The following is a 131,119-nucleotide window of genomic DNA, read 5'->3' as shown; positions in this document are numbered from 1 at the left end:
TCCCAGAAGTGCACTGCATTTTTAATCTCATTTCACATCTTGAACAGAACTGACTCTTCTCTCTTCAATCCAACTTAAATTGGTGTGGACAAAGTATTTTTTCGAGAAAATGACAAGTTTGTTAAATATAACACACACACACACACACACACACACACACACACACACACACACACACACACACATGCAGGCACACACACACGCGCGCACGCATGCACGCACGCACGTGCTCATACATACACAATACATGTATGCACGAATAAACACAGACAGCTAAAACGTTATCACAAAGACCCAGTTTCTTTTATCAGCATGAGCCAATAATTTATTTCAATAAAAATACAATGTATTATGATATGAATGCTGATCACACTCCAAACGGTACTTTGCTCCTTGTTTTGCTGTTTTGTTTTATCATTGTAATAAAATGGTAATCAGACGAATGTATATTAATTTATGTGTGTATGTTTGTGTATGCGTGTGTGTTTCTGCGTGTAAACACGCGCGTGTATGTATTATATATGCATGTATGCATTCGTACGAGCATGAATGTGTGCTTCACTGAAATATGTTTGTAGAAGTGGGAACACCATACTATTACAAGAGATGTGTTTCTGGAAATGGGAACACCACGATATTGCAAGAGATGTGTTTCTGGGAGTGGGAACACCACGATATTGCAAGAGGTGTGTTTCTGGAAGTGGGAACACCACGATATTGCAGAAGGTTTGTTTTGGGGAGTGGGAACTCCACGATATTGCAAGAGGTGTGTTTCTGGGAGTGGGAACAACACGATATTGCAAGAGGTGTGTTTCTGGGAGTGGGAACACCACGATATTGCAAGAGGTGTGTTTCTGGGAGTGGGAACACCACGATATTGCAGAAGGTTTGTTTTGGGGAGTGGGAACTCCACGATATTGCAAAAGGTTTCTTTCTGGAAGTGGGAACACTGCAATATTGCAGGAGGTGTGTTTTAGGGTGTATGCCCAGCGCGATATTGTTGAAGTTGGAACATTGCAGTATTGCAAGAAGTGTGGTTCTGGCTGTGTTGGCAGTGACTCACTGCTGTTTATGAAATGTGAAAATTGTTAAATAAAGGAGATACTACTTCTTCTTCTTATCCTACCCCTCCCACTCCTCTGCTGAACGATACACTGAAATGTATGTACAAATACTCTCACAAATTGTCTTCAGTCACCGATATGTGTGACGGGACATTAAACACAATTCCTCATCCCACTTCTTCTCCTGTGTACGAATTCTGTATGACCCCGCCATTTAGGCAACCATAGTCCGTTTTCGGTCATGTGTAAATTAATTGAAATTCAAATTTTGAGAAAAAAAAGGTTTTCTAAGTATTTGAAACACGATCAAATTACACATCACTATGATCTTTGACGGTTTTCAACCAGTCAGTGTTATCATTGTCTGGTCCTTTTGGTAAATAGACCGATGCACAGTTGACACTGAATGCACTGAGTTGATGCACTGAATCAGAAAACTTGATAGTGGTGGCACAATGATGAAATGTTTTCTACATTTTTTGGGAACGGGCGACTCTTTGATACAATGTTGTAGTCCGATACGAATATAAATAGCATTGTTGATCTTCGCGTCAGGTCGTTCCTGATCAACAACTGGTGGGTAGTAGAACTGCTTCAGCCTATGGAGGTTATTCTTTTTGACATTTAAAGACTGAAGCAGGGGGACACGATACTCATTTGATGGAAGGTATTGTCGTAAATAGTCAATGTTTGTGGACAATGATCTGCAGTTCCATTGCATAATCTTGATATTGTTCTTCAAAAACATTGTCAAAATGATATGAATAAATAGCATTAATAATATGTGAGCAGCTAAACTGACTATAATAACTTGAAGATAAATAGAAAGAAAAGCTGTAGTTTATGATAAAAACTTAATAACCACTGAGAGTGTCACAAGTGATTCTCTCACAAAGTGCTTCAGATGACGGATTCTGGAATACAGTCAGCAGAGTTTATCTGACTTGCTTTCGTTATTGCGAAAATAAACTACTGCGAGTTTAAGACTTTGTTAACTTTTTATTTGTTTAAGTTATGTTTATGATCATGTATTCTGTTGTGAGATTGTGCAGACCTGCTTGTGCCTGAACCCTCTTCGTGAGTATACGCAAGCAGAAGATCAAATAGGCACGTTAAAGATCCTGTAATCCGTGTCAGCGTTTGGTGGGTTATGGAAACAAGAACATACCCATTATGCACACCCACGAAAACGGAGTATGGCTGACTACATGGCGGGTACAAACGGTGTCGCTGTAGTGTAGCGCACACGCTTTCCCTGGGGAGAGCAGACCGAATTTCACACAGATAAATCTGTTGTGATAAAAAGAAATACAAATACAAATACACGTAAAAGCCAATTCGTGTACATACGAGAGAACGTGGGAGTCGCATCCCATGAACGAAGAAGAAGAGCGGAACACTGAAGGAAAAGGGAGGTAATAACTACCGATCCGTGCGGGACCCGAACCCGTGAACACTCGGTTCCTTATCGGGCACGTTACCGGTAGGCCACCGCTCCACCTGTGCTGTTTCCTACACACACACACACACACACACACACACACACACACCTTGTCCAGACTGTAGAGTCCAGCAAAGGTCTGCCGTATCCTGTGCACGGCCGCCGGGTCCTGAATGAAGCGCTCCACGGCTCCTGGCCGGGCCAGCTCCTGCTGCACTTTCTTGGAGCCGCTCAGCTGTGACCGGACTGTCGGACATTTGATGGACCTTGACCGCTCCATCAGAAGCCGGGCTGACCAGTCCTGGAGAGGAGGAGAAGCAGGACAGGTAAGGAAGGTGAGGAGAGAAAGTGAGAGAGGGGGGAAGAGAGAGATGTTTTTATGCTGTTGCTGACCACTCCTGAAAAGGGAGAAAACTATAAAACAAAAAATAAGTAACGTGCCTCAGACATGCAGACAGACCAACTGATAATCAGGCTTTGTATAACTTCAAACATACTCCTAATTCATCTGTCAGTGTAAGTTCTAAACCGTACAGTACTCAGTTCCAGAACTGCAATGAACAGAACTCAGACATCAATAAAAACCAAGTCATTCAACATTTGCTATATATATGAATGGTTTTCCTTTTCTTTTGCAAACTGTATTTCCTTGTTTCCTCTATCAATAGGTTGAATTGCACACGGGGTCTGTTTGAATGTAAAGTCTAAAAGTGTCACTTTTAGCTTTGTCACCCTTTTGATCAGTCGCGTTTGGTTTATCATATTTTGTTCCATTGACGCGATGCGCTGACTTAAGGCCAAAATTATGGAACTTAATATAATAATAATAATAATAATAATAATAATAGTATTTAAATAGCACTGAATCTTGTGCGGAGACAAATCTAAGCGCTTTCGACCAGCCGCCGTGACGAAGTGTTTAGCGTCGCGGGCTGACGGCTGGGAGGACGCGGGTTCGAATCCCAGCGGAGGTGGGTTTTTCGGCTCGTGGCCGGCTTCTACCCAGAGTTGAGTGTGCTGTGGGCTTGAATGGGGAGACTGGGACCACACAGTCGAGTGTCATCCACTTCAAGGATGCGTCTTTGGGTGTGTTGCTCTAATTACCTGACCAACACTTCAAGTGTCTGTATCTCTCGGGCCTGGTTAACGCCGGGATATCATTATGACAGGAAGCGTAGAGTACAGCCTTGTTACGCAGTCCCAAACCAAAATGGACCTCCATAGCAACATTGTCATCGTCATCGTCATCCGCCTCCTCCTTCATCATCATCAATATAAACAAATCAGTCTCAAAGTCTGTGGCCTTTCATGTCCTGCTCTCATGGTGACCTCAGTTTCGATACCCCTCCACTTCTGTGCTTGGGGTGAGTCCTGTCAATGTCTTCAGTGTCGGCAGATTCATAGGGGACTGTTGCTGGAAGGACGTGGTGGCAGTCTCCACTCTGGGGGGACGCTCACTCAGTCTGGCTCCGCGACTAAGCCATTATTGTCGTTAGAAGGTGGTGTCCTAAGTACGTTGAATCAGAACAGGCACCACTGAATACCACCGAAGTGACTCAGCAGCAGTGCTGTGTCTCCTCTGGTGTGTGGCCTCCTGGCGACCTAACATCGATGGTTCCCTGCGGACTGCCGACGCTGGAACTGTGACGGACGTAACCGGGTGTGGCCGAATATGGGGGAATTTAAATGAGCGGCGTGGGAGTAATGCTACTGAAATGGTGCAGATGATGGAGCAGCAAAAAAAAAAAAAAAAAAAAAAAAAAAAAAAAAAAAAAAATATATATATATATATATAAGCGCTTTCACACCAGTCATTTACACGCATGCATAACTCTAAAACTAAAGAAACTGAAGACAAAGAAGAGGCAGGGGAGGGAGGCTATCTTGTGAAGAGGTGGGTTTTAAGGCCAGACTTGAAAGAACTGAGTACTCCGGAGACCTAACGAAGCGAAAGAGGAAGTTCATTCCAAATGCAAAGTCCAGAGACAGAGAAAGAACGGCGTCCAACAGTGGAGTGTTTGAATCTGGGTATGCGTAAACAGAGGGGATCCGAAGCCGATCGTAGAGAGCGAGATGGAGTGTAGAAGTGAAGGCAGCCACAAAGATAGGAAGAGGCAGATATGTGAACACATTTATAACATAGAGTGCTGATCTTATACTTTGTTCTGTGTAAGACAGGGGCCCAATGGAGATGTTGCAAGATAGGAGTGATGTGCTCAGATCTCCTCTATCTGAGGACGAGTCGGGCAGCAGTTGTGTATACGCTGAAGGGACTGAATGGATGAAGCAGGCAAACCAGACAATAGGGGGTTACAGTAGTCAAGGCGAGAGAGAATGAGAGAAACGACAAGTCTGGATGTTGCGTCGGTGGACAGATATTTCCGAACGGAACTGGTGCGTCGCAATTGACAGTAGCAGGATTGACATGTCTGAATGATAAATTTTTGCATGGTCAGTGTGTTGTCAAGGACAACGCCGAGTTTCCTGGCTGAGCTGGAAAGAGGGATGGATGTATTGCCAAGTTTGATTTTGTCAGCTGTGATGGAAGAGAGTTTTTGTTTAGTTCCCATGATCATTGCTTCGGTTTTGTCTGCGTTCAGTTGTAACTTATTCAGAGTCATCCAGTTTTGAATGTCCAAGATGTTTCTTGCAAGAGCGACGACAATAATATTTTTCACGGGTATCACTCTTCTGACCTCATCGTGCAAGCTGGAGATTTCGTCGTGATCATCCTTGATTTCTTCTGGTTGGCTGTCAATAGTGTCATCAGAGGTGGTAACGGAGGGCTTACCGGTGGGACTGGTGGCCTCTTCCGTCGACTCAGTTCATGTGCCTTCTTCTGCTGTCATTTGTGCTGGATAATCTTCAGGAATACCTTCTTCTGCAGTCGCAGAGGTACAGGAACTCTATGAGCTACTCGTGTCATCACAGTAGTTTTTGACAAAGTTTAGCAGATGATTTCTTGTCCGTTGACTGTATCCGGCATCTTGGTGACGTGTCCTCGTGTGTGTGTGTGTGTGGGGGGGGGGAGTGGAGGGGGGTATGTGTGGGGGCGGGGTATGGGGGAGCTGTGTACGCGCGCATGACTGTGTGTGTGTGTGTGTGTGTGTGTGTGTGTGTGCGCGTGCGCGTTCGTGCGCTTACGCGTATGTTTCTCTGTATTAGTGGAATCTATGGCTGTGCAGGTGAAGATGTATATCTTCTAAACGTCTATGTGCAGGGCTGTGAAGGCGATGAAACAGTAAAGATGGCCAGTACTATATATGTATGTATGCATGGTACAAGCATGAGTGTGTACTTCACTGAAATGTTTGTAGAAGTGGTAACACCACACTATTAAAAGAGGTTTGTTTCTGGAAATGGGAACACCATAATATTGCAAGAAGTATGTTTCTGGGAGTGGGAACACCACGATATTGCAAGAAGTATGTTTCTACCTTGCAAGAAGTATGTTTCTGCCTTGCAAGAAGTATGTTTCTGGTGGTGGGAACACCACAATATTGCAAGAAGTATGTTTCTGGGAGTGGGAACACCACGATATTGCAAGAAGTATGTTTCTGCCTTGCAAGAAGTATGTTTCTGGGAGTGGGAACACCACAATATTGCAAGAAGTATGTTTCTGGGAGTGGGAACACCGTGATATCACAAGAGGTGTGTTTCTAAATGTGGGAACAACGCTATATTGCAAGAAGTATGTTTCTGGAAGTGAGAACAGCGCAATATTGCAAGAGGTGTGTTTCTGAAAGTTGGAACAACGCAATATCGCAAGAGGGGTGTTTCTGAAAGTTGGAACAACGCAATATCGCAAGAGGTGTGTTTCTGAAAGTGGAAACAACGCTATATTCCAAGAGGTGTGTTTCTGAAAGTGGGAACAAAGCTATATTGCAAGAACTTGCTGAGAACAGCACTCTGGAACAGTGTGTCCATGGGCGTCAGAGCCTCACCGACAATGGAAGCCGCCCTGACGATGACCTTCCCCAGCCTCTCCATGTCGGCCTCCTTGGTGCTGCTCTGGTAAAACAGCTGGTTGTAGGTCAGTACGCTCAATAATGGCAGTCATGAACATTAATCAAGAAATACTATCACCATAATATACAAGTGGTATAGCCAAAAGTCACAGGAATATTTCAACACGTTCAACACACAACGCAGTAATTTAGATTTTCAAGACGTTTATGATTTGATTGGTTCAGATTGAGAAACAGCATTGGCGAAATTAAATGAAATTATTGGTTTAACAGCAAGCCCCATGCTGAAGACTGTTGTTGTTGGCGGACTCGGTGTGACTCGAATGAATGTCGACACTGAGAAACATCAATCTGTATGACACGCTCCTAAAATATCTAAAAAGACTGAGAAGCATAAAAAGAGTCTGGATGAAGACAACGATATTTTAATAACAATTTATACGAAGCTTAGGGAGATGAATACAAATATTTACTTCAAGAAAAGAAAACTGATCACAGAAAGCAGACGATAAAATATTGGAAGATAACATGAAAAATTCCCAAAAGTTCTGGCCGGGGGTACAATGAAAAACATATAAGCAGGCCTTTAAGTCAGTGCATTATATATTCAGAAGAATGGTTCAACCACTTTGCTAATTCATTTAATCAAGAATGCGAGACGACCCGTTCCGATCAGACATTACCTAACTTCTATGGTGTCAATGGCATTGAAATCGGGGAACATTGTGAAGTACTATAGTGTGCTGTCCCACAACAGGAAGTATTAGACCGCATAAAACACACACACACAAAAAACAAGGCAGGAGGAGTTGGTGGATTTTCAGGAGAGTTTTATATATACGCACCCCCAGAAGTTACACTGTTTTTGACCAGTTACTTCAATAAACTGTTCGAATCGGGTACATTTCCACACTATGCATGGTCAGTAGCCATTATCATATATAGATATACACATACGTATGTATGTATGTATGTATGTATTAAATTTTATGCCCAGCGCTATGCCGGCTTGTATAACTGATTATTTTTGACAAAAGCTTACATCTGGCCGGTTAACAACTAAAGAGAGAGCTGAATGATCAATGTTTTTTTCATTTACAGCTTAGTCTTATATGAAGGACTATGACTCTCAAACTTGGAGGCAAGATCAGTTGCACTTGTTCTTAGTGGTGCAGCCTTGGAGGTTACCCAATGCCGCGGACTGTCCTAAAACCCTCTTGGCCGAGAGAGTGGTAATGAAACTTGGGCAAGACACTATCAATTATGATCAAATTCTCGCCCAGACAGCCGGCCGACAGCATCTGCCGCCTCTGCTTTTCTGATTGTCATAGTCGGACACGACTGACTATGAATCAGATATCCGTTTCATGCCATCATTTGTTCCAGAAACCTACTGACTGGTTAGAAAGCAGTTTATTCTTCCGAATTGTACAAACAGCCATTTAAATTCAGATTAGCACACACACACACACACACACACACACACACACACACACACACACACACACACACACACACACACACATGGGCTCAGTGACTCGATGTACTGTGACACATTAACCTTCGTTGGCTGTCGCTTTTGACTACACACGGAAGCTCATGTGGGTCGTCCACGACCCATACCGCTGTCGCCTTTGGCTACACACGGAAGCTCATGTGAGTCGTGCACGACCCATACTTTGCAAAGAGTCAAAAACCTGTATATTCCTCCAAAACTTATAACAAAATATAGGAAAGGAAAACATATCGTAACAACTGATTACACACATATGCGCTCGCACACGCACACACCATACAGACTCACACAAACACATACACTCAAAAGAAACACATGCTCACGCACTCACACACACACACACACACACACACACACACACACACACACACACACACACAACTGATCACACACACAAACGCATAACACCACATGCACATACATACAAACCCTACTTATGCACACAGAGATAGAGAGAGAGAGAGAGAGAGAGACTGAGACACAGAGAGAGACAGACAGACACAGACAGCGAGACACACACACACACACACACACACATACACACACACAGCCGGAGAGAGAGAGAGAGAGAGAGAGAGAGAGAGAGAGAGAGAGAGAGAGAGAGAGTGATGACTCATAGCATCCTATACACGCACAATCAAAGATATTCAGTCACACAGGTACATGCTGTTAGAGAAAGGAATGGAAGGGGGTTATAGCTGAAGACAGGCGAAAGGGACGGGGCGGGGAGGGGGGGGGAGTGGGATAGTAGTGGGGTAGTGAGGCTATTGAAAGTAAAACTTCTTTATTTTCCTTCACTAATTGCAAATTAAACCTTCTGAAATCACTATTAAAAAGGTACTGGTCGTGCATGACGCACATGAGCTTTCGAGGGGTGACCACGTTTTTTTCCTCTTTAAAAAGCATGGGTCATACACGACCCACACAAGCGTCCGTGTGTAGTTAAAACGCTACCTTTAATTACTCATTAACTAATTAATTTTTTTTTCTTCATTTTTTGGCAAAAGTTGGCCTTTTAGGTGTAGGAAGCATTTCTGAAATTTCGTAGAAAAATATTAAGAATTGGCTGAGATATTTGCGTTTTTGTACCCTTCTGGGTTGTGTACCACCCACGATAGCCAGCAAAGGTTAATGACCCGGCCAGTCATTAGGCCTGTGGCTTTTGTCTCATCAGTTGACCCCACACTGCACCGACGAATATTCTTAGGCTGATCACGTTTCTTTTCTGCTCCTAGTTTGTTTGTTTCTGGGCCTCCCATTTCTGAAGCACCTGGTAAAGAAGGAGAAGAAGAAAACATAGTGATTCACAAAAATATGCCTTTCATGATTAGAAAAAAAAAAAGAAGAAAAAAAAAAAAAAAGTTTCACTTTTCTTTCATTTCATTTTCCTCTCCATATTCCCTCCCTTGCTCTCTTCCATTTGTCATCATCTTCTATCTAAATCCTCTCTCAGTTTTTTCTTCCTTCTCCTATTAATTCATTCTTAGTGACGCTGGGACTGAATGTACATCAGTCTCTAATCTCAACGCAGCCGGCTACCATCCTGAAAGGACTTCTCATTCAGTCTTCCCACCTGGACTTTTCATTCAGTCTTCCGATCAGGGGTCTGACATGCCATGGCGCCGTGACAGGCGATGGACTTCAGATCCAGTGGCCTATTTCCGCATCAGTGATCAGGGTTCCATGTCCCGTTTCGGCATGGTCTTGTATCCTCGAGAAAGACCCTGTCCCCCGATTTTCCTCACTCCACCCAGGTGTGAATCGGTACCTGACTTCGGATGGGGGAAGGCTAAAATGAAGGAAGGAGACGGTTGGGCCCCGCCTCTTTTCGCCGAACCCTCGACACAGTCCTGCCCCGATGGCCGTAAAAGGTTACGTGACCTTTCACCTTTAACCTTTTAAGCCACGTCTCAAAGATGAAAAGAAAAGAGACTAATTTTCATCCTGCTTTCAGGATTCGAGTGCAATTTCTCCATCCCCCTTTTCATTAAACACATAATAAAAACGGATGTTCCGAGTTCATCCTTTAAACGTGTATAAGGTCTTATGAAATTGTTTCAATACGCATATTGGGTTCAGAGGCTAACCGGATGGAGTAGAATGAAAAGGTTGGTTCGGCCTGATTGGGAAATAGACAGTTTGGGAATGCCACTTTCGTTTACGCATCTTCCGTTGAGCCTGTGAAAATGGCGGCATCCTTAGAGGCAATTTTGGCGGGTCTTCTTGTCCCCGATAATAGCGTAATTCAAGAGGTAAATACTTAATACTGACATAGACTGGTATGTTTTATATGTTAGTATCTCAAATATGAAAGAATTTTGCAGGAATTGCTTGGGATCCAGTTTTGTTAGATATGTAATTTATAATATGATTGTGTCCGACACGTGGTGTCTCAGACACTGTCTGCATCCTTGATCTTGTGATCACTCAGCCTATTGTCATTGATCTCGTGTTTAGCGTCAGAAAAATGAACAAGTATTTGGAACCAGTGACCATAAAATCTGATTATAGAACAGAATAGTTTTGATTTTGTGATCTCGCCGTATCAGCTATCACTGATTCGGCAGGCAGTCCAGGTTACACTTTTTCTGTAATATACCGTGTACTTGGCGTACTATGATGAAATAATAAATCAGAACGACAGACTTGGGGCTGTCTTTTATTATTGAGATTTTTCATGACAATGTGGTGAATATCTGTCATTCGTGAGTAAAATTTTTAAAAGTAAAAGAAGTTTTTAAATGCATTGTGGTATGTCAGCACCCAGAGTTAGTAGTACTAGTAAGATGTTGGCCAAGTTTGATAGTAGCTGTAGAGAAGCCCATCCTGTGAGAAAAGTGTTGATCATCTGGCAGTAATTTGAAAGCGATTTGCAATTGTATCGTTTCAGGTTAGCATTAAGTTGATTAACACATGTGCGCACACATGCACACACACACACACACACACACACACACACGTGCACGTGCGTGCACACACAGTGACAAACACAGTCATACTTGAACTTGTTATATGTTTGAGGCCTGGGTAGGCCTGTATCATTCTGAAGGCAAAGAAAATATCACTTTTTGTAGCATGTATGGACTGCCGATTTGTTGCATAATCGATTGTATATGAGGGTAGGGTGGCCCAGTGTGAGTTGAGTCTTTTCTTTAAGGTTAAGACTGTTGGTGCCATTATGACCGTGTCTGGGAAACTATTCTATGAGTTTACAACTCGTTCTGTGAAGAAGGAGCTTTTCACGCTTATTCTACAATGAGATTTGCTCAGCTTAGGACTATTCCCCCTGACATCCCTACTGTAGTACTATTGGAGTGTGCGATCTGTGGTCCATGAGTGTCATAAATATCATGAATAGCGCATTTCTCGAAGCTTAAGGCTGGACAGTTTCAGGATTTCCAGTCTCTCTGAGTATGGCTAGTCCTTCAAGGATGCAATGATTTTTGTTGCTCGACGCTGCACACATACACACGTACCCACAGGCCAACACAACCCAGCAGTAAGCCCCACTCCCACTCCCTCTTGAAGTTTTCTTTTTTATAGTTTTTCTCCACACTAACCTGACATTGTGACTTGGCATTTCCATAGTTGACTGAAATCACACAACTTTTAATTTTCTGCACTGGGTGTCTTGCTTTTGAACCCAGTGCCCCATGGCAGCTTTCTTCCTTCATGAAGTGACTACAATTGTCTGTTGATTATTCTGTGACTAAGGACCTTTATTTCACAGTATCAAAACTAGGCCACTCCAGCCTGTCATTACTGCTACTTTGATTCATGATTCCAACACAAAGATTTGTGTGTGTGTGCTGCCCTGTCATCTGCATCACTTCAGTGGCATTGCTTCCCCCACAAAGCCACACCCAGGTTTGTCCCAGCGCCAGCAATCTACAGGAATCCATGGAGTTTTTAGTCGCCACACACATCAGAGGACTGTGCACTGCTGCGGTGATGTTCAGTTGTGCCTGTTTTAATTAAGACTAAAGACACCACATACCAATCCTCCTACTTAAGGACACCACCGACTAATCCTCATTGACAACAGTAATAACTTAGTCATGGTGGTAGACTGAGTGAGCTTCACCCTCAGACTAGTCAGAGTGAAGACTGCTACTATGTGACGTATGTCCCTCCAACAAGTCTCCCATGAATCTGCCAACACCAGAGACCTTGACAGGATTCTCCCCCTAGCAGGGAAGTGGAGGGGGGTTGGAACTGAGGTCACCATGAGAGCAGGACATTTGAGGCCACAGAACCTGGGACAATTTTTTGATGGTGAAGGGGGGTGACAGTAGTGACAAGGCTGCTGTGGAGGTCCATTTTAGATTTGGGACTATGTGTCAAGGCTCTACGCTTCCTTTTATAATGATATCCCAGCTTAAGCTAAGCCCGAGAGATACAGCCTATTCCATTAGAAGCTCGCGTTCAGCTAAGAGCTCTGGAACGATGTGACTGTCCAGATTTTAGCGCACAACAAAAAGCAATGCACCTCCTTCTCTATTGTCCTTGCAGTAGATAGTTTACAGGTCTGGCAGAATCTCAGAACTGCTGATGTCAGGATTGAGCCATGTTTCTGTGCTGAATGTAATGTCAGTTTGATGCTATCAACCAGGTTAATGATTTCAGCCTTTTTTCCATTCATAGATTCATAGGTTGGAAATTGATTTTTAGCACCCAGAGAGGCCTCTTGGCACTGGTACATCTGTTCTGCTGAGTTGGTCTGATGTTCTCATTGTCATTTGGTACGTTTGGTTTCAGTACGTCGGCAGCTAATGTTTTGTAGAAAAAAGAAAAGAAATATTTAACTAGAACATACCTCGTGAAGTTGTCAGTTGTCGACAAAAAAATCCTAACCAGAAGTAAAGAAACATATCTCACCTGTGAATTCATCTACCACAGAGTGAAATATGCAACATTGCTGAATGAAATATTACAGTTATTTGAGTAAGTTTTAGTTATTTGAATGTCTGCTCTCTTTTGAAGCTATTTTTTGTTAGAAGAACCCTTGTAGCTGAGAGAAAAACACTAGAGTTTGTGTTTTGTTTGCGGACAGAATCGGAAAAATGTCATTTTGATGCATGTGCAGATCACCCTTACTAAACATTATTCCTTTGTACTGGTGCTGCTTGCTCATTCTGCTCTATTTTTTCTTGGGTTGTTCAAAAGGGATGGTCATAGTCCAGAACAGGAAATTTTAAGGGTAGATCTCACTGCAGGCAGTCTAGCTCAGCAGCTGAAATGTGGTGTTCCCAGTTTATCTTTATATTCCCCAGCTTTACAATTAACAATCTAGGGTGCATCAAGTTTGTAATTGTATACTTTCATAAGCAAAAGTGATGTTAGTTTGTCACTGGATGCATTTCTTTGGATAAGGAATCAATGAATCATTCAATGAATTTGTTTATGTTCTCTCTCACTCCACAACCCTCCTGCATATCTTTCTTTTATTACTGTGCTATGTTGATGCAGGCAGCCGTATTATATCTTCATATTATTTTGCTTACTTGCTGACATTTTTCATGCTAATGATAGTGAAGGAAAAGAGATCTTACTTGACCTGGTTATTGTCACTGTTCACTTTGTTTTTGGATTTTACTGCTCAAGTTGGAAGTCAGAAGATCTATAAATGAGTGTAGGACACTAGGAATGTAGACAGTATGTAGACAGCACTGGGAATCATAGGAACTACACAGTCAGAGGGACAGAATTCTGGTAGGACTATTCCGACTACACAGCAAACTTACAAAGTGACAAACATTAATGAGTACTCACTCAGAGTAGTGATTAGGTGTTGCCTAATTTTCAAGGTTTGCTTCACACCCAGTTTTTTTTTGTTTGTTTTTTATGTGGGGTTGGGAAGGGGGATGAGAATGTTGTGAAAAAAATATTTTTGTAGTTTGTCATCTTTGTTGGTTTCTTTGTTTGAGGTTGTTTTTCAAACTCTTGAATTCCCTCTTTTTTCTCTCCATTCTTCCAGAATACAGCAAAATTGCGAGAAGCTTTCAAAGACCCTGGTACTCTGCCAGCACTATGCCACATCCTGGGGACTTCTGAGAATGTTCAGGTAGTTGGGTACATGTGTTGTCTTCTTCACTATTTTAGTTTTTGTTTAGAAATCATTCATGTTAGTTTAACTTTCAGAATTTTTTAAAGAAGAGATGTGTATCTCCACTCAAAATAATTAAATTTGTCATGTTCACAATTATAGTAGTGAACACTGAACTTTTCTCTTTTAAAAACTATTATTGATGTTACCTTGTGATCAGTATTAAATACGCATTTTAATGGCATTCACTGATTCAGTTTTCTTCTTATATATATGTGGGGTTTTTTTTCTTTCTTTTTATTTATTTTATATTTCATGCTGAAAAAATCTTCTGAAGGAAACTGGAGACAGCCTTTCAGCTTCCTGAAACAGTTCTCTAATGACCACATTGCTCCAGTTGTGTTCATTGATTGGTTATGAATGCGTGTTCCATTTAAGCTTTGTTTTCTGACATGTATCTGTCTGTGTGGAGGTAAAGGTCTTTTGTTCATGTCATGATGATGATTAGATGGCCTTTCACTGTTTCAGCACACACACACACACACTCTCTCTCTCTCACACACACACACACACACACACACACACACACACACACACACACACAGGATTTAAAAAAGAAAAAAAAAGATAACAAAGATGGACAGCCGTACCACTTGACCACTTGTAAAGTATTGATCAACATGAAATGCATGTACGACTTCCAGGTGCGACAGCTATCAGCAGTGTTGATTCGTCGTAAAGTGCAGAAAGTAAAGCAGTGGAACGCTTTGGCTCAGGATGTCAGACAGGGGTATGTAAAAGTTAGAAGACATTTTGTTTTGTAAAGTTAGAAGGCATTTATTTAATAACTTCTTTCTGTCTGCTTTTGTTGGCTGCAGTTCCCATGTACACTTGTATACTTGGCTTTTACATATATATGACTTTTTGCCCTGCCCTTACCCCTTACACAACCTCAGCATGTTCCTGTTTCCATAATCCACCGAATGCTGATGATATGGATTAATAAGGGGTCTTAGGTGTTTATATTAGATCTTCTGCATGTGTACTCACATGATGAGGGTTTAGGCACAAGCAGGTCATCATATTTGTTGAACAGGGAGGTTGTCCCAATCTACCAACAGGTAGCGATAATGGGATCAAAGCAGGACCTTGGATTGAGTCCTACACTTCCATTTGACCGTTGTGCCCATCACATTCTGTATGTGTGTGGGCCAGTTCTGTATATGCTTTCATTTTTGACTCACTTGTGTAAACAAAGTGAGTCTGTTATAACCCGGCGTTCGGTTGTCTCTGTGTGTGTGTGTGTCCATGGTAAACTTTAACATTGCCATTTTATCTGGAAATACTTTGTCTGTCAATACCAAATTTGGCTTTAAACATAGTAGGAAAAAAAATTTCAGTCATACCAATAATAGGTTGCACATCTCCCAGATTTAGCCATATTTCCGAATTATTGAAAGTTTATTTAATTGATGTTTGTTCTGGATTCCAAAAACCACTGTTAACCCTTTGCAGCTGCCTGATTGTCTGGTGAGAATACGCCATGACCTTGATTTTCTTGTTCACAATTAAAAGCAAAGAAATACACATTCTGGACAGAACATGTACAGTGACACTAACTACATTTATTGACATGTTTACTCCATATTACTGTTCTAAAGTAGACACTGAATTAACTAGAATGAACAGAAAAGAAAATTTGAATCGACTGTTTCACTGAGTTAAGGTCAGTGTCGTCTACATGGCATTGGTCAGTGCTGCAGATCTTGACAAAACATGTTGCAAAGCCTGACACGATTGCAACGTCTCCTTTATCACTTGAATTAAAAGAATTTCTTAAATAATCATCAACTTGTTTACTGCATATGAATGTTTTAAAGTGGATACTGAATTAACTAAAATGAACAGAAAAAAGAAATTGAATAGACTGTGTAGTTTCTCAGTGAGTGGAAAGTGTCGAACACGGATCTCTGCAGATCTATAAAAACAGACATATAATGATATATTGTAGTGTTTTTGAGGCGATGGGAACATCTCCTTTACCTCGGACTTTAAAGAATTTTTTTTAAATCCCGAGATATACCAAAAAAACATGAGTTAAATGCTGTTATGATTTCGCTGCCGCTGTTGTGTTATTCCGCTAAAAGAACATGCCCAAATGATAATTTTAGAATGTCCGTATCGAATCCGCGTTAGCACAGTGGATAAAACCACTCATTCTCCACCCAGATATGAAACGTCCATGGTTCAAATCTGAATTGAAGACTTTTGTTTCTCTTTTTTTTTTTATCACGAAGCTGTATATAATTATAATAATGAATAGAGAACACATTTCAACAAACCAATCTTTAATTTTTAAAAGTTATTTTTCTTTCTTTTTCTTTTTAAGCGCGTATCACAAGTGAGTCTTGAAGGCCTTGCCTTTCTTGTCATTTCATAGGTCTGTTTTTGCCAGTTTGAACTAATGAACCTGTGACCACCTATCTTTAGCATCTGTAGCAGGTGGCAGAATCCTTATCACACATTTTCTGCGTATGTGGATACATACTTGTTGATTATTCTAAATCTCAGAGCTTTGGATTTCTTTAGATGTTTTCTGCACATACCACTTAACATTTTTCAGGTGTTTATACAGGTCACTTTCATCTTAATGATTAGTACTGAATTGCAATTTTTGTTTGTTTGTTTTTTTAAAGAAGTTTTTTCATATGGTAAGATTAATGTAGAGAATACTGTAAATAGCAGTCTCTTCCTTTCTGCGTGAATTGTTATAGGGATGGAAAGCTTGGTAACTAAATATTTACACTTTTTACAGTAAGTTGACTTCTACTGTTGCACAATCTGTTTTCTGATTTGTGGCTATGTTGATTTTTGCAGCATCCGAGATAACATCCTGCAACTGCTGCTTCGTGAACCAGAGTAAGTTGTGCTTCACAATTTTACTGCATGCAGTTTATATTTAGTTCTTAGCCTGCTATTGTGATTTCTTAGAAGCAGAACATGTTTTGTTTTTTTGTGGATAGTGGATGATTGAAATCTATTTCAACTGATACTGTTTGTTTAGAAGATTGCATTTCACACCCTCCTGATATGGAGATTGTCTGCTTTTCTTGATACTTGTGCTTTCATTCTGTCACTGTTTTTGTTGTTTTTGAAGATGCTTTCAGTTTATATTTCATATTTAACGATTCTCAGTTACTCTCTCAGACACTGTAGGTAGTGAGAGTTTCGTTGACATTGTCAAGTTTGTTCCGCTGGTCAGTTTTGATCTTTATGAAAGCCTGAAGCGATGGTTCAAACTTGGACAGCACAGAACACTGTCAACCCTCAGGCTCCTTGTGTGTGTGTGTGTGTGTGTGAACGGATTTAAAGACAAATTAAAGAGGCATGCTGTGACCACAAAGGTGTCAGCTTGTTTGGCAGTTGATGGTTATGATTTTCTTCTTTTTTTCTTCTTCTTTTTTTAATTTTCAGGATTAAGTTTAAAAGGGTGAATAGTGGTGGATAAGGAGCCATATGAATGTTCAGATACTCAACAAAATTATAATTGAAAAAAAAAAATTAGGTATTTTATCATTTATCCACTTCCATTCCTGCTTTCAGAAAGGTACTTGAAATAACATCTTCATTTTTCTCTTTTTTCTCCATTCTTTTAGCACATTTTGTAAATAGGTGTATTTACATGTTTATGTGAGGAAATGATAGATGGATCTTGTTGCATTCATTACAGACGAAGCGTTCGAACATCCATTGCATCATTGGTTGGTACAGCAGCCAAACATGACTTGCCCAGCAATGCTTGGCCTCAGCTGTTTGAGTTCATTCTTACCTACACCAAGAGTTCAGACCCAGCGCAGTGTGAAGTGAGTTGTTTGCTGTAAATGTATCGTGCATTGGTGTTTGTTTCCATGTTTACCTGTCTCTCTCTCTCTCTCTCTCTCTATATATATATATATCTCTTCCTCTCAGTTCAGCTTTTCCCTCTTTTCTTTCACAGCTTAAGTATTATGTGTTCTCATGCCTGTAAAAACATAATAATGAATGATACTAATAGTATGTTTGTTTTGTGTATTATTGGTATGATTTTCTGAACATTGACAGTGAAACATATTTTCTTTCTTTTTCTTTTTCAGCTTGGGATGTTTGTACTGTATACAGTATCACAGATGGCTACAGAACAGCTGAAACCACACCTTGTGTCAATCCTGCAGTTGCTGGTTGAAAAGTTGAATGACACACAGAACTACATGGTTCCCTATTATGCTATCAGGTAAAACAGCAGTGATTACCCATATTTGTGGAAACATGAGTTACAGTTCTGGAGGCTGATTATGAGATCAGTGTGTCATAATTTCTTTTTAATTTGATTAAGAGTTATAAATGGGAATACACTAATTTGATTGTTTAATTAAAAGTTAAAAGGATAGTAAGTATGTGCCCAGAGTGTGATGTATTTGATTTTCTATTCTTTATTAAGATGTTAGCTAGTGGCTGCCTGTGTAAGGTGAATTCGCTTATTGTGTGGACAGAAGTAATAATGATATATATGTAAATTCAGTATTTGTGAGAACTGTGTAGATGTTTTTGTTTTCAGTCTCAACAGCTTTGTCCCTTTCCTTTTTCATGTACAGGACAACTTCAGAGTTGGTTTTCTTCGTTGGGGATTCTGAAGGGGTGAGTTAAGCTGTAGTTAAATTGGTGAGGGAGAGTGTATTACATTTCATGTTGTCTTGTGTTGCACATTTTGTGATGTTTTCTTTTACATATGTATAAGCAGTGCTCTGATGTGGGTTAAAATGTGCTTGATTTCACAGAAGTATTGAAGAAAGAGAAAAACCAGTTGGAAAAGCTCTTACTGTCGGAAGGAAAGGAGAATTGCTTTTTTTTTTTTTTTTTTTTTTTTTGTCTTCTTGTGTTTGTTTTTGATATAATTAAATTGCTTGTTATTAATGTAAATAAGAAAGGAACAACTTTGGTTTTGTTTTTTGTGGCGGGGGGAGGGGGAGTTAAGGTCAGTGTTGAATTAGTTTACTAGGGGTTAGGGGTTATGACCTTGTATCTGACTTTCGCATCCATACAACATTTGTATTTTGTAACCTTTTGTTTTTCTTTGAGCTTAATAATATATAGGACTGAAAATAGAAAATAATGCATTTGTTATTTTTTTACAACAATGAATAATTATTTTTAGGGAAGATAATGAGACAAACCAGTTATCCAAGTTTTAGTGTCTGAGATTGACCAATTATAACTGTTGTATTAAAGTGACTTGAAAGATGTCCAACTGTCTATAGACAAGCTAGAAAAGTTTCTTGGTTAAAAAAAGAAGAAGACATTTTTAGCATTCTGGATGCTAAAATAATGAGCTGTTTGCTGTATTTCAGTTGTAATTGTATGCAAAAACATACATGGATGAGATAGCCAAGTGGTGAGAGCACTGAACTTGTTATCCTAGAGTCCTGGGTTTGAATCTTTGCTGCATCTAATAAGTTAAGAGTGGAGATTTGTCTGATCTCCAACATAATTATGTGCTGACCTGCTAGTGCCTGAACCCTGATATGCGTACACACATGCAAAACATCAAACATGTGTACACACATGCAAAACATCAAACATGCACATTAAAGGCCAGGTAATGCATGGAAGTGTAAGGTTATGGAAATAAGAACTTACCCAGCATGCACCACCCTCCTTGCCCTACCTCCACCCCCACCCCCACACCCCCTTGCAAAAAAAACAAAAACAAAATAAGAACAGAGTATGGTTGCTTTTAAATGGCAGGGTAAAACAGTCCTATTATATTTGTAAAAGCCTACTGCAGTACTACAAAGCGAACTTGGGAGCTGCAGTGTATGACCAGGAGGTAAAAATGGAAGATTTAGTTTGTTTTTGTTTCAATAATAATGGGTGTGTACACTCTCTTTTCAGAAGCTAATTCAGAACGCTGTGCCTCAAGTGATGGTTGTGATTCAACAGCTGACGGGAGTGGATGAGGTGTGTGTGTTTGTGCATCTGTGTATGTGCTCCTGTTGTGGCATGTCAGTTTGCTTTATCACTATGCCAGTCTGCCTTTGTCTTTTGTTTTTGTTTCTCATCATCTCTGGTAAAACTAAATGAAGAATAAATGCAAAGACATATCTAGATGCTAAGTGGAAGGGACTACTGGACACATGATTAATTTTTATAGGGCAATGAATCTATTTAGTGAAAATATTAAATTTAAATGAGGTTGTAACTTTGAAAGCAGTTGCTACAAAGGTTTGAAAAGACTTTTTGCAGCATTGATACAAGTGTAAGGATTGTTTCTTTTTGTTTTTCTTTTAATTGTATTTGTTTTTGATATAAATCCTTCCCACAACAGATGGCAGATGAAGATACAATAAGAAAATTATTACATTTATTAAAAAAAACCCAAAAAACCCAGCCCTTTCTAAAAAAAAATTTTTTTTACATTCCCAGTGCACATTTATATTGTCTTTGCCTGCTGCTTATGTTTTAGTGTTTATATGTTTAGTTACATCTATGTGGATAAGAGACAAACAAGTGTTTTTCCAACAACAAAAACAGCTTTCTGTTCAGTCAATTGTGTAAGTGATAGGAGTTACATACTCTGAATCCTGTTGTTTTTCCATTTTTGTCTTTGTTTGTTCGTTCCCAGGAAAAGGCTTGCGAGGCACTGGAGTTGTTTGATGAATTGCTGGAGACCGAAGTAGCCATCATCACTCCACACCTGAAACCGTTTGTTCAGTTCTGTCTCCAGGTGAGGTTTAGACTTAGTTATCTCTGTGGTTTGTGCATATTTGAGTTAAGTGGAAAATTTTGATTGATCAGTTTTTATTAACCTTTGCTCCCTCAAGTTTTCAGATGAAAAACAGATTTCATTATACCTGTTATTTGTGCCAGTCATGGTTCCAAAGGTTTTGCTTGGCTTTAAAAGCTGACATTTGTCATTGGAGTGTCACTTGAAAGTTCACTAAATAGTAATGTCCTTTTCCTGTAAATTTTCATTAAATGTAAAGCATTACATTTATTGTTTATGTTTTTAAAGTTAACATCTATGTATTTTGCACCACACCTTTAATATTTAAGAGGAAATGGGTTAGCCATAAGAGGAAATGAGTAAGCCATTAGACATCCCTTGAGTATGAACAATATTTCTGTATAATTAAAACATCCAGGCACTAAGGAACTAGTATAATCACCTTTGTATTATGTAACTTTCTGATACACACAGAGAACAAGATCCATGTGACATGGACAAGAATGTTGTAACATAATTGTCATCGTGTTCAGGTGTCTGCCAAGACCGAGTTCACAGATGAGCTGAGGGTGAAAGCCATGTCGTTCATTGCCTCTCTCACACGCCTGAAGAAAAAGGTGAGCCTGCTAATAACGTCGTCGTCATCTTCACTCTTAACTCTTGTTGTCAGTGGGGCTCATCTCTCAAGAACAGTTCTTCATATTCCTCCAGCTCTCTTGGTTGTGTGGCAAAGTTTGGGTCTCTGCAAATGGTTTCTTTCAACATCTTTGTAGCATGTAATCATCATCTGGATAACCACAATCACTTCAGCTGATCAGCAACACTACTTTTGTTTTCTATCATATAGTCATAGTTCTTGTTGTTACTGTTGTGTGGCAAATCAAACAAAATTCTAGCCACCTCCCCTGTACTGTACATCCTGACAGCCATGTTGACATGCTCCACATCTTAAACTTTTCGAAACACCAAAAACTGCATCAAAATGGAGCTAAAACTTTTGAGATATCTCTTCAAACACGCTTCAGGGCAGTCACCATTTGCATGTTAGTACGTGTACTCGCATGACTGACTGGACTGTTGATAATGCAGTTTCCGTTTGCCACAGATATAATCTGTGGTCGGGAGTGAAAGGTGATAATACTTGCTCAGCAGTATTTTCCCAGATTAAACCCGATGTTTGAAATTATCTGTTCTTTCACTGACATTGGTAATTGTGGAAAAGTTAAGGGGGTAAGATGAGAGGATTGGCCTCCACCTTCCTATGTCCAGACCTTAACACACTGAATGTGAATTCACTGCCACTATGGCCATAAAAGGCATCGGCCTTGAGCATTTTATGATATAAATGTTGGAAGTAGACATACTTAAACAACACAAAAAACAACAAAATGATGATGGTGTGCACTGTGGTCAGGCGGTGATGAAGAACCACCTGGTGGAGCCCATCCTCCAGGTGCTGCTGCCCATCCTGTGTTCAGAGGAGGAGGACGAAGAGGAGGAAGAGCCAGAACCAGATGCCGAGTCCCACACTCCTCCACAGTACGCCCTTCAGGTGGGAAGGGGAACTGGGAAAGGGTGACAGGGGGGCGGGCACGGGGGGTTACACACAGCAACTATTGTGTGTGTGTGTGTGCACAGACACACCGCACACACGCACAGAGGCATGCTCAGACACACTCAGACAGGCATGCACACAGACATGCACACACATATATGTGTGCGTGTATGCACACATGCACACACACACGAAATTTTGTTGCTTGACGTTGGTGATATCCCCTCTGCCCAACTCTCCGGATAGATGTTCGGAATTCTGAATAAGAAATTAGTTGTAAAATGTGTTGTGACCAGCGTCTGTTTATTGAAATATATGCAGTTTGTTAATTTCATTTTTTCGTAATTCTTTCACAGGTTCTCGACACTCTTGCTCTTCATCTTCCTCCAGAGAAGTTCATTCCTAAACTGGTGAGTAGACAGGTTACTCTTCATATGTCTGCACCTCTCCTGTCTCTCTCTGTTGCATCAATTTATATTCCATTCTCACATATACAGAATCACACTCTCTCCTGTTCCTTCCTTTTTTGTATTATCTATCTTTTATTGACCTCACCCACCCCTTCTCCTACACCCATGTCCTGCCATCCCCTGTCTAATGAACAGAGGTTAATGTTTTTCCTATTCTTTCCATGCCTATGATTTTCTGTCTCTGTAATTACCTCCCACTTTCCCTCCTGCCTTACCCCCCAGGCCCCTTGCACATCTCTATACCCCCTCTTTCTCTCACTGGCACAGACAAGTGTTTTCACTATTTCCTTTTCTATGATATAAGATGTCCATGATATTGTCTCTCTATTTTGAATTGCCCCACTGCCCCACTTCTCCTATGCTCCTGGCCCCTCCATCTCTTTCTCTCATAGACACAGTCTTTTCTCCTTTTCCTTCCTTTTCTGTAATATAGATGCCTATGATATACTGCCCATCTTCAGCTGGTTACACCCCTCCTCTCCATCCCAGCCACCCATCTTTTTCTCCTACATACATAGACAATTGTTCATAGGTGGGAGTATATATGGATCTCTGTACTGTTGTTTAGCAATTTTTAAAAAAGCAGGATTTCAGTACTGTTGTTTAGCGATTTAAAAAAGCAAGTAGGGGTCAGGGGGACTTTTTTCTGTTTATTTTACTTTGTTTCAGTATTAAGACATGCACTTTGGTTAAGCATGTCCTGGACACTTTTCAGTGTTGTAAGCAACAGTGACCCCCACCCATGATGAGTGTTTGCTGACTGTGTTCCCTGTCTGTGCCTGCCACAGATGCCCATGGTGGAGAAGTGTCTGAGCAGTGACAAGGCAAAGGAGCGTCGCACAGGTTACCTGGCTATGGCTGTGGTGGTGGAGGGATGTGCTGATTACGTCATGAGCAAGTGAGCTGTCTCCTGCTCTCTTCTTACTGTTGTTGTCAGCTTTCTTGTGATTGTTTGCCTGTGAGGTCTTTCATTGTGTCACCTGCCATGTGTGTGCGTCCATGAGTGTGTAGTATCGACAAGAGTATTGAAAATGGAAATGATTATTGGTAATGATTTCTTGGCTTGCATGCTTGAGAGCTGCTCTATTAAAGAAAGACATGAATACACAGTCTTTTTGTTGTTTTTTTCATCTCATTTCTTATTTCTTCATTTGTTTTTCTCTTCCTTTTTTTCATCATCATAATTTTTTCCCCTTTTTTCCTATCATAGCACAGTATGATAGAGATAAGATATGATACATTAGACTTGGCTAAGAGCGGGCCAGACTAAGAGGGGCGTCTTTTCACTGTTAGCCGCGCGAAATTTGGCCAAACAGAGCAAACCATAGGCCTAGTTTGCATCAGTTTGACATGGTAAGTATATGTAAACACCAAACATGGAGTATAATACAAACTCCTCCTATGTGACACACAGGCTACATGCTGCAGAGAAAGTTTGGGCTTTTTTTTTTTTATCGTGGACACAGTGAATGAAAGCACTATGACCTGTTGTTATTGTTTCAAATGAATTAATATCTATGTGTGTGTGTGTGTGTGCGTGTGTGTGTGTGTGTGCAGACTGATGAAGGTGATGCTGCAGAGTGTGTGTCAGGGACTGAACGATGGAGAGCCCATGGTGCGCAATGCTGCTCTCTTTGCCCTGGGACAGTTCTCTGAACACCTGCAGGTATGGAGTCTTTATACATGTGTGTTTGTGTTCACTGCTGCCATTGTTCTGTCTCTCTTTCCCTTGTTTTCCATGTTTGTATTTACCGGTGTGTATATATATATATATACACTTTTTTTTCTTTTTTTTTAATTGTTGATTTATATGCTTTTACTCTCTTGTTATATGCATGTACAATTGACACCAAGTGACTAAATCTAAATGGAAATTGTTTATTTTCTTTGGGCCACAGCCGGACATCACAAAGTTTGCCTCGGAGTTGCTGCCCCTGCTGTTCCAGTACTTGGGCAAGGCCACACAAGAGGCAGACAAGAACCCCCGCGGTCTGACAAAGAGCTACTACGCTCTGGAGATGTTCATTGAGAATCTGAGTAAGCAGATGTTGTGCTTAGCCTCAAGTTTCATATATATATGTATGTGTGCATGTATGTCTATGTATTGATAAAAGGTTAAACATCCCCAAGTCTTTTACAGCCATGGGGGTAATAATTGAAAGGCTCTGCAGAGTCCAATCCTTTCCTTCTGCTGCTTTGACCTTCCCTGAGCGGAGTCTGGAACCCACTCACACCTTTATGGAGAGAGGGAAATAGGAGTAAAGTGTCTTTCCCATGGACACAACACCATGCTGAAATGGGGCTTTCAGTCATTGTTGCTGCTGGACCTGATGGAGAGATGCATGAGCATAGCAGTGGTTGTATGTCGAGTTGAAGATCAGGCAGAGCCGATCGGCCGGTAAGTGCGCTTTCCATCACCAATGGTTAGGGAAGTCAGTGCTGCATTCGTGTTCAAGTAAGATGCTGGTCTGAACCAACGGACCTAAATGTGGTGGCTGTTGTGTTGGTAAGAGAAGGAATAGATGTGTGCCTTTTGTGGCAAATGATGGGTTTGTTGTGCTTTGTGAGATGCAAACTTGAGGTCTGCTACCGCTACTGCAGGGTTATGGGTGTGGTAAGGAGCATAAATGTCAGGTCAGGTCATTAGATCTGCTACTGGTAACCTGTAATCCAGTACAACCTGTTCAGGGTCGGGTTGCCGACGACTAAACCGGCACTCCCACCACTCCCTTCTGGGACTGGTGAGGCGGGTGGCTAGACACCCTTATGGAGATCCATAAAAGGGCGTCGGCTCAGGAGAGCCACCGACGGCCATCTAGCTCCACCGTGCTGTGTGCATGCCACACGCAGTTGGCCCCCGGGGTGTGTCTACCCATGCATGCGAAGTCTGGATCCGGCAGAATCTGCGGAAGAAACCTATCGGTTCAACGGAGAGGAAGGCGGTTACAGCAACGCACTGTGGAGTGCAGAGAGCAAGATGAGACACCGAAAGGATATCTTGGTCATCCACTGCAAACGTGCTCATCCTCCAGTCGTCTCGACTTAGTCTTGCCACTGGAAATTGGTGGACCCGGACGAGAGAGTGAGGTCGACGTTGCGCAACTCCTCTTCACTTTAAACAAACTCATCGCGCAAGTCATCAGTCATCCAAAATGACCTTTCATCCTTCATCATTTCATCACCCCCAAGTCCTGTGGCGACAGGCGAGCGACGAAACGACAGGTGTGGGTACACTGGCAGTCGCAGCCGCAGACCTGCACGCAGGCGGCTCAGGCCATAGGGTCGTTCTTCGTCGACAGGAGCAGCGATGGAGCTCGGCAGCCGTCTGAGCGTCTGAGCAGCCCTCTTTAGGAATGCACTGCTCACCTCCCTAGCATGAGGAAGGGGCTAGAAAAGGTGCCCTAAAAATTGCCTGCTCCATATCACCCTGGCCAGCATACCGCGGCTGGCGGGGACCCTACATCAGCGGTCGAAACAAAGAGAAAGAAAAGAAAAAAACAAGGATCGTTCCTCTCACCATTGGTGCTTGGAACATAAGGACTCTCCTGGACAGAGATAACGCAGACAGACCCCAAAGGAGAACAGCACTAGTTGCATCCGAACTCGCCAGATACAATATCGACATCGCAGCCTTGAGTGAGACTCGGCTTGCAGGCGAAGGCGAGCTCTGTGAACGGGGATCTGGTTACACCTTCTTCTGGAGTGGACGAGGAAGCGAAGAGCGACGTGAGGCTGGTGTTGGTTTTGCAGTAAAAACAGCACTTGTCAGCAAGCTAGCTGGAATCCCAAAGGGAGTCAACGATAGGCTTATGACCATGAAACTCCCACTGGCATCTGGCCAGAAGCACCTCACCATTGTCAGTGCCTACGCCCCAACCATGACCAACCCGGATGAAGTGAAGGCGAAGTTCTACGAGGACCTTCACTCTGTCATTGCTGCCATCCCTAAAGCAGACAAGCTCATCATTCTTGGGGACTTCAATGCTAGAGTTGGCTCTGACTACATCTCCTGGGATGGAGTGATTGGAAAGCATGGTGTGGGCCACTGCAACCCAAATGGATTGCTTTTGCTTCAGACATGTGCAGAGCACGAACTGCTGATAACCAACACAGTTTTCTGCCTCCCTACCCGTAACAGGACGTCATGGATGCACCCTCGCTCAAAGCATTGGCATCTCATCGATTATGTCATCGTCAGGAAAAGGGATAGGCAAGATGTACGTGTAACAAAGACCATGTGCGGCGCCGAGTGTTGGACAGACCATCGCCTTGTAGTCTCGAAGCTGAATATTCGAATCCAGCCAAAGAGACGCCCCCAAGGCCAGAAGGCTCCAAAACGGCTCAACATCGCTAAGCTGAAAAACATCACCATCAAACAATCCTTTGTGGAGCTGCTGGAAGATCGTCTGGAATCCGCCTCTCTGAACAACCAGAATGTGGAGTCTGACTGGAGGACCCTGCGTGAGCTGATCTATAGTACAGCTTCAGAGACCCTGGGACCCATGATCAGAAAGCACAAAGACTGGTTTGATGAAAACTGTGATGAAATCAAGCAGCTTCTGGATGAGAAACGCCGTCTGCATCAAGCCCACCTGAGCAACCCAAAGTCCACATCAAAAAAGGATGCGTACAATGCCATCCGCAGGACTGTTCAGCAAAAGTTACGCCAGATGCAGGATAAGTGGCTGAGTGACAAAGCTGATGAGATCCAGGGATATGCTGACAGGCACGATATGAAGAGGTTCTATGATGCCTTAAAAGAAGTCTACGGCCCCACATCCTCAGGATCATCCCCCCTCCTCAGTGCAGATGGGGATACCTTGATCACCGAGAAGGAGAACATTCTCGAACGATGGGCTGAGCATTTCAACAGTGTCTTAAATCGCCCTTCCTCCATAAATGATGAAGCCATAGACCGTCTCCCACAAGTCCCCACCAACGAAGCACTGGACGATCCGCCAACACTTCTTGAGACCCAGAAAGCAATCCGTCTGCTATCCAGTGGCAAAGCACCTGGCTCAGACTCCATACCAGCAGAGGTCTACAAGGATGGAGGCACTGTGCTGACTGAGAAGCTTCATCAGCTGTACTCACTCATGTGGAAAGAAGAGACGATCCCCCAGGATTTCAAAGATGCATCTATCATTCACTTGTACAAGCGAAAGGGGAACCGGCAAGCCTGTGATAACCATCGGGGCATTTCCCTGCTCTCCATCGCAGGCAAGATACTTGCCAGGATCCTACTAAACCGCCTCACAGCACACCTTGACCAAGGTCATTTGCCTGAGAGCCAATGTGGATTCCGGAAAGAGCGCGGAACCACCGACATGGTGTTTGCTGCAAGGCAGCTGCAAGAGAAATGTCAGGAGCAAAATGCTGATCTGTTCTCCACCTATGTCGACCTCACTAAGGCCTTTGACACCGTGAGTAGAGAGGGACTGTGGAAGATCATGGCCAAGTACGGATGCCCTCGGAAATTTATTTCCTTGGTCAGCCAATTCCATGAAGGCATGCAGGCTCGAGTCCAGGACAATGGTGAAACATCTGCTCCTTTTCCTGTCACAAATGGTGTCAAGCAAGGCTGCGTCCTGGCTCCAACGCTGTTCAGCCTCATGTTCTCTGCAATGCTTACTGATGCCTTCAGAGATGGCGATGTTGGAATTGGCCTAAAGTACCGAACAGATGGCAAGCTGTTTAACCTCAGAAGGCTTCAAGCAAAAACGAAGGTCATGACAGACATCATCAGAGACTTTTTGTTTGCTGATGACTGTGCCCTCAACGCTGGATCTGAAGCTGACATGCAACTCAGCGTCAACAAGTTTGCCACTGCCAGCAGGAACTTCGGCCTTACCATCAGCACGAGGAAAACTGAAGTTCTCCATCAGCCAGCCCCAGGGAAACCCTACGTTGAGCCCAACATCACAGTCAACGGTCAGAGACTCAGTGCGGTGGAGCGGTTCACATACCTTGGCAGCACACTGTCACGAAATGCGACCATCGACGATGAAGTGAATGTCAGGATTGCAAGAGCAAGTGCAACTTTTGGTAGACTCAATGCAAATGTCTGGAACAGAAGAGGCATTAGTCTTGAGACCAAGCTAAAGGTCTACAGAGCAGTAGTTCTCCCCACACTACTGTACGGCTGCGAAACTTGGACAGTGTACCAACGACATGCCAAGAAGCTGAACCACTTCCACACAACATGCCTCAGGAAGCTACTGAACATCAAGTGGCAAGACAGGACCCCAGACACAGAGGTGCTCGCAAAAGCCACCCTTCCCAGCATCTTCACCATCCTGATGCAGTCCCAGCTTCGCTGGGCTGGACACGTGGCGCGCATGCCAGACCATCGGCTGCCCAAAAGGCTCTTCTATGGCGAGCTGCAACAAGGGAAGAGATCACACGGAGGTCAGAAGAAGCGCTTCAGAGATACTCTGAAGGTCTCTCTGAAAGCGTTTGATATCAACCCTGACTCCTGGGAGGAATCTGCAGTGGACCGTAACAAATGGCGCGCTGCTGTGCACAAAGGCGCCAAGTTGTGCGAGGCCAGTAGGACTGCTGCAGCTGTTCAGAAGAGGCAGGCCAGAAAGTCACGGGCAAACAAGCTCCCTGACAATGATATGCCTGTCTTTGTCTGCCCCAACTGTCAGCGAACATTTCGTGCGCAGATTGGACTATACAGCCATCTGCGCACTCACAGATAGACTCATGAGCATCCTTCCCCCCACCCCACCACCACCCTCCCCCCATCCCCCATCTGGATGACAACGATGGTCATCATCGATCTCGATGGACACACCACCACCAAGGAGCATACGTTCCAGCTTATGCAGGACAGACAGTTCTGTCTGTGTATGACATTCCTTTGAAAGGAATTAAAGAACAGTGTAATGCTTCTATGAATATGGGTACATATATGTGCAAATGGATGTATAAAGTTTTGAAATAAGAGTGATAATGTTTCTGTATCTATGCACATAGATATATATATATTGCTTGCAGGGGAGAGAAGGTGAATGGAACACTTGGGCTTTTTGCCGTGGAACATACTGGTGCAGCTATGACAAATGTTTGTGAAGAATTTCAGAGAACACATTCCAGAGCTGGCCTCTGTCACATTAGTGAGAGTTATGAATGTTGAGGGTTGTGTGCGTTGGAAGAAGGAACTTACAAAAAAAAAACCCAGTCACTGCACAGGAGAGGCAGTTGAGAATTATCTTAAAAAATAGACTGTGGTATTTGCTTCATTACTAACATGACACTGGTATCTCCCCATATGTTTCAGGCCAGGAGATAATGCCTTACCTGCCCGACTTGATGAACCATCTCCTAGCAGTGCTCAAGAATTCCACAGCTGTTCGACCACGGGAGCTGGCCATCAGCGCCATTGGAGCGGCAGGTATAGCATCTGGCATCCCTGTTCTTGCTGTGTAGGAATAATTTTAAGGTTTTGTTTACTCAAGTCAGCTTCATTGAGGTTGTCCTTAAGGACATGTATATTAATACAATGTATATTATTACAGTCTAATATGTAGTGATGATTTGGTGATGGGCTTTGGGTATGTCTTATTTTATTGAACATTGCAGGGACAGAAACATCCTGTTGATTTTCCTACACTCGAAAAACACTAAGGCACGCAAGCAAAGTAAGCACAGTACACACACACTCCACTAAGGCAGCAAAACAAAGTAAGCACAGTACACACACACACACACACACACACACACACACACACTCACCTTTTAGCATACTAAACACACTAAACTCTCACTAAAAACACAACACTGCAATTTTTTGTGCTTGGTTTTCAGCCACAGCAGCCTGTGAGGGCATGAAGCCTTACTTTCAGGAGATCATTGAGCATTTCCGTGGGTACCTAGTCTCAGCCACAGATGAGGACACCAAAAAGCTGCAGGTGATCGCAATAGGTAAGTGGTTTGTGCAAGTGAAGGGTCATTCATATATAATGAATCAGACTCCTCATTTATCAGAACATCGGTTGAAGAACATTGGAAATTCGTTGTTTTAATAGTGAACACTTTCACCTTTCAGCCAGATGCATGAGTATTTGTGTAAGGAAGCGGTACTTGCTATATTTCCCAGACAATCTGGGGGTACTGAATTGATGCAAGACTATCTGTGCTCTATGTAAGAACTCTGTGATAATCAGTGTTCATTCTGTTATTTTGATTAAAGGCAAGAGTATCTGTGCTCTGTGTAGGAATGCTGTGGAAATGAGCATTCATTCTGTTATTTTGATTGAATGCAAGATGCAGGAGTATCTGTGCTGTGTATAGGACTGCTCTGGTTATCAGTGTTCAATCTGTTATTTTCCAGACACGCTGGGAGTACTGGCGCGCAATATAGGCAAAGAAACCTTCATGCCTTTGGCCACAGAATGTGTGCAGTTGGGCTTGGGTCTTCTGGATGGTGCCAATGATCCTGATCTTCGCAGATGTGTGTAAGTGCCAGTTTGGAAATGACTGTCAAAGAAAAAAGCTCTGTGGGAAGAAAAGTTGTTGAAAACATCTGACAGCAGGTTTTGTCTTAATCAGCCATGACTTTGTAACCTTGTGCTTGTTTGGCGGAAAGGTTAGTTTAGATGATACATTGTCCTGTGTTGGTTCATATGTTTTATGTGAAATTGTAATGAAAGCATATGGAGTTTGAAAGTGTATTTGTAATTGCTTTGCTGCTGTCTTCCAAACTTTCACAAAAACTGAATTTTTTAGTTCAGGTCAGTATACTCGCCCCAACCCCTGAACTGTAATTTGTACTTCAGAAGATTATGAATTCATGTTTTGCTCTTTGGTTTTCCTTTCATTTTGTTTTTTTTTCTTTCATTTGGTATTTTCTTTTATTTTCTTTTTGAACTCTGCAGACACAGATAGTGATGTATGGATTACTGATGTAGCAGAGATGCCATAAAGGTTAGTTTGCTGTGTGCAGGTATGGCCTCTTTGCAGCTCTGTCCAGCTTGGTGAAGCAAGATCTGAAGCCTTACATGGAGAAAATCATCCACTACTTGCTGCTTAGTCTCAAGTCCACAGAGGGAGTCACTGTAAGTCACAGAGCTCTGTCTATGAACTGCACTTTCTCTCCTTCCAGTTCCACACACACACAACACAACACAACTGTGCATGTAATGACACCAAATTTAAATAATAAATAGTGTGTTTAATCATATGTTGATGTTTGATTATAGTATGCAGTTTTGTGCCTATCTGAATGTGCTTATTGCATGTTCACAGCTGTGATTATTGCATGTGTGTTTAACATTTTAGTGTTTCATGCATATTGTATGTACATACTGAATGATTGTGATTCTTATGCAGTGTTTATGTGTTTTACACCACAACTGGAGATTATAAAGTATTCTTTATTTCCAGGCTCATTATAAGGAAGAAGCAGAGCCCGTTGCCATCTTCAATGAGGAAGCATTGGAGGATGAGGAAGACATTCAAGATAGCGATGGGGAGGATGATAGTGATGCCATGAAACTGGAAGGGTAAGGATTGATGCCCTGTGGACATGTGGTCAGTCTAAATCTGTATTACAGGCATTTAGATGAGACATGGACTTGATACATTGCAGTGGATATCTGGCTGGTTTTGTTCAATATTCCAAGCATTTAAATGAGAGTTGATATTAATTATGAAAATATTTGGCTAATACTGTTCCATGTTATAAGCATTTGAATCAGACAGTATTGTGGATATATGACCAATTGGTTCAACTTAACAAACGCTTTAACAAATCATACATGGGTGACCCCCCTCCTACACCCCCTTCTGACATAGACATGGACTTGGGCAACCTTTTGCAATATTCTTCTTGCAAGAAAAATTGTGTGTGTGTGTGATTGTATTAAACAAGGTCAAGCATAAACATACTGTGGTTCACCTGGAAACAGTATTAAGTGGTTATGAATGGGAGAAATTGGTATAATTCTGGGACTTCCTGAATGTCCAAGGACCTTGATTTTTGTCTTGGGAGGGGGGGGGGGGGGGGGATTTTAATGTTTTGATACCAGTTTTTCCCCACAGACTGTATAATTATTTATTCATAAGATTTATTTTTTGATAAGTGTTTAGTTCTTGTATATAACTAATTATGCTCTTTTTTTTAATCTTTTTTTCTTTATTTGCATAAATCTTAGTGTTGGACATCAGATAACTTCACTAGAATTTTAAACACTATGCAAAGTGCATGAAAAAGTTGGGGTACATTTTAGGGTATTCTAACAGTGCTTTTTCAGTCGTCGGTCACATTGCAGGATCAGTGTGGAGAACGCCTACCTGGAGGAGAAGGAGGATGCCTGTGTGGCACTGGGAGAACTGGCACAGAACACCAAGTGAGTGGGTCTGATGATGCACTAATGCTTGCGTAAATGCACTTGAAAATGAGCACATGCTCCCCGAATGATGGCACATGCAAATCGCTGGGAGCACAAATGCACCTGCTCAGGCGGATGAGACATAATGTGTTGAGGCATAAAGGGCCTGAGAACACATGCTCAGGTGTGTGTGAATATATTGCTGTTTTAAGGGTCCCTGACTTTTATTCAGGTATGTCTCCACAATCTGTGAGCTGTTCTGATCTCAAAGTTCAAAGGAAAGATTTTAGTTTATGTACAGTTACAAAGTTTTATTGTACACAATCTGTTGTTTGCCTAGCTCTGAACTGAACATCATTTACTGTAAGAGATTGTGTGACTATGAGAGTTTTTATACAAATTGTGTGTCACTAAAGAGTCGGAAGATGGGAGCATGACCATGTTTCAGTGCAAAAATGGTTTCATCTCAAATCATTTGTCTTTTATTTTTTATATGTTGTGTGTATTATCCTTTTATTCTCTTTTTTTTTCTCCCACAACTTCTATAGGATAAATATTATTGACAGTGTTTTCAGCCATGATATGACTGTGGTTGGTTATAAGAAACAATTATAAAGAAATAAATGTATATTCTTCTTTTGAAGAAGGGCAGGGGTTTATAGTCATCTGCAAATTTTCCTTGGTTTGACAAGTTATGTTTTTCCTTGTGACCAGTTTTGCCTTCCTGCCCTACTTGGAGACAATTTATGCTGAGGTGCTGGAGCTGGCTGACTACCCAGCCACAGGCATCAAGAAAGCAGCCATCGCTACCCTGGGTCAGCTCTGCTTCTGCGTCCATGAAACCTGCTCCAACTCACCTGGTGGTGATGCCGAGAATGGTGAGTTGCTGATGTCAGAAAGAAATCTGGTGTGGCAGCCCTCTTGTCTCTTGTCTTTCACCATGATTGTTGGCTGTGTCCTCTTGTCTTTCACTGTGATTGTTGGCTGTGTCCTCTTGTCTTTCACTGTGATTGTTGGCTGTGTCCTCTTGTCTTTCACCATGATTGTTGGCTGTGTCCTCTTGTCTTTCACTGTGATTGTTGGCTGTGTCCTCTTGTCTTTCACCATGATTGTTGGCTGTGTCCTCTTGTCTTTCACTGTGATTGTTGGCTGTGTCCTCTTGTCTTTCACTGTGATTGTTGGCTGTGTCCTCTTGTCTTTCACTGTGATTCTTGGCTGTGTCCTCTTGTCTTTGACCATGATGATTGTTGGCTGTGTCCTCTTGTCTTTCACTGTGATTGTTGGCTGTGTCCTCTTGTCTTTGACCATGATGATTGTTGGCTGTGTCCTCTTGTCTTTCACTGTGATTGTTGGCTGTGTCCTCTTGTCTTTCACTGTGATTGTTGGCTGTGTCCTCTTGTCTTTCACTGTGATTGTTGGCTGTGTCCTCTTGTCTTTCACCATGATGATTGTTGGCTGTGTCCTCTTGTCTTTCACCATGATGATTGTTGGCTGTGTCCTCTTGTCTTTCACCATGATTGTTGGCTGTGTCCTCTTGTCTTTGACCATGATGATTGTTGGCTGTGTCCTCTTGTCTTTCACTGTGATTGTTGGCTGTGTCCTCTTGTCTTTCACTGTGATTGTTGGCTGTGTCCTCTTGTCTTTCACCATGATGATTGTTGGCTGTGTCCTCTTGTCTTTCACTGTGATTGTTGGCTGTGTCCTCTTGTCTTTCACCATGATGATTGTTGGCTGTGTCCTCTTGTCTTTCACCATGATGATTGTTGGCTGTGTCCTCTTGTCTTTCACTGTGATTGTTGGCTGTGTCCTCTTGTCTTTCACTGTGATTGTTGGCTGTGTCCTCTTGTCTTTCACTGTGATTGTTGGCTGTGCCCTCTTGTCTTTCACCATGATGATTGTTGGCTGTGCCCTCTTGTCTTTCACCATGATGATTGTTGGCTGTGTCCTCTTGTCTTTCACTGTGATTGTTGGCTGTGTCCTCTTGTCTTTCACTGTGATTCTTGGCTGTGTCCTCTTGTCTTTCACTGTGATTGTTGGCTGTGTCCTCTTGTCTTTCACCATGATGATTGTTGGCTGTGTCCTCTTGTCTTTCACCATGATGATTGTTGGCTGTGTCCTCTTGTCTTTCACCATGATTGTTGGCTGTGTCCTCTTGTCTTTCACTATGAAAAATCAGTCACTCCCTCACCCATCTTATCAGCAGATGTCTTCTTGGCAGCCCTACAAAATCACCACTTTCCCCTTGCAGCCTTGAAGACAATGCTGTGCACAGTGGTGCCCAAGTTCCTGGAGATCGCCAAACAGGAGCCAGACCGCACGGTGGTGATGTCGGCGGTGGACTCCCTGCAGGAGCTGCTGGAGAAGCTGGGGGTGGCTGTTCTGCAGGTCACCAACACCACAGACCTCATCTTGCAGACCATGAAGGACATCTTTACGCACAAGGTAACATCCCGCTGCAGCTCCATAATCATTTTTATCTTATTTTATTTATTTATTTATTGCTTTTTTAATTGAAAAAAACAACAACATTGTAGGTGATGAATAAGATGGCACAAATTTACTTTTAAAAACAAACTTGAAAAAAAAAAAAAAAAGACTGAGGGAGGGAAAAAAACAACTGATGGAGGGAGATCTTTGAGGTTTTATAACACAACAAAGGATTCTGAAATTCACAGTAGGAAGAAGGGGAAAAGTGAAAGCCATCTTCATTCACAAAGTAAGATCTCTATACCAATGCCTTTTTTTTTTTTTTTTTTTTTTTTTTTTGTCTCTCCTATTTAAATGAGTTGATAGTGATGTGATGTTCATTTGCCATTGGCAACTGATAGAAACCTAGGAGGATTTGTGATGACATGAAATTAACAGGATGCACTGCAGTAGATGAGGAAAATCTTCTCTTTACCTACATTTTTTCATGTTAAAGGTGAAAATCACCAGGAAAGGATGAAAGATAAAGAATCCTGGTTAAGTTTGTTCTAAGGACATAGTGAACATAAAAGAAAACAACAACCCAACTGTTATAAAAAGGTTCAGAAAAAAAAGTTTAGAGATAATGATGAGAATAGCACAGTACGATGGATTTACATGATTATTTAATCCTCTTCTTGGTCTGTGGCATACTGCCCCCAGAGACCTCCACTGCCTTTCGTGCACTGTCTAAGCTAGCTTCTCCCAGGCATAGTCATTGTCCATTTTTGCTGTTTTTCACAATATTCCCTTGGTCTTCCTCACACTCTTTTTCCGTCAGGTAGTCATGAAGTGGATGATGTAATTATTTTCACCCAGTGGTATGACTTGGACTTTTTCCGTATAAATATCCACAGCTTCAGAAAATTCTGTGCTAGAAATTTCCTCTTTTCTGTAGTGTTCTTTGTTTCTGGCCTTCTCTGTATGTTATTACTTCCTTTCTTGTGAACTGTCGGTTTGCATTTTTTGGTTTTTCATGCCTGTTATTAACCCTCTTACCCCCAGGTCGCTCAGCACTAATCACCCCTGAAATCCCATGCCAAGGCGAATAACTCTTGTGATTTTTGATAGTGGGTAATTATAAACATTGATTAAAAATATAATTACCTTCTTTTGTTGCACATGTTTATTTTTCCTGCATTCTACACATAATAAAGTTGCAGAAGAATTTTTTGTTTCCAGGCTCATGTTGCTTTGTATTTACACACAGAAAATAAATGTATCAAATTTGATGGTCAACTTTGAAAACAATTCTTTTCATTAAAATATGATTTTCTTTTAAATAAGTTTATCTGGTCTGCAGTGACTTCTAACACATCTTCTTTTTATTCTTTTTCTTATTCAACTTGAATTCCAACAATGAACATGCTGATTTTTATGTTCTTTTCATTTTGAGGGATGGTGATGTTTTCCTATGATGGTCGGAAGAAAAACAACAGCAAACAAAAACAAACAACAAACCTACCTCACATGCATTTTCTCCACAATGAAAAGAAAAATATAATCCATTTAACTAGCAAAATCTGGAAGATAATGCAGAATGTCAATAAGTATCAGTGCAATCAACGACTGACAGTATTGATTCTGACGGTCTGGCGATCAATTTATGATTCCGGAGGTCTGGCGATTGATTCACAATTTCGGAGGTCCGGCAATCGATTCACGATTTCGGAAGTCCGGTGATCGTTTCACACACAAGTATCAACTACACTCTCAATATCGGTAAAACTCAGTCAGTGGATGTCTAGGTGATTCATTATGATCGACTTTTACAAAATTCTCACGCAGAAATCATCTTCAGAATAGTCGTTCGGATTACGCTGCTACGATCGACAGTCATCAAACTCATCTTGCAAGTTTGAAACTTCAGAACTTTGGCAAAACTTTACCAAATCAGTAGTATATTCCATTGAACTAGCACATTCAGGAAGATCGTGCAGAACGCCAATAAATATAAGTGAAATCAAGACTAACTCACTGACAGTATTGATTTCGGAGGTCTGACGTTTGATTCATGATTTTGATTCAAGTGACCAACTTCACTCTCATTGTCAGCAAAACTCGGGTCAGTCGATGTCTAGGTCACTCAGTTCAATCGATTTTTTACAAGATTATCATGCAAAAATCATTAAAACAGTTCAAAGTCATCTTCAGAATCGGTGTTCAGATTACGCTAAAGCTCTCGGCAATCATCAAACTCGTCTTGCAACTTTAAAAATTCACAACTTTGTCAAAATTCAAGCAAATTGGACTCTGAAAAGTGCAAAATGCATGGCAGGAAGTGCCAAATATGAGGCTGTGAATCTTGCGAGAGTCTCGTTTATGTAAACAACAATGACTGCGTCCATAGTAAGCACGTGTTTAGACGACGGTACCGGGCGGGTGGGGGTGTTACACTGCAAGTCGACATTGGGCGAGTTGGGGGTATAATGGTTAAAGATAGTTTTGTTTATTGTTTATAATGATTTAATGAAGTATTGTTCAACTTCACAGGCTTGGTTTATGGTTTATGTGCTTTGATGTGACAGTACTTCTGCCCATTTTTCTTTTCCAGGTATTTGTTTATTTTCAGGTTCTACAGGGTCGATATTTAAAGTTTTTTTGCTCTGACATGGCTCTGTATGGTAGGTTGGGCTATTAGCAACAAAGATAAGCAACAATGATAAATAGATAAATAACTGTGATTGTCAAGGTGGCCTGTCAAGATGAAGAGGAGGATGAGGATGACCAGCAGGCAGAGTATGACGGGATGCTGATCGAGTCAGCGGGGGACGTGCTGCCTGTCATGGCCAGGCTGATGGGGGGGCCCACCTTCTCCCCTTTCTTCGCTTCCTTCCTCACAGACCTGCTCAAACGATTGGTGGGTCCATGCCTTCAGCTTTGGTTGTGCTTCTCTGTGTTTCATTTCTCCTCTGTCTGTCAGTTTTGTGCGTCTCTGTGTTTCATTTCTCCTCTGTCTGTCAGTTTTGTGCGTCTCTGTGTTTCATTTCTCCTGTCTGTCAGTTTTGTGCTTCTTTGTGTTTCATTTCTCCTCTGTCTGTCAGTTTTGTGCGTCTCTGTGTTTCATTTCTCCTCTGTCTGTCAGTTTTGTGCGTCTCTGTGTTTCATTTCTCCTCTGTCTGTCAGTTTTGTGCGTCTCTGTGTTTCATTTCTCCTGTCTGTCAGTTTTGTGCTTCTTTGTGTTTCATTTCTCCTCTGTCTGTCAGTTTTGTGCTTCTTTGTGTTTCATTTCTCCTCTGTCTGTCAATTTTGTGCTTCTCTGTGTTTCATTTCTCCTGTCTGTCAATTTTGTGCTTCTCTGTGTTTCATTTCTCCTCTGTCTGTCAATTTTGTGCTTCTCTGTGTTTCATTTCTCCTGTCTGTCAATTTTGTGCTTCTCTGTGTTTCATTTCTCCTGTCTGTCAATTTTGTGCTTCTCTGTGTTCCAGATCTTTTTCTGTCACCTGGGTGAAAGCTTTGCTTGTCTTTGTTTCATTCCGCATGTCTCCTGGGTTAAAGTATGGTTGTGCTGCTCAGTGTTTCATTTTTCCTATGTCTCCTAGGTTTTAATTAAAGCTTTCTTGGTGCTTCTCTGTGTTCCAGATCTCCTTTGTCATTTAGTTTAAAGCTGTGCTTGTCTTTTGTTTCATTCATCATGTCTCCTGGGTTAAAGCTTTGGTTGCACTGCTCTGTGTTTCATTTCTCCTCTGTATCTCAGATTCAGTTTCTGTTTGTGCTTTCTCTGTTTCATTTCTCCTCTGCCTCCTGGGTTGAAGCTTTCTAATTCTTTGTGTACCATTTCTCCTATGCTCTGTCTCAATATCTTGGTAATTAGATCATTGCTTCAGGAGCACAGAAGCGGAAAAGAGCAAGCAGGACAGTGTCACATGAGCCAGAGAACTTCGCAGCTTACCACTTATAAACTTCAGACTTCCTGATTCGCTGCCTTTGAGTTTGATCAGATTGTTACTTCTTGTTCTATACTGTTTTGGGTTTTGTTCTGCTTCTTCCTGATATGGCCGTGTGTGGTTGTTTTTTTTGGGGGAAAAGGGAATAATCATAAATAAATGAAAATATGAACAAGTAATTTTTTCCACTGCAGCATCATGATTATGAAATCTCATTAACAGTTTAGAGTTGAAAGTCTGTCATAGGTGATAGCTAGAAACTGAAGCAACACTGCCCCTTGCTACAGCCAGACAGGGCGCATACTAAAAACAACAGTAAAACTCCATAACATTTGTTGTGTGTGCAGAAGCAAACGAGCTCCACATCGGAAAAGTCATTTGCAGTGGGCACACTAGCGGAGGTGATCGAGTCCATCGGGGAAACGACCGTGACCTTCGTGGACACCCTGTACCCCGTGTTCCTGCGCATGGTGAAGGAGGAGGATGATGAGGTTCGCAGCAATGCTGTCTTCGCTCTGGGCATGCTGGCTGCCAATGGGGGAGACGTCATGAGATCGTAAGTGATCGGTGGGGAACTGATCATGATATTATTTGTAAAGAGTGGGGAAGTGATCATGAAATCATTAGTAAATGATGTGAAAGTAATCATGAAGTCATTAGTGAATGATGTGGAAGTGATTATGAAATATCAGTAAATCATGTGGAAGTGATTATGAAGTCATTAGTAAATGATGTTGAAATGATTATGATACCATTAGTAAACAATGTGGAAGTTCATGAAATCATTAGTAAATGATGGGAAATGATCATGAAATCATAAGTGAATGGTGGGGAAGTGATCACTTAAGTAAATGATGAGGGAGACCTCATTTAAAGCAGACTCACTCTATCTTTGTCATGTTGTTAAAGCAATGGTCCTGTTGTAAACCTGTTTTGAAAAGCCTGCTTTTCAGCGGAAAGACATGATTCCTGTTCTTTTGTTGCAGTCGTCATGCGGACATTCTGAAGATGCTGCTGGAGATGATGGCGAAGGAGGAGAATGGGCGTGTGATGGACAACATGTGTGCTGCCATCTGCAGGATGGTGTGGGTGAACGGGGAAAACCTCCCTCTGGAATATGTGAGTCAGTCAGCTGGGAGGAGCAGAGGGTTTCCTCTGTGTGTGTGATCACAGGGCTCGTACACTGTAGGAAGTGGACAATTTTGGAAAAATGAGAGAACTTTTTCTGGGGCTGGAAAAGGCTTGGGAAAATATGTTTTGCCCTTCAAGGACTGGAAAAGTCTGGGAATTTTGATAAAACCTTTAACCATGTCATTCTACACAGAGCTTAACCCCCTCAGTGCTTGTACATTTTGCTATAGCTTATGCTGAGAAAATTCTCAGAAAAACAAGAAAAACACGCCAGTGACCTTAATTTGTTTTTATTTCAAAAAGTACTGAAGATAAGTGCATAAAAGTATATATCAAGTGAAAGGAAAATGAACCAAGGTTTTCTTTTTAACACTCACAGGTTCAAATAATAAGTCAATCTGACAAAAATTCCATAAAATGCCAAAAACAACAAAAAAACCAGGACTGTCATTCCACCATGACGGTGCTACAACATCAGCCAGGTTATGACCCAGTCTTTCTTGTGACTGTTCTGACCAACCTCACACACTGTCCCAGGCTGTGCAACAGTGTCCAGGTCCATAAGACTCCAACACAGTCCACACAAAGAATGAAAAGGGTGTAGTCACCCAGCATCTATTGCCAGTAAAAACGCTTTGTGTGGTACTTGCAGAAACAGTCTTCAAGACACAGTGCTGGTTTGCTGTGGCTGTCTGGGCAGTAGAACCTCACATTCTTTCTTTGCCTTTTCTTCCAGCAGACTCTGCACCTTCTTTGTAGCTGGGCCTTCTCTTGGGTAGGTGGGATGACATCAGTGAATTGTCTTCCACACAAGACTTCTTCTTCTTCTTCTGCGTTCACTCGTATGCACACGAGTGGGCTTTAACGTGTATGACCGTTTTTACCCCGCCATGTAGGCAGCCATATTCCGTTTTCGGGGGTGTGCATGCTGGGTATGTTCTTGTTTCCATAACCCACCGAACGCTGACATGGATTACAGGATCTTTAACGTGCGTATTTGATCTTCTGCTTGCGTATACACACGAAGGGGGTTCAGGCACTAGCAGGTCTGCACATATGTTGACCAGGGAGATCGTAAAAATCTCCACCCTTTACCCACCAGACGCCGTCACCGTGATTCGAACCCGGGACCCTCAGATTGACAGTCCAACGCTTTAACCACTCGGCTATTGCGCCCGTCTCACACAAGACAAACAACGTGGTCATCTTCAGCAGTGTTTGGGTCTTGGTCACCAAAAATCATGGCACTAATTGCATCCTTCTGGAAGTCCAGGAGTGTACTGCTGTTGTCTGCTTTTTTGTAGAGGATGTGTGCATTCCGCATGGCAGTTTGTAGAAAACACACACACAGCTTTTTGTACCACTTAGGGTTAAATTCCTTGTGGCATCATAGGGCTGCAGCTGTTGGTCATGACGGTCCATGGCACACACGTTTTTGTTGTAATCCAGAATTGCTGGAGGCTTGTTTGCTCCCCTTTGGTCTTGCTGCTGCTGGTCTTCAGCTGCAGGTTTGTGGCAAGTTGTCAACTCCAGATGGTCCAGGATGAACAACATGATCATCACCATGCTGCATACCTGAAACACATTGCATGAAAGACTAAGTTTGTTGGGGTTTTTGTTATTTTTACACATATAAAGTTTATGAAATCGTACCATTTTATTTCTGATTGTTTTCAAAAGCTGAAATACATAACACACACCTACCCACTCCCCACACCCCCAACACACACACTGAAAATGGTTCATGGTATGCCACACCCCCTTCATTCTCTCTTTCTCATACAAAACAAAATGACAACACAAACACACACACACACACACACACTTTTGTACAAGTGTTGCATTTACAAAGTAAATTAGGCATACAATTTTGTATGCCATTCTCTGATTTCAGTTTTGTAAACATCATCTCCTCCTCCCCCTCCCCACACCTCACTCACACACACACACACACACACACACACACACACACATACACACACACACCACAACCACAACAACAACAACAACAACAAATCAATACACACTCAGGAACGAATACTATACACAGAAAGGGCAACCAACACACGCTGATGTCAACAATGAGCCAGACAGCGAGCCACGCCTCCTCGCTCAGTGTCAGTCACACACAGTACACAGTGACTGTCTCTCACACACACACACACTGATCAGTGACTGACGAAGCTACTTACAACTTCTGACACATTAAAAACACACACAATGCAGTTATATTCATTGCTACAACACAGAGAAACAAATAATAAACTGACAAACCTCATGAACACCCACCTGCATCTTGAATCAGCTGAGCTTCATCAGTTTTGTCGTGCAACCCCCCCTCCATGTCAAAATCGTGGTCATCGGAATCATCTTCAAGCAGTTCTATCTCATTTGGTCAAAAATCTTCATATCTACTATTTGCATCTTGAAAAACTTCATCCAGTACTTGTTCAAGTGTTGGGGTTTGTCTGTGTGCAGCCATGGCTTTGCAAACATGACTCAAGCTTCGTACAAACTTGCAAAACTTTTGCCATAAATATGATAATCACAACAGATTTCTCTGTGTGAAATTCGGGCTGCTCTCCTCAGGGAGAGCGCGTCGCTACACTACAGCGCCACCCTTTTTTATTTTTGTATTTTTTTCTGCATGCAGTTTTATTTGTTTTTCCTATTGATGTGGATTTTTCTACAGAATTTTGCTAGGAACAACCCTTTTGTTGCCGTGGGTTCTTTTACGTGCGCTAAGTGCATGCTGCACACAGGACCTCGGTTTATCGTCTCATCCGAATGACTAGCGTCCAGACCACCACTCAAGGTCTAGTGGAGGGGGAGAAAATATCGGCGGCTGAACCGTGATTCGAACCAGCGCGCTCAGATTCTGTCGCTTCCTAGGCGGACGCGTTACCTCTAGGCCATCACTCCATCATGACATATGTTGCACGTCAACACAGCATTGGTGAGCGACAATTCATGACATATGCTGTACATCAACAACGCAGTCAAGAGGTTAATTGAAACATTAAAGAAAAAAAAAGGGAAAAAAGTTATGAAAATTAAACATTGATATTAGGATAACATCTGCTCTCTTTCATCAACAGTGCAGAAGACAAATTTTGTATTCAGTTTGGTTTTGTGTTTGCTGTGGAAAAAGTTTGGTCTGGTCTGGATAAGGTCTGGAAAAAGTATGGAATTTTGTTTCATTGCATCTGTCGGAACCCTGACTCTGTGTGTGTGTGTGTGTGTGTAATGAATGATTTTGAATGTTTGTGCCCACTGTCCGTGATTGGTTTATTGTGATGGTGAAAGTGTGATGCCCTTCATCACCTCTCTCTCATCTCCCCTTTCCCCCTTTCACCACCACTGACTTTTCAAGCTATTTTTATTTGACAAGATTTGTATTGAATATTTACATTTATGTGACTTGATTTTTTGATGAAATGGTATGTTAGTTTCGAGCATTTCATAAACTTTGTCTTTACAGTCACACTCTTCTTTTTATAACATTTTTAAGAAATACGATATGCTGATTTTTTTTCACCAGCAAGATTTTTCTCTCATTCCAGTCAGGTAACATTTCACAGCATTTTAATTGGTAGATTAACATTTGTGCAGAAGATGTTAGCTTTTGAGAAATCCAGAAATGCGAACTTTTGATTTTTTAATTTTTATTTGGGGGCATGGATTGTGGATTTGGTCTTTTTTGCCCTAGTTTAACACTGATGGCATGAAGACTGTGTCGGTGCAGATCGTCCCAACTGTGATCCAGTGTCTGCCACTGAAAGAGGACTTTGAGGAGAACACCACTGTCTTCACCTGTCTCCTCAAACTCTATGAAGATGACAATGCTCAGGTATGGAACTGCTGTCCATCTCTGGAACTAATGAAAATAATGTAGTAAACTTAAACCAGTGTCATTTCATTCAGTCATTGATTGGCAGATGTTTGATTTGACTTAAAGTGTGTGTTGATCCTGGTTGGATGAGTGTGAAGACTTTTCTAATCTCCCCTGTCAGCATATGTGCAGACCTGCTGGTGCATTAATTCCCTTCCTGTACACAGACATGCAGAAGATGAAAAATGCTTATTAGAGATTGTGTAATGCAAATCAATGGAAACAGGAACATATCCAGCACGGGTGTGGCCGTGTATGGGGGAATCTAAATGAGCGGCGTGGGAGTAGTGCCACTGAAACGGTGCAGATGATGGGGCAGCAAAAAAAAAAGAAAAAAAAAAAAAGGAACATATCCAGCATACACACATCCCAAAACGGAGCATGGCAGGGAGTAGAAACATACAGGCTAAAAGCTCTCACATAGATATTAGTGAACATAGGAGTTGCAGTAGAAGCATAGATAAGATTTTTCAGTAAATTTACGGATTTTCCATACAAGAGCCCCTTCGGTTGACTCATGAGATTCATGTAAATCTGTTGAGAAAATCAAGGGATAGACACACACACACACACACACACACACACACACACACACACACACACACACATATATATATATGTGTGTGTGTGTGTGTATTTTGTGTGTGTGTGTATGTATGTATGTATGTGTGAGTGAGTGATAGGTTCATTTTCCGCTGATTGGAGTCACACATGCACACACACACACACACACACACACACACACACACACACACACACATGCACTTGCATTGAAAACAATACACACTGTCTCTTTCTGAGTCTCTCTCTTTTAGTTTAGATGAGTTATTTTAGACTATTCCAGATCTTTGATAATTACTAAGTGCATGTTTGTGGGGTTTTTTTTGTAGCTTGTTTGTATTTGTAGATATAACCAATTTAGTAATTCACCATGCGTCTTCCAAATATTTTTATATGGAATTTCTGTTTTTGTTTGTATATGTTTTTGAAACCATATTTTTGATTCAGGTTAAAGGGAGGCATTGCCAGCTGTACCCCCAGTGCTTTGCCCCTGCACTCCACCATTAGGCATAATTTTCAAAAGTATTCTTTAAAAAGGTCTTAAGTTTAAAGGAACTTTGTCATTAATTTTGTTTGATGTAACACTTCCAGGTCATCTGCTAGCTGCTTTTATGAGGTTGAATGATTTTAGTTATTGTCATTAATTTTGTTTGATGTAACGTTTTCAGGTCATCAGCCAGCTGCCTACCATTCTGCAGGTGGCAACATCCATTCTGGGCACCCCTCAAGCTAAACCAGGTAGGACATTTTTTTTCCTTGTAAGTTTGTATGGAGGAGACCTGTATGGTTTTTGTCAACCAAAGTTGTCTGTCATGCTAGAATATCAACCAGTTATTAAATGTTTAACTGCAAAAACGTCAGCCAGTTGTGAACGAGATAGCTGGTTTTGCATAATGTCCTCTAGATAAAATTCTTTTAGAAAATTAGGCATTACCATCAAGTTAAAGCACTGATTACATATTAGATCTGATGGGTTACTCTTAGATTGACACACGCTTGGTTCTTTTTAAGAACACACTTTGGTAACATCAGATTGCTAGCTTTGTGACAAGCAAATTGATATACATGTTTGTTCTCTCTCCTTTGTAGTTTTAAATAGAAAGAAGATATGAATCTGCAAAATTTCTTCATATGGGCTTGTCAGTTTGTTGACATCTTTGTTTCTGCTTGTCAGTCTTTTAGGATCTTTGTTTCAACTTATCAAAATATGATATATTTCAACTTAGAAGATGTACCAGTTCATATTTTCAACTCATCGGAATGTGTTATATCTTTGTTTCAACTCATCAGAAAGTGTTGACATCGTTGTTTCAGCTCATCAGAATGTTTTATCTTTGTTTCAGCTCATCAGAATGTGATATTTTGGTTTCAGCTCATCTGAATCTGTTATTTTGGTTTCAGCCTTTCAGAATATGATACCTTCATTCCAGCTTATTAGTTTGTTGTTGTTGTTGCAGACACGCAGAAGCTGTTGGTGCAGTTTGTGCAGAACGTCAAGGAGAAGTATGCAGACACCTATAACACAGTGAAGGCTTCCATGCCTTCTGACCTGGCCAGCAAGCTGGACCACTGCCTGACCATTGATATTGACAACATTCCCGTCACCAACGGGGACCAGAAGTGATGGCCTTTTCCCTGGTGTTCTGCCAACACTGCATGACAGGCTTCACACACACAAGGAGACATCCCCACTTTTTTTTCATTCTTTCTTTCTGTTTTTTTTTTTTTTTTTTTTTTTTTTTTTTTTTTAGGACACAGGAATTTATTGTGGTGGTCATTTTGGCTTGATTTTTTGTGTTCAGTATAAATTTTGAGTATGATTCTGAACAGGACAGAAAGTTGAAAGTAATTATGTTAGAGAATAAGAGAACACTGGGCATGGTGACAAGGGTACTTGACCTTTTTTGGTGGAAGCGGGAATGTGCATGTCATTGGAGGAGACTGAGAGTTACAGTTTTGGTCAACAGATTTGTATTCAGGGAGGGTGAAGGTTTTTGTTCATTTAGCCACCGTGGCTGGATTGAATGGAAGAGACAGCAGTATTTTTATAAGTGCGATCATGCACTTGATCTGGGATGGGGAGGGGAGATTGTACATACCTTTTACATATTCATCAGTATGTGTCAAGTTGGTTGTCATATGTGACTTCCTTTTCTCTCTCCCACACCCCCAAGCCCCCTCCTCCCCTTTTTTTCTTTTTTTTTTATTATTTCGTTTTTTGATGCCCAGCATTTTCAGATTTTCCCCCTCCCTCACAAGTCAAACCAAGATGATGTACTCAGTGCTGTGCTCTCATTTGTCTGGTAATACAGAAATAGCAAAGCAAACCTGTTCTCTTTGGGCTATGATGGGCCGAAGCCTCTCTGGGCTGCTCAACCAAGGGACAATATTTGATGCCTTGACTGTTTTGGTTTGGTTTTGTTTTTTTCTCAGTGGTGCATTTTGTTTTCATTTGCTATCAGCACAACCTTTTTTTCTTTAGAAACCATGTTCAAAGTTTGTTGTGATCACCACCAGCACAAGTTGAATTCTTAGGATGAGATGCTGGTACTAATACACAATTATGTAATTTATCTGTCTTGGGACAAACATTGCCACAATATTTTTGCCATGCATTACTGATTGACATGATGTTGAAGGAGTACTTAAATTTATAGCCTCCCTATTTTCTTGTCCCTTGTTTTCTGATTTTATTTGTCTAGATGGATAGGATAGTTTGTAGAGATTCATCTTTGTAATGGTTCTAGGTAAAGAAAAAAAAGAAAGTTTAATGAAATGAATGTTTGTTTGAAGGAATGTTCATGACTGAATTGATGCTTGTGAAGTGATGAAACAAGATTGTTGTCAGTATTTGAAGCAATGAAACATGAGTTGTCTATCAGGTTTATTATCTGATTTCATTTGACTGTCATAATTGAAGGGGAACGGTGCAGAAGTGTGGCCATAAACAAACACAAACAGGGTAGAACAAATATTATTAGTCAGGTCCCAAAACATTATTACTTTATATTTTGTGTTCTTCTCTTTTACATTTTTCTTGGAGTGTGTAGAAAGAATGGGTTTTGCATTGAGGTATGGATTTTGAAGATTAAAACAGCACAGGTAGGTGGTAGACTTGCTTCTTTTTATTTTGATTTCTTTTTTTTCTTTTTTTTTCTTTTTGTATTGCATTAGTAACATTATTGTAGACTGTAGTAAGGCCAGTATAAAAGTTGCGATCTGACAGATGGTATCGAATGTGTACTGTTTTTTGTTTCTGTAGGTTTTTTTGTTTCTGAAATCAAGTAAAAAAAAATAAAATAAAAAAAAAAAAAATTTCAGTTCAACTTTGGAGGAGGACTTGGGGGGGGGGGGGGGGGGGTGATTGCAAAATAGGATAAAATGATGATTTCTCTGCAATACTTTAATCGCACAGTGGTGACAGCGTGCTCTTACCTGTTGTTGAGGCCTTTTGGGAGCAAACTGCTATGTGTTAGACATCAGCATTGAGTTTGATTTTTCTTCTTTCCAGTTCAAGTTCTTTGGGCTTTGTCCCTGAGCTCCATTTCCTCCTGGTTCCATGAGCACATTATATAAAAAACAAAAAACAAAGAAGACTTGCTCAAGAATCAAATAACAGTCTGTCTTTGCTCCCTGTATGCTTCGATTGTGCAATGAGGTTACAAGAATATTTGTAGATTGAACATGGACCTTCCCCTGAGTGCTGTGATAATGTGTGTTGTGTATGTGTGCAGTTTGCTCGATTTGGTTTCTGCAGTATTGTTGTGCATGTGTCAGCACTCCCCTTTGTTGCGAAAGCACAGAGATGCATGTTGCACAGTTTATTTTATTTATGTGTAAGATATGAATGGAAGGATTCATGAGTGAAAATGCTGTTTGGGTGTCGGTCATCTTCCTTTTTTTATATATTTATCTGTTTGCATACTCATCATATAATCATTATTTATTTCCTTTTATTTATGGTTGTGAAAACCATTGCTTGTGTACAAATAGAAAGACATCTTGTGTAGGGTATATAACTGACAGACCCAGTGTCCTTAAAATCTCGTACAAAGAAGTCAAGCTGTTCTTTAAAAACTGTTATGCAAGATCACTCCACATGGAAATAAAAAAAACTGTGTCTTACAAACAAAAACTATCTACAGTATTTTTGTGGCCATGTTTGTAAGACCCAGCATACTTATTAAAAATGATCGACTGAAGTAGCTGTAAAAATAAACATTTGTCATTTCTTTTGTGGTGTGTTTGCATGTGTTGTGTATATACGCTACTGAGGGTAATACTAAATCCATGTCGCGCATGAAAGCACCAATATGTGTGCCTGTTTTTACATTAACTTTCAGTTTACTTTTCTGTTTATTTGTTTGTTAGCCTTTCTTGCCTTTGTCCCTAACACAGGCATGTTTTGACATACCAAAGCATTCTCCATTCCCATAGCATTGGTTTGCTTAGCAGAGACTGAAGGTAACACTTACCTTGGTCAGTCCCCTGACAGCAGAGGAAGGTCATCGTGATATGTACAAAAATAAACTGTCGCCGCACACTTCTACACAGCTCGTGACTTTATTATTTATGCTTCACACAACTTAGTCCCTTCCCTCCTCCTCTCTCTTTCCCTACCCCCTCATCCCCTCTCCTTCAGCCCGTCCAGCATAATGTTACTGCTGATTGAAGTAGAAGCCTCTTGAATCATGTTATGATAGAGAACATTGGAAGAGGAATACTTTGCATAGAGAACAGAAATGATTTCATCTTTAATGGCTGCCATGAAGAGGTGAAGATTTTTAAAAGATATATATTTTGCAGTAATAAATGCCATTGTGTATTGATGGCTGTAAATGTGACAACAGACAATCTCAGTGTTAATTTTACAAGAATGTGTTCTGCTCAGATGTGTGTCCATAGTTTTCCAGAAATATCTGCACTTGACAGAACCCTTTGGGTTTTGATTACCCAAATATATCCTGAACAGAGCACTGATTCTGGTCAAAGTGGAATGCAATTGTGGCAATTGTTTATTTTGAATTTGTGCACACATCGCATTTTAGAATAGTTGATGCATCACCTGTATATGTTGCGATCCTAGTCCATATGAATTGTTTTGTTTTTTTAAGTAAGAAGAGAAAGAAATGAAACATCTTCATTTCTTGATATTTTTGTGTTTTGTTGTTTGCTTTTGTTTGGTTGGGTTTTCTTTTGGCTTTTCTTTTTTCTTTTTGTTTATGTAGATAGTTAAAATATTCATATTCATGAAGAGATGAACTGCATAAATGTTTTCGCGAAATTTACGGACAGAATGCACACAGTTGCAAAAGGCATTTAGACTAGTTAGTAATGCACTTATATAAATATATTTAGATTGTCACCACAGCATTCAGATTAGTTAGTAATGCATCTATAAAATTTTTAGATTGTCACCACTTTACAGTCTTGATTTGTTCCTATTTCTATCAACTCCTATCATTGTCATATATTTTATCATGAACCAACTCTGGTACTTTTTTTGTTTTTTTGTTTTTAAGTTGTGTACCATGAACAATTTAACCACACGCCTTATCTGCAAATGTGTATAATTGTATTGACAAGTTCTGTTTATATTGTCCACTTGCAAAAGAAAAAGTTCTGATATACATTCGCGTGTCCTCATTTTTCCTTCCATAAGAAACATCTCCACAAATCTTGGAGAAAATTCCTAATTCGTATTGTGAATGATATAAATTGGTTCTGATATTCAAGTACTTTGATTTGGAATGCATTCTTGCTTAGTAGAATTGCGTTTGACATTGACAGCTTTGCCTATTCTGCACTGCCAGAAAATTGTTCTATGGTGTCTCTTTGCCAGATTTTTTCCTGGCTTATGCTGTTCAGGTTCATAGGTAAAGTGTTGTGTCAGTATGGGTCATTTTTGAATTAACTAATCAGAAAGCTTTGTACAAAAAGCAGACATGTTAGTCTAAATGTTAATGTTGTTAGGCTTCTGGTTTCAGTTTGTGTGAAGCTTTTTTTCTCTTTTTTTTTCTTCTTTTTTTTACTATTAAGCTACATCAAAACAAAAACAAACAGTTTTCTTAGTGTTTGTTGTTTTAATTAATTCAGTAAATTGAAGAGTTGATGGAGCAAAGCTGTTTACCTGTGACAGCAAACAATAAACTTTTAAAGACAGAAACTTATGGTGTGTGGTCCTTTGTTATAGCACAGACAAACACTCACACACACACACACACATATACATCAGGGATCAGGTTCGACATCGGTCATTGACGCATTTAATTTTGAAATGACCTATTGTTTTTCAAGTTGCCAGGTCACATGACTTATTGTTTTTATGACCAGTCGGTCAACCAAAGTAACCATCTCTCTCTCTCTCTCACTCTCTCTCTCTCTCTTTAACGATCACGATCGCTTTGTCGTCTGCTCCTACAGGAAATGACTATAAACTGGTTTATTAAAATACGGATCCGTGACGAAACGAAATCCGAAACGAATCTTTATCGCTGCCTTTCGCAAGCTTCGGCGAGAAGAATTGGCGTTCCCACTTTTGCATTAACCGAGTGCAGTTCCGGGAAAACTGAAAGTAGACTTCTGCTCTCAGTTTACAATCAGACCGGTCGACAACGGAAAAATGCCTCCTAAAAAGGTGCCGCGGATAGAAAAGGGCCAGAAAACGTTGTTTAGTTTCGCAGCTAAAGAAGGCAGCTCATCGGAAAGTACAGATATGGCTGCGACATCGTCGTCGAGCAACTCATCGGAAATTACAGACATGGTGACGGATAAGGAGGCTGCAGCCCGGGACGGGTGATATTTGACCTATTGATTTTCAAAATGACCTATTGATTTTATGTTCTTCCGGTCATATGACCTATTGTCTATTGAACCCAACCTGATCTCTGATACATACACACACGCACATTCCAATATTCCGTAGCTCCCACAGTACTGAAGTGAATACAGACATGCATACACATACACACAAATCGTAGCGTCCACAATGCACACACACCCCCACCCCACACACCCCTGCACTCACAGACATGCACAAGTGCACACATGTGCGCTCGCACTTGCACATAGCTCTCCTGACACATGCGTACACTTACACTTACTTGCCACTGATTGGCCACAATAGGGGTGGGAAAAGATGTCTCATGCCAGGAATGTAGCGTCTAGCATGTTGCTTAGTCTACCGAATTTGTAAAAGCCCATAGAGAATTCCATTCAGAAGAAATTTGTGCAATGTTGGTTTCAAAATGATGCCAATATTCTTTTGATTTGTAAAGGATCATGTGAGGTGATCAATGGTGTGATGGCCTTGTACCCGGATTTTTAGGTGCTCTTACTTTTCTAAAGATTTCCCATTTTCCCAGATGTTGACTGCTCGTTGTTGCATTGCCATTGTTTAATCTACGCAGAGCCTCTCCCCAAAGAATGGACCAAACCACCCTGTAGCAGACACTGTGACAATTTAAGATGAGTCGGAGTATGTTGTGCGTACTCCCAAACTTCAGTGAGCAAGAAAGTCAAAAGAGCATCATGCCTTGCTGAACTGCAATTGACTGCTCCAGAAAACCTTCAAAGCCAGACCAAGAGAAAGGAATCACATCAGTTACTGTATTTGTTTGTTTTCAAAGTGTCACTGTGTAGTGAAAGAAAATGTGTGTTTTCTTTTTCTTTATTTTGTTTTCTTTCTCTTCATTTTCTTCTGATGTTTTCTCTTCTCCTTATCATCATCACCGTCATTGTCATAGTTTCAGTAAATTTCTAATACCGTTGTTCTTAAGTATAATATATAGTTGCTCTTGAGTCAGTTCTCATGTCTGCTCTCTATATTATTTATTTATTATTATTATTATAGTAATATTATTGCTCCTGGGCTTAATTAGTATTCTTCTACACTGCATGCTTCACAAGACTGAAAAAACATAAATGTTTTAAAATAAAAGCATGGGGGAAGGAGGGGGGAAGCTTAAGATAATAATTAGATAACATGAAATCAGAAAGACATTAAAACCATTGAAACTCAGAGCCGCACATATATTATGCATATTTCCAGAAATCAGATAGACATTAAAACCATTGAAACTCAGAGCCACACATATATTATGCATATTTCCAGAAATGGCAACCAATAAATTATAAACTTCATATTTAACGGTTAATCTCTCTCCCCCTCAACCCTCCACAAACTCTCTCACACACACCAACATAAGCCCACACACAAATTTCATTATACACATATATTATTATTCATCATCTCACTTGCACAAACATCCCCAAATTTGAACTGAATGATAGAGAATAAGAGAGGGAGAAAGAGACAGAAAGACGGAGAGACAGGGTGGGGGCAGGAGGCTGGACTGTACATCAGAGTAAAAATACAATACCAAAAAACAAATCAACTTGTGCTCAAGCATAAAAACATGAGATACAGAAAAACAGTTCTTTACATGTCTTCCAACACAGCACACACAAACACACACACACTGACATACGCACACACTCGCCCCTGCAGCGTACATACATAAGAATGTATTGTCAGAGAGCACGGCATAGGAAAACAGACATGGTGGCCGCTTAGCCTCAGCTGCACGGCCATCCGTTTAATCTATTCTATTTATGTCTGTGGCTCAGTACATTCCACACACACACACACACACAAATATATCAAAATGATCTCAGCAAAAGGGTTACATTAGCAACAGAGGTATGACAACTTTCTCCTGATTTGTGATCCAACTTTTTTCATCAGTAAAACATGACAGATGGATATCAACTGTAACCATCTTATGTCGGCAACAAGATGCATTCATGAAATCAAGTGAAATTACTCTTCCAAATTCTAACTCACTCTCTTTGTGTAATTGTGACTGACAAAGTTTCAACAGTCATAAGGTTTCCTTAGTCACTTAATTTTTAACAGCTGTTCAGTAACTGAACCTTTTCAGAATGAGAGTTGCAGCTGATTTGAAATGATAAGAGAAGGCACACTTCAAAAACTGTCCTGAAGATCCAAATAATTATGTGTGTGATGCACTCTCTCAGAGATACAAATTAAATAAGATATGGTAGTATGTATTACAATTTACACAAACCAATGAGGCCAGATGTTTCTTCTTTAAACACAACAGAGTCACCCTTCTGTCTAGAAATGCCAGACACTATGAATACATAGCCACATGCAAAACTTCAATGCACACACACACACACACACACACACACACCACACACACACATTCACAAAACACATGGACACTTGAAACATACATACAATGCCCATGCAGAAAAAACCTATCACTTTGTGCCCCAGGGGATGCTTCATTCTGTTAAAAGACATTTTCAGTCACCAATTCTTGCTGCAGAATGATGTTGAAGTTTGATGAGAGGAGGACAACAGCGAAGCATGTTTGGCTTCCCTGAAGGTCCTCCACAAGGAGGGACAGTGAACCTGCTGTCACAGCAAGAGACAGCCATTCTGTTCTGTGCCTTCCTGTCAAACACAGAAACTGATGACCGGACCAGGTGTCATGGCCATGGATTGAGTGTTGTGGGGCAAAAAGGAAATTTTCTACCTAAAATTACGTTTAAGTAACATACTTACCGTGACCCACTAGTGCAGACTCTGACAGGGGTCTGACATTCCTGTCCTGTGCAAACTACTATCCGCCTATGCGGAGAAAACGAAAGTAGCTACGGCCGATAACCTCCCGGAAGTAGGTAACCTCCCCTTTGCCCCCCTGACTAGCGCCTTCTTTTCATGGCAAATCGCCGCAACCAGTGCAGTGTGAAGGGAGAACAGAAAGCGGGGAGGGTCTTAAATGTGGGTCACGGTAAGTATGTTACTTAAACGTAATTTTAGGAAGAAAATTTCCTGTTAATTGCACATACTTAACCATGACCCACTAGTGCAGAATGGCAGGACAAGGTGGAAGGCTCGTCTGTTCCATCACCAGTGCGCTGCGATGGCCTGTTGTGTGACCACTGCAGAGGCAACGTCTCTTGAGCCATCATCCCTAAAGCAACAGACATCCCTCAAGAAGAATTCGATGAAGGTAGAGTGTACTGTGTCACCTCAGGATATTGGTGCGGGCAAAGAAGACAGAGGTCCGCAGCTGTATTGTGGGAGAGGTCTGTGGACCACAGCTGTGCTGATAAATGTAGCGCAAAGAAAATCGGGTCAGTGTGTAGAATCCACACTTTATTGAGAGCCCTTCGAATCAAAGAAAGGGAAGGAAACACGTACCCTATAGGGTTGTCTCACTTGAGCGCGGTTGAGCGTCAATGCAAGGAGGTGCACATGTGGTTTGATCTGATGATTCCACATCGGGTGTGGGCTGATAGTTGAAGTGATATATGTGTTTGAAGGAAACTGTGACACTTGACAGAGGTAGGCCACCATGTTGGGCTTGCCTTAGGCCAGATCTGTAGAGCTCCTTCATGCCAGCTGACAGGCGATGGGCGCTCCCCCCGCCACTTTTCTGTCGTTGCCAAAAAATGACAGCACTGGTATGTTGCCTATGCACAGAATGGCAGACATTTGGCAACAAAAGACTTGATGTCCCTGGTGTCTCTGGGACAGGGATGTGTGATTGCCCAGGTAGGTACCATCACGAAGGGGCATACGGAAGGCTTGATGGCTTCTCTGAGTGTGGCATGTTGGAGCAACCTGCAGAAAGTTGTCGGCAGTCAATGGCTGGGATGGATCAGGCTGTGGGAGTGCACTTCATGTGCCCGCAGGTCACTTGAGTCTCATTCTGTGGTGGAATTCCTAATGGAAGAGGGTTTCCATGGGGAAAATTTTCGCTGAAGGTTCTTTAGTGAGAAAGGGGACTGGATCCATGACAGGCCTCTGGGTGTGTGTGGTCCGCACTAAGTCTGGGATGGAGGAAAGTGGCTGTAGATGTGTTGTACTGGCCATTTACATCAAATCACTGATCTGACATACGTTTTCAGTATGGTCAACAGCAGAGTGAGAGCTGTATTATCAGTGGTTTCTTAATTGCAAAGGGAAATCGTAGTCTTTCATGAAGGACTATGTCTCTCACACTAGAAGTCAAATTGCACTGAGACTTGGGGACTAACTAGCCTTTGGGATCTGTCCCAATGATGAGTCCAAAGGCCCTCTTGATCGAGGGACTGGGGATGCAACTTGGGCAAAACACTCTCTACTATAAACTGTATAATCAAATTCCAGCCCGAACAGTCGGGACAGCAGTTGCCTCCTCTGCTGTTCTGATGGTCATTGTTGTACACGACAGATTATCATATACTGGTCCTAGGAGGGCACCAATCAGCATGAGTAAATCAGGAAACAGCTGCTGTGTGCTTGAGGGAAGAAGGTGTCCACCATGCAGGTTCTGCTGAAATGTAAGGAAGCCAGAAGGAGTTGACGGGGTCTTGTGGTGCAACCATGTGTCTGAAAGACATGGTGCTTGCTTCCAAAGTGACAACAAAGTCATCCTCTGACAGGCCCTTGACTGTAGGCTGGGGCTCCATGATGGGATAGCCTGTCTAGGCTAGAAACCCCTGTGCTATGTAGGGAATCTCAATGAATAGATGTCAATGAATAGAGATAGAGATATAAGTGTACATGTTAATGCGAAAATCGTATGAACCTATCCCGTAAGCGCACACACATGTGTATACTGAGGTATAAGTATACATCTATAAGCGCAAATAGAATTGTGTATAAATGCAGCATCATATATATATATATATATATATATATATATATATATATATATATATATAGATATATACATACACACACACACACACACACACACACACACACACACACACACACATATATATATATATACATATCTAGATATAGAGTTTTTTTTGTTTTTTTTTTGTTTTTTTTTGGTGGTTGTTGTTGATTTTGATAATAAATCAAAAAGAACAGAATGGGAAATATTGTGATGTATTTCCTGTTATTGTGTATAACAAGAAAAGAATGGTGATAGGACTGATTGCCTGCAGAGGACTGTGTGCAAGTGTGGGGGGATGAAGAACCCCAAAGTTCAGTGGCCAATAGCTTGAGAAACAGCAAGAAAGGTGCAGTTACTGTGCAGAGTTGTGTGAAGTCCATGAATGGGCACCAGGACCCAATGAGAAACCGAAAAAACATCACTGGTGGACAGCACGGGGGGCAGGACTGATGTGCTGTGTAGGCGGAAGGGAACTAACTACAGTGTCAACCGCCTAGGTTACAAATGCGGGGTTGCCTCCCTTGGTACTGATAATCGGCTAAAAGGATGGTGTCTTTAGAGCACATATCCCCTGGTGTGACGTTTCCTCGCTGTGGAGGGAGGAGTGTCATGCTGCGTGAGAGAGTCCGTGGTTTGATGCCACCGTAACCGACACAGGCGAATATGGCCGCAAGGGGAATAAGTATTGTCCCTTAGTGCCCTGGGCGTCCCTACCCAAATCGGTTGCCATCGGACACGAGATGGTCGGGGCATGTGGTATGACAGCGCCGTAATCCAGTGTTATGGGTGTTGTAGACGAGGGGGTGGCAAGTCCATCGGCTTGCCGTGGGATGTGCATCCCCCTGTAGCTGAACGGCGGTCCAACCTCACGAATAGCTCCTGTGAGAGGACCGACGTTCAGTGTTGTGTGTTGACGGATAGACAAGATCGGCCCGATCACTGCCGAGTGGCAGGATCGAGTTATCAAGAGGCACTCCGATGTGAAAGTGCCAATATTAGTCTGGGTAACAGAAGAGTCAGGCGATGGGGCAGAAGAAACAAGCACTGCTGAAGTTCAATGGGCTGTGCACGTACCTGCTCTGTGGGCAAGGGGTGGTGCAGGCGCAAGGTGTGGCACCGGGAAGCAGAGTGGTGCATAATTGCTGCAGCAAGTTAGCAATGAGTTGCTGGCTGTTTGGTTGAGCAGCTTACCGAGATGCCATTAGTGGATGGGAAACAGTAGCAACCGGTGGTGTGGCAGATGGGGTCATCACCGCATAGCTTGGTGGGACCGTGCACACACCCGCACTGTAGGCCAGAAGCAGTGCCGGTGCAAGGGAAATAACTGCGGTGGTCACCGGCAAGGGTGCCGAAGCAGGGTTTGACTCCCTTGGATCAGGCGTTCCAGACAAGGGGTAGGGTGCACTCGTATGGGCGAGCGTGTCCCCTAGTGGTCCACCTTCCTCCCTATGTATGGGGAGGGCATCCCTATATGCCTCGGTCGCCATTGGATCCAAGATGGTCGAAGCATGCCGCGTGGGGAGGTTGTGTGATCCGATTTCACCACATAGGGCCCAGTCTAGCGTGCGGATCCAAAGCAAGCATAATGGGGGTTTTTTCTGTTTTTTTGTTGTTGTTGTTCTTGTTGTTTCCCCAAAGGGATTGTGGCACATTCCATTGGTGCAACTGTGGGTATGAGTAAAGAGATAGAGGAGGTCGACTCGTGCACTGCCGACTGGCAGAGCCGAGAAAACGCAGATCACGTCGAGTGCGTTCGTGGATCAATAAAAATGGCATTAAAGGCAGCACTGACATGAGTATGGGGCAACAAACCTCTAGAAGTCACCAGACGAGGTGTAGGAGGTGGTGGAGGTCTGGAGTCGACCTGAGGAAGAGGAGGAAGTGGAGGAGGCGGTGGGTTGGCGTTGTTGAGAGGGCCAGGAGTAGAGGGCCCAGAGTGTCAGCGAAGCGATTGCGATCGCGCCTTAATTTTAGCATGATTGCCCAATCGAGCTATATAATTATGTGACCTGGTTGGAGATATAATTTGACAAAAAACAGAATGCCAGAGAACTGACAGACAGACAGAAAATACGAAAAAAAAAACTTAGCTGTATGAAGAGCACAGGAACAGGAGTCATGATCATCATGATCATGATGATGGCTGCTGGAAAAAGAGGGCGCTAGTCAGGGGGGCAAAGGGGAGGTTACCTACTTCTGGGAGGTTTTCGGCCGTAGCTACTTTCGTTTTCTCCGCATAGGTGGATAGTAGTTTGCAAAGGACAGGAATGTCAGACCCCTGCCGGAGTCTGCACTTGTGGGTCACGGTTAAGTATGTGTAATTAAAAAAGGGAGCACCTGTAACAAGCCGTTCAGACACATGCAACCACTGAACTGCATGCACGTGCATGCATGTATATGCAAACACACTGTCTTTGCAAGACTGGGAAGGCTGCAGATGGACACATTTTTCATGACTGTCAGTCTTTTCAGATTCCAATAATCAAAAAAATTTTCTTCTTCTTTTCCAATATTAAACTACACCAGTACAAAACTCTCAGAACAACAAAACAATCACATAAACAATCACTTTCCAATCTGACAGCCCAGAATGAGATCACTCCCAAATTATCACAACTCGATGAAACGTCCAGACTGTTCGTATCTCTGGTACCTCAAGGCACACTCATTCATAGTGCTGGCAGTGAAGTCCACCTGGTTGGCAAAAGCAATGGCTTCATCCCTCTTTCGACTGCGGTACCCTCTCAGAACAGCAGTGTGGGGGTTGTCCTTGGCTTCAGGGTTGGCAGTCTTGTATTTGAATTCCCGACGAGTGATGACAGGCAGGAGGCGCCCTGTTGGAAGGGGGACCAGATCGTTTCCCATGGCGTCCACAAAGTGAGGGTTTGCCAGGCGAATGGCCACCACATCCCGGAGTGACTGCTCTCGTGCTTCTTCCAAGTCTGTCAGGATTCTGTGAGGGTAATTCCTGCCTGCAACAGAAGTACAGGCACACAATGATTCTCAAGGCAAATAGAAAGTAAAGTGGAAAAAAAAGAAACCCTTTATTAAGTTTCATTCATTAATCTTTTCCGTGCTCTTTTTCCTTTTTTTTTTCAGACTCATCACCAAATGGTTAAATTTCTCTTGTTTCTTCAACTTCATTTGCTTTGTAATGACAATTTGGATCTTTTGCATTGTGTGTGTGAAAAAAAAAAAGATTTCCTGCACTAACTGGTAAAACTAATAGGCATCCATATACTTTCAGTGAAATGCCTATTAATTGAGCAAGCATAAATGTGTGTGTTTTCATGCCAAGATCTTCTAGACTTGCAAGGACCATCATGCTAAGCACTCTATCAGGAGGAAGGTGATGTGGGAGACAGAAAACAGGTTGAAAGGATAACATCAAAGAATGGAGAGCAGATGCACACTGAGGATGGCTGAGGACCAAACCCGATGGAGGGAACTCAACAGAAAGTCATCTGTGGTGCACCTGCAGCTGACTCCAAGTTATAACGATAAGAAAGTCATCAGTAAATATTCATGGTATTACCGTCTTCACTCCGGGGGACTGCCTACGCAGGGACTATGAAAGATGAACGCGGGTGTGGCTGTGAATGGGGGGATTGAAATAAGCAGCATGGGAGTAATGCCATTGAAATGGTACAGATGACGGGGCAGCAAAAAAAGAAAAAAAAGAAAAAAAAAAAGAAATGTATTCATGCCATTTGTCTGCAACTCACCAAGCTCAATGCCAGCCCTGCGAAGCACCGATGGTGGACACTTCCATGGTTTGTGAATGAAGTCATCAGGCAGTGCAGACAACTCTGGGCACCACTGCCTCACATACTGTCCCTTAGGGTCACAGGTCAAGGCTGCATCAACGGGGTGCATGACAAAGTTCCACTGGTCGAGGCCGCTCATGCCTCCATTCTGCCACATCATGGCATTGATGGCCACATCCGCATCAAGCAGTGTATCCTGTGAGAATAAATGATGCATGTGTCTCACCAGCTTCATTTACTTCAGATTATGATGATTCAAATGAATGATTAGATACATACCTCCCCCCCAGCCCCCACCACTCTCCCACCAGACTTGCTGATAGCAGAACTCAGAACTCAGATGATTTAATGCACTAGGCCATATGCCCATGTCATAGGGATGAGGACAAAAAAACAAAAAAAACAAAAACCCAAAAAGAAAAACAAACAAACAAAACCCAACAACAACAGCAACAACAACAACAAAAATGCAGTAAAAACAAACGCCAAAATCAAGTAAACAACACTGAATACATATCAGTACACATACAAACAACAGTACAGACATACACATACACAGCAGTGTGGTTGATAATTGTTCGGTTAAGGAGGTATTTAAGTTTAAGCACATTTTAACTTTTAATAATTTGATAAGTTAACTGTTATACACTTTCTCTAAATCTGAATGCCTCTTTTTTTAAAGCCTCAAAAATATACCGCACAACAACTTTACAGTGTTTGTCACTGGCCATCAAAAGGATCATGTAAAACGCTGATGGTCGGGAGAAAAATTTGCGGGGTAAATACTTTTCCCTGATGTCACAATAGTTTGAACAGAAAAGTAAAAAGTGAATTTCAGATTCTGGAGCATTTCTACAAAACGGACAAAGCATACTCTCAGGTGATCGGGCAATGAAGCGATATCTATGAGTTTTTAAGGGAGAAACACCTAACCTGAAGCATATTAACTCACTCAGTACGGCCAGTCCTCTCTTCTCCTCTACACAGACCCCTCGGATGTCCAGTGGGTGTCTGAATGACCCAACCTTTAGCTTCCATCGTCAGAATTGTGGTATTCTTTGTCAATATTCACCTCTTCAGTATAAGAGCCTTCCACTTGCAATATTTTGATGATGATAATTGGGGTGAAACGCTGTTAACGTCGTCTCTTTCGCCGTTTGTATGGAGAGAGTTAATGCTTTTCTAACAGCAATGTTACTTATTTTGAATACAGCTTGGGGAATGTCAGGAACTGATTTAAAAGAAGTATAAAAAGAAAACCATTCTCCTGAAACATCACTATTCCAGTCCTGAAGAAAACAATCTTTTAATCTCTAGACTTGCTGATAACAGAGATAATGGGTGAGTACCCTTAACTCACTCCATGCCAAGAGTTTTTGCCCTTGCGAATCCCAGAAAACCTAGGGTTTGTATAGGATGGGGAAAAAATTCTCAAAAAAACAAATAAACATCCAGACAATTGAAAATTAGTATGTGTATTCATTGAATGTTGTTCCATATTTGTGCAAAAAATTAAATTATTTACTCACCATCTTATTGATCGTGGTATCCATTTTCTGTGTATTTTGCAGCATTTTTGCACCCATCAGAAAGGTATAACAATTGTCCTTGAACAGCTTACAAATGTTCTACATCACATCCTAACACTATTGAGGAACTAAAGACCTAGTACATGCAATGAGGTATGAACAGGTGATGGAGAAAGTTGAAATTCACACACACACACACACACAAAAATTGTCTCTACATAAAAAAAGGAGTTCACTGTACACAAAAACCTGATGTATTATCACTGACAATCATCTTGTCTGGAGTGAAAAAGCTCATGGCAGGTGATGTTGAGTCCTGGGCACAGCTTCACACACAGTGGAACTCCACAATTTGGACACATGTTGGCAGTTTGGCGTCTTGGTGTGTTGTGGCACTTGAACAGGTCTTCACAGACCTTGCACCTGCGGTAGCTGGTCACTCATATCCACTCCAGCCATGTTGGTGATGTAGTCTTGTACTGCAGCTGGCTTCGGTCTTTCAGGATGGTGTCGTGTTGTGACATTGACCATGGTAGTTGGCAGCATGACTGTTGTCAGCACGTGAACTGGCTTTTTGTCCTGCCGCTTCAGCACAGCAACATGACCTGCAACCACACACACAGATGATCATGCAGGTCTAATAACTCTTTCTTCTTATTGTTGTTTAAATTATTTGTTTCCTTATTCCCTTGTTTATTCTAAATATTTATGTGAATGGAAGCATAATGTGGTAAGTTTTTTTTACATGTAGTCAAAGACAACCACCTTAGATTTTTTTTTTTTTTTACAATATTACAAACAATAATGACAGTATCATCAGTATTAGTACTATTACTGTCATTTCTATAGCACCTTGTTCTACAAACAAACTCCATGTTATTGTAAAACAGAAAATAAATAAACATATGCATGCAATCACACACACACACACACACACCACACAGTTGTACTCTTGAGCATGTGGCATTGTTTTCTTTCTTACACACACACACACACACACATATTATATATATATATATATATATATATATATATATATATATATATATATACACACTCACCATTTTCAGTACAATCACTGATAAAAACACCAGCAAAGTCTTCCGTTTCCTCAGTGATTTCGTTGTCAGTGTCAGTCAGCTGGCATGTGTTCAGGACTCACTTTCCTCTCCAATGTAAACACCCTCTTCAGCGGCCGAATCTATTTCCAATTCATCGGGATATGGTTCAAAATCACTGTCTGATGAATCAACATTATCTCCTTCAACATCGGAGCCTTCAGCTTGGATCATTTCCAAAGCAGCTTCAACGCCGTGTTGTATTTCACCTCTCCTACCGTGTTGAACACTTCGACGTGACGCCATCTTGTCAAACAACTTGCAGAGCTGACCGAGGGTATGCTTCGTTGTTGACTGCTAATGAGCATGTCACTACACACACGCAGTGTGTGTGAATGAAAAGTTGGCCGGAGATAACTTAAGAATCAGCTCTGCTTTTGAGTTTCGTATCTGACACGTCACTCCATCAGCGCGACTTTTCAAAATCCAAATCCGCATATGCGGACAATGGCAGCGAGTGAGTTAAGAGCTTGTCAATGCTGGAACTTTCAGCCACAACTGGCTTTTGTCCACAGATGAAGATGCTGCATGGTTCTATTGGCTCAAGAGAAAAAAAACTGTTCAATCACAGAGCTGCGTGTTAATCATTTCAATAATGTGTCTTTGAGATCATCTGCTCTCAGATAAACATGGGGAAAAACATAGAGGATTACACACATCTAGCATTTCAGTTCCTTTACGCAAACTAATTAAACCTTTTGAGGTTAAAGTGATGGTGAAAAGATCATGCAGCAGCACTGCACTGAACCTTCCTGATGTGTTTGATCTCAAACTGGCGATAAAATCTTTAAAAAAAAAAAAAAAAAAAAAAAAAAAATTATCAAAATAATTATCACAACAGCTTCTACATATACATATCCAAATGTAATATTCATGGAAATTATTTTTATAGTTCAAAGGAAAGAAAAAGCAACAAAATACCAAACACAAACATAGATAGAGGAAAAAAAAGTAAAAAAAAAAAAAGAGATGAGACAGAAAGAAATTGGTAGAAACATACAGAAGAAGTCAAACCCTTTTTATCTCAAAGCTTTAGACAAGCTGAGAAAATTATTCAAAATATTGAAATAGATGCAAATACATACATTCTATATGCATAGTGACAACCATTTTTATCTATGATTTTGACTATGTCAACAAGATAATTAGAATGGGAAATAACTCTTTAAACCATTGACAAAAAAACAAGAACGCCAGAGAATCGACAGACAGACAGAAAATACGAAAAAACTTAGCCGTATGGAGAGCACAGGAACAGGAGTCATGATGGCTGCTGGAAAAAGAGGGCGCTAACCAGGGGGACAAAGGGAGGTTACCTACTTCCGGGAGGTTATCGGCCGTAGTACTTTTGTTTTCTCTGCATAGGCGGATAGTAGTTTGCACAGGACAGGAATGTCAGACCCCTGCCGGAGTCTGCACTAGTTGGGTCACGGTTAAGTATGTGTAATTAAATAACTCTTTAAACCATACACCAACACCTGTGTGATGTGAATGATATCTCTCCACAAACACCTGTGTGACAAGACCCACCTGGAACCAGTTGTAGCCATGGACCCAGTGCAGGTGGAGGTAGGAGATCAGGAAGGAGGCCACCACATGACGCATGTAGTTGTTCATCCACCCGGTCAGCCACAGCTGCCGCATCGCCGCATCCACCAGGGGGTACCCTGTCTGTCCCTTCTGCCACGCCTTGAGCTGGGCCTTGCTGTCACTCCATCTCTGGTCCTGCCAACACACACCCTCGTCAATGCTGTTCATGGATGGATGATGGCAGCTGTTAAAAACATTTTTTATATAAGAGCAGTCTCATCCTAATTCTCTTCATGCCTTGTGGAATATAAGGCCACCATCAAATATCTCCATGACTGCTTGTCTTCTGCTGTCAAGGCTAGCTTCCTCCAGATACAGCTGTTCTATTCAGTTCTTTTCCAACCATTCCATTCTGTGCTTTGTCTCTGCCCCTCCAGTAATCTTTTTCCATCTGTTGTCCAGCTAAAGGCTCTGGTGGCATGCTAAAGATGATCAGGGTTCCCAGGTGGTGGGCATGAAGCCAAAAAAGGACCTTTAAAGGACTTTATAAGGACCTCAAATCAGTTTAAAAGGACCTTTGCCGACATGACTTTACAGTACACCCCAATCTATCTGACATGCAGAACAGCAGACACTTACCTCTCATAAACGGAAGAACAGCTAATCCCATTTGACTGTCGTATTTAGTCTTTGCAATTCACGTCACTGTAGGCTAGGCCTAAGCAAAGCAGCAGCAGCAGGCATGACTCACAGCCACTGTACCACGCTTCGCGTCTGCCACCGAGCAGAAAGCGCACTACTGTTAGGGCCTAGGCCTATAGGCTGTATCCTCCTACAGTAAGTACTGAGTTTCAGACGATCGCGTCGGCATCTTTCAACGCGCTTTGCAACTTGCAGTTTTGGTGTCGAAGGTGTTTCAGTTTCGTTCTCAAGTCTCTTTCTCTTCATAAAACAGGACTTAACAGTACCTTTCAAAAATTAAAAGGACCTCCTGATGAGTTAAAAGGACCAACTTGCTGAATCAAAGCACTTAAAAGGCCTTTTGACCAAAATCCAATTCCTAAGGACTTAAAAGGACTTGAAAGGACCCTACGAACCTTGATGATACAAAAGCAAGCATGATGATTAAATATTTGGATGATGTGGCTTTTTATGTGCCTGAATGATAAACTTGCTGCAAATTACTTTGTGCAGATATGTTAAGATGTGGGGGTGGGGTTTGGGGTGGGATTGGGGTATCACTTTAGAAGAAACAACAGCCAGAATGTTCCTAACAGTCATGTAAATTTGGAACAGCTAGAATCACCTGACTTTCGAGTCAAACACCTAGGACTGCTTAACAATAAAACCACTCTCCCACATACCTGATAATGAACCCGAATAGGTTTGCTGGGCATGTCAGGAAATTTCGACAGCAGCCAGTAGGAAAGATCCCGCCATGCAAACTTGCGTAGAAACTTGGGTGACTTGAGACCCTGTGCACAGCGAAGGATGGCTCGGGGGCTGACCTGGCCAAAGTGAAGGTAGGGTGACAGGCGACTTGTGTTGGGCATGTCTGCTCTCCCAGACTCCTTCTCGTAGTTCCGAATTCCTGCACAGTTTTGTTGCAACAGCTTGTTTTTGTTTTTTTGTTTTAGAAATCTTATTTCTGTTCCCAGTAAGCTTCACTACATAATTTCATGCGGTTGCTAGATTTTCCATCATGGAAATATATTTTGTTTCCTTTTTTCCAGTCAGCTTTACAGACTTATTGTATGTATTGTGCTGCTATTGTCTCGAGGTAGCTCTGTACCTTCATTTGTATTTTCTTTGTTTTGGGATAGTTTCTTTTTCACTCCTTTCTCTGTTCCTCTTCTTGGTTTTGTCAGCGTATAAATCAGTAGATCAACTGATGACAAACAATGAGTGCAAAGAAAAATTAAATAAATATATATACAGTGTACAGGAACAGTTTGTGAATACTTACCTTCATCAACAAAGAGATCCATAGCATTCCATGCCCCATCTTCTGAGAAGTCCCAGCTTTCACGTATGACTCTTGCCCAGTCAATCTACAATTCAATAACACAAATCAAAACTGAAGAAAGGTAAGACAATTGAAGAGATAGTTTACAGCAAAAGAAAAATCTGCACAATTTATCAAATGACTGTGTAATCATACACATTAATCACTAACAAACAAAAAACAAACCCTCATTATATTTGATTTGTTCTTCCTTGATTATGCCTCTGAATGGGATTTCTCATTATTTGATTATTCTTTCTTGACCTTAAAGCCAGCCACATTCCATGTTTAAGATGGTGCATGCTGGGTGTATTCAGTTTTCCTTTTAACCCACAAAATACTGACACTGAGTGATTATGAATATTAAAATTTTCTGCATGTGTATACCCACTTAGTTATACTATAAGGGACTTAAGACAGAAGTGACTGTAAATATTTCAATCCTTGACCCACCAGCCGCTCTTGAGATTAGAACCCTGGTTATCACTGGTGTGCTATCACACCTGTCCAGACAAGGTTCACACCTGATTATTGTACATGTCTTTAATTCTAATGACAAAGCACTGTCAATCAGCACACACAAATAAACATGGACAGGTGCACAGACACACACACATGTAATCAAAACTGAGCATGCTGTTAACAAAGGTTTTATTTCTATGTTAGTATCAAGGAAACAAACCATCAAAGTTGCACACTCTCCACTTAACATTGCACACACAAAAAAAAGCAACTTTAAAACAAATGGTACCACACTTCTCAAGTCAAACAGCTCTCTCCCGATCACATAAATATACTTCATCACTCACAATAGTGCCATCTTGGCGCCTTGGCAGTCGAGCCAGGCCAAGCTCTTCCAATGGCTGACTGTCCGGCATGGATGCACATGTGGGGAGACAAGCAGGTTTGTCTACCGGGACGCCAATCACTTGTGTGTTAGGGGACAGTTGGCAACACTGCATGAAATGAAGTACTGAGCCAAATCCTCGATAGCCTCTTGACTCGATGTCAACTGAGCTGGGTTCGTAAAGCAGATATGAATCAAAGCGATGGACCTCCAATCCTGAAATATTGAATCAAAATGTTCATGCAGATATAGTGAAACTACTGAAAGAAAGTAAGAAAAGGAAAAATCACTGGTTTATAGCTTATCAAAATGTTAAACGTTTCAACAGCACTTTTAATAAGCTGGAGTAATTATTCAGATTAACTTTCTTAACAGACAAGTCAAAAAATGAAAAATGAACCAGACTGATATGCAACATTAATGTTATAAAGTTTAAACACTTCATCTGTAATTACTTAATATTTTTCTTGGAATGCTCTTTTTTCCCCTCTTTTTTCCCTTTCTCAGTTATTGTCTTTCATGATGGGTTCTAAAATAATTCCACACACATTAACAAAATTATACTGATGTAGAGCAGTGACAATCCTCTCTCTCTCTCTCTTGCACACACACATGGGCACGCACACATGTGCATTCATATATTCGAAAACAAATATGTTCAAGCACACATGCACATACATATGCACACGGACATGTATGTACTGGTACTGCCGTAGGTTCAATCAAATAACACAAAATTTCACCTTGTGATTTTAAAGAGGCGCTGATCTGGTCATCTCTCTGTTTCAGCCATGGCTCGTAGAGATTGTTAAAGACAACAGTCCGTGCTCCTGTCTCTTTCACCAGCAACTTGATTTCCCTGTGACTGTTTTCAACTTTTCGAAACAGTATTCTGTTGCTATATTCTCTCTGTATTGAACTATCCAACTGCTTCAGAGCAAAATGCAGCCAGTATTTTGTGGCCCCTCCTGCTGCAAGTGCTCCCTCTTCTTCCTCATTCCAGAGAAATGCAAGAACAACGGGAGCGTTTTTCTCGAAGGCGGCAACCAGAGCTGGATTGTCATGCAGTCGCAAGTCCCTCCTCAACCAGTAAATAACAGGTTTGTTGTGAATGTGCCGCATCGGCCCTTGCTGTTTCTGGTTCGTTCTCCTTTGTTTCTTCTTATGTTTAGACACTTCACCACCTGAAACGATTTTCGACTCTGTGCCAAAGATATGCTGATCCTTCTGTTTTGCAGGCACATCAGAAACGGGTGATCCTGGTCTTTCAGAAAACTGATTGGATAATTTAAATATCTTTAAATCTTCAGTCGATTTGAGCTTGCTTGCATATGACGGTAAGATTCCACCATCAACTATCTGTGGTTTATTTGAGTCGTGTGAAGTAGTCGAAGCTCCGTGACTAGCAGACGACGTTTTCGTGTCATTGGTTGACAGAGCGAGCGCAAGCTCAAGATCAAGTTGTTCCCCAAAACATTGAGCATGATCAGCAAGTTTCTCCTGCTGTTCGTTTACGACACATAAAGATGCGAAGTAGTTTGTGTATATGTTACTTAATTCCTTAACCAACAAAACATTTTGGCACTGGTCTGAACTTACTGTCCTCAAAATGTTATGAAACTCGTGCTTGGTCTTTTCTTCACCAAGCAATGAAAGAATCATGCAAAAACACTCTTCTGATGATAAAGTTCCTTTCATAAATTGTTGAACAATACGAACCGTATCCCCTGAACCTTTTCTCGACATTTTTGCGCGTTGCAATCTCAAGCGCTCTGATTTTCACTATTTTCTTTACCAAGCTGTTGTTTTGTAACGAGGATGTTTTGTAACATGTGAACTTTCGTGACAAGTCGGAATAAACGCGTTCGTCCAATCGTCTTTAGCCTCATGTTCGGTGCACAATTACGGAAATGAACGATGTACCATTTCTCAATAAAAAGAACATATTTCGGCAAAACATATTTCTTTAAGCGCACCATATTATTTCAAGCAAATTATTTTGTTTAAATTACTTTTTTTTACCTAAAAAGTACAGTAAGTTTCATTTCGGCTCAAATAATGTACATCCAATCATTGTTGGACTAGTCATATGACGTGTGCATATTTATTTTGGTGGCTGCTCGGGTGAGGTTGTCGCCCATCACATTCACTTCATTTCATCAGCTTCAACAACATCGATGGCGTTCTGGAATTAATAATTTAGAAACTAACTTTGGTCACCATAACATGGTAATATCTACCATTTGAGTGTTTGTGATTGACAAGATCGTTGGTTTTTTTTTTTTACGTTTGCGGCTCAACAATTGCTGTTTGAGAGGACTTCCGCTTGAAGCTCCTTCAGTTGTTTGGGAAACTTTACGGATTTTTGTTTCGATCTTTGGTGAACGTGTGCTGTTTTTGATTTCATTATGGATTTGACAGCAGATTTACCAGTGACATTGGTCGTGAAAGCTGCTAATCAGAGAGTTGCAGATCAGACTGTTGAATGTGTTCTGAGTTGGACTATTCGCAAATTAAAACAACACTTGGAATCGGTCTACCCGAGTAAGCCCGTAAGTGTTTTAACTTGACCCCCGTATCTTTTCAGAGGGTGTACATAAGATCTGCATCTATCCATCAAGATTGTTGATTGATAACAGTATGCAATCCTCAGTGTCAGATTGTCAGTGCTCGTGCCTGTCTGTGCTGCTGTTTGTGTCAACTGCTGTAAGCTTACAAATGCAACATTAACAAGAACCATTTATATTGTATACATATACATGGGCTTGAGGTTCTTCAGAGTATAGCCTCAGATCGGACCGGAAAATAATTGGAAAGTAACAGATTCCCTTAATATCCTATTATTTTAGTATCTTAAATTCTGGGACCCGTTTTTACTTTTAAAAGCAATATTTGTGCACAGTTTAAGACTAACTGATATTTTTGCTCATTGTGAAGCATAACTTTTGGTTGGGAGGATGGATTACACACAATACTTCATCTTCAGTATTGACATACACTGTAAACATACTTTTTGATTTCCTGCATGTGTGTAAGAATGCACACAAAGAGGATTTAGGCACTAACAAGTCTGCACACACACACACACACACACACACACATATATATATATATATATGTGTGTGTGTGTGTGTGTGTTGTTTTGGGATATTGCAAACATCTCTGTGCATAGTTTATCAGATATTGCAGAAATGTGATCTTACAGATTTGGCAGTCTATCACTAACCACTCAGCTGTTAACAAAGTGTGTGTGTATCATGTATACGTTTTTATATGTTCCATGCTGATAGTGATTATATCTATAAACCATCAGTGCTTTTATATATATATATATATATATATATATATATATATATATATACCAGAATGTGTGGTCATTGGATATTGAATTTAGTCATCTTTGATTCCCTGACTTGCAGATAGAATATGAAACACTTATTTTCTTCTGATTGCAGAAACATCATCAGCAGAAACTAATTTATTCCGGTCAACTACTGGCAGATCATCTAACATTAAAGGAAGTTCTCAGACAAGTAAGTGTGATTTATGTATTCAGTCTTAAACTCTTAAACGAACTATTTAAGAAACTACAGCTTCACATTTCTGTACATATTTGATGGACCCCCTTGCTCCCAAAACCACTCCTCAATTAATGCTCTCAGAGTCAGTCAGTGCTCTATTGATCTGTTTGTTCTGTTCAAATATTTAAGATATGTTAAAGGATGCTTAGCTTTTATGAGTTCTTCTAGTCTTAAACTTAAAAAGTTGGACAATTTTAGGTCTTTCCTGTTATGATATTGTGTTGTGACTTTGATGTTAGATTTTGAATTTCAGTATTTAGAAATGTTCTCACTATCCTCTGACATGGCCAGCATATATCTTTTTTTACTTCACAAGTTGTGAGTTGGATGCCATGATGGAAACTGAATCAGCTCTGTTGTGTCTGCTAGCTCTTCCTGTTTTTCTAATATCTAAGTGATGACATTGACCGCTGACTTCTCACCCTTATTCACCATGGACACACATGTATACATACAGTGACACACACACACACACACACACACACACACACACACACACACACACTTGATACATCCCTGAACTGAATTCATCTTGTATTGACAATCTTCAGCAGTCCATTGCTAATAAATGACTGTATGTTGTTTGGAATATGGGCTTAGTAAAACATATAGATAGTATTGAAAATGTTCAACGAAGATTTACTAAAAGAATCATTGGCTTTGCTGTTATGGACTATGAAATAGGTTGCAAGCACTTCAGTTACCTAGTTTAGAATATAGAAGACTGTGTGGTGATTTAATAGAGATGTATAAAATGACTCATGGATTATATGACAGCAGAACTATAAACTCTTTGTTTACATTGAATGAGAACAGTGCTACAAGAGGCCATTCCTACAAACTATTAAAAGTTTCAGTAAAAACTTCCAGATTTACACATTTCTTCACTAACAGAGTAACAAATGTTTGGAATAATTTGTCACAAGACGTTTCTGCAGGAACAGTGAATACATTTGAAGATTATCTTGATATTCATTTACAAAATTTTAAATACAAAACTCATTTACATTTTTATTGATTTTTCAAGCATTGCGCACTCAATCTTGAAAAATACACCAGATATATGTGGGGACTCTCTTTTTCTTCCCCACCTGAAGCGGGCAAAAGGCCTTGTCAGGCCTGCATGCCTTGATATTGATATGATATGATGACTTTTTCAAATCCTTGTTGACACTATTCTGCCCAAGCCTTTAACATTGAGTTGCCTGCCCTTGCCCAAGTAATTTTTGCCTGTGTGATGACGCGAGAGGGTATGGTAAAAAAACAACAACAACTAATAAAATTTATAAATATGGTAGATTTTGATCAAATTTGGTATTGTTATTAAAAAAATAACTGTAGTTTAGTATTTAAGCCTTTAAAGGCAGGAAATTTATAATTAGTCATTACAAATTATTGCTAAAAATTAAAAGAAAACAGAAAAAACATGTATAAAACACGATTTTTTGCATAATATATTACAACAGATCTAAAGAAAACATGCAGTCTGAATCATTCGCCACTTTCTCACCTTCCTCAGCACAAGGTTTGATGAAATTATCACTATTTGCCTTCTCTACTTCATTTTCCAATTTGGCATTTTCCTCCTCACTGTAAGAGTCCATCGTGATTTCGTTGACAGCCTCGTCCAGAGTCAATTTTTGTTGAAAACTCATCTTTTTGGGCTCCAAAATCACACACAAGAAACTTGAATTTCCCGGTTTGGTTTGAATAAGAGTTTCTTCCCTTTAATCGCAACCAAAACTGAAATGGACCAGATCTATCTGCACGGACGTAGGTTTGACGTCTGCGGGCAGAAATATGTTAAATAGTCCAGCTGGTTTGCTGTTATAGTTTTGTAGTTGTTAGTTTTTCATTAGAAAGATATTATAACTTATATTATTAATATTATGCTTTCTCTCTCTCTCTCTTAAATCAATCATTTTCTATTTGTCACATACACTCGCACGTGCGCACACACACGCACACATGCATGCTCACACACTTTAGCTTTCTTGCATGCGCACACAGTAATTTCTTTTTCCCCCCTCGATTTTTTTTTTCCAACTCTCGTCTAATATCACTTACAGTGAAAAGATGTTAAACCAAAGAATGAACGAACACATGATACACAGACAACTGATACAGGGTGATAACACAAGCTCAGTCTATCTACATAATTATGTGCATGAGTGTATGCTGTTGATGTTACTTTGACATGGTTCTAGAGATAACTCTGCATATCAGCTGACAAAATTTTCTTGCTTGAAAATGTAGTGTGTATATATATAAATTATGTGTGTGTGTGTGTGTGTGTGTAAACACACACACAAACATCAGATAAAGTCACAAAACAGATAATGGTTGTGAGTTTCAAAGCAGACCCCGAGGACAAAATGAATAATGATGGAAATCAATGCTTCAGGCATCACACATCCTGATTCACATGACAAAGGCTGGGCTCTGTCACACAATACTTTCTCTTCCCTTAGTGTCATCTGCATTTTTTCCTTCCTTTTTTTTCTCTTTCTGTTCAGCCAGTACTTTTTTTTTTTTTTTTTCATGCGTCCCATGATTAAGCTTGGTTATATGATGGGTCAGAAAAAGCGACATGGTTTCAGCTTACACACTTTTTCCCAAGTCTGTCTCTGTTTGCATGCAGACACGTGATGTATACAGTGTGTATATTTGTAAATAATAGTTAGTAATGTAGTGTACATGTTTGTTCAATAGTTGTGAAATAGTAGTGGTATATGTGAATTATAATATAATTTGTTCCTCATTATTGATGTTATCATACTTCAGTTTTCCTCCAGAACAAAGCATTTCCATGAATTTAGTTTTGTGATTCTTACAGTATGTTTTTCCACTTTCACTCCTCTGTTTCACTTCATTGAAAAAAACTGAGATGAAACTTAGTTTATAAATTTATATTAGTGTTTAACCTTTAGATTTACTGGGACAGGCTCTATAGATCAAAATTATAAGTTCAGTTGATAAACATGATGATTAATTTTTGGCCATTACTTATTTACTAGCATTGGTATTGGAGAAAAACTTACCTATTTTAGTATTTATGCTTCCTGTCTGATACATAGTAACATACCAGTTATGCTGAGTAGTAAATAACTGATTTGGAATTGAATACTTGTATTCAGGTATTACATTGTACAAAGAACAAAAAAATATATAATGGACAATAGAAAAATAATGGACATGTGTGTATTATGTGAGAATATCAACTTAGATTGTCATAGACATGTACATTGATTATTGCCTTTGTTTTGATTTTTTTCTATGACCATTTAAGCACACACGTACCCATGCATGCATGCACGCACTCACGCATGCACGCACGCGCGCACACGCACGCACGCTCACACACACACACACAGGACCTAAAAAATTTTTATTAGACATAAATTTCTGTTGGATATCAGTTTATCTTCTCGCTCTCCCAAGTGCTGATCAGTGCTAAGGTTTTATGCAAAAGTCAGGCATCTGCTGCCTTTTTTTCTTTTCTTCTTTTCTTTTTAGCAACAGATGGGCTTTGTGGTATAGCTTTGAGGATCTGTTTTGGAACGTTAGAGAAAAAGATAAGATAATAATTAAGAAGAGTAAGTATATTATACTATATATATAATATATGTTTTCTGTAAAATTTCTGGTATTACAGTACAGATAGTTCCATGGCTTAACTTTAAAATGTTGGGCCTTGTCAAAATCTGAGCCTGTCATTCAATATATAGTATAGCCTTTATAGGTGATCATTGACTACCCTCATTTTGCTTTGGCTGGTTTACAAGTTTACATCCAGCTCTAGTCTGAGCACTGTCTTATTTGCACCTGTTGTGCACACAACTGTTGCCAAAGGCCATGAACTGAAAGTATTGATCACTTGTCAGGAGAAGAGGGAGATGAATGATAGACTTAATAATAATGAAGATATAAGTTATAATCAATAAAGCAATAATGTCACTCAGAGAACTATGCAAAAGCTGTCTTCCAGTCTCACCCCCCTCCCACCCACCCCACCCCCCACATTTTACTTTTTAGGCACTGTACATACATTGTAGTTTGTATTTAAGGCAGTAGACACTGCATATTTTTAGAGAGAATATTTTTATACTGTTAGTGTTATTTTTGGTAGTATTACTATGAATTGTGTTTCTAGCTCTGCTGAACACTTAAGCTCCAGTGTGTGTTGCAGTATGACCAGAATCTGCAGCACACTGTCCACTTGGTCTGCAGTCCCAGTGTGGAGTCCGTTTCCCTGCCTGGCCCCTCACACTCTCACTCCTCCACAGAACAGGTGAGATGATGCTCATGTGGATGATGATCAAGATGAATAAATTTATAAATAAGATTGATTTTATCTCTCTTTGTCTTAGGTTGGTTGGTTGGTTGGTTGGTTGGTTTGTTTTTCAGTTGGCACAGTGGAAGCAAATAGGCTTTTGCCTCCCTGCCCCCCTGTCCTCCCCATGTCACACATGTATACCCCCACTCCCCAGTCTGCCCCTGTATCCCATAATCTTGAATTGGTGAGAAAATGGTTCAAATTTCCTGTTCTTATGTATGTTTTGAAATGGTCTTTGTTTTATCATTTTATCATCTTTCCATATATAAAAAGGGAACAGTAGGGAACTAAGATGAAGTGTGCACACCAGCGTTGTTAAACTTGAACTTAAGGATTATAAATGATGATCCTGTTGTTATGTTGAATACTGGTAAACAGATTTTTCCTTGTAGGTTTTATGAAAGAATAAGAAAATGCTGTTTGAAAAATCCTGATAGGCTTTCCCAAATGAGTTATTAAAGAACAAGAAAATGCAGTTTGAAAAATTAAATTTGACAGATTGGTGGTGGTGTGTCCATCGAGATCGATGATGACCATCGTTGTCATCCAGATGGGGGATGGGGGATGGGGGGAGGGTGGTGGTGGGGTGGGGGGAAGGATGCTCATGAATCTATCTGTGAGTGCGCAGATGGCTGAATAGTCCAATCTGCGCACGAAATGTTCGCTGACAGTTGGGGCAGACAAAGACAGGCATGTCATTGTCAGGGAGCTTGTTTGCCCGTGACTTTCTGGCCTGCCTCTTCTCAACAGCTGCAGCAGTCCTGTTGGCCTCGCACAACCTGGCGCCTTTGTGCACAGCAGCGCGCCATTTGTCACGGTCCACTGCAGATTCCTCCCAGGAGTCAGGGTTGATATCAAACGCTTTCAGAGAGACTTTCAGAGTATCTCTGAAGCGCTTCTTCTGACCTCCATGTGATCTCTTCCCTTGTTGCAGCTCGCCATAGAAGAGCCTTTTGGGCAGCCGATGGTCTGGCATGCGCGCCACGTGTCCAGCCCAGCGAAGCTGGGACTGCATCAGGATGGTGAAGATGCTGGGAAGGGTGGCTTTTGCGAGCACCTCTGTGTCTGGGGTCTTGTCTTGCCACTTGATGTTCAGTAGCTTCCTTAGGCATGTTGTGTGGAAGTGGTTCAGCTTCTTGGCATGTCGTTGGTACACTGTCCAAGTTTCGCAGGCGTACAGTAGTGTGGGGAGAACTACTGCTCTGTAGACCTTTAGCTTGGTCTCAAGACTAATGCCTCTTCTGTTCCAGACATTTGCATTGAGTCTACCAAAAGTTGCGCTTGCTCTTGCAATCCTGACGTTCACTTCATCGTCGATGGTCGCATTTCGTGACAGTGTGCTGCCAAGGTATGTGAACCGCTCCACCGCACTGAGTCTCTGACCGTTGACTGTGATGTTGGGCTCAACGTAGGGTTTCCCTGGGGCTGGCTGATGGAGAACTTCAGTTTTCCTCGTGCTGATGGTAAGGCCGAAGTTCCTGCTGGCAGTGGCAAACTTGTCGACGCTGAGTTGCATGTCAGCTTCAGATCCAGCGTTGAGGGCACAATCATCAGCAAACAAAAAGTCTCTGATGATGTCTGTCATGACCTTCGTTTTTGCTTGAAGCCTTCTGAGGTTAAACAGCTTGCCATCTGTTCGGTACTTTAGGCCGATTCCAACATCGCCATCTCTGAAGGCATCAGTAAGCATTGCAGAGAACATGAGGCTGAACAGCGTTGGAGCCAGGACGCAGCCTTGCTTGACACCATTTGTGACAGCAAAAGGAGCAGATGTTTCACCACTGTCCTGGACTCGAGCCTGCATGCCTTCATGGAATTGGCTGACCAAGGAAATAAATTTCCGAGGGCATCCGTACTTGGCCATGATCTTCCACAGTCCCTCTCTACTCACGGTGTCGAAGGCCTTAGTGAGGTCGACATAGGTGGAGAACAGATGAGCATTTTGCTCCTGACATTTCTCTTGCAGCTGCCTTGCAGCAAACACCATGTCAGTGGTTCCGCGCTCTTTCCGGAATCCACATTGGCTCTCAGGCAAATGACCTTGGTCAAGGTGTGCTGTGAGGCGGTTAAGTAGGATCCTGGCAAGTATCTTGCCTGCGATGGAGAGCAAGGAAATGCCCCGATGGTTATCACAGGCTTGCCGGTTCCCCTTTCGCTTGTACAAGTGAATGATAGATGCATCTTTGAAATCCTGGGGGATCGTCTCTTCTTTCCACATGAGTGAGTACAGCTGATGAAGCTTCTCAGTCAGCACAGTGCCTCCATCCTTGTAGACCTCTGCTGGTATGGAGTCTGAGCCAGGTGCTTTGCCACTGGATAGCAGACGGATTGCTTTCTGGGTCTCAAGAAGTGTTGGCGGATCGTCCAGTGCTTCGTTGGTGGGGACTTGTGGGAGACGGTCTATGGCTTCATCATTTATGGAGGAAGGGCGATTTAAGACACTGTTGAAGTGCTCAGCCCACCGTTCGAGAATGTTCTCCTTCTCGGTGATCAAGGTATTCCCATCTGCACTGAGGAGGGGGGATGATCCTGAGGATGTGGGGCCGTAGACTTCTTTTAAGGCATCATAGAACCTCTTCATATCGTGCCTGTCAGCATATCCCTGGATCTCATCAGCTTTGTCACTCAGCCACTTATCCTGCATCTGGCGTAACTTTTGCTGTACAGTCCTGCGGATGGCATTGTATGCATCCTTTTTTGATGTGGACTTTGGGTTGCTCAGGTGGGCTTGATGCAGACGGCGTTTCTCATCCAGAAGCTGCTTGATTTCATCACAGTTTTCATCAAACCAGTCTTTGTGCTTTCTGGTCATGGGTCCAAGGGTCTCTGAAGCTGTACTATAGATCAGCTCACGCAGGGTCCTCCAGTCAGACTCCATATTCTGGTTGTCCAGAGAGGCGGATTCCAGACGATCTTCCAGCAGCTCCACAAAGGACTGTTTGATGGTGTTGCTTTTCAGCTTAGCGATGTTGAGCCGTTTTGGAGCCTTCTGGCCTTGGGGGCGTCTCTTGGGTTGGATTCGAATATTCAGCTTCGAGACTACAAGGCGATGGTCTGTCCAACACTCGGCGCCGCACATGGTCTTTGTTACACGTACGTCTTGCCTATCCCTTTTCCTGACGATGACATAATCGATGAGATGCCAATGCTTTGAGCGAGGGTGCATCCATGACGTCCTGTTACGGGTAGGGAGGCAGAAAACTGTGTTGGTTATCAGCAGTTCGTGCTCTGCACAGGTCTGAAGCAAAAGCAATCCATTTGGGTTGCAGTGGCCCACACCGTGCTTTCCAATCACTCCATCCCAGGAGATGTAGTCAGAGCCAACTCTAGCATTGAAGTCCCCAAGAATGATGAGCTTGTCTGCTTTAGGGATGGCAGCAATGACAGAGTGAAGGTCCTCGTAGAACTTCGCCTTCACTTCATCCGGGTTGGTCATGGTTGGGGCGTAGGCACTGACAATGGTGAGGTGCTTCTGGCCAGATGCCAGTGGGAGTTTCATGGTCATAAGCCTATCGTTGACTCCCTTTGGGATTCCAGCTAGCTTGCTGACAAGTGCTGTTTTTACTGCAAAACCAACGCCAGCCTCACGTCGCTCTTTGCTTCCTCGTCCACTCCAGAAGAAGGTGTAACCAGATCCCCGTTCACAGAGCTCGCCTTCGCCTGCAAGCCGAGTCTCACTCAAGGCTGCGATGTCGATGTTGTATCTGGCGAGTTCGGATGCAACTAGTGCTGTTCTCCTTTGGGGTCTGTCTGCGTTATCTCTTTCCCAAATGAGTTATTAAAGAACAAGAAAATGCAGTTTGAAAAATTAAATTTGACAGATTGTAAATGTAATAGGGTGCAATATAAGGAGCATGCTGGATATCATCACTGATTCTGTCACCTGTTCTATTTTGTTGAACTAGCAGTAAATTTTAATTGTCCAGATCCTTGTCACCATTATTTTCATTTCTCAAGAATTGAACTTTCTGAAGTTTAATTTTTCCTAAGATAAACACAGTTTTAGTGATAGTGGCATGAAAATTACAGTGAAAGTGAGTACATAAGATATATCACTGGCTTACAACTTAAACAAGCATTTTATAAGAAAAATTGTACTGCATGCATTCATGAATACAATGTTGGTATAAACAGCCACGAGAAAGAACTTTTTGAGTATTATTTATTGGTAAAGGAGATAATGAACTGAACATCGGGTTGCACAAATATTTGTTATTGATATATTTTACATAGCAATAAAGTATATTAGCCATGTAGTTTTAATTTTTCATCTCTGCTTCATAATTGCCCACTCATATGTATATATATTTTTTAATTCAAATCGCTGTTGTTGCAAATACAGGCATTAACATTTAAAGTTGTCATAATCATAAAACCAGTCGACATCTTAACAGAGGTGATAGATGAGAGAGAAATCCTTTCTTACTTTATGTTCAGGAAAGGCGAAACAAAACAAATGGCCCTGGCTACTTTCCCATGGGAAGAACAGGTGTCTGTGTTATCTAAACATGTCACACACATTTCCTATTGTCATTCAACACATGGTAGCACAAAGCGTATGCACTGTGTTTATGTGTCCTCCCCAAGTAAAGCATCTGGTTGGTAGTGTGAAAAGGACCAGTTGGATCCTCACTAATGTGGCTGGCAGTAACCAAGCGTAGTAAAAATCTACATATGATACATTGATACCGGTAAACTGTAAGTAGAGCAATTCTTGCCATTAACCGTAAATTTTTATCACCTTAGTAGAAGTAACCTAGTTTTGGTCGTTTGAGTTGTGCCTGTACGTATCTCTCTTGAATTTAGGTAACCAGTGAGAATCTTTACACACAGTTTGAACTGAAACTCTTTGTGATTCAGTGTAACAAAAATATTGAAACAAATTGCTGGTTTGAGTCTATCCATGACAAAGTTTCAAAAACATAATGAATTATTAATGTTTTTCATTTTTCAGAAATCTGAACCACTTTCAAACGCATCCCAGGCATTGCTATCTTCATCTAGTGAAACTGATGGATTAAGGCATCGTGGGGCACAAGTTCCAAGCCCTTCTTCCTCTCATTCTGATGTAACAAACACTGGGTAAGTTCTCTTGGGGTAACATTGGATAATTTACACCTCTACCTTTGGACTCTATTGGTCTTTTTTGCACAGGTCTGCACATGACTTGCAGAAGATGACTTCCAGTTGGTTTCATTGGAGATGGTTATATTTCATTTACAATGGCTATAAAAGGTTTGTTGAGTATCATGTTGAGAATTAAAGGGAAGACCTGTTCTGCAATGTTACGGTTTTGCATTGTAATGCTACTAACAACAGCAGCAAAGTCAATTAACTTGAATGTTAATGTTGAATCAGGGAAGAATAATTTTACTTTTTGTTTCTGTCAGAGGGTGAGGTGAGCTTATTAGAGTTAACCTTGTGTTACATTATTGACTTATAACCCTTTTTTTTTTCTTTAATTTAAATATTATCAGGTCAGCAGATGATGTGCAGGCATACTAGTGCCAGAATCCCATTTGTTTGTGTACACATGCTGAAGATCAAATGCACACAATTCAAAGACCCCATTATTCTCAGAATTAGAAGTGCAGCCTTGTAAAGTGGATTATATGCTTGTTTGTGAAAAAGAAATGCTGGTAATTGTGTTGTTTATTGACACATCTGAAAATGCTTGTTTACACACTTCTTCTGTGAGGGACCATGGCCTATATTGAATGAAACAGGAAGTCGCATTGTTCATGACAGCCTTTTGTGAGTCATGGAAACGAGAACATACCCAGCATGCACACCCCAGAACATGGAGTATGGCTGCATACCATTACTAGGACACGGCAAGGTAAAAACAGTCACACATTTATGTAAAAGTCCACTTACATATATATCGGAGTGGGAGTCCCGAACATAGAAGGAGAAAGGTGACATAAGGATGGTGCACTTTCAGGGGGAACCAAGCTACTGCAGCCCCAGGGGATGCGGGCATGGAAGGGATGATGGGCATGGCTGGTATGGGCGGCATGCCCATGATGGGGATGGGGGCCCCTGGTATGGGCATGGGCATGCCCGGCTACCCCTACACTCCGGAGCAGATTGCCTGGATGCAGCAGATGTACTCCCACTACATGGCCCAGTATATGCAATAGTAAGTGTGGGGGTGTATGTGTGTATATGTATGTGTACAAATAAGGTGTGTGTTTGTGTCTGGACTTTTTTTTTTTTTTTTTTTTTCAATTTTGATTACACCTATACAATCGATACAAATACATAAAAATAGGAAATGAAAGGATACAGAATAAATGAAACATGAAAAAAGAGGAAAAAAGAAAAGAAAAAAGAGAGGAAAATACATGACATACAAGTATAGTGAGGATAAGTACTTCGATAAGTAAATAGGTCATTCAAGTATATCATCAAATACTGACACTTGAACCCAGCCAGATATGCTGAAAGATGCATTTTATACATATGTGGAAACATGGAAACCATTTTGATTAAGCAAATGTTGACCCCAGAGCAGTTCAGTGAGTGAAGAGATACACACAGTATATGTTGTTAGAATTTTTATTGCGCATCAGTGTGCTTATTTCGTCCATCAGTAATTAGTGCAATACATTTAAGGAATGTAAATTGTGTTTTTATACTATGCATAAGAGTTATATTAATGCAGTCAGTTATTCCACTTTGAAAAACTTTTTTGTTTGTTTACTATGTATTGATAGATTTATATTGATTTATTTATTAACTTCATCAATGTATTTATAAGATATAAATAAATGATTTGATCTTGTTATATATTGAGCCTGAATTTCTAGGGGAACTTGAAGCTACGTTTGTAAGCATGTCGTCCACCATGATTTGTATCAGGTCTTCCAACATAATTTTACTGTTTGCAGCTATGGCTACCAAGTACCGCCACCTCCCCAGCCTGCCAACCCTGTTCAGGCCCCAGCGCCACAGCCTGCCGCTAATCCCGCCCCACCAAACAACAACAATGCTCCGCCCAACCAGAACATGCGCATGAATGCTCAGGGGGGCATGGAGGAGGATGACGAGGAGGAGCAGAGGGACTGGCTGGACTACATCTACGTGTGCTTCCGATTCCTGGTCCTGGTCAGCATCGTCTACTTCTATTCCTCCGCCTCCCGATTCTTTGCCGTCTCCCTGGGATTCTTTGCTGTGTATTTGTAAGTTGGATTTTTATTTTAATTTGCCTACAACAGTACAGTAAAGTGCAGTACAATGTTATGTATTTCAAGAAACGTTGTTTCAGAATAAGAAACACTTAATGAATTACATAATTTTAGCATTATGAATATTTTTATGGGCAGGTTGAATATTTACCATTTTCTATTTGGTTTGGTTTTTTACAAATTACGTCTTTGGCAGGTTGTTGTTTGTTGTTGCTTACATCAGCAGCATTATCAGCATCATCATCTTCATCATAACCTTTATTTATAAGGATGTCATTGTGTTAAACTGTTGTCTTTATTTGCCCCCTCTCTCTCACATTGGTCATGTTTCTTTCCTTTATTCTGTGTGGGTGTTTAATTCACCAACCGTAAGAACCTCTTTAGTTCATGTCTTTCTGCTTTGTATTTAAATGTAAATTGTTCGTATTTGCGGTGCCTTACAAAACATATTATCTTTTATTTTCTTAGTGTTTATGAGTGTATGTTTGTTTGTTGCTTTCATCATTTTTGTTATCACTATAATGCTTATTATTATAGTTATAAGTATTATTATTACTATTGTTGTTTATATTGTTTTTTCAATTATTTTTGTTATTGTTGCTACTGGGAAAGATTGGAAGTTGAGGCAATGCTTGAAATTTTTATCCTTGAATGATAAAGTTTTTGAGTCTTTACTCTTGCTTAGATATACTCAGAATTATTTTGAAGTGTGCATGTAATTTTGTCCATCTTTTTCTTTCTTTCTCCATTTCAGTGGTCATTCAGCAGAATTGTCTGTCTGAGCAAAAGTAAGGTTACTATTTTTTGTAGTATTGATATATATTTGTATTGGATTATGCACATGAACCATAAAGTACCAAATACCAAACATTTACCTTACATTTTGTGTTGTTTTTGCGTTCTTCAATTGGTGGGTTTCAACTGTATTCTCTCTTCTTTTTTTTTCTTTTTTTTCATTTTCATTTGTCTTTCAGGATTCAGAACAGATGGGGGATGTGGAACCAGCAACAACAACAACAACAACAACAAGCAGCCCAGCAGCCACCAGCACCACCCCAGCAACAACAACAAGCAGCCCAGCAGCCACCAGCACCACCCCAGCAACAACAACAACAGCAGCAGCAGCAAGAGCAGCCAGAACAGCAGCCACCACAACAGGCACTGAACCAGTCTGAAGGAGACCCGGCAGAGGGGCAGAACAATGCAGGGGTTGGGGTAAGAAGAACCATTTTATCTGCTGCCTCCCCCCATCAGTTCATACCGCCATTGTTTTGTTCTTGTTGTTGTTGATGTGGTTTGTTTTTTGATGGCTGCAATAGCCAAGTAACTAAAACATTGGATTTTTTAGTCTGAGAGTCCATGGTTCAAATCACAGTTACATCACCTGGTGTGTTAAGGGTAGAGATTGTCCTGATCTTACAGTTCAACAGATTTCCAGATTGCTAGTGCCTGAACCCCCATCCTTTGTGCACACACACATGCAGAAGTTCAAATTTGCATGTCAAAGATCTTGTAATCCATGTCCGCTTTCAGTTCATTATTGAAAGAAAAACAAACCCAGCATGCACAACCCAGAAACCAGGAGTAAGGCTGCCTACATGGCAGGGTAAAAACAGGTTTACACATAAAAGCCCACTTTTAGATACGAGAATGACCCTTCCCTTCTCCCTTCCCACACTCCTACAGGGGGGGGTGTGGGGGGGGGGGGCATGGCAGGGGCTCTTTCACTACAAGTTTCAGTCAAGAATAGTATTCCTACTCTCCAGGAATTCTATGCTGGAAATTTTCTTTCCGTCATTCTCTTTTCCTTGTTTCTGCCTTCAGTACTTTCTGCCTTGGTCCATTTACGGTGGTTGTTTTTTTCTGGAAAGTCTTGAATATGTTTTTTTCTGACATTGATAATTGGGCTTTCTTTCTGTGCTGTTTTAGTTTTTTTTAGTCAGGATGTGTGTATTGCCCTCTGGTGTTTTTTAAAATTTTGTATGCCTCTTGTATATACTGTAATGTTATATGATATGAATAATTATTTTTTGTATTCACAATACATTGTAATTGAATGGTCGGCATCAAAAACACACTAGCTTTATATACATGAATGTGACTGTACTTGTGCTGAATTTTCTTTTCCAAATTTTTTTGAGGGGGTTGTGTGGGGGGAGTTGATTACGACAGTTTCAGAGTTGATTGATATTGACAGTTCCAGTCCTCATATGGCCCTGTGTGTTCAACTGGGCTTTAAGCAACAAATTTTAGAGTTAAGTACTAATGATATAAACAAAAGTAATAATGACTTTTTTTCCTCAAAGAAACAAAAAGAAGAGAACATGATTTATAGATAATGAAAATGATTCCATGTGTTGGTGACAGGAGGGGAGAGAGCAGGAAGCGGAAGGAACAAGGGCGGCAACGTCAGACGACGACAGCAGCAGCCAGTCAGCGGCTGCAGACCCCTCCCCCCAGTCAGAAGTGCCCTCCACGTCCACTGTCCTGGTGCGCATGCTGGTGTCATTCTTCACCTCCCTGGTGCCCGCCCCTCCCCCAGCCGTCAATGGGAACTGAGGGGGTTTGGTTTTGGGCTGTTCTGTACCAGAGGATGTGTGACTCTGCCCCCACCCACGCCCCCCACACACACTGTCAGAATACAGTGCCATGCCGTTCTATTAAGGGGATGTGGACTATGGAATGGATTGAAATTGAAGCTTGAAAAACAAAACAAAAAAAAGTGAGAAGGGGAAGGATTTTGGAATGTTGAGTTTTGAGGATGTCCAGTCCTCAGTGTGCAGAATACGGTTTGCTGCTTACTGTTCCCTTTCACATCAGTTAGCAAAAACTTCGACTTGTTTAATTTTTTAAAAGAATGAATGCAAAACAAACGAAAAAAGTGGTGGGATGGAGGGGATGTTGAGGCTTGACAATGTCCACTCCATAGTGTGCAGAAGATGGTACTCAGTGTATCAATCCTTCCTTGGTGTTCAGTTAACGAAAACCCTTTGACTTTATTAAAGATAACAACAACAGAGTGAATGCATCCATGTACATATGTGTGTGTTTGCGTGTGTGTATGGACAGGTGGATGCGAAACATTTTGAACTGGCAAAATATTGAGCACATCAGGGACTGGTTTCTCTGCAGTGCTTTTTGTTCATTGGAATTCGGAAGAACATTTTGAAGGAAAGGTAAAGGCGACTGTGTTAGGAGAATGTTGTGGAAATATGCATAGTGATAGTAGTGTAGCACCATCAGTTCATACCGCCATTGGGAATAAAATCTTAGAAAAAAGGAAAGAAAAGGAAAACTTTTATAGGTTTTGCTTGAAACAGCAGTGTACTGTTCATGCAAAATGTATTATCTAGTGAATTTTGCCCTTTGACAGTTGTGCCAAGTTTAGTTTGTTTTTCAGGTCTCATGTATTTGTGCTGGGTCAGAATTGGCATGGACCTTTCCCTCTCAGATATACATTTGTGCACTTCATTCTTTTGACAAAATAACATCTAACTTGTTTTTAGGTTAAATAAAGCATACATTTTTTTTTCAAAGTTACATGGTATTTTATTCACCAGTTCATTATTTAAAAAGAAAAACTATAGAACTCATTTGCATGATTGAACATGCTGGTATGTACTTGCGTGCACGCATGAGGTCAGGTGTTTTCACAAAGGAATTTTCTGTTGGTGTGAGCAGGTATACTGACTGAAAGCATGTCATTCTGTTAAAGGTGAGGAATATGTCACAGGAATCTTCTGTCTTTTGTTGCCATGGTGCTTGTGTTTGTTTTACAGTTATATTTATCTTCCCATAAACGGTTTCTTAGAAAGGAAGAGATTTTAAGAAAAGGAAAAAAGCAATATTTCTGTACAGTATTCAACTGTGGTGGAGGGGGGGGGGGGGATTTGTTTTCAGTGACATACATTCATCATGTTTTATTGTGTTTTGTTTTTGTAGCACTCAATTCTTATTGCAAAAAGGAATTTTCTGGGTCTTACAGGGTGTTGATCTAGCAGTTGATAGATCTTTGGGCTTTTTTAACATTTTGTTGGTTCAGATGTTGTGTAAATAAGGATGATAAAATCATGTGTTGTTGTCCCTTCTGGAATTGTTTGATCATGTTCATCATGCCCTTGTCAGTCTGTGATAGAAAGTGCTTCCTACATGGATGACATGCCACCCTGTTAAGAATTTCTGAAGTTTTATCCTTGGTTTGTATGTAATACAGAGTAATCTAAGGGGTGTGGTGCATGCTTGCATGCATCATACATTTAGTCTTGCTTCTTTGGGTATCTTGTTAAAGCTTGTTGATAACTTGCAGGCTGTCAGATTAAGGTCAAGTCCTGATCAATGTATAATGAATTGGACAGTTTATGGCCTGTTGCATTACCTTGTTATGGTGACCTGCTAATTGTCAAACTGGAAATACTCGACTCCTAGCTAGGATGTTTTTGCAACACACATTGGCATTCTATCACTTCTGAAATGAAAACTGTTGGTAGATAATGATTGCTCAAAGACAAAGAGGAAAACATGAATCAAGTACTGTTACTCTTGACAAGACAAAGCACACAGCTTCGAGCTATTGATGCTTTGTGCTTCCTAGTGGCTTATATACTGTTTAGATAAGGGGTGCTTGAAGTTGTGTGTCTTTTTCCTTACTAAGAGTAGCAATACTTTGGTTTAAGATTTATGTGTATGTAGTAACTGATTTCTATGTACACAGGAGAATGTACCTCATGTCTAGTTTTGTTTGATAGGGGCTGTTGACAATCCAGGTGCAGTAATACGGCTAAAATTAGTTGTTGAAGCTCTGTCACAGGCTTCGGCTCAAGTGAAAGTAACATAATGGACTTGTTCTCTTCGAAGGTCAGTGGGCTAAGTTGGTCATTGTTCTATTGCGTGGGAAATTGGCTGCAGCTGTCAGGTTTGGTTAAATGTGAAAAATGGTCCTTGTGACACAACCTTGATGTTGACAAAAGTCACCTATGGCAGTGCACTGCCTAGTTGACGAAAAGTCGCCTATGGTGACAAAGTTAATTTGAATGCCTCCTTTGGAAATAAGCAAGTGAAAGAAAGAGCCTTTTTTCCCTCCCTGTGTAAAGATTACCACGACCATTTCATTTGATTTTCAAGCCTGTAAATCATTTTCTCATTGAGATTAGATGGATCTCTGTGTGCATGTGTGTGAGTAGTGATTATGGCATTGGTTGCTTGGCTTGTGTTATGTTAAAAAAAAAAAAAGTACAATCAAGGATTCAAGTCTCTCCTTACAGTGGTGCAGATTTCGCTCAAATACACATCAACTTGATAAATCTGTTTTGACAATGATCTTTCCCTTTTTATTTTGACAGCATTCTTTTTCTTTGATGTCTGTACAATCTTTGGTTGCATATTGGTTTTGTCTGTATTTGTTGACAGGTCTTAATTGTCAAGTTTTGATAAAGAGTAATTTTCTTCTTGCCATAGAAACTGAGACGCTTCTTGTAGTAAGTTTGACTGCCACATGTTAGTGTATCAGCATTTGTCGTATTTATAGATCATTCATGCAGAGTAAGGATTTTAAACATTCATTATTGCAATGTTCATGACCTGTTTGATAGCAGTTGCTATAAATTCAGAAGAGAGGAGGATGAGGACAGAAAAATCCCACGAGAATAATTGGACAACGAAAGGGATAAATGCATGGAAGTAATGATTCCTGCATTAAAGTAATATGTGGCCAGCACTGTTGGGGAGCATCATCTTGTCTCTTTCAGCTGAAATACATAATTAGATTTTTTTTTTTTTTTTTGGTACTACTACATATGAAGCCTGTATCACCATATCTGTTGTTTTACTGACAGGTCTGTAGTTCCAGTGCTTGTGCTGGTTGAGAGGAATGGGATCGGAACAGTAATGTGGTGATGATAAACACTGAAATATTGTGAAAATATTCCAGTGCTTTGCAACAAACAGGGAACATGCTTGAAGTTCCATTTTTTGTGCTTGGAGTGGCTTGTACTACTATTCAGCTGACATGTGATATGTTCCTCATCCACTGGTATAATACAGACTGAATGGTGATGGTTTTGTCCCCCAAGTTACTACATGTAATTATGTGCACACCCTTTCTTTTTTCATTTGAAATCCAGTTCTCAGTATTGATGTATTTTGTTCTTATGCTGTTTGCCCCTCCCAGTTCTCACTGTGATTTGTGGCTTTTGTGTGTGTGTGTGAGTATGTGTGTGTGTGTTAGATAAACAGGGTTATGCTTTGCAGATCTATAACAGATCCATACTTTACAAAGACCAATAACATTAGTGTGGCCTATTTTAAAGTATCTGCAAGGATTCCTAAAAGTCAATCCAATGTTGCTGTGCCATATGGATTTGATAAAACATCATAGTTTGGACTTTTATCTCTTTGTCAATCTTCTGAATTTTTAGTGTATAACATAATAAGTGTGATGAACCATGCATATTGTTGGCTTCTATCACTTTTCTCACCCTCACCCCACCATCTGAGGCCAGTAATTATTAAATCATATCTGAAATATTAAGACATATTGTTAATACCTGCTTGTTTAAAATTGCTGTTGAGTATCTCCCACTTTATTGTAGAGTTTTCATTTAAACATCTGTATTTATGATGAGCATTTGAAATCAGTTTGATTAATGGGTAAAAATAATGAAAGATATGTACTTGCATGGATAATTTTTAAACGGAACTTTTTCTTCAAATGCTTAAGAGGGAGAATTGAGTTGAAAACGCTGCTGTTTGGTTTGTTTTTTTGTTGTTTTTTTTCATTGGTGGTATGTAGGGAAGGGGTCTACATGTGTGTGAATGATTTTGTGCATGTTTGTGTATGTTTGTGTGTGCATGCGCACATATTAGATATACACATGTATATGCTGGATCGATATATTTTGTTGTGTTTTCAAGTGTTGTGAAGCTAGAGTGGATCTTCAAGAATCGTAAACTCCACAGTATATGGCATTGAAAGTTTTTGCATTGTTTTCTTTACATCATAACACAGTGATAAGAAATAGTCTAAAAGAAGGGACAGAACTTTCTTAAAGACTGAGCGTAAGTGGAAGGAGAGGAAGCAGAGAAAGTGGGATAAACAATAGAAAACAACAGAAATGACAAAACAAACCGGTGGAGAGACCGATAGCATGTGAGGCCTTAAAAACGGGGATAACATTATTATAGAGAGTTGGGATTGAGGAACCTGATCCATTGAACTTGCAGAGAGCCACTTGCCACAGATTCCTATAATGCTCTTGAAGAAGAGGTGCTTGGAATTACGTCGTTAAGTTGGTAAACAGTCCCTCTTGTCTCTCTTTTATGCATTTACTTTTTTTTTTCTTTTTTTTATGGGTTCATTATCTTTTCCCTGCATTGCCAATAAAATTATGAAATATACTGCCTTGTCATGTGGTTTGTGTGCTCCAAAAGAGAGAGGGGAGGAGGGGGGGCAGTGAATATGCACATAAAGTACACACATCAGTCACACATGCTTATATCGTTCAGAATTCTTTCAATCCCATGACTGCACTGTACCGTTCTTCACCAGATTTTATTATTCAAGACTGCCTACCCAACTGGAAGATCTTTGAAGTTGACTCAATAAGTATTTCCTGAAGGTGAAATATGTATGACTGAGTATGACCTAAAGAGAAAAAGATGGAGAGAGTGGTGCACTGATTGAGTGGTTATACTTATATAGGCATGTATAAATGTACCACACAGTCCTTGGGTCCTGAACATGTTTTTTGGCGCTGTCTTTGAAACAAGCTCGTGTGTAGGCTATCACTCAGCAGACACGAACGAACCAGATTCTAACAAACACAAACAAATTTATGAAACTGATCAACAAAAGAACAAGGCAAAATCATTTATTAACGAGAGTAATAGGTAAGCAGGATACATGCTTTTTCACACTTAGCCCTTGACCTTGAGAGGGACTGAAGCATTAATTTTAAAGAAAATGATAGAAAAAGATCAAAACAATGAAAACATATTATCACTGCAATATAACCCGATAACTTCTACAAATGTAGAACATCCATCCATCCATGAACCTAGCAGTTCATCCATCCATTCCATCCATGAACCAAGCAGTTTCATCCATCCATTCAAAATTTCGCCATTCAAATGAACAGGAACAGAACTGAAAAGTAATGAGAACTATCCGCTTTGACGCTGCGACTAAGACTCTACCATTGTGTTTAATGTTGCCGCATTACATTGTTCATTTTGCTTTTAAGCTTTTTTGAACTGGAGCATCACTAAAATCGTGTGAAAACTTTGTGAAACATTTCAACCACTCAACACGGTCTAGGGCCCCACCCTCCAGCACTACACATGATTACACACACACACACAACACACACATATATATATAATATCTATGCACATACAACCTCCCATCCCACATAGTCCCCCATTTGGATGAAAAGAATGATCCAAAATGGATGCAAAATGGAGGACTATGCACGAGGAGTTTCTTTTTTGGATTTTTTTGGGGCAGTAAAAGTTTACCATAATCGCTTTGGAAAAAAGCAAGGGTCGGGCCACCCCGTGGATTCAGTGTTTTCCCTTAAAATTTTTGTTTTTTTGAAAGGGAATCAATCTTGTTTTTTAGTCCCCCTTTCAATTGTCCCCCACCTGCGAAGCAAGAAAAAAGGGAAAAAAAAAATAGTGAACAAAACGATGTACGGGCACGAAAAAACTGAATTGGGGGGAATGGAAACACAAATTTAACCCAAAATTTTCCCTATTTTTCTTTTTCAAACGGAATTTCCCCCAGTTTTGGACCTCTTTTTTTGCAGACCCCCAAAAAGGGCCAAAGGGACAACCAAAAATTTAAAAACCCCAAAACTTCTCCTTGGGTTGCCCAGTGGGGTTTCATTTCATACCTCAATATGTTCTTTTAGATATGATTTAAATTTCAGGGCCATGACCCTTAAAACAACACTCACCCCACCCCCCAAAACGCCAAAATGATTTTTTAAAAAATGTCCCCAGAAAGTTTTTAAAAATCACGGACGTCAAAAAATTTTTCACAGAATTTTTACCCCGTTAAAACCCCTCTCAAAGATGGAGCACCCGGTATTAAAATCCGTTAGCTTTTGGTTTTTCGCCATGGGAAGCTGGGGCGTTTGGTCAATGGAGTTTGGCTGGTTTTTGGGGCGCAAAACCCCGTCAGGGTTTTGGGGGATTTTTAAAGGAAAAGGTTTGAAAAAGGGGTTTAAAGGCCATTTTTTTTTAAAGATGGTGTTTCTTTTTTAGTTTGGGGGAAAGGGGGTGGGGAGGGTTTAAAAAAAATAAACGGCCCGGGGGGGAAGGGGAAAATTTTTGGGGCCCTTTTTCTCTCAGCCCAACGGGGTTTCGAAATTTTGGCCTTTTTTTCTAATGAATTTTCCCTTTTAAGCAATTTGTTGTTTTTGTTTGCCCAAGGACAATATTTTTTTCAAAAAACCAAAACCCCACCCCCCCCCCCCCCCCCCCCCCCGGGAAAATTAATTTGGGAAAGAAAACGAAACGCCTCCCCCCTTTTAAAACAACAACCAAAACAACAAAAACCCAAAAAACCACCCCCTCACCCCTTTTTTAAACAACAACCCAAAAAAAACAACCCAAAAAAAGTTTCAAAATTTGTTGTATTAATTTAAATGAGGGTTTTTTGTGGAGGGTTTTTGGGAAATAATTTTCCTTGGCTTTTTTTTTTTTTAAATGAAATTTTATCAATTATTCATTTTTAAAACAGAACCAAACCTTTATTTCTTTTCACCTTAGTCTTTTTCAAAAGGGGAAATTCTGGGTTTTGCGCAAGCTTTTTTTCCCAAAAGTGCAAAACTGCAAAAGGTTTCGCTTTTTTTTGTCCTTCGTAAAAAAAAACAAAACAGATTTTGACACTCAAAAAGGAAAGAATTTTTTATATATTTTGGGGAAAAAAAAAAAAAAAAAGGTAAAGTAAAATGGCTTTTAAATTCTTGTCCGGGGGTTAGGGGGGGGGTTTAAAAATTTAATCCGGAACCACGGGTTTGTTTTATTTTAAATTTTAAATCTTAAAAAACGGTAAGGAAAAAAAAGGGGGAAAAAAAAAAAAGACTCAAACAAAAATTTATTTCCCCCCTCCTTCCCCTTAACCCTTTTGGGCCTTTTGGTTTCCCCCAGGGCCCCCCCCCCTTTAAAGGGGAAACCCCCCCCCAACCCCCACCCCGACCCCCTCCTCCCCCACCCACCCCCTTCTCTTTTTTAATATTATTTTTCTAACCCACTGGTAGAAGGCAAAGGCTGTGCCGGTTGGGAGTATTCCCATGGATCGTTAAGGTAACTGGATTGGTCTAGCTCGATATGCGAACACACCAGTGGACTGCGCCCCACCTCCCTTCTCAACTAACAGCACATCCCTCAGCATCCCTGTCAAACTGGGCTGCACAAAACGAGTTTCATCAGGATTCTGATGTTGGCCGTCACTTGGAAGAAGAAAACTTACACAGTAGCAGTCAACACGGAACTTGGCAAAACACTGTGTCAAAGTCAATCTCGTGACTTAAAAATATGCTCGTGTTTACGGTCTGAAAGCTGATATAAAAGTAGTGTATTTTGTGAAACTAATAATAATATGCAGGTCAAAATTGAGTACTAAAAAGTGCTGTATGCGGTGAAAAGGACTTATATCTGTTGAGTTACAAAATGGGTATTGCTGCTGCACTAAGGCATTGAACTGTTAGGATTTTCATTTCAATAGAATTTTGCCAGGGACAACCCTTGTGTTGCTGTGGGTTCTTCTTCTTCTTCTTCTGCGTTCGATGTTTTGGCTGCGTCAGACGGTCACCCCCGTCGCCACGATGTAGCCCACGGTCTTCTCCAGGTCGTGGCGGTCTCCCCAAAGCTGCGCCTGTAGCTCCGTGCCCCCTGGCCAGGTTTGACGCCGTAGAGTTTCATGGGTTGGGCAGTGTTGGAGGATGTGTTCAGGGGTCTGGGGTCCAGTGCCACATGGACACTCATCAGTGTGGGCGATCTTCATACGGTGAAGGTGACTCAGTAGTCGGCAGTGGCCGGTTCTCAGTCTGAAGAGGACAGTCTGCTGGTGTCTCTGGAGCTGGTGGATTGGATCGACACCACTGTTTGCACCCAGCCTTCTCTTCCACTGGTTCTGGTAACGGTTGTGGATGATGGTCCTGGCCTCTCTGTAGGTCACGGGGTGGCTGAACTGCTTCATTTTGCTGCCTGCCTTGGAGAGAGCATCGGCCTTTTCGTTCCCCATGACCCCACAGTGAGAAGGAACCCACTGAACAGTGACAGTCGACCGTTTTGAAAGGTCATGAAGGGCTGCTTTGATGTTTGTCAGCTGCTGTTCGTTTCTGGTTGACTGGAGTCCCTGCAGGAGAGATCTGCAGTCAGTGAAGAAGGCTATCTTTGGTGGTGGGTTGACTGACGTCCTGAGGCCTTGTGCAGCATGGAGTAGTGCTGCTGTCTCCGCTCTGTAGTTCGAGGAGATTCTTCCTGTGGGGAAGGCTCCAGGGGTCAGTCTTCCATCTGTGTGCCTGATGAAGATGCCTGCTCCTCCATTCTTCACCGCTCCCTCCGAGGATCCATCTGTGAAGACGTGCGTCCATTCGCTGGGGTTGTACTGAGTCTCAATCATCTCCAATGTCAGAGCTTTCAGCAGGGGGGGGGCTTGGCAGTCCTTTTGGTCGATGCCAGGGACTTTTGTGATGATTGAGACTCCTTCCAGTTGGTCGGCCGGTTCCTCGAAGTCGGGGAGTGTTTCCATCTCGGCAGGGGACGAGGGCAGCAGGTCTTCATGTTGGCGGTGCAGGGTCTTGGAGAGGTGGTTGAAGCTGGTCCGCTTCAGTCTGTTCTTTGTTGGGTACTTCAGTTTTTCGTGCATTGGGTGAGTTGGCATGCGCAGGAGCTTCTCGCTGTGGATGAAGACTTTTTCCTCTCGTCTATCTTTGAGTGGGTGGAGGCCTGTGTGTTTCTCCATCGCCTGAACTGGAGTCGTCTTTATCCCGCCAGTGATCAGCCGTAGCCCTGCGTTCTGAACTTTGCTCAGGCGGCTTGTGTTGGTTGCTGATGCCGTGGCCCAGGCAGTGCTGCCATACTCCAGGGTTGGCCTGACAGTTCCAGTGTACACCCTCTGCAGTATGCTGCTGTTGGCACCCCAAGAGGTCCCAGCGAGTTTTTTTCAGGATGGCCAGTTTTCTGGTTGCTCGTCTCTCGATGTCCTTGAGATGGGGGTTCCATGTCAATCGCTTGTCGAGCTTCACACCCAGGTACATTGGCGTGTCATCCTGTTTCAACTGCATTCCGTTCAGTTTGAGGTGGGAGGTTTCTGACATCGGTGACAGCGAGAAGATTGCTGAGACTGTCTTGGTGGTGTTGATGTCTACTCCCCAGGCAGAGGCCCATGTTCCCACGTGATTGAGTGCTTCCTGCATTCTGTGGCTGGCGGACGTGAGGTATTCTGCAGCACTCCAGGCAGCAAAGTCATCAGCGTGGAGGGCTCTGGAGACATGTGGGTTCTTTTATGTGTGGTACGTACATGCTGCACACGTGACCTTGGTTTATCGTCTCATCCGAATGACAAATATATACACGTAATAGTATTTTTTTGTGGAAATATTTTGGCTTCTTGATTTATTTTTTGTGCCAATCACAGTGATGCAATGTGATTATAAACAAAATTAGTGGAAAGCACTGACTGTTTCCTTTTTATGCCAGATTTGGTGTCAACTGACAAAGTGTTTCCAGAGAAAATGATGGAGTCAAAGTTTACCATGGACTTACAGACAGAGATAGACAAACAGACACGCACACAACATAACACCTGGTTGTTACATGGACTCACTTTGTTTATATAAATGAGTAAGAAAACAAAACAAAACAAAAAACAACAACAAACAAACAAACAAAAACCAACAACAACAAATAACCCAAACAAACAAAGAAGAAGAAGAAAACAAAAACAAAAAACAACAAAAAACACAATCTGAACACTTTGGGGTTGTAGTCAACAGTGGTCAGCGGTGGCCATAGACCTGGAGGAACATATAGACCTGGGGGATCCAAGACCCAGAAAATGCAGATTTGGGGGAACATAGAAATGACACTGAGATTCCTTTTCTCACTGTTTCTGATTTACTGGACTTGTCTAATTATTCACCTATGTATTCATTCCTTCATTAATTGCCCTTCACCATATCATTACTAGAGAGAAGCTTCAAAGTGGGCTGTTACAGTAGGACCAGCCTACCTTTGCATGCATAAATTTGTAGTGGAAGGGAGAGGTGGGGGTGTCAGCAAAGGCTAGCCTAGAACAACCCATTTCCTTTTTCAATGGCTGAGTAAACGCGTAGTAATGAGTAATTTCCAACTGGGATTCGAGGCTACCCAGACTGACCCTTGGGTAAGACTGAGGATTTTACAATGGGATCACACTGAGATTTTGCACCACCCCATGAAATAACTGAGAATGTACCCACCTGAGTGGGGTAATGAAATGAAGCTGAAGACGATCTTCAGTGAGATTAAAAACAAAAATCCAGAGTTTAACCCTAAACCCACAAAATCCAGATCCATTAGTTGCTGCGACATTGGAAACAGGTCAGTGAAGAGACCACCATGTAGGTTCTGCTGTCTGGAAATGTTCATACTCCTTCAGGCTACGTGAGGAACAGAATGATGCACTGGATCAGGAACAAGGTGAAGTTGAACACTGAGGAGACCCGGAAGCAGATGGTGTCCAGATTCTGTGAGAAGACCCGTCTGTCGTCCTCTGTCCACCTTGACCTTCACTTCCACAGCCACCTGGTGGTGGACCACACTGACCTCTTGGAACTGGTATGGATTTCGTTATCACTGGAACTAGTCGGGCTGTGTCTGGCATCACACATGTTCATTCCATTGACGTCTGCTTGTGATCTGGGCACACTGCTACCACTGGAGGAAAACATGATCTCATGGGCAACATTAAGTGACAGCCTGGGAGAGAATAGGTACTGTTTGTGAGTAGTGAAAGCCAACCTCCTTCCATGAAGCACAGATTCAGAATTTTGAAGAATGCATGATGCTCTAGCCAGTCTGTCCCAAAGATGGAGACAATGATGACAGACATGATGGTGCAGAGGACACTCAGAATCATCTGCATTGACAAATACATACTGTAGAAACAGATGCTGTCTGAGCTCTTTGGCAGGTCCTTGCTGATGTTGCTGATGAAGAGAAGGAATGACACCAAGGCAGTGACACTGAGCGTGATCATCTCGCCACAGTCAGGAGGCAGCAAGAACACTAGAGGGATCATCTGTGAAAGCAGCACGACTGGCAGCACACGGCATAGAAGGTAAAACATTCACTTTCCGTTTCATAGTAAATGAAAAAGATAGAATCCACCTACTGTCTGCTGTGATAGTGTAGACGGCCTCTTTATGGACCAGACTCCACTGTGGATTATGAAGCAAACAGCTGATATCAAAAGCAGGATCTTTAAATGAGGCATTTACTTAGTCAAACTCAGCTGTCCTGGAAGCAATTTCAAAGCTGCATGTCTGACTGTCCATGGGAAAATTCAATATATTGATATAGCAGAACGTCTCAAAGATTCCTCCTGGAGTCCAGGATATTACAACCCATTTCCAGTGGTTTTCGACTCTGCTTTGAGGGATATTTTACTTAGATTTGATGCAGATTCCGTTACTAAACTAACGTGCCACCATCTTGCTCTTTCTGTTTTTGCCCCTGTAAACCAAGCAAGGGTAAACAAAAACATGATGGAGTTGAGACGACGATTGTATGGTCGAGTACATGTTATGGGTAATTTTGCGTCGTATTATTCCCAAGTCTTGATTAGAAGGGTCGATTGCATGCAACATGTCATTTCTCACAATTATGCATCCGTTGCAAAACACACGAGAATTTTCGTTTGAGTAGGTCCCGGAAATCAGGACGTTACCATAGGTCATTACAGATATATGAATTTTAAAATTCATAAATGAAAAAGTAGCAAGATCAAAGCTGTTAACTGAACGATGTATCGTGTATTGCACACTTCATCAAGGGTGAAATGTTGTCGTCAATGAAGATGGCTGCAAAAGCAGAGATTAATGATTCATGCACTCACCTCGCTTTGTACTGGTCAATCCAGAAACACAGCAGTGTTCTGTTTGTTGTTGTTGTTGTGTGTGTGTCTGTGCGTGTGCGTGCGGTGTGTGTGTGTGTGTGTGTGTGTGTGTGTGTGAGTCTGCTGAGTCCGTGATACATATGTCCGTGTCACTCCAAATCCCATTTTAGGTTTCAGTTGTTATCTGTGTCGTTGACCCTTTTTCAAGTTGCGGTCGGCTGTCCATGTGGAAACGGCGTTTCACTGCAGCATGAAAGTGGAACTCCAGTGTTCCGCAAAAACCACAAGGCGTGAAATTTGACTGGGTGAACATAGTTGTTGTCAGTAACGTAAAAAAAGGAAGAAAAAAAAAGAAAAGAAAAAAAAGATGTTTGATAACGGACATCCAACATTATATGAAAAATCGCATTTTCGCTGCTCATCTTAATGTGATGTCGTTCAAATGATGTCAGTGTTGTATCAAATGGATCACTTCCGCCTCACCCACTTTACTCGGATCCAAAAAGTTTTGTCCCCTGGTAAAATTCACAATGAGTAATTCACTCTGATAAGTATAATATACACAAACATAATAGGTGTCACGGATGGGTGTTCGAATCTGTGTCGTTCCCTTTTCGTTTTCGCTCGGCAGCCGCTGGGATTATTTTTGAAGGCGGGTGTGTTACAGGTGCACGTGCACGAGGTTTTTATCGAGCATATTTCCCTTGGTGGCTGGTCCAAGGGCAAGAGGCGTTCCTTGCTTTGGTTCTGTCATGCGTCTCTAGTTTTTTGTTGTTGTTTTGTTTATTTTTTTTTTTTTGTCAACGAATGAGTTGACAGCTTAGTCCAACTTCCAACAATGAACTATTCGGTGTTTCGAATTTAAAGTTAGAAATAATGAGTGGAGTGTTGTCACAGCTCACGACATTCTCATTCTGCTGTCGTCCTATTTTCTTAGATATTTGAAGGGGTTTTCCTCATCTGCCATGGTTGTGTAAAAATGTTGGGTGTGACACGAATTATGTGTGACGTTTTTCTTCAGGTTTGGGTGTGTGACGTTTTTGGATAACTGAATGACGAAGGTCTAACTGAACTCCGGGAGAGTCAGTCCTTGGAGAAGGGTGTGACTGGAAAAGGCGTTTGTCTGCTGCTGTAATTTTGGTTCGATCCCCTCTGTAAACGACCGAGTGTCCGCCAGATGGGACGGTCAGTGTGCGGTGTCACAGTTTCCACGTTTTCTACGCAGGCACCTTTAGTTCGTTTACAGAACACGCTGTGTGTGTGCATTTTCTGTCGTTCCAGTCCGTTTTCCTGGACACTGTTCTGACTGGGGTCTCTGTCCTGTGTTCGTCTCCATGGTGTTGAAGATTCCGCCGGTCTCCAGTTTCCGTCACTCTGTACCACCCGCCTCTGGTACCAGCTACCGGTCCACTGTGGTCTTTACTGTCATCAGTTCTGAGAATCTGAACAATCTCCTCCATGAAATGTAGTGCTGACGACAAAGACTATTGCATCGGCACTTTACGCCACTCGGCTGAAGGTTGAGCGGGTTCCGTTATTATTTCTGTCTGCAAGTTAACCTTCACCGTACTTTGTGGGTCTGACAGACCCATTTTTGCCTTAAAAAATGCCTTTAAAATATATTTGGTGTCCGATTAATTTGAAATTTCATGACTTTTGTTGTCACAACATATGCATCATTTTAGTAAATTAATGTACACTTTAACTGATTAGTTAATCAGTTACGTAATTGTGAAAATTTTTACCTGCATTCCTACGTTGTGGGTCTTACAGACCCATACTCCCCAAAGAAGAGAAAACACTAAGTACCCTTATTCGTAATTCGTGGGTCTCTCAGACCCATACTCGCAAAAGAAGGGAACAAACCAATAATCCCTTTGTACTACGTGGAACGAAGTGATTGTGCGTACGTGACTGGTGACACATAGGCTACCTCACTGCTTCTGTAGTTGGCTGGCACATGGCATCCGGCTCTCACGGAGAACACAACAGTACAGCAGGCTACCGGTGTCATTGCCTCAGGCAAGTTATATTTTGATGATTATCAAGTTTATTAATTGCCATCAAGTTAGTTTGCCATCTGTTCGATACTTTAGGTCGATTCCAACATCGCCATCTCTGAAGGCATCAGTAAGCATTGCAGAGAACATGAGGCTGAACAGCGTGGGAGCCAGGACGCAGCCTTGCTTGACACCATTTGTGACAGCAAAAGGAGCAGATGTTTCGCCATTGTCATGGACTCGAGCCTGCATGCCTTCATGGAATTGGCTGACCAAGGAAATAAATTTCCGAGGGCATCCGTACTTTTTTTTTTCTTTTTTTTTTTTTTTTTTTTTTTTTTGCTGCCCCATCATCTGCGCCGTTTCAGTGGCATTACTCCCACGCCGCTCATTTAGATTCCCCCATACACGGCCACACCCGGGTTCGTCCGTCGCAGTCCCAGCGTCGGCAGTCCACAGGGAACCATCGATGTTAGGTCGCCTGGAGGCCACACACCAGAGGAGACCCTGCACTGCTGCTGAGTCACTTCAGTGGTGTTCAGTGGTGCCTGTTCTGTTTTAACATACTTAGGACACCACCTACTAAGCCCCCTACTAACGACAATAATGGCTTAGTCGCGGAGCCAGACTGAGCGAGCGTCTCTCCCAGAGTGGAGACCGCCACCACGTCCCTCAAACAACAGCCCCCCCATGAATCTGCCGACACTGACGACATTGACAGGACTCACCCAAAGCACGGAAGTGGAGGGGTATCGAAACTGAGGTCACCATGAGAGCAGGGCATGAAAGGTCACAGACTTTGAGACTATTTTGTTTATATTGATGACGATGAAGGGGGAGGAGGATGACGATGATGATGACGATGTTGCTATGGAGGTCCATTTTGGTTTGGGACTGCGTGACAAGGCTGTACTCTACGCTTCCTGTCATAATGATATCCCGGCGTTAACCAGGCCCGAGAGATACAGACACTTGCAGTGTTGGTCAGGTAATTAGAGCAACACACCCAAAGACGCATCCTTGAAGTGGATTACACTCGACTGTGTGGTCCCAGTCTCCCCATTTAAGCCCACAGCACACTCAACTCTGGGTAGGAGCCGGCCACGGGCCGAAAAACCCACCTCCGCTGGGATTCGAACCCGCGTCCTCCCAGCCGTCAGTCCGCGACGCTAACCACTTCGCCATGGCGGCTGGTAGGGCATCCGTACTTGGCCATGATCTTCCACAGTCCCTCTCTACTCACGGTGTCGAAGGCCTTGGTGAGGTCGACATAGGTGGAGAACAGAGCAGCATTTTGCTCCTGACATTTCTCTTGCAGCTGCCTTGCAGCAAACACCATGTCGGTGGTTCCGCGCTCTTTCCGGAATCCACATTGGCTCTCAGGCAAATGACCTTGGTCAAGGTGTGCTGTGAGGCGGTTTAGTAGGATCCTGGCAAGTATCTTGCCTGCGATGGAGAGCAAGGAAATGCCCCGATGGTTATCACAGGCTTGCCGGTTCCCCTTTCGCTTGTACAAGTGAATGATAGATGCATCTTTGAAATCCTGGGGGATCATCTCTTCTTTCCACATGAGTGAGTACAGCTGATGGAGCTTCTCAGTCAGCACAGTGCCTCCATCGTTGTAGACCTCTGCTGGTATGGAGTCTGAGCCAGGTGCTTTGCCACTGGATAGCAGATGGATTGCTTTCTGGGTCTCAAGAGGTGTTGGCAGATCGTCCAGTGTTTCGTTGATGGGGACTTGTGGGAGACGGTCTATGGCTTCATCATTTATGAAGGAAGGGCGATTTAAGACACTGTTGAAGTGCTTAGCCCAGCGTTCGATAATTTTCTCCTTCTCGGTGATCAAGGTATTCCCATCTGCACTGAGGAGGGGGGATGATCCTGAGGATGTGGGGCCGTAGACTTCTTTTAAGGCATCATAGAACCTCTTCATATCGTGCCTGTCAGCATATCCCTGGATCTCATCAGCTTTGTCACTCAGCCACTTATCCTGCATCTGGCGTAACTTTTGCTGAACAGTCCTGCGGATGGCATCGTACGCATCCTTTTTTGATGTGGACTTTGGGTTGCTCAGGTAGGCTTGATGCAGACGGCGTTTCTCATCCAGAAGCTGCTTGATTTCATCACAGTTTTCATCAAACCAGTCTTTGTGCTTTCTGGTCATGGGTCCCAGGGTCTCTGAAGCTGTACTATAGATCAGCTCACGCAGGGTCCTCCAGTCAGACTCCACATTCTGGTTGTCCAGAGAGGCGGATTCCAGACGATCTTCCAGCAGCTCCACAAAGGACTGTTTGATGGTGATGTTTTTCAGCTTAGCGATGTTAAGCCGTTTTGGAGCCTTCTGGCCTTGGGGGCGTCTCTTGGGCTGGATTCGAATATTCAGCTTCGAGACTACAAGGCGATGGTCTGTCCAACACTCGGCGCCGCACATGGTCTTTGTTACACGTACATCTTGCCTATCCCTTTTCCTGACGATGACATATATATATATATGTGTGTGTGTGTGTGTGTGTGTGTGTGTGTGTGCGTGTGCGTGCGTGTGCGTGCGTGTGCGTGCGTGTGTGTGTGTGTGTGTGTGTACACCCGCACATTCCAATATTCCGTTGCTCCTACAGTACACATGCAAACACACACATACCTCATCCTCTACACACACACGAACACACACACACACATGCGCGCGCGCACAGAGCTCTCCTGACGTGTATACGTACACGCTCGCGCAAGCACACAAATACACACACACACACACACACACAAATATATATATATATATATATATATATATACAGAGGCTGCCACACATACACACACACACACATACAGAGGCTGCCACACACAGACACAGACACACACATACAGAGGCTGCTATTGATTGGCCGGAAGAGGGGTGGGAAAAGATCTGATGACAGGAACGTGTTGCTCAGTCTATTGAAGTTGGAAAAGCCCACATTAATTTGTATGGGTCTGTCAGACCCACGATGTATGAATAGGGGGTAAGCTCTGGATTCCTTCTTTAGCGAGTGTGGGTCTGTGAGACCCACTAAATATGGATAAGTGGGAAAATAACCAAGTACGGTGAAGGTTAAGATAACAGCAGTTTCCCAGATACCGGCACCACAGCCGCTTTGTCTTCAGTCCGCCAGCCTCAGCAATGGTTACACCTTCATGTGTTTTACGCTCAATTATAAAGAAACAAAAAGAAAGGCAATTTTACGCTTTCAGTTTATTTTATTAATTAATTTATTTTTAAAGACTCCTGGACAAGTTTTGTTCTTGACATTTGTGCTCTAGATATACTTACCTGCGGAGAGAGAGAGAGAGAGAGAGAGAGAGATTGGAAACACGTACATGCTTTGACATTGGTGGGAGAGTGGTTGAAATGGCGCATCTCCGTGTAGACATGATGTATTAGCAACCAATTGTGGCCACACTTATCAGTGTCCTTATTGGTACTTTGTGGGAAGGCTGAGGCGTACTTCTGTTGTTTTGTGGTTGTTGTTTTTTTCATACATACTACATGCACACATAAAATGCACTATCAAAAGTTATTTGAGTGTGGGCTTGTTTGTATTGTGGCGTCTGCAGTGAGGTATTCTGGGAAAGGTGCACGTCCGCTTTAGCACGCGTGACAATAACATGCATGCACTAAGGTCAGACTAACGGACTGGGGTATGCCGATGCCAGGCATCTACCAAGCATATGTGGTGTAGCGAATATGGATTTGTCCGAACGCTGTGACACCTTGAGAAACTGATACTAAAACTTGTTGTGTTTCTTCGAGTAGGAGTATAACTCGACTTGAAATAACAGTCCGATGCCCCTGTACTCGACATGTCCCAAAACGTCAGGGAGCGTGACTGAAACTGAGAGGGTGGGGGTTGTTCTTTTCTCGGGAAATTCAGTTAAAAGGCTACGACTGTTTATGGTTTTTTTTTTTCTGGCTGTCACATTACCCATTTCAGTTTTGGGAGATTACCTCTCGAGCCTTTCATCAGTTCGGATTCCCTCTTACACAGCCACATCCAGGTTCGTTTGCACGCGCGCGCGCGCGCGCACACACACACACACACACACACTCTCTCTCTCTCTGTCTCTCTCTCTCTCACACACACACGCGCGCGCGCGCGCGTGCACATGCTGCCATTTTTTTCCCGAGAAGATTTAATGAACAAGTTTTGAAATACACCACCCATCTAAATACAAGACAAATCGTGTTTCAACAATGAATGGCCACACGGCGACATGATGAGAGAGAGAGAGAGAGATCATGATTAGCATTACTGTTTCAGTGAGGAAAGTTAACAGATATAAACATAAGTTCACATACAAAATGCGACAGAATATGACAGTGCATAACATGTTTCAGCGATTTATATACACAGACACACCAAGACAGACGACTTATTAATGTCATATTCATTTCAAAGAACACATAACAATTTAACAGTGGATGACACGTTTTGAAAGGACGACTGTTCACAGACAATGACGACCGTGTCAGACAGAGTGCATGTAATATGGACAGAATGGTGAACAGGTCAATGTCAAATATGGTCTCGCTGAAAATAGCATGCTAGCACATCAGAGGAAAAAAACAAAACAAAAACGGGCTCATATTTCCAAACTCCACCAAACACACACAAAAAAGAAGCCAACTAATCTCCACTGCCTGTCCCAGGAATCCTTTCCACCTACCAACTACCTGTCATATTCCATGTTTTTGATCTGACTGAACACTGGTGGGACTTTCTATGGAACTGACACTGTGGAGATCAGTTCATTTCTTTTCATGTCAGCGCTTACTCGGTCTCATAAAACAGGAAACCAATCGCAGCTCAAATACGCAATCATTTCTTGGAAGAAATCGTGTCATTTACGAACACACATGACAAAAATCAAGTTCGTCAAGCCCTGTTAGTGTTTTGTTTACACGCTCTTCATCCATGTTTTAGCGACAGTGTGAAATATCACACTAAAATCCGTTTGTTTTCCTGTTGTAGCACGTCTCGAATCACGGTCACTGACCGAAACCTGACCAAACCCTGTACATCTTAAGCATTGAGAATACAGTTAAGGTTGGATGTCTGTACTTTGTATCTAATTGGCTGCTTATACACTTCATTATGAAATTCCTCTCGACTTCTTGACAACAGTAATATTTCAGTTCACGCTCAATAACGACAACTATTTATTAAAACAAACGTATATTGCTGACACAAGGCAGTCGCGTGATGCAAAAGCTAAGCTCAGCGAAGAAGGTTTTGGAATAGTGATGGTATGCATTTTCGTATTTCAGGAAGTCAAGAAATTCCAGAGAAATAGGATGGAGGAAGGTGGGTGTGACGCCTCAGCACAAAACACGACAACAACAGTTACTGCGGTGTCATGGACACAAGACATGCACCAGCTTTCCCCGAAAAACTCAGGAAAACATACACAAATGCACTCGCACTTTTTAACCCTGTCATCCTCACGCCGCTTATCCTGGTTTTCTGAAATAGGTCAGTACACAACATTAATCACAATAGTTGTGGCGCAAAGCGAGAGCCAGCAGGGTCACCAGAGAAGACCTTCAGCTGCTAAGTCACCATCATCAGCGGTGCATGTTCTCATTCCACGTAGGCAGGACACTGAGCACCACTCCAGTGAGTGAGAAAATGAACAGAAACATCCATGGTATTCTGTCTACACTGGTTCTGAATCTGCACACCGAGCAACGCAGCTTCGTTTGCGTGTAATGTCCGGTATCAAAAATGCTAAAGGCCTCATTGCCCTTTCATGGCCATAGGGGCTGTGAAATGACATTCACCGTGTCATGACACAGTGACATAGTCAGGCGGGGCCCAGTCCTCTCCTTCCGCCACTCCAATCTTCCCCGACTGAGGTCAGGTACCAATCAACGCATGGGCTGAAGGAGAAAAAACAGAGTAAAGTGCCTTGCCCAGTGACAAAATTCACACCGAAACGGGGCCTCCCAAGTCTGCTGATCACCAACGCTTAACTGAGTCGGCCACGGCATCTCCGGTTCATAGGCCTATACTGCTTAAACCTCAACCGACCACAAAGGCGATTGGGATTATCAACACAGAACGAAGCGTCCCTGAACTCATCGACATCAACACGCCGACAAATCTAACCGTCTCCGATAACTGGCAACAGCACCATTCACACCATGCAACAGATTCCAAATTGGTAAGAATCTGTACACCATAGTTATGCAGTGTCATTCGTTTCTGGTCACTGATCAGATGTGTCAACAAAAACAATATGAGACACACGACTTTGGAAGAAAACCCCCCCCCCAGAAAGGAGTGTTAATTGATCAGTGGGGATTGATGGTCCTGATGAAAAACGAACCTTAACTGGAAGGAACCAACACACACACACAGAAACAACCCCCACCCCTAACCCCCCAAAAAAACCCAAACAAAACAAAAACAAACAAAACAAACAAAACAAACAACCAACCGATACAGCTAACAACTGTGGAAAATATAAATCTGATATTCAACAACCAATAACAACAACAACAACAACAACAAAAAGGAAATATTAAATCTTTCCAGTGAAACCACCGAGAACGACTGATCAACTATCAGTATCAGTCGCTCAAGGATGCGTCACTGCGTTCGGACAAATCCATATACGCTACACCACATCTGCCAAGCAGATGCCTGACCAGCAGCATAACCCAACGCGCTTAGGCCTTGAGGAAAAAAGCAAAACAAAAAAAAACAAACAAAGAAAACAAACAAACAAACAAAAAAACAACCAAAAACAAAACAACAACAACAACAACAACAAAACAACAACAACAACAACAAAAAAACCACCCAAAACAACAACAACAAAAAACCCACAAAAAAGCTAAACTAAACTAAAATAATAAAATAAAATAACTAAACTAAAGTAAAATAAATAATAAAATAAAATAAAATAACAAAACAAAACAACAAGCGATCAACAAGCGTATGAAAAGTAACGTTGCGATAGAACATGTTTACACACACAAAGGGAGTTCCCAGGCACAACAGCTCATGCCATATATACATATAATTATGACACCGTGATCCCGAATACATCAGTTACAGTTCACGTATTCACCATGATTTTTTTAAAATTCAACAATTCCAGATAAAACATAACAACAACAAGAAACGGCATCTTTCCAGAGCATTAATCTTAAGATGCCTACCTTTCTTCTTAATCTGTCAGATTGAATCAAAATGCATCACACTGTCATGGGAATTTATGCGAGAAGGACGATTCTTCTGTATGTTTGATTTTACCCCCAACAGATCAACACGCAACACAGTCAGATGCTGTTTGTTGTTGTGTTTGTTTTTGGTTAGTTGGCAGATTCTTGTAACTCGGAACAACAGCATGAATTTGTGATCACAGCCAACGCTATCGTCCGTGACCCGCACGGAGTGACCCGCACGGAAATCCCAAACAAATCACAATAATCAGGAACACCTGTTTGCATAGCAAATCATTTCTGGCAAAATAATCCAAATTGACGATTATAATTACACGGTTATCATCTCCTATAGTGACCGAAAATAAAACTATCCCCTGAACAATACCATCGCCCCCCCTCCCCCCAAAAAACAAACAAAAAACCCAAACCAAACAAACAAAAAACAAACAAACAAACAAACAACAACAATAAAACAAATCAACCCCCCCCCCCAACCAAACAACAACAAAAAAACAAACAAAAAACAAAAACAACCGATTACTGACAACTGGCAACATGTAGATCAGCACCACACTGAAGATCCTGACCGAACAAAATAGCTATTCTGCGCTTACCTTTGGACAGCTGCAAAGCACTTCAGAAACTTAAGGCCTTGAAACCAGACTCGGACAGTACCGTCAGATCAACGAAAATTACCAGATACACTGGCCTATTTCTAGCTGTGTTTAGATACGTGTTTTTAAATCAATACAGAATTCCCCATCCCTTCACAGTGAATGAGAAAACTATCAACAACAGCAGCAGCAACAACAACAACAGCAACAAAAAAAAAGAAAAAAAAGAAAAGAAAAAAAACACACTCTAAACTGAAAGGAGAACCAGCCAAGCTTGGCCACTTTGAAAGACGATTACATTCCGCAACTTAAACACAGGATAGCTACTGACATGAATAATTCCAAACTTCTGGCACGATTTGTCCACAGCACTGGAAATGACAAATCGAAGGGAACAGAGATTTAAGAAAACATTAATTAAGACCTGACGCAATTCGTGCGTCAACATTACGGCTTTCGAGTCGCGTATCAAAAGTCGTGGTTTCAGAAATGTGCAGTGAACAAAATCCTTCCCGACATCTGAAAAACGTGATCCATTAATTTTTTTTTTTCATAGTTACCAACACTCGAAAGCAAAGTTTGTGGGTGCGTGAAAAATCACACACACAGACACACACTCTCTCTCTCTCTCTCTCTCTCTCTCCGTGCAAAACTCATCGGTACATAATAATATTGTACTGTCTCTCATTCTCCATCTCTCTTTCTGTATCTCCCTACACTGCCGCCCCTTCTATTCTGTCCCTCTTTCTCACTCACGCCCGCACACACCACCACCATTATGAATGAGACTGACGCGACAAAGCTGCACGCAAGACAAATGAAGGATACTGTGAGCACGTGCATGTGTTTGTGCCAAAGGGCCACACGTGAAGGCTCGAAATACGTAAAAAACAACAACAACAAAACAAAAAACAAACAAAAAAACCAGCAACAACCAAAAGCATCAGTTTTGCAAATTTGAATTACAAGTCAGCTTCTCAATTAACCCGACAAACAAATCCAATGAAATCATTCGCTTCCAATCAAGAGCTGTCCTAGAGGGCACATGAGGGCTGTATTGACAGCGCTATCACCTCATACCAACCATCGAGGTAAAAACAACCCAAAACAACAGCAACAAGCAGAAACAACAACAACTGTACAAAATAAACTCTCATCTTCTAACCTCCGAAAAAGATGCAAACCCAAACAATAAAACAGCAACGTTATAAGAGTACGCCTACAACAGCATAACCAACAGAAAAATGTGTCTAACTGACGTGAAGAACACATAGGGTCTATGACAAAAGAAACCAAGACTCCCGAGAGTATGAAATAAATACGGAAACAACGACAACACGAATATCGGCTACAATAACAACAATGACAACAATAATTACTACAACAATAACAACGTTTCGAATAGCGACAGTGGCAGCAGCAACAACAACCACAACAAGATTAACAACAACAACAACAGCAGCAGCAACAACAACCACAACAAAATTAACAACAGCAGCAGCAGCAGCAGCAGTAGCAACAACAACAACACCAATGATAATCAATTAAAAAAAGTATTTCATATCGCAGTCAAGCCTGCTACAGAAAAATCAACGAAGCAAACGTGGCATATACACACAAAACACAATATCCGGATAAGATAAAATCTAAAACAGACTGGTCTTCTTTGTTCACGGCAGTAATGACGGTAAGTGTCGAAGAGGACCCAAACTTATCCAAATATTAACATCTTACCACGACTTCAAACGGCAGAGATTGAATCCAAAAGGAACACGCCAAAGTCATCATTATCATCGTTATCATTAGGTATTGGAATATTTCAAATCTGAAAAATCGAAAATATCCAAAGCCATTAAAAAAACAACAACAAAAAACACAAACAAACACCCCACCCCCCTTCCAAAAAAAGAAAGAAAAAAAGAAGACAAACAAACAAAAAAACAACAACCCAGAAACAGGAGGCCTGGTAACAAAACGTCTTTGAATATCCAGTCCCGATCCACATTTATACTTCTTTCTTCTAATATATCATTTCATGGGTAACTTTAAATATGACAAATACCCCCCGCCCCCCCAAACACACACACGTGCTTTGCATACAGTATTGCCCCCAAAACATGTAAATAATAATGACAGTGATGACTCTTGATGCTGCGAGTGATTTATTCTGGTGGAAATGAACTCAAGAAATATCCATTCTTTCTTGGTTTCTATTTATTTCTCTTTGCGGTGAACGAGAGAACAAAATCTCTCCCATCCCAGCTCCTTATTCTCACTCGTTGCCGTTCAGCTCACGTCACACACACACACACACACACACACACACACATACACACACACACACACACACACACATACACACACACACACACACACACACACACACATATATATATATATATATATATACACACACACGCGTGAGAACAATAGATGGCCCCTACCGATATCAATTTTGTGGAGGTTTGCCTGTGTCCCACAAAGACCGCCATGAATCAATGTTAAACCATTAACATCATAATATACAAGACAGAGAGAGAGAGGGGGAAGGGGGGGGGGGGGGGGGGGGGTTGGAGAGAGACAGACAGAGAGAGAGAGAGAGAGAGAGACTACTGAAACGTCATAGTTGGTAATGTGTAGTCTCTGACGCGTGGTCCTGTGCTGACCAGCAATCATGAACTCGTTCTGCACAGTGTCTGTTTACGAACGCGAGTAGGGTTGTATATAGGCACGTAGGCACGGAATATAAGACCGCGCGCGCGTGCACACACACACACACACACACACACACCGAGGGAAGAGAGAGAGAGAGACAGAGACGGAGACAGCGAGAGACAGAGACAGAAAGAAAGGGAGACAGAGAGAGAAAATGAGAGAGAAACAGAGAGAGAGAGAGAGAGACAGAGACAAAGACAAAGAGAAAGAGTGAGAGAAAAGAGAGCGAGAGAGAGAGAGACAGACAGACAGACAGACAGAGAGAGAGAGACAGAGAGAGAGAGAGAGAGAGAGAGAGACGGACAGACCGTGACAGTGAGAGAGATGACACGGAAATAGCCGAAAACTGGCAGGAAAAGTCCAACGACTGCCCTGAGATTTTCGAACAGAAGGAAGAAAACCTGACCCTTGCTGGACACCTCTTTTGGACAACAAGCAAGAAGGATGACCCTTTGTGGCCAAATGAGGGTGGATAATGAGGCCACTAGTCCTCTCTCTTCCAACCAGTACATCTTCACCAGCCACATCCTTTGAGATGGACAACATGTGTTTCGGGAGGGGAGGGTCAAACACGAAGACAACCGTCGGCCCATCAACATCCATATATTTACAAATCATTTGCATAGGGTGACAAAAGTACAATACTCGGCCGATTGAAGAATCAGTATCATTGTTGCACTCATGAGTTATAACTGTGGAAACGTGTCATCGTTCAGTTGTGCATAGCGGTGCACACACCACGAGCAACGTTGAACAACATTGTCTGACCAACATGAGAACGTGTTGCTGTAAATCCCAGTGTACACAGAGTACCATGAAAACTTGAGACATACCAGGCAGAATACCGTATGTCGCAGCCACGAATAGTGTAACGATACCTTAAATCGCAGCAAAGAACAATGTAATAATAATATAATGATAGGTGCTGAAATACAACTTCTAAAAAATAACATTGTCTTAAACAAAGTTTTGAATTTAGGAATTTTATTAAAACCTGTTGTGTCAAAATTACAACCATTAATGTTTTGGGTGAATAGGATGTACAGTGAAGGAATAATGACAAACAAAACAAAACAAAACAAACAAACAAACAAATCCCCAAAACAAAACAAAACAAAAAAACAACCAAAAAAAACAACAACCCCCCAAAAACAAACAAACAAACAAACAACAAAAAACTACACACACAGGAAAGCGATGAATCAAATCTTATTTGTCTTTTGTTAATTGAATGGGCAAAATCTGGTGTCAGATAGTTCGACACGTTCATCTCTCAGTGAGATTTCCAAAACATGTGAAACAATATAAAGAAAAAAACAAACAAACAAACACAAAAAAAGCAAAATTAGCTGTGCATGCTGAAGAGAACGGTCTGTGAGTGTGTGTGTGCGAGTAGAAGCATGCAGTTTTTCTTCCTTTCTTTTAAGTTATGGACAGCGGTATATATATTTGTGTGATTATGTTGATTATTTTGCCGGAATTGATTAGTTTTATTTTACTTTATTTATATTTATTTATTTTTAACTTGTTTGATGAATAACGGTGAAATGAACAATCCCTCTCTGAGTTTCACGTAGACAAAATTCAGAAACGAAACATTTGGGTCACTCCTTTAGACCAAATGAGCTTCGTTACGACCAGTTGTGAATGGTGTTCTGTTCACTATGGACAAGGTGTGAATGGTGTTGTGTTCACTGTGGACAGGGCGTTGTGAATGGTGTTCTGTTCCCTGTGGACAGGGCGTTGTGAATGGTGTTCTGTTCCCTGTGGACAAGGTGTGAATGGTGTTGTGTTCACTGTGGACAGGGCGTTGTGAATGGTGTTCTGTTCACCGTGGACAGGGCGTTGTGAATGGTGTTCTATTCACTGTGGACAGGACGTTGTGAGTGGTGTTCTGTTCACTGTGGACAAGGTGTTGTGAGTGGTGTTCTGTTCACCGTGGACAAGGTGTTGTGCATGGTGTTCTGTTCACTCAGGACAGGGGGTTGTGAATGGTATTGTGTTCACTGTGGACAAGGTGTTGTGAGTGGTGTTGTTCACTGTGGACAAGGTGTGAATGGTGTTGTGTTCACTGTGGACAAGGTGTGAATGGTGTTGTGTTCACTGTGGACAAGGTGTTGTGAGTGGTGTTGTTCACTGTGGACAAGGTGTGAATGGTGTTGTGTTCACTGTGGACAAGGTGTGAATGGTGTTGTGTTCACTGTGGACAAGGTGTGAATGGTGTTGTGTTCACTGTGGACAAGGTGTGAATGGTGTTGTGTTCACTGTGGACAAGGTGTGAATGGTGTTGTGTTCACTGTGGACAAGGTGTTGTGAGTGGTGTTGTTCACTGTGGACAAGGTGTGAATGGTGTTCTGTTCACTGTGGACAAGGTGTGAATGGTGTTGTGTTCACTGTGGACAAGGTGTTGTGAGTGGTGTTGTTCACTGTGGACAAGGTGTGAATGGTGTTGTGTTCACTGTGGACAAGGTGTGAATGGTGTTGTGTTCACTGTGGACAAGGTGTGAATGGTGTTGTGTTCACTGTGGACAAGGTGTTGTGAGTGGTGTTGTTCACTGTGGACAAGGTGTGAATGGTGTTCTGTTCACTGTGGACAAGGTGTGAATGGTGTTGTGTTCACTGTGGACAAGGTGTTGTGAGTGGTGTTGTTCACTGTGGACAAGGTGTGAATGGTGTTCTGTTCACTGTGGACAAGGTGTGAATGGTGTTGTGTTCACTGTGGACAAGATGTGAATGGTATTCTGTTTACTGTGGACAAGGTGTAAATGGTGTTGTGTTCACTGTGGACAAGATGTGAATGGTGTTCTGTTCACCGTGGATAAGGCGTTATGCATGGTGTTCTGTTCACTGTGGACAAGGTGTGAATGGTGTTCTGTTCACTGTGGACAGGGCGTTGTGAATGGTGTTCTGTTCACTGTGGACAAGGTGTGTGTGAATGGTGTTCTGTTCACTGTGGACAAGGTGTGTGTGAATGGTGTTCTGTTCACTGTGGACAAGGTGTGTGTGAATGGTGTTCTGTTCACTGTGGACAAGGTGTGTGTGAATGGTGTTCTGTTCACCGTGGACAGGGCGTTGTGAATGGTGTTCTATTCACTGTGGACAGGACGTTGTGAGTGGTGTTCTGTTCACTGTGGACAAGGTGTTGTGAGTGGTGTTCTGTTCACCGTGGACAAGGTGTTGTGCATGGTGTTCTGTTCACTGAGGACAGGGGGTTGTGAATGGTATTGTGTTCACTGTGGACAAGGTGTTGTGAGTGGTGTTGTTCACTGTGGACAAGGTGTGAATGGTGTTGTGTTCACTGTGGACAAGGTGTGAATGGTGTTGTGTTCACTGTGGACAAGGTGTTGTGAGTGGCGTTGTTCACTGTGGACAAGGTGTGAATGGTGTTGTGTTCACTGTGGACAAGGTGTGAATGGTGTTGTGTTCACTGTGGACAAGGTGTGAATGGTGTTGTGTTCACTGTGGACAAGGTGTGAATGGTGTTGTGTTCACTGTGGACAAGGTGTTGTGAGTGGTGTTGTTCACTGTGGACAAGGTGTGAATGGTGTTGTGTTCACTGTGGACAAGGTGTGAATGGTGTTGTGTTCACTGTGGACAAGGTGTGAATGGTGTTGTGTTCACTGTGGACAAGGTGTTGTGAGTGGTGTTGTTCACTGTGGACAAGGTGTGAATGGTGTTCTGTTAACTGTGGACAAGGTGTGAATGGTGTTGTGTTCACTGTGGACAAGATGTGAATGGTATTCTGTTTACTGTGGACAAGGTGTAAATGGTGTTGTGTTCACTGTGGACAAGATGTGAATGGTGTTCTGTTCACCGTGGATAAGGCGTTATGCATGGTGTTCTGTTCACTGTGGACAAGGTGTGAATGGTGTTGTGTTCACTGTGGACAGGGCGTTGTGAATGGTGTTCTGTTCACTGTGGACAAGGTGTGTGTGAATGGTGTTCTGTTCACTGTGGACAAGGTGTGTGTGAATGGTGTTCTGTTCACTGTGGACAAGGTGTGAATGGTGTTCTGTTCACTGTGGACAAGGTGTGAATGGTGTTCTGTTCACTGTGGACAAGATGTGAATGGTGTTCTGTTCACTGTGGACAAGGCGGTCGTTGTGCTCAGAATGCAGGAGAGCTACATGTCAGAAAGTCAAGAAACAATACTGTTTCTCTTTGTGGTGTAAAAACCATCGTGTGTTCATCCATCAATCAATCAAGTGTATCGTCATGACAAAATCAACAGAGTATCATCATTTCAAAGATTATTCCAAGCGTTTTGTGGAAAGTCATGGGAAATGTGTAGCACGTGTCAAAGAGCAAAATAACAACAACACACATGTATGTGAATCAAAAACAAACACAGTCATGATCGTAGGTCAGGAGTAAAAAAAGCTACCATACTGCATGACCACTTCACAAGCAGGTCATGTTTTGTTATAGCCAGAGCAAACGGGGAAATCTTCATGGAACATTGTGACTTGAGCAAGTGACTCTCTCTCTTTCTACATTCACAACCATTCTTTGAATACTTTTTTTTAAATTCTCACGTTTAAATCACTCACCACTGAAGAATGCATTCAAAGAACTCACATTACCAAGACACTTCTCGTGCTTGTACATACGCATACATGATTCTGAGAACTGTAATAACTTGGGTATTATGAATATATGAAAACAGTACGAACACGTGTTAGTCTATTCAGTACAAATTCTTCGAAAAACTATTTCTACATTTCCACAATATGGAAATAAAAGCTTTTCCTTATTTGCAAAACGCTTCTTGTTACATGTGTCTTTGAAAGAACAAGGTTTGAGATATAGGCTATACCTTGTGCATAATTTGTTCTAACTTTACTGATACATTCTTATGCTCCATTCATACTACTCTCGAAGCATTACATTTTGGAACGTCTGGCGATAACTATGCAGTGAAATCCAAACGATCTGTCAAATCAAAAGACGAAAAAAAAAAGCAAAAGAATAGCTGTGCGTATAGATGATGTCCTAAAAGGTACCTGGTGTGATAAAACACATCCCCAAAATATGTAAACTGGGGCTTGAAAGGAAGAGAGTACTGTACCAAAGAAATGTTTTGAGACAATCGATGTGATCATGGAATCCAACATTCTACAGATGCCTCTTAGTTGTATATATCATATCTCATATAAAACCTTCTCGATCTGGTGGTAATTTGAAAACAAAATCTTAAAACAGAATAAAAAGGAAAACAAAGGCAACTGCCAATCACAGCTTTTAACAATTTCCTGGCCTCTTTGTCGTGTTAGTACACAAAACATCAAGATCAACAGTGAACAGCATCGAAGACACAGTGTATTTAAAACCCATTTTAAAAAACTGAATGAAAAGTAATTATCAAAAGGTTGTTAAAATCATTGCCCGATACTTTTTTCTCGTGTTGCTGGCATTGATCTTACAGCAGAAAAAAGTTGTAATATATACGAACAGACCAATCAGATCAGTTTTCTTGAAACACAACGATATAGGTTACAACAAGTTCAAGAATGTATCCATTTTTTCCCCGTACCGATCTGGAAGGTCACTAAAGTCTCTACACCACCAAAATCGTCCTATTTCCTTGTAACAGGAAGACCATTAACTGTTTCTTTCTGAGACATTGGATGCAATGTGATTTTCTCAACAACAACAAAAAAGATTCCACCACCAGCCTAGAATACACAGAAGCAAGCACATGTGCACATGACAAACATACATCATTTTCGAATGAAAATCCAACATGTTATGGAAATGACTCCATGATCTCTTGACACTTGCTGAAAAAGAAAAAGAAAAAGAAAAACACAGCAGAATTAACAGGTTCCGGCAAATTTTCATTGTTACTGATTAATGGAAAACATCCAACAATGGCAAATCATTAAACTTTTTTTTTTCTCCAAACTATCACAAGTATTCCGTTTGCTTGGTGCAAACATGTCATGAACCAAGGTTTAGTCTGTCCTCTGACATCAGGTGTGTGAGAAACAGCAGGAATCCATGCACGGTGCCAGTCTGTTTATTTTGAACACTTTCAAACAGCACCGTACCCTTTCACACATCGCTGTACACACTGTGAGAACTTAGTGAACTCTCAGAACTGGAACTCACAAAAAGAGAGCAGTCAGAACTCATAAAACTCTTAGATGAGCTCACAAACTGAAAGGAAAAGAAAGCTCAGTCAGAATAAAAAAAAAAACAACAAAAAAAGCTTTGCGCTTCCAGACTCCCCCGAAGTTCAGCAACGCGTCCCTCACAGCTGGGTGGAGCCAGTGTCCTCAGAGTCTCCGAAGGACTCCGGAGTCTTTTCCCGCGAGCTGGACGCTCCGTCGTCTGACGCAGTGGCGGCGGTGGTGGTGGAGGTGGCGGCGGCGGTGGTGACGACAGGGGCGGGAGGGGAGGGGGAGCGGCGGGACGCCGTGGTGTAGGGCGGGGAGAGGGGCGGGGGCGCTAGGATTGGGGCGGGGGGAGGGGGCAGGGACTGGGGGATGTCGTCATCCAGCAGGTCGTAGGACCCCTCCCTGTGGGGGAAGCCCGTGTCCCCCCCGGAGTCACTGTCCGACACGCCCTCCTCCTCCACCTCGTCGTCAGACTGCGGCCGGCCCGCCCCCGTCCCGCTCAGCCCCGCCATGGCGCGCTGGAAGGGCAGCAGTGGGGGGGAGGCTGAGGAGGAGGTGGCGGGGTGCTGCTGCGGCCGTCTCTCTGAGGGATGCTCTCCCCGGACGTCCGGCTCTGACGGGGGCTCGGAGGTCGTCGGCGTGGGCGGGGACACGGAAAAGGCGTGAGGAGGGGGAGGAGGAGGGGGAGGGGGCATGGAGGAAGAAGGAGGAGACTGACGGCGGTGGTGGCGGTGGTGGTGGTGCTGGCTGCCTGAAGGAGGGGGAAGAGCAGGAGGAGGAGGGGGAGGAGGAGGGGGCAGGGACAGGGTGGTTCGGTTCGAGTCGGGGGTGGTGGAGGAGGACGGGGGTGGAGGGGGCGCCAGGAACCTGGCCAGCGAGGCCTGGGAGTGCTGCTGGCGGTCACCCCCCTCCCCTCCTCCCTCTCCCCCGTCCCCCGTGCCTGACGGTCGGCCCACCACCGTGCTGGGTTCCGGGGACTGGAAGCGGTCCATGCTGGGGGCGCGGGACACGGGCAGCAGGGGGTCGCGGTCCGTGTCGTACTCGCTGGCCGGCACTCCGAAGATGAAGCGCCGGTGCTTCTCCTGCCAGCGTCTCTGCTTCAGCTTCTCCACCTTACGCTTCTTCTCCGCCTCCTGTGTGGTGGTAGAGGGGTGAGGGGGGAGGGGGAAAGTGAATGAGTTAGTGAGTCCTCATGTGTTCAGGTTTTGGACTGGGTGGATGAATGAGTGTAGTGTTCTTGAGAGATGTACTGATACATACGTACATATATCATATCTTTCTATGCATACATACATATAAAATCATTTTAATGCAAATGCATATCTGAATACATAGCAGAGGCGCATCAAAAACAAATCCAAATCAGCAATGAAGCCAGATCAACTTTCCAACTTTCAACTGTCAGCATATCAGTTTGACGCGTGACAGAACACGGTGTTTAAGGTGATGACCTTCATGGTTTCACATTTTCGACTTCGCGTCAATATCTCCCTGCTGCTTAAAATGTGTGTGTGTGTGTGTGTGTGTGTGTGTGTGTGTGTGTGTGTGTGTGTGTGTGTGTGTGTGTTCACCATCCAGAACCTCTCTATCTATCTTCATCCCTCCATCTACAGATATTGTTTCGGAAATTTTGAAAGTAGGATGTGAAGAGGTTATCACGTTTTTTGACAAAGCCTTTTCAAAAAAACTTTTTAAATGACTGTGAATATATCATCAGGAATGGTCCAAAGCTATAGTTGTTCCAGTTTTGTATGAAAGGTGATGGTGATCAACCAGACAATAAATCTTATCATATAGTGACATTATCACCCAATGCGTCGGGCAAATATTATACTTCTTTTCTGAATAAAAGATTGAGTTCCTTGTTGGAAATCAGAAATACATTAGTTGAAAATCAGGCTGATTTCCGAAGAAATCAACCAACCGTGGACCAAATTTTCAATCGTTATGCAACTGTTCGGACACTTAAGTAAAAGAAGACAGAAACTTCACGCTGCATTTATTGACTTTAAAAAAGCATTTGACTCTCGTGTTAACAATAAGTTATTGAAAGTAATTTATAATGAAGGTATGAGAGGAAATCATTTGGTGCTATGAAGGGTATGGAGGTCCTATAAATCTCAAGTTTCATGTCTGCGCGTCAACAGCGAATCTTCAGATTAATTTTCTTGTCCAACGGATGCAAGACAAGGTTGTGTTATGAGTTATGCACTCTTCTCTATATTTATTAATCAAGTTGCAAACCACATTAACAGTATTGGGGTCCACGGCGTTCAAATTTTACCAAACCTGCTTAACTGTTTATTTTGCTATTTGTAGTCAATGTAGTGTTGTTATCATCTTCACCAAGAGGACTACAAGCACAACTACGTTCCCTTAAAAACTGACCATGTGAAAGTGTGTGTTGCTGAAGATAAGACTAACATTATGCTATTTAGGAAAGGAGGATTTGTGAGGCAAAGAGAAAAGTGTTGTTGTGTTGTTGTTTTTTTTTTGGGTGGGGGGGTGGGGTAAAAAACACATAGGAGTTGTTAAATGCATTGCTATTAAGTTTTTTCTTTTACAAGTTTGAGACTAGGTACAAGTCATTTCATCGCAAAGGGTTGGAGTCTTTATGATGCTTTGCCAGGACTTTCAAACATGTAAAGAAATGTTATCAATGTTTTAGAAAAAGAAGAAGAAGAAGAAGAAGGCGTGGATGGAAAAGGAAGAGGAGGAGGAGGAGAAGAAGAAGAAGAAGAAGCAGAACAAGAAATATGGAGAAACAACTCACGTCTTCCCGTTGCTTCTTGGCGATGCTGGTGACGGCGTGAAGCAGGTCGTCGATCTTGGACTCTGTGGAATCGATGTCCACAGAGGACAGGCACAGGGCACGGTTCAGCGGAATGAACTCATAGTTCTCTTTCTCCATCTGCCACACAGTGCCGCAAAGTTTCAGTTTCAGTTTCTCAAGGAGGGGTCATTGCGTTCGGACAAGTCCATATACGCTACACCACATCCGCTAGGGAGATGTCTGACCAGCAGCACAACCCAACGCACTGTCAGGCCCTGAGTGCGTGCAGGTATATGTGTACCTATCAGAGTGAATTTCTTCTCCATAATTTTACCAGAAGACAACACTCTCGTTGCCATGGGTTCGTTTTCAGTGCGTTAAGTGTGTGCAGCACACGGGACCTCGGTATATATTCTCATCCGGACGACTAGACGCTCAGTTTGATTTTCCAGTCAAACTTGGGAGAAAGGGGGAGAACGGGATTCGAACCCAGACCCTCACGGACACTGTATTGGCAGATGAGCGTCTTAACCATTCGGCCACCTTCCTCTTAGTCTTAACCATTCTGCAATGCTTCCTTCTTCGTTATTTATCACGCCTTTGTTTATTTATTTATTTCTTTATTTATTTGTATTTATGATCACATGAATTTAAGCATATAAACGACATGGCAGAGGGAGAAAAAGGTAGGAAAAACATCTTCCTATATTGTGTCTTTTGTGTGACATAATGGCAGTTTTGGACATAATTGATAAGGGACTACAGTATCAAACTGCAATAAAGTGCACACAAGAGCGATGGCAAATCACAGAAAAAATAGCTTTCGATAGAAATGTTTGGCTCTCTAACTGGATAGTCATTCGCAGAGAAGAATCACATTACGCTCCAATCCTGTGTCTCTTTAGTGAGGGTAAAACTCGTAGAAATATCATCTTATGATCCAAGTTTGTAGTTACGCTCACAGAAACATTACCTATACTCTCTTGATTTTCAACCAAACACAGTTCGCACACACACACGTACATGTAAACAAGAAACAGAAGAAAGGAAATGGCAGCAGTGGCCCCGAAACGCCCGACACACTACTGTCTGGATGAATAAATAAACACATAAATAGATAAACAGATCTAAAAAAAAGAAAAGAAAAAAAAAGAATGAATAAAACGGTTCTTACTAAAAGAAAACAACGACAACAAAATAATAATAATGATAAAACTAATAATAACAATTAGTATTTATACAGCGCTAAATCTTGTGGAGAGACAAATCAAAGCGCTTTCACACCAGTCAGTCACACCATGCATAACTCTGAACTGAAAACAAAGCGCAGCAATCACGAAATATACCTATCTGTGACATTAATGTACAGACAGAGTAATACCCAGATGAATGGATAAACAAGTAAATAACGGAGACGCTGACCAGTTTGGCCACGTAGAGTTCCAGCGCCGTGTAGTCACTGGTCTGGATGTCGTCCAGGTGCATGATGAAGTAGATGTAGGCCCACATGTTGTGCTCGTGCCGCACGTGCCAGTCAAAGCCCTGCACACAGTGTGCACAGCACAGGTCACGCACGGCTGAGCGAGCTCAGAAACTGGCGGTCACACGCACTGTCGTATTTTTGTACCAACAGTCTGACACGCGCGCGTACACACACAAATACATACATACACACAACACAGACAGAGACAGACAGACACAGACAGACAGACAGACACACAGAGACAGACAGACACACAGAGACAGAGACAGACAGACACAGAGAGACAGAGACAGACAGATAGAGACAGACAGACAGACAGACAGACACACACACACACATCTAAACCGTTCTGTTTTCTTAACTTTGTCGTGTTCTAATACCTTCAGCAGAGAGTGGTCTGGGAGAAAGGGCGCCAGGAGCTACAGGTGAACTACACTGATGCATTCTACTTTTTTTTTCTTCCGACATCATCATGCCAACTTTCTGCCCAGTCATTACACACGTATCACACGAAACCAGTAGTCCAACTTCAGAAAACTCCTTCACATTTTTCACAGCAGGATTGCTGTTAGAGTAAAGCAAACCTGTTTTGAACCCATTGGAATGATCAGCACCTTGTATGCCTGCAAAAGTGCGTGTCAATCATAATAACAATGAAAACAAATAAACTGGGTATTCACATTTTCCCGATCTATCATTTATTACAATAGTAATGAAAATGAATTAACAACAGTGTTAACATTTTCCCTATTTATCATTTACTATCTAATCTAGTGTGCCGATTATTTTTGCTTGTTTCAAATACACAATCATTATTTGTAAAAACAAAATCTACCAAAAATCTACCTGTCCTAAAAGGGAACGGCTTTTTTGACAACTTCTCCGTAAGAAATATTACAGATTACCGAGCTCTAAAGAATGGGACACCATCAAAAAACATCAGACATATCTCCACTGCGAACTGACCTTCCCGTGGTGCTCAAAGTCGTAGCTGTTGCGACTGCAGATGAAGCAGGTGTCTTTCATGTCGGACTCTGCTCTCCACTGCACAAAGACACGCAGGTGTCAACAATACACAATCAAGTAGGTATACAGCATATTTCGCTTTCATTTAATAGACACTGCCCCCCACTCCCCCTACACACATGCATAAAAACGTACATACGCATATATGGATACAAACAACACACACACACACACTCGCATACACATACACCCGCACACACATAAAAACACACAAAACTCACAACGCAAATAAACAGACAACGCACACACATACAAAACACCCAGAAACACACACACATCAACACGCACACACATACAATACAAACACACGCGCACGCATTACACACACACACACACACACACACACACACACACACATATATATATATATTTTTACAACGTTACCTTGAGATCCCTGAGTTCGGAGAAGGTGTCGACGATGATACCGAAGATGATGTTGAGGCCGATGGTGGTGATGAAGATGAAGAAGGACACGTGGTACACCACCAGGGGCCAGAAGCTCTCGAAGGAGCTTCCCTGGGGGTTCTCCTTGATCTCCTGGAGATGAGGGGCACGACAGTGTTCACAACAACAACAACAACAAATGATGATCAATGATCAATGATGATGATGAATAAACAACGAGGCCAGGAGAACAAGAGATTAACAAACAGTAAAGAGTAAACGTAGTAAAGAGTGGTAACTCCTCTCTCTCTCCATCAACAAGGTACACAACTTCAAGTCAATGCTGCTTATGCCACCGATTCAGCGAGCACACAGGTACATAAAAGGTATACTGGAACAAACCCACACACTTCCTCATTAAAAGGAAGCGCCGGGCTTGTCCATAATTTTGACATGTACACACAGCAGCAATGACAGAAGACTTGTGCAAACACAAATTAGCTCTCATTTAAGACTGATCACCGAACACGGAGTATGGCTGCGTACATGGCGGAGTTAAAAACAGTCATACACGTAAAAGCCCACTCGTATATATACGAGTGAACGTGGGAGTTGCAGCCCACAAACGAAGAAGAAGAAGATTTAAGACTGTCATAGCCAGTAATATAATAATAATAATGATGATATAAATAATAATAATAATAATAACAAGAACAATGATAACTGTGTTGATGATAATGACAATGAAGATGATAATAAAAGGCACATAGCGCTGAATGTGGGGAAGAGAGACAATTCAAAGCGATTTCACACGAGTCGTTCACATGAATGCATACTCTGTTGCAGAGGGATGGAAGATCATCTGAACATTTTGTTTGTTTCATTAAAACAAAAATGCATATCTCCTTAACCGCGCGCGTGTGTGTGTGTGTGTGTGTGTGTGTGTGTGTGTGTGTGTGTGTACTTAAATGCGTAAGCATGCGCGCGTGTAATCGCGTATAAGTTTTGATGTGTGTAGACAGGAAGGGATGGAAGAAGAGACTGAGAGAAGGGGTGAAAGATGGAAGGGGGGGGGGGGGGGGGCTGGGAACGGGGGGGGGGGGGGCGACAGAAAGAAAAAAAATTTAAGAGAGAAAGAGAGACAGACAGACAGATAGAGAGACAGAGAGAAAGAAAGAAAGAAAGAAAGACAGACAGGCAGACAGAGACAGACAGACAGACAGAGAGAAAGACAGAAACAGGCAGACAGAGAAGACAGATACAAATGAAGTAAACACACAGTAAGCTGACTGTACAACAGAACAGTCCTAATCACAGCACAAGGACAAAACAGAAGAATCGAACCCCAACCCTCTACAAAACACTGACCTCAAACATGTCCCCGATGAGCCCATAGCGGATGACGGTGACCGTGCACTGGAACAGCGTCTTGCAGTACAGGTAGTCGTCAGGCTTGAAGTAGGCGCGCAGAAGGGCGAACCCGATCAGGGAGTAGATGTAAATGACAATGAAGCCCAGGACAGCCACCCACAACAAGGACATGCCTAAAATCCATGGACCAGGGAGAGAAAAACCCAACACAACAGAACAGATGACTATCACTCATTTTGGTTGACTTTGTGAAGAAATGTTCTTAAAAATCCAACAGAAACAACGAACATGCTGATAAAGATGAATAAACATTGAGGCCAGCAGACACTTCCCGTTCACAAGGTACACTATTTCAAGCCAGTGCTGCTTATGCTACCGATTCAGCTAGTATACAGGTAAATAAAAGGTACATTGTAAGGCGAACATGCTGAACTGGGCTTTCCCTGGCAGAAAATGTATACTATCTGTGTCGGGTTGCACGTAAAACGACAACCATCAAACGACCAAACAAAAAAAAATGTTGTCTCTCCATCAGTCAATGATTTTAGAGAACAAAACATCTATCTTGGTTATTTCTACAGTGTGTGTGTGTGTGTGTGTGTGTGTGTGTGTGTGTGTGTGTGTGTGTGTGTGCGTGCGCATGCGCGCGCGCGCGCGCGTGTGTGTATATATCAGACGAGTGGTGTCAAATGTCTGTCTGCAGTGAGCGTGTGAATGGATTTATTTTGTTATTTCGTCATTTATAATTAATGAGTATTCTGTAACGCGCTTTGAGCTCCATATCAGACTGAAAAGAAAAAAAAAAACATGGAATAAGTGCTCATTACTATAATCACTATTATCTTTATCATTCTTAATCAAACAGATGATGAAGATGATGATGATATGAGTACTTATACAGTATCGGAGACCAAGCTCTAAGCGCTTTACAAACACGTGTCATTTGCACAACACGCTGCCTACTGGGAGGAGCCAACAAACAGCTGCAGGTTGAGCGCTCGTCATTCGTTTCTTGTGTCATTCAATCAGGTTTCAGTCACACACACACACACACACACATGCAAACTCGTACAGACATTCAGATCCAGCCTGACCTGGCCCTATCACTGAGCGAGACCACATGGCCATCAAAGGTGAGCAGACAGGACCACCTTACCGTTGAGGGTGACGGCCTTGATGACCCCGGAGAGCAGCTGGTTGTTGTTGACCACGTTCAGCAGGTGGAAGGCGAAGAAGTATCCGTGGAACAGCGTGCCCATTATTGACATCCCTAGAAACATCTGGTGGGTGGAGGGAGGGTGGGTGGGAGGGTAGGTCATTATCAGACAGGTTCTTTCAAGCTTTGGAAGGTTTTTTGAAGTTTGTAATGATGATAATGATGATGATGATGATGATGTTAATAGTAAATGTGCATTTTTACTGTGCTTAACATGCGGCTCTAAGCGTGTTTAAAAATTTATTCTTTCTGTCTGCGTCTGTCCATTTACACACTTACACACACACGCACGCACACACACACACACACACACACACACACACACACGCACGCACATATGCGCGCACGCGCGCCTTCCAGTCAAAACGAAACTAAGATAATGTTAAAAGATCAATTAATACAACATTAAAAAAAAATTCAGCCTCGTCCAGTTCAGTCCAGGTAAACTATAATGCATCAAATTAAAAATGTATAATTCCCTCATGAACTGGAAAACCGTATCCGGCAGAACATCTGTGAACAAGGTCTTCATGGAGCTGGCTGTGAAATGTCTGTGCCTGTATCGATACCACGGCGATCCCTGCACTTCATGAGCAGACGCTTGGCACTGAGAGGCGGGCAGAACAGTATACCTACACAACATGAAGCTCCCTCACCTTTCACCACCACTACTACTGCTGCTATTGTTACTACTGCTTCTTGTGCTGCTGCTGCAACTGCCACTACTGATGCTGCTGCAGCTGTTGCTGCTGCTACTACTACTACTACCACTACTACTTCCACCACCACCACCACTACTACTGCTGCTGCTGCTACTACTACTAACACTACTACTACTACCACCACCACCACTACTGCTACTGCTACAACTTCTACTACTACTACTGCTGCTACTACTACTAACACTACTACTACCACCACCACTACTGAAGCTGCTGCTACTACTACTACTACTACTACTACCACCACCACCACTACTGCTACTGCTACAACTTCTACTACTACTGCTGCTGCAACTAATACTACTACCACTACCACCACCACCACTACTGCTGCTGCTACAACTTCTACTACTACTAATACTGCTGCTGCTGCTGCTACTACTACTAACACTACTACTTCCACCACTACCACCACCACTACTGAAGCTGCTGCTACTACTACTAATACTACTGCTACTACCACCACCACCACTACTGCTGCTTCTACAACAACTACTACCACTACTACTGCTGCTGCTGCTACTACTACTACTACCACCACTACGACTGCTGTTGTTACTACTTCAACTGCTTCCCTCCCTGACTGACCAGGTAATAGAAGGTGGTGAAGCTGAAGAACTGGATGTGCAGCTTGGAGGGAGACTCGTCTTTCTGGGCCACGTCCTCCTCCTCCTTGGCCTTGCCGCCACAGATCCCTCTGCAGACACCACCACGAGCCTTGCTCTGCTGTAAGGACTGCGTTATTTCTTACTTCATTTTTCAACTTCAACCCACGTGCAATGTTATCAGCACCGGGCAAGTTGTTCTGCTTTAAGGACTGCGTAAATCCATACTTTCTTTTTCAACTTCTACCCACTGTTATGTTATAATACCGTGTGCCCCATGTTCATGTGCATGTGCGTGTGTGTGTGTGTGTGTGTGTGTGTGTGTGTGTGTGTGTGTGTGTGTGTGTGTGTGCGTGCGTGCGTGCGTGTGTGTGCGTGCGTGTGTGTGTGTGTGTGTGTGTGTGTGTGGTTAGAGCAGATATCTGACCTACGCATGATCCCAACGCTCCGGTCAGGCCTCCTATTGTAAGTATGTATAAAACATTAAAAACATTAAATGATATAAATAAACTGAATTAACAACAGTAAACACATTAAAGTATAGTTGAAAAGAAAGATACCTAGAATGCAAAAAAAACACCAAAAAAAGAAGAAGAAAAAAAAAAAGACTTGAATTAGAATAAAAAAGAAAATGGGTCTCTTTCATCGAACTTGGTCACATCCACATACGCCCATCCACAGCGGCACACACACACACACACACACACACACACACACACGGGCACACACACACACACACACAGACACACACACACACACACACACGGGCACACACACACACACACACACACACACACACACACACACACACACACGGGCACACACACACACACACACACACACACACACACACACACACAACACACACTAACAGACCCGCCCACCCCCGATTCCCAGTGTCCTCACACACCGGAAGAAGGCCTTGATCTCCGCGGCGCGCGGTAGCCGAGGATGGTTGGAGAGGAAGTAGCTGATGAGGACGAAGAGCGAGAAGAGGTTGTGGACACCCCCTAACGCCCACAGCACGATCCTGTAGTCATCAGACGTGATGCCTTCAAAGTTGGGGCTGGGGCTGCAAAGGGAGGGAAGCGCGATAAGAGTGATGAAGAGTTGTTTCTCTTGTGATGAATGACGATAATTGGTTCTTGATTAATAAAGTGAGGGAACGAAATGCGCCTGCACGTAGGTGGTGGATAATGTTAATAATACATACTCAAATCTGTGGATGCCAGAAATGACATTGGTTCCCCTGAAATGAAATTATATGTACTTTTTCATTTTGTCTGTCTTGTTGTGGGTTTTGTTTTCATCTAAGATCATGGACCACCATAATTATGACATCAGCAACTACATCCATGACGAACAGGTCGGTGACAAAAACTGATTACAAGAAGGACAACAACAACAAGAGCAACAACAATACTACTACTACTACTACTACTACTAGTGATGATGATGATATTAATGATAATAGGATACTGTACATGCAGTCAACACCACTGTGCTGCACAGTAACAAACTGGACACACACACACACACACACACACACACACACACACACACACACACACACACACACTAATTTATCTGTCTCCCAGTCAAGACCGATCATAAGCTTTATTTGTCGATTTCGTTTAAATACCCTACATTCAAAATATTGCAAAAACATACAGTGTTTATACGGAAAAGAAGCACGGTAACTGTCTATCACATTCTTGTCGAGCGTTCAAGAACAAGCCAACTCGTCTTAAAAAAGCTCACTGGCACTGACAAGTTTCCACAAAACTCGTTTTTGTCCTTAGAAAATGATTATCAATTACTCTGACAATTTTTTAAATGTTTGAATTAAAGTCCAGTTGGTATCTACCTTTCATTGATTATGTTTATTATAATAAGCATGTTTTATCCAATTATAGGAATCTTTGAGACAGTTATGAATTACTCTGTCAGTCCAACCTTTCGCAGCTCTTCCTTTTAACATCTGACGCTTTTCATGTCTCCTTCCCTGTCTCAGTCATCCCACCATCTCTTTTCATCACCCCCAACCCCAACGTGCACGCATACACATACTACATTTTCTCTCCACCACACTCCGTCTAATATCCCTTAACAGTGAAAAGATGTTAAACTAAAGAAAGAACACACACACACACACATACACACATACACACAAAACACACACACACACACACACACACACACACACACACACACACACACACACACACACACACTTCACATCCGACTGGATTCTTGCCAGTTGGTGGGATCTTATTCTAGAACCAGTACACTAAAAAACAAAATGCCATATTAGCGCTGTATTACAAAGCCTGCATTGCAAATGACACACAGAATACTTTTCCAAAACACTTTACCTTATTAACAATCACTGTCATGTACATTTCAGCAGCGAACTGTTCTTCAGACGCTCTGACTTGAAACCAATCTTACACCGCGAAAATCGACACTGAGAAGAAATCCCTTCAAGAGATGTAAACAACACCAGACAACCTACTGCTAAAATCGACACTGAGAAGAAATCCCTTCAAGAGATATTAACAACACCAAACAACCTACCGCTAAAATCGACACTGAGAAGAAATCCCTTCAAGAGATGTAAACAACACCAGACAACCTACCGCTAAAATCGACACTGAGAAGAAATCCCTTTAACTCTTTCCATACGAACGGCGAAAGAGACGACGTTAACAGCGTTTCACCCCAATTACCACCATCAAAATAGTGCAAGTGGAAGGCTCTTGTACTGAAGAGGTGAATGTTGACAAAGAATACCACAATTCTGACGACGGAAGCTAAAGGTTGGGTCATTGAGACACCCACTGGACATCCGAGGGGTCTGTGTAGAGGACCTTCAAGAGATATCAACAACACCAGACAACCTACTGCCAAAATCGACACTGAGAAGAAAATCCCTTCAAGAGATAGGCATGTCAACAGCGCTGGACAACCCCAGTGCTCCCAATTGCAGTTCTGGTTCTTGCCACAGATGGAGGACTCACTCGTAAGTGTTGGGGCAGGTCTCGGCAGTGATGTTGCTCTTCTGGGAGTCCTCGGCGCAGGCCTTGGCGTTCCAGGTCCACAGCATGATGATGTTGATGGCCAGGCTCAGGATGATGGCTCCGTAGTTCCACAGAAGCCTGAGACAGCAGTGGGCTGTATATTAGTCCTTTTTCAGCGGATCAAATGATACGAAGGATGAGATGAACAAAACCCGAGTGGTTAAGGCGTTGTTGTTGTTTTGTTTTTACTTTATTACTCTGAGTGCCCCGAGTTCGAACCCTAGTCATAGTGCTGGTGGGTTAAAGGAAGAGGGATTTCACCCCTGATCTCCTTTGTTAACTGACGAGCTGACCTAACTAGTGTCAGAACCCCTTTCCTGTGTATATGCATACTGGTCAAATGTGTTCGTTAATGATAATGTAATACATGTTCGGTGGGTTATGGAAACAAGAAAAAATAAACAAACAAACAAATAAAAAAAACAACAAAAAAACACACCTCAGCATGCATACCCCCAAAACGAAGTATGGCTGCCTACATGGAGGTTATTAAAACGGTCGTGCACGTAAAAGCCCACTCATTCATACGAGTGAACAAGGGAGTTGGAGCCCATGAACGCAGAAAGAGATGTGTAAGGCGGAAGTTGAATGAGTGATCTGGTTAACTGTGAGTTGTGAAACATAGTAAAATGATGTTGGTCAAATTTGCACTGTTAAATGAAATGTTCATTGAATTATAATTATCATTGCTATTATGATTACTATTATCATTATCATCATTATTACTTAGCAGCAGCAGCAGCAGCAGCAGCAGCAACAGCAACAGCTGTAGTAGTGTTAGTATTATTAGCATTATTATTATTAGTAGTAGTAGTTGTTGTTTGTTGTAGTTGCAGTGGCAGTTGTGTAAAAATCAAAAGAGTTTGGTGAGCGAAGAATTCATCTTACTGTCTCTGTGAAGGATAAGTGTTCCATAAAGTGCTATCATTACTATTATCATCGTCATTATAATCTTTATCATCGTCATTATCATCATCATCATCGTTCCTCTTCTTTTTCTCCCCCTCCTCCCCCTTTCCATCACGCTATGCCTGACGCCTACCAGCCCTTGGTGAAGAGCTTGGCGATGGGGTTGTCGAGGATCTTGCGCTGGTAGGAGATGTCCTTCATGATGTCGCTGGTCCAGCTCATCAGGTCCCGGATCTTGTTGGTGGGGGATGTGCGGTCCACGTTCCACTTCAGCTTCTCCTTCACCTCCTCCCGCAACACGCTCTGCACGTGCACGCACCAAGCAGGTAAGCACACATTCGTACACAAGCACGCACGCATACACACACAAACACACATACACACACGCACACGCAAAAATCTATCAAACACAGGGCACATACACACACACTGACAGTAGGGTCAGTCAGTTTATAAATCTCTGGCTGCAACGACACCCATCACATGCTAAATAATCTGGACAGGACTTTGTGTATGATTTTGTTGGAGTCATGTGTGTCTGTAACTGGTGAATTGTGACATGTTCTGAATAAAGACACATTGCATACTACTCTGAAACTACACGAGCACTTCAAATACACAGGAACACATACAAGCACATCAGAGCGACAGTGACGGATTACAGACTACTTTGAAACTTCAGGCTTTATGAGAATCGCCATGTCCGTGTTTTCATACTGAGGCACCATGCCTCTTCAGTCTTTGATATATCATGCTGCAAAGATGAAAAGTAGTCAGTGGATAATATGACAAAAAAGATAAAAAAAAGATATCATCAGCACTCCAATAGGTCAGCTGATGTAAAAGCTCTGGGCAAAAGCCTGCCACCGACTTTAAAACAATGCAGTGTCTGGCAATATCTGCAGCCAAATTCACGCACTTCTGTCATACTAACACCAATTATCAATACATCTCGTCACCTCTTTTCTTTCCAACTCCCACCATGATCCCGCCACACCTTATTTCTACCAGACTGACGTCAGCATCCCTCCTCCACGTCTCCCGAATCTCTTTTCTTTCTTCTTTGTCTTCTTGTGTATGAAACAACATG

General features: G+C 41.9%; 5 protein-coding genes across 10 annotated transcripts in view; 3 read left to right on the top strand and 2 right to left on the bottom strand.

Moving 5' to 3' along the window:
- LOC143285724 (glutathione synthetase-like) overlaps positions 1 to 37 on the top strand; it is a 19,270-nt gene extending 19,233 nt beyond the window's left edge. For both annotated transcript variants that reach the window (XM_076593130.1, XM_076593131.1), the window contains exon 13: positions 1 to 37. This exon is cut by the window's left edge and continues 730 nt beyond it. The gene's annotated coding sequence lies outside the window, so the exon portion shown is untranslated.
- A 10,119-nt stretch (positions 38 to 10,156) lies between these two features.
- LOC143286066 (importin-4-like) lies at positions 10,157 to 48,419 on the top strand. The gene is made up of 29 exons (XM_076593627.1): positions 10,157 to 10,241; positions 13,967 to 14,053; positions 14,740 to 14,825; positions 16,913 to 16,954; positions 17,766 to 17,898; positions 18,169 to 18,305; positions 18,667 to 18,709; positions 19,964 to 20,029; positions 20,694 to 20,795; positions 21,329 to 21,412; positions 22,210 to 22,347; positions 22,707 to 22,760; positions 23,609 to 23,718; positions 24,378 to 24,486; positions 24,719 to 24,857; positions 30,106 to 30,219; positions 30,633 to 30,749; positions 31,159 to 31,282; positions 31,771 to 31,882; positions 32,211 to 32,329; positions 33,098 to 33,175; positions 33,872 to 34,035; positions 35,406 to 35,599; positions 38,316 to 38,483; positions 39,858 to 40,066; positions 40,497 to 40,629; positions 44,387 to 44,491; positions 45,763 to 45,832; positions 46,552 to 48,419. The coding sequence occupies exons 1-29, from the start codon at positions 10,176 to 10,178 to the stop codon at positions 46,716 to 46,718; spliced, it is 3,270 nt and encodes a 1,089-aa protein (XP_076449742.1). The 5' UTR covers positions 10,157 to 10,175; the 3' UTR covers positions 46,719 to 48,419.
- Positions 48,420 to 59,110: 10,691 nt separating this feature from the next.
- Positions 59,111 to 69,373, bottom strand: LOC143285723 (deoxyribodipyrimidine photo-lyase-like). Its single transcript, XM_076593129.1, has 7 exons — positions 68,342 to 69,373; positions 67,561 to 67,814; positions 66,713 to 66,797; positions 66,111 to 66,337; positions 64,747 to 64,941; positions 60,528 to 60,765; positions 59,111 to 59,774 (listed from the first exon to the last, which is right to left on the bottom strand). Exons 1-7 carry the CDS (start codon positions 69,342 to 69,344, stop codon positions 59,413 to 59,415), a joined length of 2,364 nt encoding a protein of 787 aa, XP_076449244.1. The 5' UTR covers positions 69,345 to 69,373; the 3' UTR covers positions 59,111 to 59,412.
- Positions 69,374 to 69,706: 333 nt separating this feature from the next.
- Positions 69,707 to 90,097, top strand: LOC143286065 (homocysteine-responsive endoplasmic reticulum-resident ubiquitin-like domain member 2 protein). Its single transcript, XM_076593626.1, has 8 exons — positions 69,707 to 70,150; positions 71,054 to 71,131; positions 75,369 to 75,470; positions 80,470 to 80,597; positions 81,460 to 81,657; positions 82,409 to 82,699; positions 83,680 to 83,920; positions 85,073 to 90,097. Exons 1-8 carry the CDS (start codon positions 70,007 to 70,009, stop codon positions 85,262 to 85,264), a joined length of 1,374 nt encoding a protein of 457 aa, XP_076449741.1. The 5' UTR covers positions 69,707 to 70,006; the 3' UTR covers positions 85,265 to 90,097.
- A 24,060-nt stretch (positions 90,098 to 114,157) lies between these two features.
- The window catches only part of LOC143286064 (inositol 1,4,5-trisphosphate-gated calcium channel ITPR3-like), a 392,528-nt gene continuing 375,566 nt past the window's right edge, over positions 114,158 to 131,119 (bottom strand). For all 5 annotated transcript variants that reach the window (XM_076593621.1, XM_076593622.1, XM_076593624.1 and 2 more), the window contains 11 exons: positions 130,163 to 130,332; positions 129,061 to 129,198; positions 126,951 to 127,112; positions 126,024 to 126,132; positions 124,654 to 124,777; positions 123,495 to 123,670; positions 122,127 to 122,279; positions 121,683 to 121,760; positions 120,656 to 120,775; positions 119,234 to 119,371; positions 114,158 to 117,593 (listed from right to left, as the gene is read on the bottom strand). In XM_076593621.1, the coding sequence (XP_076449736.1) occupies positions 116,595 to 117,593; positions 119,234 to 119,371; positions 120,656 to 120,775; positions 121,683 to 121,760; positions 122,127 to 122,279; positions 123,495 to 123,670; positions 124,654 to 124,777; positions 126,024 to 126,132; positions 126,951 to 127,112; positions 129,061 to 129,198; positions 130,163 to 130,332 (2,367 nt within the window). In that variant the 3' untranslated portion in view covers positions 114,158 to 116,594. The remainder of the gene's footprint in view (positions 117,594 to 119,233; positions 119,372 to 120,655; positions 120,776 to 121,682; positions 121,761 to 122,126; positions 122,280 to 123,494; positions 123,671 to 124,653; positions 124,778 to 126,023; positions 126,133 to 126,950; positions 127,113 to 129,060; positions 129,199 to 130,162; positions 130,333 to 131,119) is intronic.

The sequence above is a fragment of the Babylonia areolata genome, chromosome 9 (assembly GCF_041734735.1).
Source record: "Babylonia areolata isolate BAREFJ2019XMU chromosome 9, ASM4173473v1, whole genome shotgun sequence".
In the NCBI taxonomy this organism is placed as follows: Eukaryota; Metazoa; Mollusca; class Gastropoda; order Neogastropoda; family Buccinidae; genus Babylonia; species Babylonia areolata.
Note: the sequence above shows the minus strand (reverse complement) of the source record. Positions and strands in the feature narration are given on the sequence as shown.

What these genes read in the sequence shown, in the direction of transcription:
- LOC143286066 (XM_076593627.1), top strand. Translation starts at nt 10,176, where the DNA reads ATGGCGGCATCCTTAGAGGCAATTTTGGCGGGTCTTCTTGTCCCCGAT. An exon ending in CTCCACAGTACGCCCTTCAG is followed by an intron (nt 22,348 to 22,706) that starts GTGGGAAGGGGA and finishes ATTCTTTCACAG; the next exon opens with GTTCTCGACACTCTTGCTCT. An exon ending in GATGCCATGAAACTGGAAGG is followed by an intron (nt 32,330 to 33,097) that starts GTAAGGATTGAT and finishes GTCACATTGCAG; the next exon opens with GATCAGTGTGGAGAACGCCT.
- LOC143285723 (XM_076593129.1), bottom strand. Translation starts at nt 69,344, where the DNA reads ATGTCGAGAAAAGGTTCAGGGGATACGGTTCGTATTGTTCAACAATTT. An exon ending in CTATTCGGGTTCATTATCAG is followed by an intron (nt 64,942 to 66,110) that starts GTATGTGGGAGA and finishes GTGTGTTGGCAG; the next exon opens with GACCAGAGATGGAGTGACAG. An exon ending in ATGGCTACAACTGGTTCCAG is followed by an intron (nt 60,766 to 64,746) that starts GTGGGTCTTGTC and finishes TTATTCTCACAG; the next exon opens with GATACACTGCTTGATGCGGA.
- LOC143286065 (XM_076593626.1), top strand. Translation starts at nt 70,007, where the DNA reads ATGGATTTGACAGCAGATTTACCAGTGACATTGGTCGTGAAAGCTGCT. An exon ending in CTCACTCCTCCACAGAACAG is followed by an intron (nt 75,471 to 80,469) that starts GTGAGATGATGC and finishes TTCATTTTTCAG; the next exon opens with AAATCTGAACCACTTTCAAA. An exon ending in GGATTCTTTGCTGTGTATTT is followed by an intron (nt 82,700 to 83,679) that starts GTAAGTTGGATT and finishes TTTGTCTTTCAG; the next exon opens with GATTCAGAACAGATGGGGGA.